General features: G+C 38.4%; 4 protein-coding genes across 6 annotated transcripts; 3 read left to right on the top strand and 1 right to left on the bottom strand.

Annotated features, from left to right (window-relative positions):
• Positions 1–6,145: 6,145 nt before the first annotated feature.
• LOC127631684 (putative gustatory receptor clone PTE01) lies at positions 6,146–7,096 on the bottom strand. The gene has a single exon (XM_052109946.1). The coding sequence runs from the start codon at positions 7,094–7,096 to the stop codon at positions 6,146–6,148; it is 951 nt and encodes a 316-aa protein (XP_051965906.1).
• A 30,715-nt stretch (positions 7,097–37,811) lies between these two features.
• LOC127632098 (vascular endothelial zinc finger 1-like) lies at positions 37,812–60,586 on the top strand. 2 transcript variants are annotated; one of them, XM_052110582.1, is made up of 5 exons: positions 37,812–37,878; positions 51,839–52,566; positions 53,138–53,207; positions 54,295–54,460; positions 55,860–60,586. In XM_052110582.1, exons 1-5 carry the CDS (start codon positions 37,846–37,848, stop codon positions 56,222–56,224), a joined length of 1,362 nt encoding a protein of 453 aa, XP_051966542.1. In that variant the 5' UTR covers positions 37,812–37,845; the 3' UTR covers positions 56,225–60,586. The 2 variants fall into 2 exon arrangements, with proteins under 2 accessions (XP_051966542.1, XP_051966541.1); XM_052110581.1 differs by having other exon boundaries at positions 51,836–52,566.
• A 1,368-nt stretch (positions 60,587–61,954) lies between these two features.
• On the top strand, positions 61,955–105,338 carry LOC127632104 (CUE domain-containing protein 1-like). Of its 2 annotated transcripts, none has more exons than XM_052110605.1 (11): positions 61,955–62,163; positions 86,680–87,295; positions 93,460–93,587; positions 94,283–94,409; positions 96,438–96,654; positions 97,001–97,069; positions 97,862–97,951; positions 98,827–98,920; positions 99,278–99,336; positions 99,496–99,565; positions 102,520–105,338. In XM_052110605.1, coding segments are annotated over exons 2-11 (1,152 nt in total). In that variant the 5' UTR covers positions 61,955–62,163; positions 86,680–86,998; the 3' UTR covers positions 102,521–105,338. The 2 variants fall into 2 exon arrangements, with proteins under 2 accessions (XP_051966565.1, XP_051966566.1); XM_052110606.1 differs by lacking the exon at positions 61,955–62,163 and adding an exon at positions 82,368–82,508.
• Positions 105,339–107,218: 1,880 nt separating this feature from the next.
• LOC127632100 (WD repeat and SOCS box-containing protein 1-like) lies at positions 107,219–125,053 on the top strand. The gene is made up of 9 exons (XM_052110587.1): positions 107,219–107,576; positions 110,348–110,516; positions 112,135–112,406; positions 116,796–116,927; positions 117,914–118,014; positions 120,630–120,802; positions 120,913–121,026; positions 122,378–122,485; positions 122,995–125,053. Exons 1-9 carry the CDS (start codon positions 107,537–107,539, stop codon positions 123,155–123,157), a joined length of 1,272 nt encoding a protein of 423 aa, XP_051966547.1. The 5' UTR covers positions 107,219–107,536; the 3' UTR covers positions 123,158–125,053.
• The last annotated feature ends 935 nt before the right edge of the window (positions 125,054–125,988 follow it).

Below are 125,988 nucleotides of genomic sequence, written 5' to 3'. Positions count from 1 at the left end.
AGTTGTCTCACACATCCCTCACCTCCAAATTCAAATGTCTCACCATCAAAAGTCATGGCACACACATAATTTGCTATATGTTTACCATTATCACATCGTGTTTCAAAATCATAGAAAATGTAACGATCTGTATATTCCTTGGGTATGGTAGGCTGTATGAAGCACTGGTGTAGGCCTTCGTGGCTTACATCATCCCCGCAATGTAGACATTTATCATTTGGACAGTTATGTGGTTTGGGGTTTTTGGCTGTATGGTAACGTTTATTGCATTTACGACAATATTTTGTAGTATCGCAAGGAGATCTACCACAATCATCGTCCGTAGGGGGTACTATTTTATGAGCATTAAAACAGTATCTAGATCTGCAATAACGCAAACAGTCTTGACAGTGTATTATGCTTTTAGGCTGTTTGTAGCACTCACTATCGTTGCAAACAGAGCACACATATTTACAATCATGATTCTGTCTGCTCGTATAACCTGTGTAACAGAAATCACACACATATGCAGACCCTATAAAGGCTTTCAGATTCTTTATCATGTAATAATGAGAATCATGAATGTGAAGATATGCTGTTTTGGTGTGTGGCTCATCTGAAGTTTTATATTTTTCCAACTTTCCATCGGTTGACCTGTAAAAGACAACAATTTTTATGTCTAATGCACGTTCAAATTTTGCAATGTCTCCTAGACCTATTTTATCCCGAGGTGTGAAACCGCCAGCACTCTGAATGGATTCACCCCGTCTTTCTAAGTTGTCATGGGAAATCTGAGGGTCGAGAAAATATGCTAGACATAATGAAAAACACAGGTTGTTTGACGTATTGACAGGACAGAATAAATGCATTCTTTTTCTTCTAATCACGTCATCATGTGCTATATCAACTAGCTTCCTACGAGCACCACCGTTCCTACTTCTGGCTATGGATGCGTGTAACTGCAAACTGTCGTCGGCCATCACTTTCGCATTGCTCTGCATAATTTTTTCAAATTGTTCAACAAAAATGCGTTCGTTATAGCCATTGCTAGGTGATAATACACAGTTTACATCAGATTTCAGACTGGGGCCTCTCAGTGAAATATTAATAAAACTGGATTCACCGCCCATCTGTCTGGAAAATGACACCATCTCTGACAATGCATTGTGCACAGATGTACTGTATTCAGCAAGGTCTGTAGATATTAAATCCCTTAAATTTAGAGCCCTGTGTATCTCTATGCCATTGAAACGCGGTCTTGGTACAATTGTGAAATCATTTACAACACCTCCGTTTCTAACCAATGTTTCAATATTATTCTGACTTAAACCTACATGGGGGTCATTCGGTGTCTGATGAAATATTGCTTACACCACCAGTCTGTACTGCATCAACAATCAGCTCATCCTCATTATTAGCATCCTCGTGCTTTTTTATCATTGCTTCTAATCTTTCACAAAGGTTAGGTCGTGAGACCCCCAGTTTGTCATTATATTTTTGGATCATGTCTTCTAATCGTTTGCGTACTTTACAGCGCGAGGGGCCTGATATTAATGAGGATGAACTGTGTGATGATGGTTCTAGTGACTGATTTAACATCTCACATTCTTTATTACCATTAGAATAATTTATGACATCTTCTCTGTGTTTGAAGAATACCCTCTAATCTAGCATTTAAATCCAAATAGGCAGGACCTAAAACATCTATCTGTTGATCGATTATGCTTTGTAGCTGTTCAATATTTGACAAATGATCGTATCTAGTTCTTGCAGAAGGATTTTGTTCAAAGTCTGGTTGACAATTTTTAGAGCGCCTTTGTTGTATTTGCCAACTTGATACGTTTTTTTAAAACAAAATGTCAAAGTTTTCGTTAAATACATTTAAACCTTTAAATAATACTTTAAAACACTTCCTAAGATTAGGAGGAGTTAAGCCCCACCCCCGCGGAGGGGCTTATCAACTGATCTTACGCCATTGTCATTTTGGACGAGATCGTGAAAGGACTTTAAACGGAGTCGTGTAAGATTTCTGTCTTATATAGTTAAAATTATATATTATGTTTTTAGAAAATGTATCCTGTTTGCTAGGTTAATGTTAAACATCGTCTTACTTACATCACTTATCAGCTGAATGAGTTCATGAAAGGATTTTAAACGGTAGATTTTGTGCTGCATTTTACAATTTATGCTATTTAAAATGCTCTTTGTTGAAATACAATTTTTAAATACATTTTATGTTTTTGTTCAGCATCTTTAAAGTGACATTGCTAGAGATGTGTTAGACAACGTAATGTTTAAAAACACATTTTCTTCTCTTTGTCAAAAGTTTAAAAAAACAAAACAGTTTTTCACCAAGCATTAAACCCCAATAAAGACATCATTTAAACACATTTTAAACGTAATACTACTTTTTTTGTCATCTCAGTTTTCCATTAAAGATTAATAATCTTTCTACTCTTTTAAATACACCGATGGGGGTATCAGAACAGACATGCCATATCACAGCATGTAGCCTACAACTACCGGAGGGAGGGGAGAGGGGCGGAGGGAAAGGTCAAATGTACAGCAATTAAACCATAAATCAGGGCCATAAATCATTTTTTGTCACAACGTACATAATACATACTACTGTGATGTTTCACAGTGGAAAACACTCAACTGTCCCAACTTTTTTGGAGCAGTTGCAAACATCTGATTTGAGATTACTGTACATTAAAAATAAATAAATAAACAAAATTCACAGGTTAAAACATATAATGTGAAGTTGTAGTACTTTCAATATAGCAAAATTTATATAACATATAAATAACTCATTTTTGTTTTTTAATACCATTTTTCATCTTTCAGAATTGCAGAAGCATTAGACGTTCATTAATAAATGAAACTCTTTAATAAATGTTTCATAATTGTCTACTTTAATGTACACTTTATAGGTTGCTTATGTTCGAAGCTCATTAAAAATGGTTCACAGTTGTCCACTTTACATGTAGGTACACTTTCATGTTGGTAAGTCATTGATAAATGGTTCATGGGTGTTCACTTTACAATAAGGTTCACTTTCCTAGCTTACAAATGAATGGTTCATGGATAACTCAATAAATTGGTCTTCAACTTGCATACCTTTTTTGAGGTTGCTAAATAAGTTTGCAAATCCACCTTACATTAAGACTTGTACTAGAAAGTGTAGATATTGTTACTTAATTAATAAATGACCCCTACAATTATGAGAAGGAAATAATAAAGATATACCTTTGATAAATAAGAGAAATCAAAGTTACAGTTATTGCTGTCAATGAACATGAAGACCTAAAGGTGTTTGACTGAGGCATTTCAACTTTGATAAGTAGGTTACCACTCTGAGTAGCAGCATTCTTTTGTCACTAACTTGTCAAGCAAAGTGAAATTAGTCAAGATATTAGAGTAATGAATATATTAACAACATATTTTATTCTCCATATAACATTTAGTTTTTGCTGTATCATGGCATAAATAATGAATTATGACATTTCATTATTTAAATAAGTATGAGCTAACATTATGACGCATCTATAACATGTAACAATTGGCTCACTATTTGGCATGTATTGTGTGAAATTCATCCTTTTTATTCATGTTGTTATAACTGCACATAAATGATTTATAATGCATTTGTAGATGAGTTATTAGTAATTAATAAACCCCTTTACAAACCCTTTACAAAGGGAAACAATTTTCTGGTTTCAAAAAATGAATTTAATTATTAAAGCAAAATTGACAGGAAGAAGTGAAATGCGTTCAAAAATGTATGTTCTCTCCTAGCATGCCAATACAATCACTAGTCACGATTTGTGTGTCAACAGATCAATATGATTAATAGTTCTTACATTCTCTATAATTTTATGGAGCCTACATCCAATTCCTGACGAAAACCAAATTTTCCAAGAGTACAGTATAAAAGGTGCATTTCACTGTCATAGAAATATGCCTAACATGAAGCAAGGATGCAGGTAATTCAGAATTGTACATAAGCCATTATTTCTGTTCTTCTAATTCATTGCATACAGCCAATTTACACTACCAACTTCTTATGAATGTGCTGCATTTGCTTATGTCACTGGTTCTTGAAAGGGAATTGATTAAATAATAGGAACCAGAACCTCAGAATTAAATTGCACTTGACCCAGGCATAGCCCATTAACACTTTGTGCACACAATTTCACCAAACCCACTTGCACTTAGGTGGTTTTTACACTGGGTTCATTTGCTGTGGTCCGAATCAGAGCATAATTGCTCCCGGCGCCCCCCGCAGCGTTGGTCTGGTTTCAGACTCATGTATGATTCTGTCGAACCCCAGTGCTTTACATTATCAGCTTGTGTCATCACAACCTCAAACTTTTTTGAGGATGCAGCTGGTGGTATGCTCACTCACTCACATATATAAAAGGCTCCTTTTCAGTGTCCCACAATGTTTCCCTGCTACTCATGATGCACGTATGTGTGTTAGTTTATGTGCAACTGATGATGTCATCATGCTTAAATCGGCAAAAACGCATGCTCAATTCATTTTACTTCCTGAACAAGTGCGGACCAGTGTACAGGTTGCTTTCTCACTCATGCGAACCGCGCCAGAGTCCCAGTGCAACCGAACTCAGACCACTTCCTTCAGGTGGTCTCGGGTTTCGTAACCACTGTGCGCTTCCAAAAGCGTGACAGCATGACAGCTTTCACATTGCCAATTTTTCATGCGAACCATGCTCTGTTTTGGACTTAACTGCCAGTGTAAACGCTCCCTTAGAATTAGCACATATTTGCATGAAAATATCAGACTTGCACTGCACAGTGTGACTAAAATGCAACATATTACAGTCACTACTTGCTTGAACAAGAAAATCCATTAGTTTATGAAAGCATCCAAAACCCTTATCCCATTTTATAAGAGTGCAAGTAAGACTATTTGGAAGAGGAGATGAGACACGAATGTCAAGTAAGGACATTTGTCTCTGATCAGATCTGTGCTATAGTTTGTGGTTGGCCATGTTCTTCTCAACAGAATGTTGCTGTAATGACTTCAGACAGACAACATAGTTCGAAGAAAAAATGCTCTTTACTCCTGTATGATACTGCTCTTAGTATCATACACGCATTGCTGTGTACTTTTTAATTTTCTAGTTATTACTAAATATTTGGTGGCCAAAACCATGGTTTGTATGTTAACTTTTATATTTTTGCAGTTTAGTGTTTCATATTTCTTTTACTGTTTACATTTTGCTGAAAAGCCTAGAATAAGCTGTTTAATGGCTGGTTTCATTGTGACATTGTGTTTGATTGTTTATTTGTTTGGTGGCCAAATAATTTAAGTGATTTTTTAAAGGTATGCTACTGAATGTGGCAATACAGAAATAGATTTATTTTTTTAAATAAACATATCCTTGAAATATTTACAGGTGTAAAAAGTGTGATAATATCAGATAATACCATTCTAGATTTCTTTCATTGATAATATACAAAACCAAAAATCCAGTATTTGCAGCAACTGTTGTGCAAGTATATAATCATATTTATCCAATGAACAAGCTATTTCTTACATTTTTACACACACACACACACACACACACACACACACACGCACACACGCACACACACACAAGTTGGTCCAGCTATCCTTATGAGGACTCTCCATAGACATAATGATTTTTATTCTGTATATAAAAATACTATAGATTCTATCCCCTAACCCTATAACCCTCACAAAACACTTTCTGCATTTTTAAATTTTATGTTTTTTTAAGTGATTTTAATTATGGGGACACTAGAAATGTCCTCATAAACCACATTTATAGCATAATAATTTATAGCAAAAACATTTCCTCGTAAACCACCCAAACCCACCCCCACACACAGACACACACACACAAGCCTAACGTAACAAGTATTCATGTTTACAAATAATACATAATTTATTACATTTTTCTGTATTTACATTTACTGTACTATGTTTGTAATGCCCTCATAACAATGTTACAAATACATTTACATCAAATGCTAATATAAAATAAAATATTATATTATCTGAAGATACTAAAAAATCACTTATTTTGAAAGAAATCTTCTCATTTATGCATGCAATATAAATATTACTTTTTTTTTTCAATTAGTACATGTTTTGTCTTTGCCAACAGATATATTCTTACCTGGACCTACTTGTGTTTTTTCTCAAAACCAAAAAGAATGCTAATCTAATATCTTTAGTTTTCATTCCATATATTATTGGATTTATAACTGGAAGGACTGTGAAAACCATCATAAAACAAACCTTCTGTACATTGGGAGAGACACTGGGGAATCTATATGACAGTATAGCAATTGTTCCCACTATTTCAAAGAGAAGAAATGTAACAATCTGACCCATACATGTATTTACAGCCTTACTTTTTGAATCAGCATGTGTATGCTTTAAACACGTGATAAGAATGTGTGTATAAGAGAACAGCTGGATAGAGACACTGATTATCTGCATAAATGCTGTCATAGTTAGACCATAAATGTTGTTCACAGTGAAATCCCCTCCACATGAAAGCAAAAGCAAAGATAGGTTATCACATAACACGTTGACAATAAAAGACTTACATTTCTCCATTCTAGCCTGGAGGGAAAATAACACAAGTATCAAAGTGAGGTCAAGGCCCCATGCCGACACTAAGATGCCACATAATCTCCTAGGAGTCATGATAGCATTATATCTGAGCGGGTAGCATATTGCTACGTATCGATCTATGGACATGGCGGCCAGTAGGAAAAGTATTGCACCTCCATACATATGTAGCAAAAAGCCTTGAAGAACACATGTAGGGTAATACACAATGTTTGTTTGTGTCACAATGTCCACAAGCACCCTTGGTAGAGCACAAGTGATTCCCATTAAATCAGTCAGAGGTAGACTGAACATTATGTAGAACATCGGCTTGTGAAGTCTTCTCTGGGTGATTATCAATGCCATAATTGTTCCATTACAGAATACAGAGAACATGTAGATCAGAGCTCCAGTGAAGAAGATGGGATATATTGCGTTGGGATGGACATCAAATTTTGCAATTTGAAGTTCAAACATGAAAGTATGATATGAAATGTTCCCAGCCATTAAAAACCTTATGGAAAACAACAAATTGTCATAATGGAGATTTTAGTTAAAGGCTAGAAAGATTCTCAATTTTCTTACTGTATACATTTGCAGTTAATTTCACAACATTTCTTACCTTATTTCTCCTACTGTTATTTCAGTCGTATGACCTGAATACTCCAGGTGTATGCAGAGCTGTAGGTTGTGGCAGAGCATGACATTTTATGCAGATTTATACTCTGGAAAACAACTGAATCATGTGACTTAAGAAAGTCATGTTTGACTTGAAGTCTGATGAAATCAGATGAGATAATTACTGTCTCAAAATGTATATGAGACATGTACAGTACATTTTAACAGTGCCTAAATCTAGTCAAATCAAGTCCCAAGGCATAAGCGAACTAAGCGGCTGTTTAGGGCCCCGGTGGCCACCAGGGGGCCCCCAAGAGCCCTTTTTTATTTTATTTTTATTTTTTATTATACTGTCAATGGACAATCGTAGTTATACAAAAACGCAATATTAAATGCAATATTATGTTAACGGGCTGCAGGATGCAAGCACATTCAGACAGCAAAACAACGTCACAAAAAAGGACATATCCTCTGGTGCAAAGAAAAGGAAAAAGAAGAAAACAGAGGAAGAGAAAAAAACAGCACGATAAAGTTATGTTAAGTAGCTAGGCTAAGTTACGAGCTAACATTAGCTGGCTAGTTAGTTAACATAGCCTATGTAGCATATCTTCTTTTTTAGGAAAGTTTGATTAATCATCCGTAAATAGCCTTGACATCTTAATATGTTATAGTACAACATATTACTTAGCAAGTTTTAGATTAAAATTTTTGTCTTCTGTGTAAAAATAACTTTCCTGGGTATATATTTTTGTAATAAAAATAAGCTTCTGTTCCATAAACTTTGTACTGATAACAACTTAACATTATTTACATTAGTCTACCATTTTGGGGTCTTTGCTATTATATTCCAAAATCATTATGCCTCAATTAGCTAGTTATAGATTAAGAGTTGTTGTTTAGGTGTACAGATGGCTTGCTGCTGTGTATAATAATTTGTGTTGAGAAAATAACATATTTTGTTCACAGTTGCATTACCTTCTAATATGACATCTAACATGGCTAGCTTTTATTATTATTTTCATCTTTCATCAGGTCCATCCTCTGCAGGTGAGGAGCACTTCCCAGCACATGCATCCACTGATGTGGTCATCTATCCTGTCTGACTCAGAAAGGACTGATCTGGTTAGCAGAGGGCCACTGCCTATAAAGGAAAACTTCACAGTCCCTGAAAAACCTTGTGGCCGAAGCTTCCACTACACCTACAGAAAGTTAATTAATGGGGAAAAAATTTAAGTGGAGCAGCTCACTTATTCAAAAAGAAATGATACTGTCTACAGCTTCTGCTGCAAATTGTTCTCTAGGAAGTACACAAAACTGGTAACCGAGGATCAACAGGATTGGGTAAATATAGGTGTGCTACTGTTACATTTAAAACCGTAGAAGGGTAAAATCATGCCAGGGAGACATTGGTATGTTGTAAGCAACACAGCTACAACTAATACAATTGATAAGGGGTGTGTTAGATTTATAGTGTGCGAATAATCAAGCATTGACAATATTCAATCATATTGGTGGCACCGAGGGGCCCCAAATCAAATTCTGCTTAGGGTCCCATAAAGGCTTGGGCCGGCCCTGATAGCACCTTTCACAACATATATCGTTTCAAAGCAGCTTTACAGAAAATCATGCATTAACAGAAGATAAAACTGAAATATCTGTAATGTCTATAAGTCATCATTGTGTAGTTTGCTAATATATGATTGTGAATTGTGTTTAAAAATAAGTAATTTAATAATAATTGTATTTAGAAACCCAGTGAGCAAGCCGAAGGCGACTGTGGCAAGGAACACAAAACTCCATAAGATGTTGGTTAATGGAGAAAAATAACATTGGGAGAAACCAGACTCACTGTGGGGGCCAGTTATCCTCTTGCTATCATCATGAATATAATGCCAATAATACTTAATTATGTATAGTTCAAGTCATGGTTTTAAAATTATTAAACTATATTAAGTGTTAAGGGTCAGTGTTTAAACAAATATTTTGTTTATTAATGACTAGTGTCTTTGAAGTTTAGCCTGGATTAAATGCAGAAATTCATCTAGATGAATTGTCCTTTGTTAGTTGGATGATGAAGGGTTTTGTTGGCAATTAATTGATAGTCTATTTATTCCATTATAATAGTGTAGTCCATCATTAGACCGAGGTGATGCAGGCAGAGATCAGTTAGGTGCATCTCAGTTCAGCCAATGTTGTTCTCACTGCGAGAACATGACCATGGCAACGTTGCGGTCGCGGCTTGCTTTCAACTGAAAGCACACCACTCCAGCTGCCCCCCGCATTGCTCCTTCTTCCTACAGGATTGAGGACGGTGCGGCTGGCGATGGAGACGATCTGGGGATGGCAGTGGGTGCAGCTCCATCGGGTACGCCCCCTCGGACATCCCGCCCCCCGACACGCTCGTTGACTCCTGTCCGTGCTCGAGGCAACAGCGGCTCGCCTCACGGCCAGTCTGCCTATCCTCACAGCCGCGTGATGAGCTGACGTCTGCATGGAGGGCACCGCTCTCCACACGTTACAAAGCCATTCGCTTATCCGCTCTCGCTATCATCGACGGCGGAGCGGCCCACGGGTACACGGCGATTCCTCAGGTGGATAGGGCTGTTGCACTTCACCTATGCCCCGAAAACCCTACCACCTTGCAGAGTCGCCCTGTACTCCCCTCCAAGGCCTGTAGGATAACATCGTCACTGACAGCCAAAGCCTACAGCGCCGCCGGACACGCCGCTTCCGCCCTGCATGCCATGGTCCTCCTGCAAGTCCACCAGGCCAAGGCACTTAAAGATCTGCACGGGGTAGCCCTGATCCCGACGTGTTGCAGGAGCTGTGCTCAGCGACCGACCTCAACCTTAGAGCCACGAAGGTCACAGCGCAGTCACTCGGGCAGGCGATGGCCACTCTCGTGGTCCAGGAACGTCATCTGTGGCTGAACTTGGTTGAGATGCATGAGGCCGACAAAGTGCGCTTCCTCATCGCCCCTGTTTCCCAGTTTGGCCTCTTCGGCGACACCGTCGAGGACTTCACCCAGCAGTTCTCCACGGTGAGCGAAACAGAAGGAGGAAACAGAATATACTACCCCGACGCTATACTACCTGCTCCGCCCTGCTGCTCCGCCCTGCCAGGTACATAAAAAATAATCATACCCTTAGTGCCCCTAGCACGGTGCTTGGATGCGTGGCTCGCACTTCCCAATCCTTCACCCTGGCTGGCCCGGACCATCCGACTTGATTACGCAATTCAGTTTGCCAGGCCACCCCTTCACGGGTGTCCGCTTCTCCGCAGAACACGGCGAACAAGTCAAATTCCTGCACGCGGAAATCGCTACTCTTCTACTCAAAGACGGGATAGAACCTGTCCCTCCAACCGAGATGAAGAAGGGTTTCTACAGCCCTTACTTCATCATACCCAAGAAAGGAGGCGGCTTACGACCGATCTTGGACTTGCGAGTTTTCAACCGGGCCTTGTCCAAACTCCCTTTCTGCTCATTCAAAAACACATCCTAACTTGCATCCGGCATCTAGATTGGTTCCCAGCGGTAGACCTGAAGGACGCATACTTTCACGTCTCAATTCTGCCTCGACACCGACCCTTCCTACGGTTCGCGTTTGATGGCCAGGGATATCAGTACAAAGTCCTCCCCTTCGGCATGTCTCTGTCCCCTCGCATCTTCACAAAAGTCGCAGAGGCAGCTCTTGCCCCACTCTGAGAAGCCGGCATTTGCATACTCAATTACCTCGACGACTGGCTCATACTGGCCCACTCCCGAGAGTTACTATGCACTCACAGAGACCACCTGCTCAGGCACCTCAGCCGCTTGGGGCTTCAGGTCAACAGAGAAAAGAGCAAACTCACCCCAGTTCAGAGTATCTCTTTTCTTGGCATGGAGTTAGACTCAGTCTCGATGTTAGCACATCTCACCAACGAGCGTGTGCAGTCAGTGCTGGAGTTCGGTCTTTGTCTGCTTTGGCAGACAGCGGAAAGGGAATGCTGTCTCCAAACAGAGGCACTCTCACTGGGTGGTGGATGCCATTTCATTGGCCTACCACACCCAGGCCCCATTGTGGGTCCGAGCTCACTCACCAAGGAGTGTTGCGTCCTCGTGGGCACTGGCCAGGGGTAACTCCCTGGCAGACATATGTAAAGCAGCGGGTTGGGCAACACCTAATACCTTTGCAAGGTTTTACAATCTCAGGGATGAGTCAGTATCGTCCCGTGTCTTCTCAGGTCCGAGCCAGTAGAACTCAGTAACACGCTGACGAACTGACCGGGTGGATCGCTTGCACCTAGCGCCCGTTCCCTCAGTCAAGGTAAAATTGTGCGCTTTCTCTCCCAGCCCTATGAGTCTGCAATTCAGCAGAGGACTTTAATCTACTTAATCTACCCGTACTGTTATAGGTGCCCCACAGGTCCGGTCTCCTGCGTGGACTCCTCCTGTGTGTAGTTTCCACGGTACGGTCCCCTTATGAGTGGACCCACGTCTCCCTTAGGCAGTGCCAGCTGCCCTCTGGTCGCCGTGCTGTAGCAACTCCCCCCTCCTTGAGGCTGGATCTACCACTTCACCATTTTTTCCACATGCGACCTGAGGGACCCATGTGATGTATCTCACCACTTACCTCCCCGTTGCTGGGCAGTTGCGGCCTGTTCCCAGATGTGCAAGCGTCACCTTGTTCCCCTGCTTAGGGTAACCAAAAGGGCTCTGACGTCTTTTATGGGGCATTGGGGAAGGGTACGTGCAGCCTGACACAACTGGTCGCCTTTGCACGTAAATATACCTGCCCGCTCTCGTGTCAGCAGTACACGTACATGGCTCAGCGCATGGCGTGATTTGAATTGGACCCCTAGTGTCGCTTCATCGACACAATGTTGAAGTGAGCGACAGACGGGGAACGTCTAGGTTATGGATGTAACCTCCGTTCCCTGATTGAGTTTTCTTCATCATTAATGGTGAAGGTTTACAATGCCACGGGCCAGGCCATCTCTGCCCTGCATGCCATGGCCATCTTGCATGTCCACCAGGGCAATCCTACTGCGGCGTCGGCCCCAGCTCCTGCACAATCAGAGCCCGTACACCGGCCTCAGAAAAGAAGATCCTCACACATGAAGATGTCACCGCCTGCCTGTCAGCCGGCCGCTAAGAACCCTGAATGGGCTTCGAAGTGGCCCTGAGACAGGTGATGAGATTGCAGCCTGACCCAGGTGAGTGCACGGGCTCCACTCCCGCCCCTGGGCCAGCATGAGGCGAGCACGCCTCCGCCTGTAACATCGCCGGGTGCCAACTGGGCCCCGGCACCCAACTCATCGGTAAAAGAGCAGTTTCATCACTCCCTGGGTCATTCTCTTGCAAAAGCGCTAGCAAAACTATGAAAAACAAGGTCATGGCCCCAAAGAAGAGCCACAGTTGTCATTGCAAACTTAGGTGTCGTGAGGGCATTATATCGCAGGGTATACAAATGGCAATATAACGATCAAAAGTCATGACAGCCAGTACGAACAAAACACCTCTCCCATACGTGTGAAGCAAGGCAGCCTGGAGCACACTGAGGGGTTAGTTTCAGTCACAATATCAGAGAGAACTTTGGGAAGTATGGAGGTGATTCCAACAAGATCATTCAGTGGAAGGTTGAACATAATGAAATACATTGGCTTGTGGAGACCGGTCTTGATGTTATCATCAGCAAGGTAATGCTAGATGCATGAAAGCTAGTTGATGTCTTATATAGACAGACTTACTAATCTATATAATAATGTGGATGATGTCAGATCTTACTGATGTTATCCACATTAAAACCCTTAAAGACCAAAAATCTGAAAAAAGATGCATGGCCAATATGCCAATAGCAGGAGGCAGAAGTGAAATTGTATTCCTCAAGGTTGTATTCCTCATGAAATTAATTTACCTTTTTAAAAATTTGTCTAAAATTATGACCACTTACATAAGATGAAGTCAAAAGTCATATCAGTAACCTTATAAAAGAGGTTTTATTCTACATGGAGAGGGTCTCCTTATGCGGGATGCCATGTCAGGATCACATGAACAGCTGAATATAGCCTATATGAATAGCTTAATCTTAGGAACTGCCCTGTTATTGGACACATTTACTCATAGATCAAATTAATCATTGCTTACTGTGACCAATTAATTTCTACAATGGCATCAGTAACTAAAAACTATTGTGTTTGAATGATGCTACATCCATGCCCCTAGGTGTCAGTTAAGTCCAAGACAACATGAAAATAAACTTGATGAATGCACCTTTAACTAAAATGACATCAAACAGATTTGTTTCATCGTCACATCTATTTATTCTGATTATCGCATCAAATTATATTCTATATGACAAATATGGTTTCATACAAAGTATAGTTACTAGGGCTGTCAATAAATTAAAATGTTTAATTTAAATAATTACATTATATGCTGATTAATTAATCAAATTAATCGCAGTTAATCACATACAGTGAGGAAAATAAGTATTTGAACACCCTGCTATTTTGCAAGTTCTCCCACTTAGAAATCATGGAGGGGTCTGAAATTGTCATCGTAGGTGCATGTCCACTGTGAGAGACATAATCTAAAAAAAAAAATCCAGAAATCACAATGTATGATTTTTTAACTATTTATTTGTATGATACAGCTGCAAATAAGTATTTGAACACCTGAGAAAATCAATGTTAATATTTGGTACAGTAGCCTTTGTTTGCAATTACAGAGGTCAAACGTTTCCTGTAGTTTTTCACCAGGTTTGCACACACTGCAGGAGGGATTTTGGCCCACTCCTCCACACAGATCTTCTCTAGATCAGTCAGGTTTCTGGGCTGTCGCTGAGAAACACGGAGTTTGAGCTCCCTCCAAAGATTCTCTATTGGGTTTAGGTCTGGAGACTGGCTAGGCCACGCCAGAACCTTGATATGCTTCTTACAGAGCCACTCCTTGGTTATCCTGGCTGTGTGCTTCGGGTCATTGTCATGTTGGAAGACCCAGCCTCGACCCATCTTCAATGCTCTAACTGAGGGAAGGAGGTTGTTCCCCAAAATGTCGCAATACATGGCCCCGGTCATCCTCTCCTTAATACAGTGCAGTCACCCTGTCCCATGTGCAGAAAAACACCCCCAAAGCATGATGCTACCACCCCCATGCTTCACAGTAGGGATGGTGTTCTTGGGATGGTACTCATCATTCTTCTTCCTCCAAACACGGTTAGTGGAATTATGACCAAAAAGTTCTATTTTGGTCTCATCTGACCACATGACTTTCTCCCATGACTCCTCTGGATCATCCAAATGGTCATTGGCAAACTTAAGACGGGCCTTGACATGTGCTGGTTTAAGCAGGGGAACCTTCCGTGCCATGCATGATTTCAAACCATGACGTCTTAGTGTATTACCAACAGTAACCTTGGAAGCGGTGGTCCCAGCTCTTTTCAGGTCATTGACCAGCTCCTCCCGTGTAGTTCTGGGCTGATTTCTCACCTTTCTTAGGATCATTGAGACCCCACGAGGTGAGATCTTGCATGGAGCCCCAGTCCGAGGGAGATTGACAGTCATGTTTAGCTTCTTCCATTTTCTAATGATTGCTCCAACAGTGGACCTTTTTTCACCAAGCTGCTTGGCAATTTCCCGTAGCCCTTTCCAGCCTTGTGGAGGTGTACAATTTTGTCTCTAGTGTCTTTGGACAGCTCTTTGGTCTTGGCCATGTTAGTAGTTGGATTCTTACTGATTGTATGGGGTGGACAGGTGTCTTTATGCACCTAATGACCTCAAATAGGTGCATCTAATTTAGGATAATAAATGGAGTGGAGGTGGACATTTTAAAGGCAGACTAACAGGTCTTTGAGGGTCAGAATTCTAGCTGATAGACAGGTGTTCAAATACTTATTTGCAGCTGTATCATACAAATAATTAGTTAAAAAAATCATACATTGTGATTTCTGGATTTTTTTTTTAGATTATGTCTCTCACAGTGGACATGCACCTACGATGACAATTTCAGACCCCTCCATGATTTCCAAGTGGGAGAACTTGCAAAATAGCAGGGTGTTCAAATACTTATTTTCCTCACTGTATATAAATATTTGCTGAGAATGGCCCTCAGATAACAATCATTTTATATATAATGGTTAAATAATTATAAACATTTATATTTAAATTGTTATTCATATCATATTTAGTACATTATAAATATCATAATTCATCTCATCAATATGCAAACCCTGGCGCAAATAATGGTAGATACTAATTGCACCCTGCTGCAAATATTTTCAGATACTACTATTTAATTTAAATACTAACATACAGTATGGGCATTACTGCAGTGTGTTTATTGTGTTTATTTAGAGTCCCACAGACACACTACATTAACCCGTACCCCTAAACCTTAGAAAAAATAACCTTGGTTTGATGCAATCTACACACAAGCAATGTCGAGCCGTGGGAGTAAGAGGATCGGAACGCGTGCAATCGACAGACCCTGCCTCCGGATCAAACCCTTCTCTGCACTGCTCGACATTCATCGTGACCAAATCACTACGATGAAATCAAATTTATATGAATTTGTATCTATTATTTAAGTAGTATTAAAGGCAATACTAAGAGTGGAAACAGGAAATCGGATAGGAAAACGAGTGGGACAAAATGCGGATTCGAACTTCAGTCGCTAGAACAACAGTACACATTCACACCATCTTCACATCTTACGCCACTGCAGTCACACCTATTGTTTGGTGTGTCGTATATTTCATAGTTCGCCCACACAGTACCTCTGTGTGGTAGATGTTATTTACACCGGTGTGCAAATAGACACGCGGTTTATGATAAGATCTTTTTGGTGGTGTGTCAATGTATACTGAACATGTGTCAGACGCACGCTTTAGGATCATCTCATTTTGACTGTGTCATGTCAAAAACACAGTGTTTTTAAGTCACTGTGTCATGTTAAAACTAGTTTGAAACAGATCAAAATCTGAACAAAATCCCTGCTTCAGAATTGGGGTCTGTCCAACTGTGTTTAAAGGGAAGAATGTGTTATTTTCTTATGCTGTAGATAGTGTCAAGAAAGCCTGGGTGCGGTTTGTTGGCTGTACTAGTGATGGGTCGTTCGCTAAAGTTGTCTAAGAGCAGAATCTAGGTGAACGTTGGGAGCCGGCTCGCATATCAGAAGAGCCGAATCTATTTATAAAAATATTTAAAAAATTAAGGTATGAATAATAAAAAGATTTAAATGAATAGAATTAACTAATTCAAAGAATGAAAATAGAAATAAAATAATATAGGCCTAAATGCTCAAGCACACACACATTCGTTCTGACTGTCTGCTCAGACTAAAAGCCCCAACTGTTGTTCCTGTCAATCAGACACACGGTGTCAACCAATGAACCAAAGATGCGTGAGGGAGGGCGGAGCCAACACATTATGTTGTTCAGATTGTATTTGTTTTTAATTGTTACATTTATATGCATTTGTTTATATACATAAAAAATTTATACTTTATATGCACATGTGAAATAGCATCCTTCTTTTTTACATTTATTTCAATTTGTGGGATGCTGCAGTTTTGCAAATTGTTATTTATTTTTCTTTGATATGGTGCATAATATTCTATTATCAGTACCGCCGCTCCCTACACGTATACTAAGCAGTCTGCATAGAACACCAACTCCCTAAGGGGGCACCATCTTACCCTAGGAGGACACCAGAGAGTCCACCGGCTGCCCTTACTCACACGTTATACGTTATTCAAGGCCCCGAAAGCAGTTGCGGAACAAAGATGATCACTTCACGATCATATCATGTGAACGCAATTGATTATGCTGTTCAGACTGTATTCATTTTGAATGGTTAGATTTGTATGCACTTTGTTTATATACAATAAAAAGTTATACTTTAAATGCAAATTTTTAATAGCATTCTTTTTCATAACAAACCAATGCATTTTTAAATACATTGTGGTTAAGGTAGAGTATGATTTCATTTAATCATTTAATTAGAATTGTTTTAACACTAATTACAGGCAAACTATCACAAACTATACAAAACATATTTTTTTTAAAGAGCCATTTGGGAGTCAAAGGAGCTGGCTCTTTTTGGTGAGCTGAGCTGAACAAGCTGGCTCACTGAATGCCCATCACTAGCCTGTATAATAGCATAATAGTTCTGCTGACTGCCCCCTGCTGAATAGGAATGGAACATGAAGCTTCAATTGCTGCAGTGGAATGGATATTTTACAGTCCATGCACATGATTAATTGTTTAAAAATTTTTATGTGTTATTTTAATATAATTATTCACACCAAATTAACAAGTCAAATCGACAACCCTAAAAGTTACAGCTCTATGTTGAGACATGCAGAAAAGCATTTTCTTGAATAAATAGATTGGGGTCAGTGAGACCCCAAATGACCTGGGGTAGTCACCAAAGAAGGAGAAAATATATTGTTTCATTCAGGGCTGGACTAGTAATCTGGCATACCGGGCATTTTCCTGGTGGGCTGATGTACTTTGGGGTTGATCAGGGGCGGACTGGCCATCGGGAGAACCGAGCGGGCCGGTTGGTTGGCCACATAACAAGCCGAATTTAGCCATGATAAGCTAAAATGAGCTGCCGTGTTATGCAGAACGGACCACAAAAATGGCATCGCAATATGCAGAAAATGACAGCTAACCCCAGGCTATGTAAAATCCTGGGTCAATTTATTTTCTCTGTCCAGCTCTAGTTTCATTAATAGAACAAATACAGGCATTTTATATGGCATTAGAAGTGACACAGTCATACAGTTTCCAGAACATGAAAGATTTGGGTGTTTTTCATTTCTACAGATATAATGCAGTTTTGATTATGCCTTATCCTTATATTTTTTTAATATCTTCCTCTGTTCATGCAGTAAAAGATCATTTTTATAAAAGGAAAGCAAAGAAAAGAATACAGAAAAAGAGGTTTGAGAGCATGTTTGTCACAGACTTTGGAAGGGCAGCTCTTTTAACTAAATCCATATATTGTAATTTCATAAGTTCATTAATACAAATAACAGAAGCACATTGTTATGTTTATTGTTCTGTTGGGACTTTACTGTAGTAATATAAGACCACGTTATTATCTTTATCTTGACTGATGAGACCTGCAGGGATTCTGTTAATGGCATCCACTTTGTTTTGTCACTTTTAATAACCCCTCTGATAATTAACCACCTCTTACTTCTAGTAAACAAATTAATTGTGTTGATGTAATACACCCAAATGAACTGTGCCACTAATAATACCTTTGGGATCTATTTTACAGAGCCTGACTGTAAAAGTTCTTCACAAACTTGTTCTCTTCCATGTTTGCATTACAATAAATGTTATTCAACAAGTAAATAAGAAGTTCTTAGTAATAGATCATTTTTGGCAGATGTATTATAGTGTATAGTTTCTTTCATGGTGTATCACTCTAAAACACACAGTCCTCATTCTTGCCTTTGCCAGTCAGTCAGAGCTCTGTCTACATCCTTTACAGTACATATTATACATTTACTAATACTAGCTCTGCTAAAATTCACTTTGTTGTCATTTATCATCCTCCAGGTTAACTGGGCAACTTCATCAAAGAGCTAAAGTCATCTGTGTTCCACAACATTATGTGTCCATTCCACGCTTAAGGAAGTGACATAATTAACATTGATTTTAAACTTCAAAGTCCTTACTGAAGTCCGATAAGGCTTATTAACTTTTCAATTATACCTTTTCTATTGGATGGTGTCACTCTGGTCATTTCATTCTTATTTAGTGTGTATGAGAAAACAAAGGAAAGAACATCATGCTGAGTTTCTGAGGGAATCAATTCTCCAGAGGTTCTTTATATGTGCAGTGCCATGAAACACTGACCCTACTGGGAGTGGGGGCCAATGCAGAAACATTTTAGTTAAGCCAATAAAAGATTGGTCAAGGGACAGAAAGGATGAGCTAATTAGGCTGTAGCATGGGCCTACAATGACTAAGTGAATTGAGCCCCAGGTCACTTTAACTTTTAAGTATATTTAGGTCACTTGTGACTTTGAGACATTGAGAGCCCTAAATGGATCTAAGTGTTTCTCTCTGTGACAGCTCATGGAACACAGTTTACATTCAACCAAGTTTGTTTATATTACCTGGAGAAAGCTATTCGTTAGCGTTCCTATTCTTCTTGGCTATGGCCATTTACTATGCATTACCAAGTTATTTACATTATATTTTCATACACATATTCATGTATGAATTTTTAGACACAAACACTTAAGGTGTTTACCTCTAGTATTTATTTTATGAAATGTAATTGATTGTGTTCATTGATCATGTTTCAATTTTTAAACCTTTTTCTTGACATCAGATCAACAATTTCGCCATACTGTTTGTTGTATCACATTGAAACATATTGTATCACTAATACCATACCACTTTTATGACGCTATTTTAACAGTGTGAAGCAGAATTATAATCAAACTTGATGAGCCTTTAATTAACTAGCATATTAGTAGAAGTAATAGTAGCTGTTATTACTGGAGTGCATTTTAATTAATAATACGCAACCAATGGGCAGGTCGTCTCATCCCACTGTTGTCCGGGAAAGCCCAGCTCACGGCTCAACAACTGCCAACAACGAGCCTCCTGGCTTATGTAGACCTAAAAAGGGCCATTCTACAATGGGTTGGTTGGAGTGGAACCGCCAACTCTTCCGGAGCATGAAGTTCGAGAAATCCGACCGACCTTTCGCCCAACGGCTCTGAGACGCCTGCCGGACAACGTCTATGCGACGTCGAGGGACTGATCAACCAGGTGGTACTGGAACAGTTCGTTCAACGTCTGCCAAGAAGGACAGCGGAGTGGGTCCAGTGCCACCGCCCGGTGTGCTGGAGGCAGCCGTCTGGCTTGTGGAGGACCATATGGCTGAGATCCCGAGGGCAGAGGAGCTCTCTCTCCTCCCCCTGTGTTTTTCCCTGTTCCATCCCCATCCCCTCTACCCTCTCACTCTACTCTCTCTCCGGGGCCCGTTCCTGCCCCGCACAGGCGAGGAGGATTTCCGAGGCCAGCTCCCCGGCCATGAGAAGTGACACATTCCCCTTCCCCGACCTTAAGCCGCCCTCCCCCTCAGGTGGGGGCGCCCGCTGACGCAAGTATGGGCGTAGCGCCTGGGCCAGCGTGTCGGAGGTGCGGAGACCCGGACCACCTCTGGGATCAGTGCCCTCTGATGGAGCTGGGGAAGGTGATGCGGGTCTCCGATATCCCGCAGGCTGCCCCAGATCGGGCCAGAGTGTACCGGATACCAGTAAGTGTCAAGGGGGGTACTCACCAAGCATTGGTGGATACAGGTTGTAATCAAACCACCATCCACCAACGATTGGTTCAACCCAAGGCTTTGGGCACAGTTAAACTGGTGAGGGTGAAGTGTGTGCATGGGGATATTCACAAGTATCCTATGGTGACCCTGGTGATCAAATTCCGGGGAAAAAAACATAAAGTTGAGGCAGCGCTGATTCCGCTGATTTTGGGGACTGATTGGCCGGATTTTAGAAATGTATTAAAGGGGATTTGCGCGGATGGGTCCTGTACTAAAATAGGGAGATGTGAGATGTGCAGGGGAGGCGGAGCTTGGGCCGTCCTCGACAGCTCCACGTCAGAATGACAAGGGAACTCCTTGAGGGGGACTTCCCTTTGGAGCAGTCGCGGAATGAAACCCTCAAGCACGCCCACGCCCAAGTGAGAGTAATCGATGGTCAACAACTCCAGCCGGACATCGCTCTTTCATATCCCTATTTTGCCATTATAAATGGGCGGTTGTGCAGAGTGACGCAGGACGCGCAAACAGAAGGAAATACAACCCAGCTTTTGATACCACGGAGCCATCGGGAAACGATATTTCAGACGGCTCATTATAATCCCATGGTGGGTCACTTAGGAGAAAGTAAAACACTACACCGTCTAATAGCCCATTTTTATTGGCCGGGCATTGGAAGCGATGACCGCAGGTGGTTAGAAGCGTGCCACGAATGCCAGCTGGTAAACCCACCGGCCACCCCAAAAGCGCCAATTGCGCCCCCTTCCACTGATTGAGGTCCCATTCGAGAGAATTGGGTTGGACCTCGTCGGCCATTAGAACGGACAGCACACGGACATCACTTTGTATTGGTCCTAGTGGATTATGCAACGCGATATCCAGAAGCAGTGCCTCTGAGCGACATCTCAGCATGTAGTGTTGCGGAGGCAATCTTCAAAATAATCTCCCGGGTGGAGATTTCGAAAGAAATTCTCACAGATCAGGGCACAACTTTTATGTCACGTACACTACGCAAGCTTTATGAACTATTGGGCATTAAGTCGATTCGCACTAGCGTGTACCATCCACAAACAGATGGCCTAGTGGAGCGATTTAATAAAACCCTCAAAAATATGATTCGTAAGTTTGTGCACGAGGATGCTAGTTATTCGCAGTACGAGAGTTCCCACAAGCCTCCACTGGCTTCTCCCCATTTGAGCTGCTGTATGGGCGGAGCCCACGCAGTGTGCTTGACATCTCGGGCCTGAGGTAGTTTCAAAACTTAATCAGCTCACCCCAGTCACTTGCGGAGAACACCTTTCACAGTACCAACTCGCAGAGGTCTCCAGGTTACAGCATGAGTTTTCGGATGTGTTCTCACCTCTACCGGGTCGTACGAACCTCATTCAACACCACATTGAGACAGAGCCAGGGGTTGTTGTCCGTAGCCACCCCTACCGATTGTCCGAGCATAAAAAGAAAATTGTTTGTGGAGAATTAGATGCAATGCTAGATATGGGGGTAATAGAGGAATCCCACAGCGATTTGTCCAGCCCGGTTGTTCTAGTGCCTAAGAGCGATGGGTCGGTGCAGTTCTGTGTGGATTATAGGAAAGTCAACGCGGTGTCTAAATTTGACGTGTACCCAATGCCTCGCGGTGATGAGTTCAATCGGTTGGGCACTGCTCGCTTTTATTCGACATTGGATTTGATGAAGGGTTATTGGCAGATCCCCTTGTCACCGATTTCCCGCAAAAAACAGCCTTCTCCACACCGTTTGGATTACACCAATTCGTAACACGTTCGGTTTGTTTGGGGCCCCGGCTACGTTTCAACGTCTCATGGATCGGATCCTCAGACCGGAAACAGCTTACGCCGCTGCCTATTTAGATGACATCATCATTTATAGTAATGATCGGCAACGGCACATGCAGCATCTGAGGGCGGTTCTGAAATCGCTGCGACGAGCCGGACTCACAGCAAACCCAAGGAAGTGCGCAATTGGGCGGGTGGAGGTACGGTATCTGGGGTTTCACTTGGGTCATGATCAGGTGCGTCCCCAAATTTAAAAGACGGCGGCGGATGTGACCTCCCAAAAAGGGGGTGAGACAGTTCCTGGGGCTGGCTGGCTATTATAGAAGATTCATACCCAATTATTTGGACGTCACCAGCCCGCTGACTGATCTCACTAAAAAGGGAGCTCCAGACCCGGTCAAGTGGACGGAGCAGTGTCGGCAGGCGTTCACGAAAGTTAAAGCCACACTTTGCGGGGGGCCGTTTTTACATTCACCCGACGGACACTTCAGCCAGGGGGCTGGGGGCCATGCTCTCTCAGGTGGTGGAGGGGGAGGAGTGCCCGGTGCTGTACATTAGCCGCAAGCTCTCATTGAGGGAGTCTAAGTAAAGGAATGTCTGGCCATCAAGTGGGCAGTCCTCACTCTCCGTTAATACCTGTTGGGGCGGGCCTTCACCCTCTGTTCGGATCACGCCACACTCCAGTGGCTTCACCGCATGAAAGACACCAACGTGCGGATTACCCGTTGGTATCTGGCTATTCAGCCATTTAAGTTCAAGGAGGTCCACAGACCGGGAGCGCCGATTTCCTTTCCAGAAATGGGGGGTAGGATATGTGGTAGGATATGGGGATATGTGGCAGCGGGGGCGTGGTCAAGTGTCCGTCTGGAGAGAGAAAGAGCGGTAAGGGCGCTTACACCTGAGCTAAATTATGCCTAACACCTGTTTCTGATTACAGTGAACATGGGGAGAGCGGCATAAAAGAGCGACATAGCCAGCAGATCGGGAGTCTGGATCAGAGAGAGAGTTCTGTGAACACTTATTATTTTGTAAAGCTGAAACCATATGTGTTAAACTGAAGCTGTCATCTAGTGTGAAAGCCCAAATAAAAGACTACTCACTTGAGTTAAAGGAACATGTTTTCCGCTGTCATTCGTGGAGTCCTTACAGAGGTCTTTTCCCAGTCATCCAAGACTCTTAATTTCGAGCCTCCCACGGCTCGCCTTCCAAGAATTTGCCCCAAGTCATGTCAGCAACGCCTCAGCCTGCTCCATGCCATGTCACAGCCACGCCTCAGCCTGCTCCATGCCATGTCACAGCCACGCCTCAGCATGCTTCATGCCGTGTCACAGCCACGCCTCAGCCTGCTCCATGTCACAGCCACGCCTCAGCCTGCTCCATGCCATGTCACAGCCCCGCCTCAGTCTGCCCCATGCCATGTCACAACCGAAACTCAGTCTGCCTCTGCTCCACGGTCCAGGCTCGCCTCTGCTCCACAGGGGACCTCCATCCCTATGACTCCACCTTGGTCCTCAGCCCTGTCGGCTCCGCCCCTCAAAACTCTCATACCCCCCCCCCCACACACCCGACTCCGCCCGATCCCATGCTCCATGCCCTGCTACGTCAAGTTGCCACAGCTACTAGAAGGGGGGATATATCATGTTTAGATGTGTTTTTGTTCATGCCTTAATTCCATGTCTTTTATTTTGAAAAGTTTAGTTCCTGTTTCCATAGTCATGTGATGTACTGTTTTCCCTCCATGTTCATGTATCTTGTTTCCATTGTTTAATTATCTTGTTTAGAGTTCTGTTTTATCATTGGTTTATATTCCCCCATGTCATGTATTTAAGCCCTCATGTTTGCCATTGTTCTTGGTCGAGTATTTTTAGTGTAACGTTATCATGCTATGTTAAGTCAAGTCCATGTTTACGTATCATAGTTTGTCAAGTAAGGTACAGTCAAGTTATGTTTGTTTTGGTTTTGTTCCATTTCACGTTGGATTTTACAATTGTAAATAAACTGCACCTGGGTTTCTACACTTCGTCATCGTCATCTGCTCCTGTCATTGCCTGCCAGCAACGTTACATATATATATTATTTATTTTTTTCACATTTTAGAATAATAGTAAAGTCTTCAAAACTATGGAAAAACATAAATGGAACTATGGGAATTATGTTGTGATTGAATAAAATCCTAAATAAATCAAAACGATGTTATATTTTAGCATCTTCAAAGTATTCACCCTTTTTGCAGATATGTACTCTTGACATTTTCTCAACCAACTTCTTGAGGTATCACCCAGGGATGCTTTTAAACAGTATTGAAGGAGTTCATCTATGTTGGGCACTTATTTGGCTGCTTTTCTTTATTATTTGGTCCAAGTCATCAATATAATTAAATAAATTAATATGGTGGCAAAATTATATTTTTGTCTACAAAACTAATTTCAAACATTTAAGCATATGTCTTCAGATCAAAATATCTTTAAGATCATGAGAAACATTTCAGTCAAGTGTTTCAAAACTTTTGACCAATAGTGTATATATATACATAGAACATATATAAACATAAATAAACATTTCAGTTCTTCAACTTTCAAGGGGGGACTTGTTTGGAAGAAAACATGGCATCATGCTGTGTGGAATCTGCCTTATAGCGGCCTCTAGTGTCAGAACTTGGTTTTTACAGTATTTGCAAGCTGTTGGTGGTGGTCTTGGGATCAAGCATTTTTCTCAATTGTCAATATAATGTGTATGGTTTCCATAATTAAATTGCTCAACGTTTGATCATCAATTAATTAATTAATAAAACATACTAACAAAACTATACAACAAAACTACAATTAAATATAGTTATAGTTATTTATAATTAAATAACAAAACTATAGACCTCAAGTAGTTTGTTTTATTTATCAACGTTAAATCCCATTTTATTCATAAGTTTGATTTGAATCATAAGTTATTAATTCATAACTTATAGTTATTTATTATTAAATAAAAAAAACTATAGACCTCAAGTAGTTTATGTTTTATTTATCAACGTTAAATCCCATTTTATTCATAAGTTTGATTTGAATCACAAGTTAACTTGTGATTCAAATCAAAATTATGAATAAAATGGGATTTAACGTTGATAAATAAAACATAAACTACTTGAGGTCTATAGTTTTGTTATTTAATTATAAATAACTATAAATATATTTAATTGTAGGTTTGTTGTATAGTTTTGTTAGTATGTTTTATTAATTAATTAATTAATTGATGCTGATCGGTTGTTATGCTGCAACTTCAGTTCTCCAGTACGTGGCATACAGCAATATACAATATCATGCTTTTTCAACATTCCATATTTTAGATTTCGACATCTGCAACTATAAGAAACAAGTAATGGCTACTTTTTAACCAGATCAGAGGCTTAAATAAATGATGTTGTATCTGTGTTCACTATTATCACTGTTGTTGCCATTTGCATTTTAATGGACAGGACGCAGCTGACAAAGAGTATTGTCTGAAGTACATTTCTACAGCACCTTGACACTGCTAATATTAACCCTGAGTAGTAAGTAGATTGGAAGGGAAATAGTTACAACGTTTGTTTTATAGGTACAAACCGAGCACAAGCGACCAGCACCGGTTTGGATCGATTTGAGTGAGACGGGGTGGAGAGTGATGTCACACAGCCCAAAAAAGTATGCTTAATATTTCAAATACCAAACCAGCACAAACGAATGAAATAGTTTTGGTGATTATTTAATTATATGGGGTGCCAACTTCACAGAGGCTACAAGTCCTGACTAAAACCTCAGTTGTAAATGCCCTTTCCTATTTTGTTATATTTCAATGCCTCTGATACTTTATCTCTTCAAAGTAAAACTATGAGAACTAGGATAAGTTCATCTTAAAATATATTTACTTTATGATTTAAATTTCTCAACATTTTTTTTAATATACATTAGAATCTAAACCTACTTAGTATGCCTTCTGATTGCACACAGTGTCATTTAAGTATGGTCTGTATAATTATATGCAAAACAGCGCCCTTCCACAAAGGAGGTTTAAGCAATTATGCACTCTAAATATATAGTGCTTAAGATGCATACATGGCCAAAATTCACTCAAATCAACCATGTGTTCAGTATTGCATGCACAGATAAAGCATTGGCCCAAGATTCATTTCCACAATGAAGCTTTCTCTTATACACTTATACATTTTACGTGTCATCATCATGTCTGTCGAATGATCCTGCACCTCTGTTAGAAAGTGGCCCAGAATTGATCAATCCCCCATTTTTTAATAAGGAGAAGTCAAAGGAACTGGGCAAGGCTAAGGCAAATGTAGCACACTTGAATGAATGAACAAGCGTGTGAATTGGTTGGGTTCTTTTATTCAGCCAGCGTCATTCGCAACAGCTCCGTACCACACAGTACAACATAACTCAATACTCATAGTCCCGTTCAAAACCTCGCGTGAACTAACTTTTCTTTTTCCTCTTCTAGGTTTTTCTCCGGGGGTATTCCTCTGGCTTACTGCCACCCACTGGACACCCATCACATAGCTGTATACTACAAGTTGACATGCAGGTACTGAATAATTAAATAACCATTATTAATCAAATAACTGAAATGACAAAAAACTATTACATGGGGGGGGTCTAGCTTTTAACTCACAATTATTTTATAACAATTATACTATTCTATCCATGTATATTCTAGATTTCCCCACATTCTCCCCTACAAAACAGAATGTAGTCCCGACATTCTCAGAATAAATTGCTGGTTATCTACCCGTAGATCATTTCTTTGGTAGGAGTCAGTGATACAACAGTTTTAGTACTCGTGCTATACTGTCACCCGACACACAACATGTATCTTCTTTTCCATGCAGTGTGTTTGTAGCAAACATCATTGTGCACCATGATCTTCTACCACCATCGCTGTTTATCAACAGGAATCTGTACTTTCACTGAAGGAATCTAACCTTACACCATTGAAACAATTTACTTTATGTTTTCTTCTGGAATGTTATGGTAACTTTTTTCTCTTTAAAACAAAAATATGAACTCAATCTTATTCTGGTCTTATTTTAACTTCTTACCATTTTAACTAGAACTAATTACTGTGATTTAATTCAGCAGTTTACCCATCTTCGATACTAGGCTGGCCTAGAGTATGGTAAGTAAACATTTTCTTTTGTTTTCTGTTTCTCAAAGGATATACTCTTTTGCAGACAGGTGTTGAAGGAGGCTCCCCATCACTTTCTTCGGCATCACCAGTTTCTTCAGCCTCTTCTCTGTAGAATGACACATCATCTTCTCCCTGTCCTGCACCTTGTTCATGTTCCACCTCGGGTTCTGCATCGTTCAGCATCACCATGTCTTCTGAATGAGGTTCTGGAGGTTTTGGCTGTAAACCATTTCTGGCGCTCCGACTCTCCTTGTCGACTGGCACTCCAACCAGGCATTTCCAATCATCCTCACCATCTGAACTGTCACAGAATGTTTGATTTTGCTGTGTCGATGTTTTTTCATTCTCGCCTCTTTTCTTGTTTTCTTTTTCAGGTCTTCCAGGTAAGTATTCTCTCTGTACAGGTAAGTAGTCACACGGTAACAGTAGGTTCCTGTGTAGTATTCTTGTTTTCCCTTTCCCATGTTCAGGTCGAACTTCATATACTGGACTGTCCTGGTACTTCCTCTTGGTGACGACATAAACTTGTTCTTCCCAAAATGATCGAAGCTTCCCAGGTCCACCTTTCTCCTTGAAGTTCGAACAAGTACTCTGTTCCCAGGGATCAGTTCAGCTCTGTGTACTTTCTTATCATACAAAGCTTTACCTCTTTCCTTCTCTTTATGTGACACTCTTGAGGTCTAACTTGTAAGCTTCTGTCATTCTCTTCCTCCAATCCTCAGCATAGTCATGGTAAGAGGAGCTTTGGTCCTTTGCTGGTACGCTGAACATGATATCAATGGGCAGTCTAGGAGTACGGCCGAACAGGAGATAATAGGGAGCAAACCCTGTCGCCTCACTTTTTGTACAGTTGTATGCATTCACAACTTTTGCAAGTGATGTCTTCCAGTCGGCTTTGGCGGTTTCCGGTAGGGTCCTCAGCATTGCTAGCAAAGTCCGATTAAACCGCTCAACTTGACCTTTCCCCTGCGGGTGATACGGTGTCGTGTGGGAGCCTTGCACACCACTGTACTCTTGCAGCTTTGAAAGCAGTTTGTTATCAAACTCCCTGCCTTGGTCGTGATGCAGTTTTGTCGGGAACCCAAACTTCAAAACAAAGTCCCCGAACACCTTCTCAGCCGCCGTCTTGGCACTCTTGTTTCTGCATGCGTACGCCTGCGTGCAAGCGTAAAGTGGTCCATCACAACTAAAATGTATTCATAACCTCCCTTACACTTCTCTAGATGCAGAAAATCAATAGAGACCAGCTCAAATGGGTAAGTGGTGGTGATGTTTATCAGAGGAGCTCGGGTCAGTTTGTTTGGACGCTTGCTTCTCAAGCAACTACAAACACGTGTGACATAGTGTTCCACTTCCTTTTGCATGTGGGGCCAATAAAATCGATCTCTGATTAAGTTCAGCACCCTTTCTGCTCCCAGGTGGCCCATGTCTTGATGCAACTCCTTATAAACGAGCTCATGGTATCTCCGAGGCAATACCAACTGATGACGAGTGGCTGTTTTCCGAAACAAGAGACCATGTTCATCCAGGTATAATTTTGCTCTTTCCCTCATCAGTCCCCGAACCTCTCTACCCTGACTTCTGTTCACAGGCCGCGGTTTCACTTTTAGGTATGTAACGGCTTCTCTGATATCAGGGTCTTCCTCTTGGTCTTTTCTCAGTACCTCCTTGGGGATCTCTGCAACTGCAGTGAACAGCTCCTCCTCCTGTTCTCCCGACAACGCAGTTTCAATTGTAAGTGGACACAACCACGGCCCTCTCTCCAGACTCTGTACTACCGCTGACTGAGATAAGCTGACCATGACTTCAGGGTGCACTTCTTCTGAACAGGTTTTCATGTACTGTTCCATATGCAGTGGCATACTGCGACAAGCCATCCAGCGTCCCCATTTGACTTTCCTGGGCGGTATTTGATGGTAAATCGAAAGTCAGCAAGTTCCGCTACCCACCTGTACGTTGTGGCATTTAACTTGGCGGTTGACATCACATATGTGAGAGGGTTATTGTCCGTGTACACAATGAATGATGGTGCATGATAGACATAGTCTCTGAACCGTTCACATATAGCCCACTTCATGGCCAAGAACTCCAACTTTCCTGAGTGAAGATGGTAGTTTTTCTCAGGAGGGGTTAGGGTTCTTGATCCATACGCTATTACCACTAACTTGCCTCTTTGTCTTTGATAAAGCACCGCACCAAGGCCTTCCTGTGAAGCGTCGCAATGGAGTACAAAAGGTTCATCCAGATCTGGATATCCCAGCACTGGTGGGTTAGATAAATAGTCAATTAACTCACAGAGGGCCTTTTGATGTTCATCTGTCCACGTGACTGGATGTGATGACGCAAGCTGTCCTTGGCCATGTTTCCCTTTTCCTTTCCGCTTCATCTGTACTTTCCCTGTTGGTGTCTTTTTTTCAGCGAGCAGCAGATAAAGAGGTGCGGCCTTGCGGGAAAAGTTTCCAATGTATGACCGGTAGTAGGAGAGGAATCCTAACAACTTTCTCACCTCACCAACTGTCTTAGGGGTCCTTTCTTTCAGTGCTTGGACAGGAGCAACGTCAGCCGGGTCCATCGTGTACCCATCTTTTGTCACCAGCCTCCCTAGGAATCGTACCTGATTTCGGAACACTTCACATTTTCGAGCGTTAGCTTGACACCATGGTTCTGATAACACTGCAGCACTTTTCTAAGGTCCTGAAGATGATCATCAAATGTTTTAGAATGAACTAAATTATCATCCAAATATGGTTGACATACCTCATCACGCAATTGTCTCAGGCACTCCTCCATGCTCCTTTGGAATTCAGCAGGTGCATTTGACAATCCGAAAGGGACCCTCACCCATTCATATAGTCCCCACGGTGTAATGAACGCAGTGAGAGGTCGGCTGGATTCCTCTACAAAACCCTGGTGATAGGCTTTGCCTTGATCAAGGACTGAAAACCAGGTGTTGCCTGCCAAGCTGTCGAGCATGTCCTGTATGTGGGGAATAGGGTGTCTATCTGGAATGGATTTCTTGTTTAACTCCCTATAGTCACAGCAGAGGCGGAGAGTTCCATCTTTCTTACGCACACAGACTACTGGTGAAGAATATGGTGACTTAGATTTAGTAATCCACCCCTTATTTAACAGATCCTCCAGGTATTCTTTAACCTCTCTGCGAAGTGGCTTCGGGACGGACATGTATGTGTGCTTCACGAATGTGGTATCATGGAGGCGGATTTTTAGCTGGAGAGATGGAATACATCCTACCTCGCTGTCATCATAAGCAAAAGCACCACTCTCATCCCTTAAAAGCTGCTTCACTTTCTGCTGCTGTTCAGGTTTTAAGTGATCAACGCATACAGGAGGGTCCCATAGGTTATTTTTTTTAGCCGTTGGCGTTGTATTTGCGTTTTCTGTAGATTGGCTGACTTGTTCACCGTCTTTTTGGAAAAGGCTTTGGCTGGTGTGTGCAACAGTCGCACATGCAACCTCTTTCTGAGCGGTCACCGGTCTCACTTCGGCGGGGTAGATGGCTTTTACTCGCTGGATATGGCCCAGAACTGCCCGTGGAGGCAGGTCGGTGTCATGAGTAGTATCATTGATCACAGGGATACAGATACGTGAACATGTCCCTCTCTGGAGGCCGACAAAGTTTTCCTCCACCCTCAATCCATCTGGCCACTTCGCGCACTCATCCGGCACAAAAAGAGCATCTTGATCAGATAGCAAAGGGCCCGTTTTAATGCAACATTTGACAGCTCTAGTCTGTTTGGCAGGAATCTTTGTTACTGACCGTCCTACTTTCGCTACTCCATCGCTGAACCTTTCGTCTTGGCTTCTCACTAAGTTCAGCAAAACCTCAGCTTTCTTGCAGTCACAGGACAGTGCAGTACTCATGGCTTTGGTCTTTACTTTGGTAGGTCGCTCGACACCACTGTTCAACAGGTACTCAATGACATTGTAACCAATGATGGGCTCCTCTGCCACTTCATCGTCACCACATACTAAAACCGGTACCTCCAGTTCCAAAGGTGTGGTTTTGTCTGTTCCCAGCTTGAATGTCACTTCGACCCAGCTTTCAAACGGGATCACTGTTTGATTCACTGCTCGACCGGTGAGGGTTCCAGGGCCTAGGATCTCTTCAAGGCCACGTAGTATTGTGTGTGGGAGATGTTCTTTTCTCCACTTTTCATTCATGAGACAGACTTGTGAGCCAGTATCCCATAGCACTTTTGTTGCTACCCCATCGAAGAAACAGTTCACCATACATTTTTCTCCGATCAAATTCAATAACTGTGCATTACGTTTGGTGGACAGCTGATTAGCAGTTATGGATCTGATATGCTGCAGGGGCTCTCCTTTCAGCTTCGCTGCTTCCTGAGCTTCCAGCTGCTTAATGCTGTCACACAGGAGTTCACGTTGATGTTCTGGCCACAGTGATGATGTAGTGTGAGTTGTTACCACCATACTGCTAGCTGAGTGTCCTCTGTCTGTTCTTCCTGCAGGTGGTCCCCTGCACCCTCTGGAAAGATGTCCACTTTGCCCACATTTAAAGCAATGATCACACTGGTCACCTCTGCCATCATCTTGACATCCACGGCATCCTCGCTTCCTTTCTCTGGGCTGCGTGGAGCGGTAAGTACTCATCGCTTTCTTCATTTCTCCGATCTCCTCTTTCAGCTGTTTAACGACCTCATAGAGCTCAGAGTCTTTCTTGTCCATGACTTGTGGAGTTTTCAAAGCTTTTAATTGTGTGCATGTGGACTGTTCTTTACCTCCAACAGCATAACCCATTCTCTCTTGACTTTGACGTAGTTCTACTGGAACCTCACTGACTTTAGTTTCTTTGATGTTGGCATTTTTCTTGAACTTTTGCTGTCGTTCGCACTCAAGACTTGCAGCTTCGTTCATAGCTGTGATGAGAACCTCATCTGTGATTTTAGGATCATCAAGGCAGGTTTTTAACTGATACTTAATGTGATCGTTTGATAACCCTGTTCCTAGTGCTGCGCAGGAATCTTCTCTGTATGAGATCAGGGCTGTACGATTCTTCTCCATCCGGTTCTCGAGCAGCAGCTAAAAGTCTTTCCTTCAGCTCAATGGCACGGAATAGGAAGTTTTGTGGTGACTCACGGCTCTCTTGAGTGATGTTTATCAGTCGATGATACAGGTCTGTTGAGCTTTCTTCCTTATAATGGCCTTTCAGAATTGTGCGCAGCTGGGAAAGGGTTAAATCTGTCTTGATCTCCAGCATATCACGCAGGCTCATACCGGGACTGACTGCTTTTATCACAGCATCAATTATTTCAGACTCTCTGTGTCCCTTGTTCACTCCAGCATCAATTTGGTGCATCAAGTTGTTATATGACAGCTTATCTTTCTGACCACGTTCTCCAATTTGTCCATTAATCTTAAAATCACGCCGGATGGTGACTTCAGGAACTGCATGATGATGTTGGGGAAACACAGGGGGACTTGACACATCAGGAACTTTCAAACTCAGGCGTTGAATTTCGTTTTTCAGCACATTTGTTGACAACTCAAACTGATGCTGCAATTCTGTGTACTGTCTCTTTAAATCGCGCGAGCTCCGCCGAATTTCTGTCTGCGTCACCACCGCCATCTTGTACCGCGCGGTCACAGATTTGCGTTATCCCGCTTGAAAACTCTAACAAATTGTTCACATGTTGACGGGATACATCATCGTCTTCCGTCTCTATAACACTCTCTACTGCTTCACTTATTAATCTGATCAGCGAGTGCCGTTTGGCTTGTCCCTCCACTGATAGTTTTGCATACACACACACCTCGTGCAGCTGATCGAGCCACAGCCGGAGCAACGCCGCGCTCAGCTGATCTTGCAGTTGCTCAATGTCCATGCTCAGCGTTTTCGTAGACAACTCACTCAAAACGGCACCGCTGATCCCATCCTCGTCGCCAGTATTTTGTAGCACACTTGAATGAATGAACAAGCGTGTGAATTGGTTGGGTTCTTTTATTCAGCCAGCGTCATTCGCAACAGCTCCGTACCACACAGTACAACATAACTCAATACTCATAGTCCCGTTCAAAACCTCGCGTGAACTAACTTTTCTTTTTCCTCTTCTAGGTTTTTCTCCGGGGGTATTCCTCTGGCTTACTGCCACCCACTGGACACCCATCACATAGCTGTATACTACAAGTTGACATGCAGGTACTGAATAATTAAATAACCATTATTAATCAAATAACTGAAATGACAAAAAACTATTACATGGGGGGGGTCTAGCTTTTAACTCACAATTATTTTATAACAATTATACTATTCTATCCATGTATATTCTAGATTTCCCCACACAAAGACATTATGTTGTTATAATCTACAACATGATCTATCGTAATATTTTCTTTGAGAGTTTCATTCACTGTTTAGGCAATCAAAAACAGTGTCTGCTTGTTTTGTGTTACAGAAACATTGAGATCATAATGCCAATATTTCTATTACTGTGAATTTAAACGTATACAGCATAATTACAATGTATCTACATTTTAACATTGAAAATGTATCTTTGAGGTCCATCTTCAGTATATGCTGGAACTAGATGATAAGTGCATTCTACAAATATCCTCTGTGCAGTAATTATTTAATTTGGTACATCGATGTAATAAAATGGTTTACTAGTTTCTATTTCACAAGGTTAACATCATTATCACTGTTTTCGATGACATCAGAAAAATAGACATAAAAATAAACACTCACCTCAATTGGGTCAATTATGTCTTGTTAAGACAAATTTGACTAAATGTGCAAACATGCAATATGCATTGCTACATTTGAAAATAGGGCTGGTCACTGGGAATGAAGCAAAGGGGAAATGGGCTGACCACAGGCATCCATCCAAAACCCTCATTGTACTCAATTTAGACAAAGAGACCCAATATACAATATCACAAAGGTCTAAAAATACAATGGGATGCAACTTCTATGAATGTCCCTGAACAGTCAAAGTGATTGTTCAAAAGAACCTGCTGGAATAGGGAAACAATGGCAATTCATGAGAGAGTTTTTCCTGTACCTGCTCTAAAAGTGTGAAAGCCAATTAGAATTTTATTTTCTGCACATTCAATTATTAAAGGGATAATTCTAAAATTGTAAATTATATCATGGGATATGGCATCCCAGATGTGTATGACTTTCTTTCTTCTGTAGAACACAAATTAAGATTTTTCTACGAATATTTCAGCTCTGTAGGCCCTCACAATGGAAGTTAATGTGTGCCAAAATTTTGAAGCTCCAAAATCCACATAAAGGCAAAATAAAAGTAATCCATGGTGTGGCAGGGCAGAGGGCGGGGCCGGGTCATGATTATACACACCCAGTCCTTTATCAGGCTAAATAAGCCTCCGAGAGGGATAAAGGCTGATGGCAGACGGTGGTGTGACGAGAGAGAGATAGTTTACGGACATGTCCATCATGTGTGTGTTTGTCTTTTGGTTTAAGTTATTCATTCAAATATTATTTATAATATTTGAATGCCAAGCCGGTTCTCGCCTCCTCTTTCCCATTGAACTCCTTTACACATGGTTAACTCCATGTGTTGAGACACATTATGATAGGTGTGGGTGAGAAACAGATCAATATTTATTCCTTTCTGCTCAGTAGGGGGCGATATGCATTAAATCTCTGAATCGCAAAAAAACAGAAGAAGAAGAATGGGAAAGTGAAACTGAAGTGGAGATCAACTGAGCAGGAAGGAAAATTTATAGTAAAAAAAAAAAAAGGACTTAAATGTGTATCTATTTCTCACCTACACCCAAAGGCGGAAATTGCGGCGGGGTCGGGGGGGGTCAGGACCCCCCTATCTAAGGGTTGCCCCCCCAAAATATCATTAAAATATGTATATTGTAAATAATATAATGATATATTCTTAAAATAATTGTTTAAGAAATAAAATAATACAAATGCAAACGGGGCAACAACAAAAAAACATTTTAAACATTTTGAGTCCCCCCTCCCTTGCCTCACAGTGCTTTGGTCAAGTACAATTATGCCTGTATTATTGGTGTCCCCTTCAAAAATTGCTCTTGAGAATTGTTATGTTTATTGTCCCCCCCAACATTTTGATGAAATTTTCACCCCTGCCTACACCTATCATATCACTTCAGGAGACATGTTTTTTTAACCACTGGAGTTGTATGGATTACTTTTATGTTGATCTTATGTGGATTTTGGAGCTTAAAAATTTTGGCACCCATTCACTTGCATTGTATGGACCTACAGAGCTGAAATATTTTTCTAAAAATCTTAATTTGAGTTCAGCAGATGAAAGAAAGTTATACACATCTGGGATGGCATGAGTGTGATTAAGTGATGAGAAAGTTTTCATTTTTGAGTGAATTATCCCTTTAAACTCATATGCATTGGATGTCACATCTCAAGAACTTATTTTTATTGTCAGCACATACAAGTATACAGACAGATGAAATGACTTTCGCTGAGACCCATTGTGCTACAATATAGTGCATGACAAAATCAAGTGCTAATAAGAGCAATCAAACAATGTGAGACAATAAATAAACAATAAAAGACAGGCTAGTGTGCAATATGACTTTAAACCACCTTGAACTTACACAACTTGTAAAGTGACTGTGTGCATTTAATTACCAGAGGGGTGCTATATTACAACTATATTATTAGATGTTATAATAAACATCTAACATCTAATCCATTCTGTTTCACTGCTAACCACGATTTCTCACTCAGGGATTAGTAGTAGCATGTATATGGCTACCTTCTCCTTTGCTGCACAATATATTTTTATGTAGAAAACACAGTGTTGAGGCCAGCTTTGATGTCGAAGGTCAGAGCTTTGGGAACAGTTGAAACTCTGTGAAATCTAGCTAAGAAGATCAAATATGGTGGTCAGAAATTTGAAGCTCCAAAATGCATATAAAGACAGCATAAAAATGAAGCCAGTGGTTAAATCCATGTCTTCAGAAGCGATATGATAGGTGTGGGTAAAAAAACAGATAAATCCTTTTTTACTATCATAAGTCATACACAGTCATGCCCATCTGCATGGCATGAGGGTAAGTAAATGATGAGAGAATTTTCATTTTTTGGGTGAACTATTCCCTTCATTATACATACAACAATGTTACATATAATAAACTATTATGATCGAACGATAGACAGACAGACAGACAGATAATAGACAGACAGACAGACATATAGATAGATAGACAGACAGACAGACAGCGAGACAGATAGACAGACAGACAGACACACACGCACACACACACACACACACACACACACACACACACACACACACTGGCGGCCAAAGGTTTGCAATAATGTACAGATTTTTCTCTTATGGAAAGAAATGGGTACTTTTATTCACCAGTGGTTTTTATTCACAACTGATCACAATGTACAATCAGGACATTAATTCCATGAAAAATTACTATTAAAATGTTAAAAAAAATTCACAACTTCTTAAACAACTTCAAAGAGTTCCCATCAAAAATCCCTTCTTCTTTGCCATTTTTGACCTAATACTGACATTAACACATGCTAGTCTATTGCATACTGTGGCAACTCTAAAAACAAACACAAACACAATGTTAAGCTTCATTTAATGAACCAAATAGCTTTCAACTGTGTTTGATATAATGGCAAGTTATTTTCTACTACAAAATTAGAAATTTAGCATGATTACTCAAGGATAAGGTGTTGGAGTGATGGCTTCTAGAAATGGGGCCTGTCTAGATTTGATAAAAAATTACGTTTTTCAAATAGCGATGGTGCTGTGTTCTACCTGAGTAATGTCCTGACTATAATTGGTGATCAGTTGAATGCCACTTTGGTGAATAAAAGTAACTATTTAATTTGAAACAGCAAAATCTGAACATTATTCCAAAATTTTGGACGGCAATGTATATATACACATATAATACATGCGTAATACATATACATAATGTACATAAACAACCAATAAACAAACAAATATAAATAAAGCCTATTTTAAAAAGGTTTTCAAAAGTTTCATTAATTATACATTTAGTTACTTCTTATTTTACTTTGAACCAAAAATGTAGGCTACATCTTAATTTAAGAATTATCTGATGAAGGAGTAAAAAGTCGTTTAATATATGTTTGATTATATATATATATATATATATATATATATATATATATATATATATATATATATATATATATATATATATATATATGCAATTGCATTACAGTGTATGTGTACGTGACTGTGAGTACTATGCTCTGATGAAGTGAGCTGGCAGAATCTCAGCAGCACGTATATCAGATGAAATGGTTTGGCCCTCAGGGTTACAGGAAGTTGTAGCCGCTGCCATGTTTAGCTGCTTTGTTGTAGATTTCTTGTAGGTTTCCTGCAGATTTTTTTAAGTGTTGCAATGGAGCCGAGCTGGAGTTCATTTTTATTTCAGGTAAGCCACCCGTTTAAAATAATCGCAACCGCGCGTGAAAAATAGAAAATCTATCGGGACATTTAAAGACAACGCGAGGCGTGCAGATTTGAGGTTTGAAAGCGCAATTTTAAAGCATGAAAAAAACAATGGTAGCTAAGCTAGCTCACATTAGCCGCTAATGCTGCATCTCCCCCAGACTTCCAGCTGTGAAGTATGAGGGAGACGTACATGGGATTTCTTTCCCACTTTTCCCTTCCCTTTCAAATTTACACTGTGTTTTACATGATTGATCGCTGTTGAGCTTAAGTTAAACTTTTTCAGTGGGCTGCAAGAGGCTTAGTCTTGTGGACTCATTGATTTTGTTGTGACACAATTTGGTTGTTTTGGCCAGACGCAGCGTCCATGGCTGCGTAGAAAATAAAAACTACGATGTTTGTGTACTATTTTGAGCGCAGTTTTTTATATTTGAAATTTTCTTTATCTGCCTAATTGCTTCACCATTCTTTTTATTATTGTTATTTTCTTTTTCTTAATCTTCACGCATCTACATATTACTTTGATTGGAGGGAACGTGGGGATAATGGCTGTGTTTCAAAACCTTGTAAGCTACCTACCTGGACAGCATTTCGGGGCACGAAATTTCGAATGGAACGTTCAAACGTGTATGTGATGCAAACCATGCTATTTAGATTCGAATGTTCAAAAACGCTTCTGATTCCTTAAAATTCGGTCTAGGTAAACAGCTCCCAATGTTTTGAGACGAATTAAATCTGTATAGGAATAGTCGTGGGTTAGTTTAAGTTTGAAAACACTTCTTGAGTCGTGACTTATTCTTCTCCCTCCAATAGTAAAAAATAATGTGCATCAGCAGGCTTCAGTTGGAATTTGAACTTTGCTGAATGGTGAGGCCATGCTCAGGCTTCAGACATCGTTGATCTTATACACATGTAGTTGTCAAACCATGCATTTCATTGTCAATTTTGAATAAAGAATAGTGCAAATGCTGCTTCTACACTGATACAGTGGGCTACGGTATATTTATCGTGAAATGTGAATACCAAGGGTTTGTCTAATTGACAGCATGCAACTCTCAACACCATGAAACTGATATGGTTCCTTCTTTAAAAGTTAGGTGTAACCTAGGCATGTATTTTTGTTCAGTTGTTACTCTTAAGCATTACTGCTCTGCTTTTTTGGAGGGAGGTATAAGGAAGTGGTGACTTAATGAAGCATTTTCTTTCTTTCGTCTTTTACCTTGGGAGAGAAAATATTTGAGGCACTCTAGGCTTGATTCCATAAAAGTTAGCCTAAGTGCATTTTCTTTTTAAGTGAAAAGAGAGAAGCAGACAGTGTCCAAAAGTTGTTGTGAGTTGACTGTTTACAAGAAGGCTTGCATCTTTCTTGGTGTATGTGTAACCGGTCCTGCTCAACCCGCTCCGAGCGGAATTCGAACCGGCATCAGCTGGCATGGGAAGCGGGCCTGCTAACAAGGAAGCTAATGGCTACAGTTTCTAGCGTCAGTTGCCAGTGCCCCTCTTGAGGCCAGGGGAGTGAGGATTACACGTTCCGCACAGCTATCACGTACCAGCTGGCTCCCATTACACCCACCTCCCTAAACCTCTCTCCCTTCTGGGTCACGGCACCACCATAACTGGTCCTACTCGACCCTCTCTGAGTAGGACTCGAACCGGCATCAGGCGACATGGGAGATGACCACGCCAATGAGAAGGCCACAGCCTCTAGCGTCAGTTACTAGTGCATCATGAAGCTAGGGGAGTGAGGTTTACACATACCGCACAGCTATCATACATGCTGGTAATGTAACTGGCATATAAAATTTTTGTTAAAATATACCTAAATGTTATTAATGAGTGCAACAAAAATCCATCTTCCAAACCATGTATGTACCCAAATACACTTTGATAAACCTATAATAATTATATTATATTATAAATATTTTAATTGCATAAATGCATCATTCACCCGAGCATGTTGACGCCATAAAAACACACAGAGAAAATAAGATCTGGCTACTGTAGCGTGTGTATAGTGTGTGAGTAGCTAAAGCTGAGTTAGTAATAAAACCCAAATCAACATCGAACCACATTCATCTGCGCAGTGCAGAGCCAAACAACAACCAAAAAAAAATGTCCTTCGGCAAAATGCATGCAGTTTTATTTTTTAACCAAAAGAGGGCGAAAAGTTATATAGTGTAGCTTTAAGCTTCAGCATCAGCTTTAGTGTTTTGTTTGAGCTTCGATTAATTGTTGGCTGATTCTGTGACACTGTGCAATTTCTTGACCTCACTATGCTTATTTGACTTCTGCTGTTCTGCCATCCTGTGACATCTTTTTTGCAATGGTCATAAGTCAGAGTACATAGACAAGCTTAAACATAATGACTGCACTAGATATTTTTTGTAACAAGCAGGATTCACCTGATAATTTAGGAGATAAACACCATTACATTTCATTAGAAACTTCAGAGTTTTTCCTGCAAATGTCTTAAAACCCCATAATATGCTTTTGGCTACAAATACTTTGCACCTCAAACAATTTGGATCAGTTTTGTAATGCAGAGGTCAGGTATTTGGTTATAGGCTCCTAAAAGCTGGTCTAAAAATGCTTAATTTGATTCCACCCATGTGATGAGGCCTCTAACAAGACAACGTCTAGCACGTCACTCCTCATTGTTCTGCAGGCGTCGGAGGTTATTCATGAGCAAGGCATTGTCCGGCTCCCAACAGGCTTCTCCTAATCCGTCTGCAGCAAACAAGAAACAGATTCACTGGGTTTTCTCTTTAGATGGAAGGAGTTCCATTTGCTCTTGTTCTTGTTTTCTTTTTTGACAGGTTTCATAAATAGATATGTTGGTTTTGATGCTAAAAATATTTTATTTTGTGATTGTTTTTGGTTTGATTTAATGAGAATGACTGTAATAGGCTTATACTGTACAGATTTAACTGTGCATCTGGTATGTCCATCAATCACAAGCTTAGTCTTTTACGTGGGCACCTGGAAGAGGTTTTTACAGCAAATCAGAGAGCGTATAAAGACACTATCATATAGTTGATTCCATTTTTCATATTAAGCATGTACACACAATGTGGATTAACCTATATTCTCTGTGACCTGTCATTCAAATGTACAGTTGACACTGTACAGAAGTTCCCTGTCAGAAGTTTACATAACACCTTAGCCAAATTAATTTAAACTCCTGACATTTAATCGTAGAAAACATTCCCTGTCTTAGGTCAGTTAGGATCACTACTTTATTTGTGTCAGTATAATGGTAGAGAGAATTAATTATTTTAGCTTTTATTTCTTTCATCACATTCCCAGTGGGTCAGAAGTTTACAAACACATTGTTAGTATTTGGTAGCATTGGCTATAGATTGTTTAACTTGGGTCAAATGTTTAGGGTTGCATTCCACAAGCTTCTCACAATAAGTTGCTGAAACTTTGGCCCATTCCTCCAGACAGAGCTGGTGTACCTGAGGCAGGTTTGTAGGCCTCCTTACTCGCACAAGCTTTTTCAGTTCTGCCCACACATTTTCTATTGGATTGAAGTGAGTGCTTTTTGATGGCCACTCCAATACCTTGACTTTGTTGTCCTTAAGCCATTTTGACACACATCTGGAGGTATGCATGGGGTCATTGTCCATTTGGAAGACCCATGTGTGACCAAGGTTTAACTTCCTGGCTGATGTCTTGAGATGTTGCTTCAATATATCCACATAATTTTCCTTCCTCATGATGCCATCTATTTTGTAAAGGGCACCAGTCCCTCCTGCAGCAAAGCACCTCCACAAGATGATGCTGCAACCCACATGCTTCACGGTTGGAATGGTGTTCTTCGGCTTGCATGCCTCACACTTTTTCCTCCAAACATAGCGATGGTCATTATGGCCAAACAGTTCCATTTTTATTTAATCGGACCAGAGGACATTTCTCCAAAAAGTAAGATGGCTTCCTTGCTGAGCAGCCTAGTTTATATCGACATAAGATTAATTTTACTGTGGATATAGATACTTGTCTACCCTTTTTCTCCAGCATCTTCTCAAGGTCCTTTGCTGTTGTTCTGGGGTTGATTTGCACTTTTTGTACCAAACTATGTTCATCTCTAGGAGATATAATGCATCTCCTTCCTGAGCAGTATGATAGCTGCGTGGTCCCATGGTGTTTGCTTGGGTACTATTGATTGTACAGATGATCGTGGTACCTTCAGGCATTTGGAAATTTCTCCCAAGGATGAATCGGACTAGTGGACAATTGTTTTTTTCAGAGGTCTCTGCAGATTTCTTTTCCCATCATGACAAGCAAAGAAGCTCTTGAGTTTGAAGGTAGGCCTTAAATACATCTGCAGGTACACCTCCAATTCAGTATACCTCCTATCAGAAGCTAATTGGCTAAAGACGACATAATTTTCTGGAATTTTCCAAGCTACTTAAAGACACAGTTAACTAGGTGTATGTAAACTTCTGTCCCAATGGAATTGTGATATAGTCAATTAAAAGTGAATCAATCTGTCTGTAACAATTGTTGGAAAGATTACTCGTATATAAAGTAGATGTCCTAAACAACTTGATGGTCAAAACTACAGTTTGCTAATATTAAATCTGTGGAGTGGTCAAAAATTTCATTTTAATGACTTCAGCTTAAGTGCAAGTAAACTTCTGACTTCAACTGTTTGTTGACAGTAACATCACATTTTAAATGAATGCAAAATGTTTGCTTGAGGTTTCATTTTTGTATTGGTCACGCTGGTGAGATGTGAATCTGCTTTTTGTAGTGCCTACAGTGCTCTTGCTTTTCTAGGTATTTTCTATTAGTTTCTGTGCCCCTCTCTGCCTCCGTGTTATTTATGTTGGAGTGATCTCAGACTTCCAATGTGGATTTGTATCAAAATCATCAAAGAAGCATGAAAACTCAGCAGGCCGTCCTACTGCTGTCACGGTTGGAGTGCTTATGGCTGCTTGGCAATCTTACATTCATTAAAATTCAAATATAGGCCTACACATACTTGCAGCGTACTTTTGCGAATGGTACAACTAATACCAACTGTAACCCCAGCAGATAATTTAAGCCTGGACAGGCACACAAAGACCTCAAGGCAACTGTATTCTGTCTAATTACACATTTGTAATCTTACCTAATCAAGCCCACAAAGACCCACTACAAGGCCTTAAAGACCATTAAATGAAAACACAAGAACCAAACTTATTGATGTTCTTAAAGTAGGATATATAGTATAATTAATAGAAAAACATTCCAGTTTTGAGTTGCAGCTACTGCAATTAAAGGTGCACTTGTTTTTGAATGTCTTCTTGGACTTGAGGCAAATCTATTCTCCTGCTTGAATCCTATGGCGCAGTGACCAATGGGTTTGTTTGCATTTATAATTCTGCGTTGGTGTGTCTGAGTCATACTCTGAGTACACCGTTAAGTGCTATAGTGTATTTGAGAGAAAACATAATTTCTTTTCATATTTAAACAGAAGAAATGCAATTCATGGATTCAAAAGTATATCTTGTTAGATTATTATAGTTTTAAAAAATTAGTTAAAGTATATGAACATGTTGAGATTTCGGTGCATAGTATTAACTATACACGTCATCTGCCACTCAGAGAGAAAATAAATCGGACATTTACTGTATGCTTGTGCTTGAGTCACTTAAATAATAATAAATAAAGGTTTTGGCATACTTCTCATAATAAATAACTGGAAAATAACTCATCTAATTAATTACTACTCGCTTGACAAAACATTTGTGATTTTAAAGCTTAAATGCTGGACTTTACAATGCATTAGACTTGCCATGATGTCATCATTTTCACACTGGTGCGGTATCAATGTTCAAACTGACTGTACTAGTAATACCGCTGGTTAAATGCTAGGTGGTGCTATGGGGTAATGTTCGTTGTGCAATAGCCTACACGAAAATTTAAAGCAGCTTGATTTCAAACTTTGAGTTAATTTATTTTATCCAAAAAATAAAGTGCTATCCGATTAAATTGTTTTGTTCACCAAACCTCAACCAACACACTAAACAGAAAACATAGGCTATAAAAATGGTTGTTGCGCAAATGCACACATATTTGTTTGTCATGTTTGCCAAAAGCGGGTAACGCTGATAGCTTTCTAGTGGATTCATCACTATCGATCACAGCCTTTAGAATGTAGGTGGCCATCTCAGAAGCTGCCTTCAAAACTTTGGATTATCAATGTTTAGGTGTCATCCACTGCTGTGTCATAATTTACCTGATAGCGTGGATCAAAGAAGGCGGAAAGCCGCATAATTGAGTTTTGTTACTCCTGTACATGAGGTCTAATTTAGCAGAAACTTCTCTTTCATGGATGGTGTTAGATTGATGTCATTTTCGATGCAGACCATGCTAGTGAAATTAAATTATTAAAGTCTAATAATAAGTTAATAGTTATATCATGTATTATATAATATTTATGAATACAATGGATTAAACGTTCTATCATGTATAAGGTCGTACGATTGCATAAGCACACAATCAACCTCTATAGACAACACATCAGTCTGTCAGTTTGTCTAAATATAGCCCAAATAATTGCCTAAATATTGTGTCAGCTTACCGTTACTAGGGACTGTTGAGGTAGACTTAGCTCACTCTGAGATTACACGTAACATCTTTTGTCAGTGCATGTGCTATGCTGCCTGTGTAATTGTGATACATCGGTTAAGAACACGTTCATTTAGGTTAATTTATCATTGGTCGCTATCTCTTAATTGCATCCCTTGCACCAAGTATAACCGGTATATCCTCGTACCGTGGCAAGCCTAATGCATATAGACTATCTGAACGTGCGTTTTAATTTGCTGACAATTTAGAATCTTTCATATCTTAGAAAATATGATTATTTTCTGTACATCATACAGTCAAAACATTGTGTAGATCAGAAAGTTCTCGAGTAGAAAACAACAATTATTGTGTCACTTACATACTAAATATGGCTTGTATTGAGCAAAAGCCCCAGGAAAAAAGTAGTTCAAAAGTTGTAAACGGATTTGTCTTTTTGTCATGTTTGATAATAAATTATTATCTTGAGTCCAAATGCAATGTGAAATTATTAATGATTATTAGATATGATGCATAGATCTTAAAATAATCTTGGAGAAAATGTGACAACCTTTTAACACATAACAGCAAATGCTGTTAGTCACAAAGACATGCGCTTGAAGAAACACTTTATTATATTTTTAAGAACAGACAAAAGAAAAGCTGTCAATGCTTGTGTCTGATATGCTGTATACGCTGTGCAGCACAAGCCTGTCCCGTGGAACAAGCACATGTAAAGTGTTATTGCTTTATTTTTTCCTGTTTCATTAGTCTGAAAACTGTTTTGAAGAATACTGTCGTCTGTGAGAATGCTGCAAATGATCTCCGATCATCTCAGGAAGTGCTGTGAATTTAGTTTCCACTAAGCTTTATTTCCACGCATTTGGCATGCATTGTGAACACAACTTTGCTGGTTCAGTAATATATATCTTTGTATTAAAAAAGACGAAAGTGAATAACTCACGTTCACCTTGAACCTAAAATGGAGTTCGATTTTCTTTTCTTTGGGCTGCATTAACTCTATTATCAAAATGCTATATAAACACACATATGGCAGCATTATTTTGGGAACATAATGGAATTTATTAGGCCTGTTTTCATTATTTACATTTTCATTATAAAAGAGATCAAATGACTATTCGACAACAAAAATTTGTTGACAATTTTTTGTCAATGTTGTCAATAATGTCGACTAATTGTTTCAGCCCTATTTCCAATATAAATATCTAAAACTCCTTTTAAACAATGTACATTTTATTTAGCAGCTGTACTGCAGAAGAAAGAATTGTTATCAGAGAATGTTGAATATAGTATTAAAAATACTAATATTTTAAAATATCTAAAAATAATCTAAAATAATAATCTAAAAAAGATGTATTCACCTGAGAAGCAGCATATAGGATATTTAGACTTGCTTTTAGAGAATATATAGAGTGAACGAAGTCAAAAATACTTGTATACAAAATACACACATTTAAGATACATCCTCTTAAAGCAAGTCTAAATATCTTATATGTTGCTTCTCAAGTAAATGTATCTTTTTTTTTTTTTGTTTATATTTTTAAATGGAAAACAAGACAAAAACACTTGATAACAAAAGGATTTTTGCAGTGAATTTCTTTACTGAATTAAACTTAAAAGAGCACCTATTATAGTTTTTAAATGTTCCTAATTTTGTTTTGAAGGTATCATACAATAGGTCATAAAACACTTTCATTTGCTCATAATTTAAATAGCAGCATTACCTTTTTTTTCCCTGTGTCAAAACGACTCATTAAATGAACCATTCTAAAGGATCCATTCCCCTTCTTTCAGAGAGCTTAATCTGCTCTAATTGGTCAGGTGTCCCAGTCTGTTGTGATTGGTCTACCACTTAGTGTAGTGTTTGAGGGCGGGTCAAAGCTGTTCGCGAGCAGCCAATGAAGACCAGAGGCGGGTTTTTACCAAATTACATAGGTTAGTAAAGGAAGTAAGTCTGGAATCACTTTCAGGTGTTCAGAATCGGTTCTTTCTTTTGGGAGTCAATAACTCCATTTGTTGTGTGCTTTGATATTTGAAACTTTGCAGACTTTTTTACATTCACAAACAGCTATATAACACACTACAAGAAAGGTAATATTTGAAATTACCATAATAGATGATCTTTAAAAAGACGAATTTGTCCTATTGTTAGTAAGCACATTTAATACAACATTTTAAGTTGGGGCACAAGCTGAATAATCAGTTAAGAGCTAAAGAATAATAGTTCTAATAATCGTTAGCTTAAGTGATTATCAAAATAATCGTTAGTTGAAGCCCTAGCTTCAACAAGGTTTTGTTGCACACTGGTCTATTATTGTGGTAACACAATGGCACATAACAGCAAAACACATGCAAGGTGGCGATTCTCTGCGCCATCGTAGCTTGCAAAACTAATAGTTGGGGTTTGATAAAAATACAGGTTTTACAGATGCTCTTAATGCTTGTTTTGTTTAAGAGACAGTTACAGTTTTAGCACGTGTTCAACAAATCTATATAAATTCTTGTAAATAGAACAAATTATGCATTGAAACAAAACAATTTTTTTATCAATATATTAATATTAATCATATTGATCAATACCAAATAGAATATAGTGCATGTGAATCAGTTGAATCGGGAAATCTGTAGCAGTACCCAGCCCTTTTAATCGGTCAAACTAGAAGATTTATTATTAAATAATAATAAACAGATAATTAAAAAATGCCAAATATCAGGCCTCTGCAATATATCAGTCGACCACTACTTTACATATTGTATGGGGGAAAACATTAGTGTGATCATAATTTTTTTATATATTTAATTGTGTTTGATGGAAAATTTAAGATTTGCAGGTTTAGAACAAGAATACGGGTGAGTAAATTATGGTTATTTATATTTTTCTGTGAACAAACACTTTCTTGCTCTTAACATTAGTCTAACCTGTAAAATCATGCTCTGGAAGACCTTTATGAAGAATTGCTTTTAGTTCAGGTACAGGTCTTTTCACAGAAGATTTATGTTTACAAGGCTGCAGCAAGCTGTCGATATATTTAACAGAAGTACTAAAGTCTCTAATATGACATGATGCACTTCTGCACAGTTGTCAATTGCTCTTAGTGATGTGATCTAGCCTGTTCTAGTCACACAGGGATTAGCTTTGTTAAATGGGTAGTTCTTGCATTTCTTGTGTGGAACGCTAAAGGAGATGTTAGGCTGAAGGTAAGCCTCAATGACCATTACATTTTCATTAAAAAAAAAAAAAAAAAAGGTCTATTGAATGTAAATGGTGACTTATCTAGCATTCTACTGGGGATTTTCCACTGCACGGTACAACTCGACTGCTCACTTTTTGGGGGGGTTTCCACTGTGGATAGTACCTGATACTTTTTTTTAGTACCACCTCGGTCGAGGTTCCAAGTGAGTCGAGCTGATACTAAATGTGACGTAAAAATCCTGCAGATCACTTATTGGTCAGGGAGAATCGTCACTACCAGTATCACTGGATTTCCGACACGCGACATCAACCCGCTAGTTTTAAAGTTAGTAACGGTGATAGCAGTAGTATTTGTTCACGTGACTTAAGAATTGTAAAAAAAGAAGTGGATGTGCGCAAAACCACACTGTGGTCAATAAACGAGGTGCAGATGGTCCACGCGTTAGTGATGAGTGAAACGAAAAAGTCTCTCAGGAAGTGTCTCAGCTGTTGTCCGCACCTGGGCTCAGCCACGATGGAGGATGGTATGTTATGTTATGTTAACAATATATTCTGTTTAAGATTTGGGGCAGTGGTGGCTCAGTGGTTGAGGCTCAGGGTTACTGACCAGAAGGTCGGGGGTTCAAGCCCCAGCACCACCAAGATGCCACTGTTGGGCCCTTGAGCAAGGCATTTAACTCCAGGTTTCTCCGGGGGGATTGTCCCTGTAATAAGTGCACTGTAAGTCGCTTTGGATAAAAGCGTCTGCCAAATGCATAAATGTAAATGTACTCTGCTTGAAAGCTTCACTTTATTTAGTTGATCAGCTACTGGAAGCTTGCTTCTAAAACAACCAGGCCAATTTAACTTACACTTGTGTAAAGTCACCATGCGAAAACTGCTTTATGCTAACAGATAGTGGTTGTGTTATTGTTTTGGTCAGTTTGTGTCATGTTTAAGATGATGTCACGGCAGTAGAGGCAGCGCAACTATGACAATCATCCTATAATCCCACCCATGCTGAGGAGGCACTAAACTGCAGTTGAAATGCAAGCTCAGAAAAGTAAAGCGAGTAGAGTTGAGGCAAGTCAAACTGTAACGTGCAGTGGAAAATTGCCATAACTTGCATCTCCTTTTGTGTTTCATAGGAGAAAGTCATGCGGGTTTGGAACAGTAGAGTAAATGATGACAGAAATGTATGTTTTGAGTGAAAAAAAGAATAACTGTAATGTATTTTTATTTTAGATTATTTTCATAATCTGTATTATTTTTCATTTTCATAGTGTTGGTTGCTTTTAAACGACAATGGATGTACTCTTGGATCTGAAAAATTTCAAATCCTTCTCTCTCTCCCTCTCTCCCTCTCTCTCTCTCCCTGTCTCCCAGTATCTCATTAGTCATCCTGCACTTTGCTGAACAGCTGACTCATCCCCCTGCTAGGTCCTAGTCAGGGCTTCTCTTGTTTTCCAAGTTGCACAGATGCCCTGAAAATGAGTCAGTTTCTATTTTTGCTAAACATCTAACACCGTCTCTCAGCTGAGGTCGTGTGTACCTCCATACTGTCCAATTGCAACTCTGGCTCATAATATCACAGCCAGTCATTTCTCACAGCTCAGGCATACAGTTCATGTGTTCAAAACAAATTAGCCTACATAATTATTATACACTATAACCCTGCCAATGAAATGCATACATGCGGTGTTCCGAGTGATGTTTCTCTGGGATGTTGTATTAGGCTAGTGCCATGATTAATATAAAATTTAGCTAACGCTACACATATATTTAATGCAAGTATGCAAATATTAAACATGAATGCTTGCTTGGCCAACACATTACAAATGTGCAGTCTAGATGTACATGCTTCTCATGCATTCTTGTTTTACTTTGGTGGTGACAAACCTCAGTAACGAAGGGGCCAATAGTGTTTGCCTTCAAATGTCTGTGGCATATAATAGCCATACATATGTTGGAAGTAGAATAAACTTGCTCATTTTACTACACCGTTGATATTTTTTTTTAATTAAATTTCTGACATCAAGATTTTATTTTGAATCGTGCTTTTATTAAGATGTGTGTGTTTTTGTTTTTTGCCTGATGTTTCACTTTTCTGGAAAACAGTTCTGACATGGACCAGTGTCATCATTGAAGATGTTTAAGTCATGTCTGAAATTACATCTCTTTACACTGGCCTTTGAATCTGACAAATTAAAAGTAGGACACAGTTTTGTAGCGTTTGTATTTTAGAATACTTGTGTATGTGGTAATTTTTAAATTTTATGTTTAATTTCTTTGAAGCACTTTTGTCAACTCTGTTGTTTTTAATGCTATATAAATATAAAGCTGAGCTGAGATTAAAACACAAATGCTGTGATTTTAATAATATAAATATATATTTTACATGTGCTGCATGGTTCACTGTGGATAAGTGCTCTGCTCTGTCATCTGATACAACATTAATTATTCGGAATGTCTGGAGTTTCTAGTGGATGAGCAGTCAGATTTATTTGAAGTACGCAGCTCTTCCACAGTAAGATTTCAGCCTTTATCGATTTAATAAATTACACTAGGACATCACGATTTTTATTTGATTTAACTGTCCATTTCAGTGTACAAGGAGTAACACACCACATGTACAAAATGAGCCTGTGAGCATTTTAAAGCAGTCGTTTGTAAGTCATACTGTGCTGTTGTACCGGATGGAGTCAGTGCTCTGTACTACCGGTACTGCAGAATCACCGGTATCGTTACATCTTTTTTTTTTTTTTTTGTATCGACTTGGTATGGATGTACTGGTACTTTTGACAACACTAGTCTCTTGTTAGGCTCATATTAAATTGGTAAGTTTTCTTAAAGTCGGCATAAACCAAATTGTGTCCATATTGTGACGTATTTATGAGTAAAACAGCTTATCGATCAAGAAAAAAATGTAGAGTGAGGACTTGATTTTATCCATCAGTTTTTTATAAGATTGTAAAAAGTGGGACACACACTTTCAGCCATGCCGCTTGTGAAGCAATCTCAATACCAGCCTGCTTTTCCACTGACTTGAGAACCGAATGATGATCTAACTGACCACGTAGTAACATAACCAGCCCACAAGCACACACTGCACATAGTCTTTAAAAGCGAGAAAAAGATCAAAGCATTTAAATTTTTTGAAACACAATACACCAAATACAAAGGGTAAAAGAACACTTATGCTGTACTTACTAAAATACCTGGATTAAAAAATACAAATAAACTCCAGTCACATCTGTCTCGAACGTAACTGCAAATTCGCTGTTATTCCAGAGCCAGTAACCAGGGTCATTTGGGGTAGGGAATAAGGTTTTGGGAGGGAAACAGATGAAAATGCACCCCTTCATCTCAACATTAGCAGTTAACGGCAGGTGTGTGTGTGTGTGTGTGTGTGTGTGTGTGTGTGTGTGTGTGTGTGTGTGTGTGTGTGTGTGCAAACCTATTAAAGGAGCTGCAATAAAACTGACTAAAAACATAGATTAAATTCAGCATTGCTTTGCATACTTCAGCAAAGAAGGGTCAATCATATCAGCGTAAGAGAAGTTGACATTTGGATTTGCCTAATAATACAAATGGAGTACATTTTGATTACATGTCGACTTTTTTAATGTTCTTAACATATTTGCAGAATTCTGAACATATAAAGGTGATCCCTTTTAAGCTGAAGCAGTCTCCACATTAGCTTAAACAAACAAGTCATATTTCTTCTTGTGTGAAGCTTTAAGGGGATTTATAAAATTAGGCTAGTTGTGTTAAAGGTTTTAATTGAAGTTCCACTCCCTGAAATTCTAACAGCAAAACTTACAAATTTGAACTACTGTCAATGTCACACCCAATCAAAGTAATTTGAAATTTTCTTTCACACAAATCACGAGTTGTTTTTACAGAAAATAATAGGCCCCGACACTATCCAGCCCAGATAGTTGGTTTTATTGGCCGATTCTGATGTTTAGCAGATACATCTTTCCATCTCTTTAAAAGAAATAAACTAGTTTACGCTAATGTCTGCTATAGTGCCCTTTGCAGCAACACTGAGCATGCACTGCTTACTTTTATTTTGCTTGGGATGTTTCAGGCCTAAAAGCTTCTATGAAATGTTGAGACTTTAAACCACTCTACTGCACCCTAAACCAGGTCCATAAACATGTTAAGAAGTCCTCTTTCTCTTTCCTAGCAGGCCAATGAAGCCCTCCACCACCAGCATCAGAACAGCCTGCTGCCACTGCTCAACTCTGGGAATGAGCCGCAGGATCAAAAGCCTGTTCTTCCCATCCCTCTTGACCAGAAGCCCCCAGTCAGTGCTGCTGACCTCCACAAGGATAACATGGCAAGCGGAGGGGGCATGGGTGGCGGTCCGGTGGTTGTAAAGAAAGAGCCCAAGTCAAAAACGCCCTTCATATGCGGCTATTGTAACAAGGCCTTTCGGGACAGCTACCACTTGAGGCGGCATGAGTCCTGTCACACAGGCATTAAGATGGTGTCAAGACCCAAGAAGACGACCACAGCTCCCACCATGGTGCCTCTCATTTCCACTGTGCCACGGGACAACAACGGCAATCCCTCATACATCTCCACAATGGCGGGCATCCTCACCACGGCGACCACTTCCGCATCCACGGCCGCAGGTGTGATGTCGGCCCTGCCTCAGCAACAGCCAGCCGTACCCAAGAAGCCCCCCAAACCAGTGAAGAAGAACCATGGCTGCGAGATGTGTGGCAAAGCCTTCCGCGATGTCTACCACCTTAATCGTCACAAGCTCTCACACTCAGACGAGAAGCCCTTCGAGTGCCATATCTGTCACCAGCGCTTCAAGAGGAAGGACCGTATGACCTACCATGTGCGCTCACACGACGGCGGTGTACACAAGCCGTATATCTGCTCTGTTTGTGGGAAGGGCTTCTCTCGGTAGGTGGAGCCAATTCATGGCTAAGTTTTGTTAGCTTTTCTAGTTTAACCAAGTTTTGTTATCGGCGCTAACTTTGAACAGAAATATAAACTTCAGAACTTTAGAACAGAGATTTTATAAATGCAAAAATTGGAGAAATACAATATTCTAGTTGTTTTTAAGGTAGGATACTTCTGGACTAAAGCCAGTTCACAAGGGATATGAGAAGCAAAAATCTGGTCATTGGTGCTTAGGGATTATTATTATTATTTGTAAAAAAAATTTAGCCTTATTACAATCCAGCAAAAGCTTGTTTGGAGAGAGATAAGTTAAGTCCTTTCTGGATTGTTTACTTAAATGACAAAATGATTAAATTCTATCTTGGAGGAACAAGATCAGACCCTCCAGTTTTCAGGAGATATGAAGGCATCTGAATATGAAAGTATGATTTTCTGATTGTGTCAGCAAAAGGAAAAAATTACAAGAAAACTAGGATCACTCATGAAGGTTTTTTCAGAAACTTGTAATGAAAGGCATGTGTCCTATATAGACTAACATATTTTTTGTCGTATGTAACTTCCATTCCAACAGTCCAGATCATCTTAGCTGTCATGTCAAGCACGTACACTCCACAGAACGACCCTTTAAATGCCAAGTTACGGTAAGACAATACATGCCCTTCTCCTTCCTGCACACCAAGCATTGTTTTAGGTCCTGTTTACACCTGGTATTATAATGTGTCTCTGGTGATCCGATCACATTTGGTCAGACGAGACACATCGTTGTTTACACCTGGTCGCTTAAAAGCATCTCCTGTGACCACTTGTGATCGGATTTGGAAGGGAGAGTCTCTGACATGCATCAGTCACTCTGTTAGTGTGTTTATGTATGATATTAAAGCACAGCAAAGTCAGAAAAGACAAAGAAAGTGCAAAAAAACGGTGTGCTGTTTCACCCAGATGCATCTGAATTTAATCGAAGAACAAGTGCAACTTTTCGAGCAGAATTATCCATTATTTTAGTGGGTTGTCTGTATTATTTATTAAATAAAAATGTATGGTCTTTTGTCTTTTTACTGGGATAGGGAAAGTAGAGAGGTGACAGGAAATGAGAGAGAGAAGAGTGGGAATAGGATCAGGAAAGGACCTCACGAGCTGGGATTTTAACTCTGGTAACCCGTGATGCATCAGCACCACATTTCATGAACGCAGCCAGCTAGGCTACAGCTCTAACTGGGTTGGCTGTATTAAAGGAGCTTCAGATGTTCCTGCTTCCCATAAGTATCCCTGCATTCTGATATCATTCTGACACACTAAAGAAGATCTGTGAAGTTCTTGTGGTTGTGTATTTATCTGCGTTTTTAAAAAAATTTCCGATCGGATGGTTATTTCCTTTTTAAAGCCGCAATTAACCAGAAAAAATGTAACTCTTGTTTTCTAACAGGTGCATAGGTGAGGGGTGGGGCTTATGCTGTCCAGGATGCATTCAGGACGAGTTAGCATTTAGACCTCAAATGCATTTTTGACGACATTTGTATGTGTTTTTTGTGATCCAATGACAAAATGTATTAGTCCTTTTTAGACCTGTCTTTAGCGCTGAACACGTGATTGAATCATCTGAAACGCATCTTAATACCAGGTGTAAACGGGGTCTTAGATACTACATTTAAGTTTCACTGTTGCTCTTTTAAGTGGTTGCTCATGTATTCCGTTCATTGATACAATTATAATATGTCTCCTTCATGGCAGGCCTGCACGTCTGCCTTTGCCACCAAAGACCGTCTGCGCTCACACATGATACGGCACGAGGGCAAGGTTACCTGCAACATCTGCGGGAAGATGCTGAGCGCCGCCTACATCACCAGCCACCTTAAGACCCATGGGCAGGCCAACTTCACCTCACCCTGTAACAAAGGTACACCAGTCCACACCCTGTCTTACCCTGTCACACCTATTCTCAGATGTCCACTGGGATGTCTTTTGATGAGGCCTACTGAGCATCTCAAGCTTAGAGTGTTAACTGTCCTGCAAAGAACTGCTCTGCATTGAATTCAGCAATGAATTTGAAGGAGAGGAGAATGTGTGAGAATGAGTGCCTGCACTGAACCTCTGGTGGCAAAACAAAACATTAAAACACAGCTACAAACTTTAAATTACACTTTAAATTCTCCAGGACAATGGGTCACACGTTGTCTACAAATGTTAAATAAAACTCATCAGCCTCCAGCACAGAACCTCTGACTGAACAACAATTATTTACATTGAATGGTTGAACATGCAATAAAAAGTCTCTTTAAAGGTACACTCAGTACTTTGTTTGAAAATGTGATCTTGGATTTATAATGACACTTAAGGTCCTGAATGCAGCATCATTCAAACACAGAAATTCAATATTTAAAGTTAGCTATGGTTAATTTAACCCATGAGTTAAAGTATCCAATAAAAAAAGCGATTAATGACATTAAGCAAGTAGTATTCGGCTGGTCATGTGATCCTAACATGACAGCTCCCAAGAGGGGAATATTCTCCTGTTTTATTCTCCATGAAGAATAAAATCACGTTTATAAGGTAACTGATATAACTTGAGTCTTAATCTCTTATGAGTGGTCTTATGCATATGATTTTATGCATATGTTTTACAATTTCAATTCTTTATTAGTAAAACTTTTTTAATGAGCAAAAAAAAAAAAAATGCATGCACCTATTAGAAATCAGGCAGTTTAGCCAACATCAGAGAAACGTTTCGGTCAAGCACACATTAACAAGATCTTAATCTCAAATGTGCAGTGTTATTAGAATTAAATGTTTATTTTTGGTTGTTTTTGACTAAAACAACAAAGGATATTAAAGAGACATTATTCAATGACAAATGGACTGCAAATATCTCCTCTTTGGACACACATTACATGGAACAAGTCAAACCAAAATTTTACTCTCAAAACACAGTGAAAGGATCTCAGTCTAAACTTATTTGCCACTATACTACTCAATCACTGGTGAGTACAATTCAGTGTTTTTTGTCACATAGCGTGAGATTTACTTGCTTTGTAAAGGGAGTTACCACTTTGAGTTAAAAATCGATTTTGGATTTGAAGATAATATATCGAGATAATTTAAATGTAGACTGCATTGCATCAGAAAATCTATTTTTTCCCCAGCCAGATCTAGCCGACTGCAATATGTAAACTGTCCTAACAATATTTGTGTGCATGAATGATAACAGAATACCTTATGTTTATGGGTGAACTATTGTGACAACTAATGTGAAATACTGAACTTCAGTAACTCTATTCCTTCCCACTTTATTTACCCAGACTCTAACAATGTGTGCAACTCTGGCTCAGCCACGCCAGTCACTGCTTCTACTGTGTCCAACACTACGTCCATGAATCGCGGCAGCGTCAGCAACCCCGTCACCATTGCCGCCCAGATGAACATCACCACCAACACAGTCAACATCACCTCCCCTGTCAGCCTGCAGCACCCGGTCACCATCACTGGTCCAATCAACATCGCCTCCGTCAACATCCCGGCCACAGCGCCGATGAACATCGCCCATCCCGTCGCCATCACCTCGCCCATGTCAATGAACATCACCGGTCCCCTCAACATCGCAATGCGACCAATGGATAGCATGTCTTTCCTCTCGCAGGTCCTGCCATCCTCCCCGCCCTGGTAGAACTAAGCCTTGTCTCCACACCCTAAAAAAAGACCACTTCTACTTGTAAACCTCATGTCTCTTGTTTTAGTCTTCCTCTCCAGCTATGAGGAAAAAAGAGCCTGAAGGAATGCCGAGTATAGGGAATGTCTCAATGTAGACATTCAATGCAGCATCAAGGAATACGGATATCATATGGAAGATAGTTGGCACTTTGCGTCTCCTTTGGTCGATTGAAGGATAAGCAGATCCAGATTGTCTAGAGTTTAGTGAGGACAAAAATAGTCATTGCATGGACTGGAAGACTGACATGCTGTATGTTTGGTGATTTTTCACTTTTCTAGTGCCAGAAAATCCTTGTCGGTCTGCTATTTGAAGCGGAGCAGATCGCCCCCTTTAAATAGCAAACATTTGTTAGTGTTAACGGTTCAAGGACTTTGGCAAATATTAACTGTGAGGAATTTATTTTTGTTACATTAGCTTGCTTATCAGTATTTAATAGATTTATGCATTTTAATGAGTCATGTACAACAAAAGGGACAGTGGCTTCTATTAATGGCAGATGAGGTTTTTTTTCTTTGTTTGTTTTGAAACAATTCTCTGAAATGAGGAAACTAAAGTTTCGTTTTTAAAAGGCCTCTTTTCATTGTAAGCCTTTTAAACTAGCTGTGTTTTTATTTGTATTATTATAATCATTATTCTTTATAGGTAATCTTTTGAGTTGGTCATTCCTGATTGTAGGATAATTAAGTTTCAATAGCTGGGATATTCTTCTGCTTGGAGATGTTGGACATTACAGTAACAATCTGATAAAGTCTTGCACTGAACACATATCTTTATGGTGATATTCTTAAGGCAGTATTATTTCGGATCAAATATTGTGTTTGTGTTTGAGTGTTGGTTGTTAAACCTATTCAAATAGATGCCTGGTCACCTAGTGGCTGACTTCAACACACTGAATGGTCCATTTTAACATGAATATTATCCTAAGAGTATTTAGTTTTGTAACCTTGACTTCTCTGCTCTTCCTCTCTGAAGGATGAGGGCTATTTTCCTAAGGAGCATTTACTCAGGGACTTTGCTGAGGTTGTCCCACTTACACTCTTCCAAACCTAATTTTTTACGCTATTAACACACTAAATATTTTTCCCTATATTGGTGAATACTGAGACATACTTAAGAGGACTGGGTGCCAAGAACTTCATAGCTGTTGACATGGTCATCCATCACCGGACTGAAACGTTAACACAACCTCTGTTGCTTGTTCGTTTACCCCAGTCACAGTATAATTCAAAACTGCCTTCAAATTTTCAGGTTTCGCATCATTGACAGCAGCCCTGCTCCAAATGTTTGACAATTACAAATTAAAAAAAGAGTCAAAATACTTGGACATTGATGTTTTGTTTTAGGCACGCCAAACTTCTACACCATGTCCTAACCAGCAGCGACCACACCAAGTAACAAGGGATAGGACAATATGTCGATCACTTTTATATCAGTGGTGTTGCACTGGGTATCCCTGCCTAATGTGAAATGTCATTGGTCCAAAATTCCGCTCCTCATAACTGGACATTAAAGATCAACTATCTTCTAAATGGTTGTGATTGTGTCATGCCACATTAGCGTTCAGTGTGGGCATGCAAATTGCTTGTGAAACTTGGCGTATCACACCTGGCTAGGACACGTTGATAGGCTATACAAATATCCCTAAAGAGGGGATACACTGATCCGATACCTGGATTGGTATCGGCTCTGATACTGACGTTTTTACCTGGATTGGGTATCAGTCGGAAGAGCCTGATCTAAATCCGATACCACATGTTAGTTATGGTCATTACCGTCAAGCTCAAAGTATGACATAAAAGAACCTTTAAAGTAGTCAAAATAACTTGTGCATTTTTTTATAAATATGCATGTATACGCCACACGCTTCCCTAAACGCATGCCGCCCTGTTGACACAAACGCACATAAGCACAAGCGACGCACAATATGTGGGCACTCCACACAAATTCATCTCAGATGTAGATGCTAAATAATTTGGTTTGCTTATAACATGCATTGAAAACGGCTCCTGATGTGCATTTCACTAGATGTTGAATGAGAAACAAATTAAACTTAATGTAAACTAGTCTAAAAACACTCTTCTGTAGTCACCTGAAGCAATCAGTCTAAATAAAAGACCTAAGAAATTACAATGCAAATGTATCACTATTGTATAATGACATTGTAAAATAACATTTGTAATTTAACAAATTATACAAAATAATAAAATATTTGACAGGGTTCCAAAATATTACTATGTGATTGAAAAGTGGACTGATATCCAATTACAAGTAAATTGATAAATGGCTTCTTTTCAACTTGAGACTTTCATTGGAATAGCTTTTAATTTTGCTGCTGCATTCAGCAGACTGGTTAACAAAAACAAAAAAGTTTTTCTTAATAGGCTGCACATGTTGTTATATTGTTTTTATTTTCCTGTGATGAAATAATGTGTAGTTAGAGGTTTTTGTTTCTTTACACATAAGAGTCCTCACAATCAGTTCTACACAGTGAGTTATAGATATTCTAAACTCATTAAGAATAAAACAACAACATTGTTTTACGATGTCGGCCGATACTGAGAGTTCAGGTATCAGAATCGGATCGGGAGAGAACATATGTTATCAGTTCATCCATACACCAAAGTAGATTTTCTCTTGGCTTTCCCCTCCCTTTTGGATATCAAAGCAATATGCCTTTCTTTGTCCATCCTGTTCACCCAGTCAGACCTTCTTTGTGTTATTAAATGGTGAAACTGATGGAAGGTATGTTGTCATGTCTTGCCGTCTCATCTGATGCTGTGTGAGCTTATGTGATATGATTGATTTTCGAAACAAGAGTAAAACCAGCTGAATGTGATCATACTTTAAATAACGATGTCATAGCTACCACTGTCTGGGCATAAATTGCCAAAAAAAGAGTTAAGTTTGTATTAACCAGTGTTTCTCAACTTACTATGACAGTGTTGTCCATTTGAACCTGGTAGTGAAAAGTTTGTAGTCTTAAACTAGTATTACATGGACTTACATGTAGGGTTGTAAACTCTGAAATAACTCAATGGCCTGAACAATATTTCCTTTTTTTTTTTTTTTTTAAATGTTTCCTTGTTTAGCTTAGGGGGCCGTTCAGATGTAATGCATTATTGCACTTAAAAAGCTAGAAGCTGTGCAGCAATGGAACAGAATGCATGTTTGGAATGGAATGCATGTTTGATGCGCATATTTTAAAAGCATCAAACGTGCATCAGAGCATCAAACGTGGCACTACTGCGTGAGATTGCATTCACAATAACGTATTCAGTGTGAACGGCCCCTTAGGCAGCTTCTTTTGGCTGAGTTTGAAGAACTGGAATTCGAGGAATGTGATTAGTTGTGTTTTTCAGTCAATTCAAAGACACAAACACTACAAAAAATGAAAATATGTTTTTTTAATTGTGCTTGTGATAAATGACTGTCCTTCCACAATGGCGTCACTTCCGTGCCTGAACTGCATGTCTGAGAATGCCACAGTGAGTCTTCTCTGCCAGGCTAGCAGCGCTCGGCAATGGAAACTGCCTGGGCGGCCAACTGCAGTTTAACTGTTTACCAAATGTGTGTGGAGATTTAGAATCTATTTTGCATATGAAATATCAAGTTGTCATGTTTGATGAACTATGAATTTGATTTGTTTTGTTTTTTAATCCTATATAGTATTGTTGACATGAATTTACTCCTTATGCATCAGTATCTTATAAAGAACACTTTTGTTTAAATGGGGGGGGGGGGGGAAAGGACTAAAAAGACTGTGTTCACTTTTGGATTGGAGATTTAAAAACAATTTCCAGTCATTTCTTTAGAGTCATTTTGATGAATTGGCAAACCCATGTGAAGGCCAATGAATGTCTATCTTTGTACAAAACCATTTAGCTCAGAGAATGTGGTAGTTATAATAGAGACATGCAAGGAAAACAAGTAAAATAACCTTTTATAAGACTTTTTGTATTAGAACATTATCATTGGTAATTTTGTATATATAAAGAGTTTTTTTTTTTTTTTTTTTGGTTAGTAAAATATTCTTACTTTTTTAATGTATGTCAAAAATAATTATGTAAACACATTGCGCAATGTTTTATGTGCCTTTTTATTTGGGTTGTCTTAATAAAAGTAAACTGTTAAGTTTGGATTTGGCTCATTTTGATATCATGTGATATCTTGTGATTTGATGTAGCTTCTCTGGCAACGTTCCTTGCAAATTGTAAATTGACATAATAGTGCAATCTTAGTGTAAACAAAGTAATGTGCCCAGAAATATCCATTGCCTGTGAAGTATGACCCAACCTAGACCCTGAATAAAAATGTTAGTTTCAGTTGTAATGATTAAGACATTCTCTGTCTCATTCACTGTTGGATCCAAATTAAGTGCCTTGCTGAAAATTGATTTTTCATTTCATACACTGATGAAAATGAATAGCAGTTGAGAAGTGAAAGCAACGTCAAAAGAAATTGAATGCATCCATCTAAATTAAACTCGCTCTTCATAATTTTCTTCCATGCAGGCAGACAGTAGTTTTAGATGTGGCTGTAAGTATGACAATATAAGTCTGTCATATCTTGTTTGTTAATCTTGTTGTGAGCAATTATGATTGTGGTATTTAAACTAGGTTTGCAAGAGCAGTGCTGATTTAGGGCCATATAGCATGATTGCATGTGTGATATTGCATATATACAACAGTTCATTGAACAAGTAAATCTAAAAAAAATTAAGAAAAACTGAGTTCGGTCATAAAAAACACATCTGAGCATGGAACTACTTTATTACGCAATGGATCAGAATCTGCTGTTGCTGGTTCAGAACAAATAGAGAAAGAGATGGAGTGTGTGCAATCACCTGTTGCCATACCCAAGCAGAGATGCTGTCAACTTTCTGAAGATCAGCTTTCTCAGTGGAAAAATGGCATCCAAGCAGGGGTATTTCTCCCTATTTTGCAGTAGCCGGTGCGCAAGAGTCATTCACTATAGAAACCGCAATGTCCTCTGACATCTAAATAGCACCCATTGTGTAATTAATCAGCCTGTTGTGTCTCCCAGCTGTGATGAGCCGTAATGCTGAAGTTGTTCGTTTAAAGCAGTTTAAAGCTATTTCCTAGCTTTAGAAGTGTAATTTAGACAAACGATCACAAAGAGCTGTTTTATAGACACTGGCTGACACTGATTCACTTCATGTCTCCTAACTGGCTCATATTACACACACAAAAATTATCTTTTGCCACCACCTGCTAGCTAACATATGTAATGTCAAAAACATAAAGTAAACTCTTACACTTTAGTTTAGAACCGCACACAAGCAGAGTGATATACACACACATGGTGTGAGACCATCAGTGCTCATGGAACGTCTCTCGTCCAATCAGATTCGAAGACCGAACTATAAATATATATATATATATATATATATATATATATATATATATATATATATATATATATATATATATATATATATGCTGTTTACTAATATTGCATACTTACAATCAAATCAATTTATTTTTTGGGGCATACATTTTTACATTCAAAAAATAAGTAACACTGTTATCAGTGTTTACATGTGGAAAATGGCTAGCAATATGTGTAATTCTGCTCTTTGTCCACTAGGCGGCTGTGTGGCTCTTTGTTCCCTCACACACTGGCTGTGTCAGATTTGTTCCTCGTCTCTTTGATTCTTCCCCATACACAACAACACTGCTAGTTCCCTTTCTCTGGGATTTCAGGCGCTGGGGCATGAACACACCTACCGTGTCTGAACCGGTGTCGATAGAGATGATGCATGCCGATGTACATTATATAATTCAATCCATGGCAATGAGTAAATAGTGAGTATTTTGGATAAAAGGAGGAAAACGGGACTGATTGGGAACGTGCGCTTGGGTCGCTTATTCAGAGTAAGTAGCTTTTTTGTGTACTATCTTGATTTAACATGTAACAACGATTTTCAGGTTATGTACGCATTGTAAAACAATTATTTAGTTAGTCAACTGGAAAATCGCTAGATTGGTGTTTTGTGTTTAGTTACTTGTGTTTTTTAGAGTAAGGTTTCTCTTTGGTTTCTGTTGTGGAGTGTGTCGTGAACTACTGCGGCCTTCTGTCTTATTTACACTTCAATTGTAAGTCGTGTTCAGTTTGATGAGCAGTTTTGTAAACGTGTCGAATTAAATACAGTGAATAAACTCCACATTCAAGATAGTGGGATATTCACTCGCAGTCCTTTGCACTGCATCTGATTTAGACTTGTGAGCTGCCTACCTAGATCGTTGGAGGCTCGTTCGAATCGAATTTTAAGATTAATTTGCTAGTTCGAATGTTCGAGTCGCATTTTTTGGCTCCACTTGCATGTTCGAAAATAATTGTTGTGATTAATTTGTGCGTTGGGACGCTCGAATCGAATTTGTGGGCTCTTTTCCGCATTCGAACGTTCGTATCACATTTTTGGGGTTTACCTGCTTGTTCGAATCGAATTTTTGGGCTTCATATGTTCGTGTGTGTATATATATATATATATATATATATTTATTTTTATTTTTTGCTGTTGTGTTTTCTAAAATTAGCTGTAAAAATGGCTATTTAATGTTAACAAAATGCTTTAAAATTCTAGTGAATCCTGAGAAAGTACCCTGTTAATTTAATACTGCATGTGGATCATTGAATAATAACATTACCGCGAACATTTATCAAGATTGAAGATTTATTAACAGATGAAAATTATTCAACAACCCCACACCTTCACACTTAACACAAGAAACATGTCTTAAATCCCTGGAAACACATTTGGCGTGTTCCAGGAGGATATCAAATGTCAGATGGAACATCCCACCAAAACAATTTTAGAATTCATGACATAAAAATGTATAGTATTTGTTATAATTACTTTTACCTCAACAAATATATTTTTTTAATATATTTAAATAATAGTATACAGTTCTTTTTAAAAGTTTTAGGCACTCGTGAAACATTTTGTATAGTGAGGATGTCTTCAAAAATAATGACAAATAGTTTTCATTTATCACTTAATGTCACACAAAATCCAATAAACTTAAAAAAAAAAAAAAAAAAAAAAAGCTGAATCGGTATTCATTGTGACCACCTTTGATTTAAAACTGCACCAATTCTCCAAGGTACACCTGGACACAGTTTTTCTTGGTTTATATATTCGATGTTACACACTTGCAACTTTGACAGCTTTGTTGTTTATAAATGGGTGTGATTATTGTATCGTATTACTCTCTTAACACAGTACAATGACATTCGCAAGTCGAAAAAAAATCATCCATTTCGTGTGCTCATGCCAAATTCAAAAGCGCTGCTGCACGAGAGACTGAGAAGGATGCACAAAAGCAGATTTCGCCCAGATTCTGGAATTAATACAAGCACAACTTTAGGGTTAAGAGAGTACTTAATTAAAACTAGTAATAGTTGTAAAAACTTACGCTTAAATTGAGTAAACTCTTTTTGTAAAATTTGAGATTACTATTACACTGTAAATACAAACAGTAATCTCAAATTATAAAAAATTGTTTACCCAATTTAATCTTAAATTTAGGCGTAAGGGATAAAGGTGGCCGGTGACGACAGTTCGAGAGAGAGAGATAACTACAGGCAGCTTCCCTGTTTGTGTTTGTGTGTGTCTTTTTATTTTATTAAATATTATTTATATTGTTAAGCCGGTTCTCGCCTCTTCCTTTCCCTTTAACCCCCTTACAGTTGGCTTTGAGTACTACTAACTCAAAATTACTAAGTACAAAATTGCAACTATGTGGAATACTCATAAACCCTTGTCCTTGAATAAAGTATTTATTTATTTATTTTCACAGCAAGGGAACTGATGTAGTAAAATAATAAAAATTTAGTTTTAATTCTTATGAATTTTGTTGTAGCTGCTTGATAATTGAGATTTTTGTGAAATCACACAATCAATTTGTGATTAGTGTTGCCTCTGGTGAACTTATGGGGCTTTTCCACTGCAAGGTTCAACTGTGGATAGTATATAACAGTTGGTTACTATCGGATAGTGGATAAATATAACAGTTAATTTTACTCATGTAAAATCATGAAACAATTTTGTAAAGGTGATGTAAAATAAAAAAAACAAATTAAATAGCGCACAGCACAGTGTTGTATTTCCTCCTCAGTGCTGTTTGTCAGGGCTGCCTACTGTTTGAGAGGTTTGACTTGACTTCCACTGTAACTCTTTAAACTAGAAAAGTCTCACTAGAATTGAAATTGTTCACATCAGTTTTGAGGTCTGCACTCTGCAATATCGAGTGAAGCCCGGTTGTTGCACGTGCGTGTCAGAGAGAAGAGCAGATCAGTATCGAAAGCTGGTTCTGTTATACTCGTGCAAAATTGCAGATGAGAAGCCTTTAGCTGATTGCGAAATTATCATTAAATCTGCCTCAGCAGTCCTAAATAGGCCATCACTTGGGCGGCCACCGAAATATCTTCATTGGGAGAACCATGGGATTGTTCTTTCCCTTCTGTCTGTGACCCAGTCCGAATAGACCTGCGTCTAGGGCTGGGTATCGTACAAAACATTTCGATATCGATACTTTTTTCGATACCAATTCAATGATATCTATTTTAACAAGATTACAAACATTACCTCAAAAAACTTTGGTTTTATTTCTATAGTTTGTTGAATTTTTTACAGACTCATCTCCTGAGCCTTCTAGTCTCCTTATGCAAGGGTAGGTAGGGGCAGAGGCTATAACATTAATGTGAACAAGAAAGCTAAACTGTTAATTCAGCCAACCCTAAGGATAGTACGGTTTAACAAGATAAGTAGTTTACTGTGAGTTAAAACCTTAAAGAATTTTTAGTATCGATTTAGCTAGCTACCTATAGCCATACATCCAAACAATATCTAGCGTTACGTAGGTCCCAGTTTACAGGACTATGTCACTGCGCACAGAAACATTCATTTAACAAGTACACAAGCATGTACCACTACAAGTAAGCCGATTTTGTTTGTTGGTTTGTTTGCTAAACGTTAACCTTACCTGTTGGAGTCTCAGTCATAGCACCACTGCATTCATCAGTAGTTATGGAGGAGGACTCGTGTGGTGGGCATATTGAAGGAAGCTCTGTGGCAGGAGGACGCTGAGAGGATGACTTCAGGATGACGGTCTTCTTGCAGTCGAAGACGGAGCAACTTTCTGCTCTTAAGTTTATTCCGTGCACTGTCAAGTGCTTCATCAGATTTGTTGTGTTGCCGGTCTTGGCAGCAATTATCTTGTCGCAAATATTGCATCGGGCACTGTTGGCATTGAGCCTGTTGAAATGTTGCCACACTTTTGATCTTTTCCACATCTTTTACGTCTATGGGGGTTGGGATGCATACACAATACAGCCTCACTTGTGAGCATCTCTGGGTATAACCGGTGTAAACTAGTACTAGTTTCCTTGATGTCTAAACAAAGCCAATCACCGTCACTTATTTGGGCACATCTAGCATGCTACATGCTTATCACTGACGTTGATGAGATTATCCCATTAGGTATCGAAATTTGGTACCGAACAACTAGAGTTGTGCCGATGGACGATATCATCGTCCATCGTGATGGCTGACAAACATCACGATGTAGAGCCACCATCGTGATGCCACGCCCCCTTTTGCGAGTCTTGCTAGTGTGACTCACTAATCCAAGTCTCTTCTATAGTTAACCTAAAAACTTTGCAGGGATTGCTCTGTAAATTAAATTGAGACTATAACTAATGCATATATGCTATTTTAAATACTGTAGTATATGCCAGAGACGTGACGTGTTAGTCTGTGAAAATACCGTGTCAGGCAGGCTACACAAATATTGATCTTGACATTGTTAGCTTCTTGTCTTTTTTTTTACATGTCTTACACTGTACATTTACATTAAAATATTTTATGTTGTAGGCTACAAGAAAATAGCCTTTATTAATGAATTATTAGTAGTTGTAGTGTCAGAAAATCTTGCTCATTGTCACATAGCTCTTGTATACACTGAAGCGGCAGTTTAAGATAAACCAGAACAGCGAACGTCAAATAACTTTTGTCTGGTTAATACTTTTAAAGAAAAATTTCCTTGGCCATAAATCCATAATGTCAAATCAAATGAAAGAAACAAGGTGAATATGAATAACACACATTTATTAAAACATAGAAGAACAACAAATAAAGAACAAGAAAACTGGAGCAACACTCAGACCGAAACTCGGCATTAACATTTCACTTATAATTAGCAGCACAATTAACTTCAGCACAGGCTACAAAATAAATTATGTTATTGAAATATTGTAAAGTATGAACTACACAAATGAACGCTTAAAAAATAATATGCAAAATCGAATAGCTCCAGAACGGACGGAAACATGCGTAAAGAAGTCTAATATCTTTCACCAAAGACCATGTTTAAATTTCGATGTTTCTGGCCAGAAATACCAACATATCCAGCACGTGCAGGCAAGGTGGCATATTCTGCTGGATGGCGCACACGCAAGTGGTCATGAAGATTGGTTGTCTGCCCATCTTTTGCGCGGATCACACATGAGCAGATCTTGCACAAAACTTCGGACGGGTCCCTTGGCTGTCCACTCTCATCAGGTCTAAATCCAAAAAATTGCCATATAGGCGAAGTAGTACCCTTTTTAGCAACCAACACCAACGCCATTGTATCAACTCTACGTGGAAGGAAGCTTTTTTTTTCTTACGTGCAATATATTACAAAGCCCGGATGAGTAGGCTACTAATTAGTTGGGCCAGTAAAATAACGAAATTATAGTTTTTCAGTAGAAAAAAAATATCTATGCAAAGAGATATATTAAAATAAAAAGTGCTTAAAAGTGCACAACTCTTCTTAAGTGGAAGAAATATTTTTCCCCGTTACGTGCAACTTATTGGAAAGCGCGGACGAGTCAGTTGGGATAGTAAAATAACAAAATTATAGTTTTTAAGTGGAAAATAGTATTTATGTAAAGAGATATATTAAAATAAAAAGTGCACAACTCTTCTTAATTGAAATCAAAAATAAACCCCGACGATATCATCGTCCATCGTGATATTTTACTGTCAACATCGTCAACTGCCAATTTAGGGGACATCGCCCAACCCTACGAACAACAAGACATTTTTTGATACTCGATTGTTTAGAGGCAATTCGGTCAGTGCCTAAAATGTATCAAACTCGATACCCAGCCCTACTTGCGACCGTGGGTGTTTTTGGGTTGCGATCCACAGTTGAGAAACACTGGTATAATACATGTTAGGCTATTTAAATAATTAAATCAAAACAACTTTAATCATTAGGGCTGGGATAAATGATTATTTTTTAAACGATTAATCTAGCGATTTATTTTTTCGATGCATCGATTAATCTAACGATTAATTTTTTTTTCCCAGTCCGATTCGATTTCGATTCGATTAATCGACTTGTGACAACACCGGTAATACCGGTTTCATCGGGGGTGGGGGTGTATAAAATGTAAAAAAAAAAAACATTTGCCGGGAGTTTGATTGACTGGCGATCTGATCAATCAATCATAATACGCCATTTTTGTCAGACAAAGTAGTCAGGAGAGAGAAGATTAACGTCGGTGGATTTGAATTTGAATAATGGATTGCATAGGCTACTGTACTGACATCTTTCCGCGGTTAAAACAACAGTCCTTCTGATGTAGGCTACATTCATGTTTAGCCTATTTGATGGTATAAAGTAACCAAGGAAAAGATGATCGGTTCAACGAGCAGCTTTAACTGAGGCAATCTGTCACGACACATTAAAGAGCCACAAAATAGTAGGCCTATTTATGGTTTAATTTTCTTTGAATGGCCAAATTTGAAAGTTGAGACTTTATTAAATGTTACCTGCTTGATCCTGTCTGTCAACGCATTGTCAGTGTCCGCTATGTATTTTTCACTACATTCATAGCTATAAGCGCATTATTAATAGCTATAAGCTATTAAAACTTTGTGTGGACAACGTATTATAGCCTACTCCAACATCGAGTGCAAAGTGGGGAGTTGAAAAAAACTTACGGTGCTTTGTCATCTGCAACTGCTCCCGGGTGGCGCCTCTTCAGATGCTGGTGCATTGCCGTGGTGCTAGAATGGAAGGCCATCTCCATTTTGCAAAGACGACATATCACGGAATTGTTTCCTTTTAAATTAAAGAATTCCCATACTTTAGAGGAACGAGTGCATGCTGCCTCGCATTTCTGATAGTCTGAGGAGCCACTCGTGTTTCTACTACTCGCCGGCGCCGCCATCTTTGTTTTGGGTCCGACGAATCGACGCGCATATTTTGCGTCGACGTCACCCCAGCCCTATTAATCATAGATGAGTTAAGCTTACTTGTAACTAGATATAGTTACGTAAAATGTTACATTGTTTACTTGAGCCAAATAAGTGCCTTGAAAAATCGTAGTAATTTGATTTTACAGTGTAGTATTTACAGTGTACGTCTACAGTGAGAAGGTTGAATCTTGTGGATTTATGAATGTTGTTTTAAAATTTCCTCACTCTGCTTCCAGTTTTTATGACCTCCTCTGAACACTAAAATACTCATTACTTTTGACAACTCTACAACCTGTAAATCCACTTCGCTAGTTGATTACACTTTGATATCAACAACATAAAGGTCTATATAGCAATCGCTTGACCATAAGTTCAAAGACAACATTTTCAAGATGGATGTGCCCTAGTTCTCCTGCCGCATAAGGTCAATAGTGAGCTGTGGAATATTGGCTTAATGGAGCCACTGTTCTTTCAGAAAGTTACCTTAGCAAATGTGTCAACAATTTTGTGTGTTTGACTCCCAGGGGGTCAGTGTCAAACTTCTGTTCCCTTTGTGGCAGATGGTCCATAAAAAGTCTGTTAAGATCATCGCTACCATTATTGGTTTTATGACACTAATTAACAGATGGTTGACAGCAGGGTCAACACTCGAAACACCTTTCAGAAGCAGGACAGTGGACATGATGGGGTTTAAGTCAAGTTATCTTCTTTGCTCTCTGCCTCTTTCTTTCCTTCCTCCAGTTTCCAAAGCTCAGTTCCCTCATTCTCTCCTCTTTGGAACCAGGTCAGAGGAAAAGTGGAGGAGGGGGATTGTGGAGCCCTTATGCTGTTTGGTTCAGTGCCTGCCTGAATGATTTCTGCTCATTCATCTGACCTAGAGTCAAGAATGATAATGCTTTTCACAAATATTCTGCTTTCCCTCTTGAAATTGTATTAAAGGGATAGTTCACCCAAAAATGAAAATTCTCTCATAATTTACTCACCCTCATGCCATCCCAGATGTGTATGACTTTCTTTATTTTGCTGAACACAAAAAAATGATTTTTAGAAAAATATCTCAGCCCTGTAGGTCCATACAATGCAAGTGAATGGAATTTAATGGAATGTGAATTTAACCAAAATTTGAATCTCCGAAAAAGCACATAAAGGCAGCATAAAAGTAATCCATAAGACTCCAATGGTTTAATCCATGTCTTCTAAAGCAATCCAATTGGCAAAATGTAACTACTCATTCACTGTACATTTTTACAATGTGGTCTATAGGCACAATCATGATTCAAGCTTGATTACACTTCCTAGAGCTTGATGCATGCGCAGAGCACTAGATGGTGCTAGGAAGTGTAGAGATCGAGCTTGAAATCATAATCGCCATGGAGACTGCTGATGTCAAGATTTGTAGTTAAAAAGGAGTTATATTTTGATCTATTCTCATCCAAAATCGATTGGATCTCTTCCAAAGACATAGGCCTAAGGGTGAGTAAATGATGAGAGAATTTAAATTTTTAGGTGTACTATTCCTTTTAAAAAGAAACAAATGTACTGAAAAGAAAATATATACAGTATACTTGATATATACTTAGTATACCTTGATGGTTCAGGATTAAAGCATCCGCAAAATGCTTAAACTTTATGTAAGTTCAGGCCAAAACATGAACCACATCCATGGCTTCACCTATTCAAATCCACCACTATCAAATGCACTTTTTGAGTTTGATTCCAAATTTAATGGAAAAAATTAGATGAATGGAATCCTATTCAAGTGTTTTTTCCTGTGAATGGTTCTTTGGCAACCAACCAGTTAGTGATTCATTCAGCATTCAGATAGATGCACATGTTGTTACAGATATCAGCGAATTACTCTATTACATGCATTAGTTTTTCTTCTTTTGCTGACTTCACACTTCATTCAGAGTAGACACATATGAGTAGAAGCATCCAGACATCACAGACTGTGTAATTGATTGTGCCTTTATCTGTTTTACAATTCGTTTTTCTCTTGTCCACCTGCCATGGTGTTGGAGTGGACTGGCTCGCTTGCCAATGTGTGTGGAGGGTTTCCAGTTTCTGCTGCCCCCCATGGGTCCATTCTGTTCACCTGTTTACTGAACAGCAATATTTTTTTGCATCAGATTGCTCTATTTGTTGCCTTTTTATATATATCGCTTTTTTCTCCGTCGATTCAGAATATATGACTTTTCACTTGACTAGATCGGTAACACTTTAGAATAATGGTCCGTAGTTAACAAGTAGCTATGCAGGAAGTAATAGGTAGTACTGCATTAACACCGAACTTAATACTATTAACTAATATGGAAGCAATATTAACTAAGCAGTAAGTAATAGGTAATTTAGTACAAAGGTAGTTCCTTGGTAGGTATTTGATTATTACTAAAGAAATATATCCTCATTGAGAACTACTTGTGAATAATGCAGTACTACCTATTACTTCCTGCATAGCTACTTGTTAACTACGGACCATTATTCTAAAGTGTTACCCAAGTTATTTAATTTTATATTTGACTCATACTGTACAGGTTCTGTGAGGCACTATAACAAACACTGTAATCTGGAAGATGTGATTTTACGCTTATCGCAACATAAATGCAGCCAATTTCTTCATTAAAGATGCAAATTGTTTTTGACAAGAGAACATCAATGTTTATATTCATATCCTAAAGAGAAGTCCTCCTCAGGCAGCTACTGTAACATAAAGGTAGGTCTTTGGAGTCTGAGATATATTGAACTGACACTCAATAGAGCTCATGATAGTGAACTAATCCAATCATGAGAGTGTCAACATCACTTCCTAATTATTTAAGATTTAAAAAATATATCATTATAAGTATTATTCTATGTTTAAGTTTGAAATAAACAGAGAACATACGTCCATCCTTTGGCAAGAGTAGTAGTCACAATCTCAACCTGTAGCTAATGTATTTGGGGGAGATAATATTCATAAACTGGTTTCCACAAAGAACCCAATTGAGGCACATGCTTCTGAAATGTTATGACCATGATGACCATACCCCCACAATTGTTCACTTTTAGACATGTTACTTTTGTGATTAGTAATTAATTGGTTATTATTTCTTAGTTCACAAGTAGTTCTCAATGAGGATATATTTCTTTAGTAATAATCAAATACCTACCAAGGAACTACCTTTGTACTAAATTACCTATTACTTACTGCTTAGTTAATATTGCTTCCATATTAGTTAATAGTATTAAGTTCGGTGTTAATGCAGTACTACCTATTACTTCCTGCATAGCTACTTGTTAACTACGGACCATTATTCTAAAGTGTTACCACTAGATCTAATATTGTTATTTATTTTCCATTTGTTTACTTTATGTTTGTCTTTTTATGCCAGATTGATTTTGCACCCAACAGAGCAAGCATTTGCTTTAATCTGCATTTGACTCTTTGGCTGCTAAAGGAATGTAGCAGCCAGAAATGTAAACATCCAGATTTTGAATTCTTTAGATCATTTCATGCACTGCTTGGAAAAAATGTTCCATCAACATACCCATGTTTTTTCCTTTTTTACATATACTTGGTGAAAGCATGTTTTTCTTGATTTTTCCCCAAAAGGGGCTCACTGATTTTTTTGTTGCCAGATAAGCTCCTTTTCCACCATTAGGCCGAACAGTTCTCATTGCTAAACCGCACCATTCTGTGCTGATCTGTGCCAGCTGGTGTGGTTAAAGTTACTGTGGAGCGGGACATGGTCATGTGTCTGTCACTGGGGAGAGAAGAAGCGGTAAGGATCATCACCTGGTTATTTAATGATACATGACATCTGTGTCTCGTTACAGTGACAGTGGAGATGGGCTTGAAAAGCCTCCAAGAACACAAGTGGGGGGTGGGGGGGCGCACGACACGAGAAAGCAGTGTTTGCCATGTCCCAAGTGAACCTCTTATCTAGCTGAAAAGTCTGAGATTGATTAATGTGGCTGGATAGCCCGAATTTTATTTGTGAAGCTGAACTTTCTTTAAAAAGCTTTAGTACATGAACTGCTCCCAACTCCTCCTTGCCCATATCTGTTAAAGTTATTTTTTCCACTGTGGTACGTAACAGATCCATCTTTTGGCAATGCCGTGAGAGGTAAACATTTGAGCGAGTGCGATGCGCTATGGAGCATGATCGCATATTCCAGTTTTTACGACTGCTTTTTTTCCCCTGGTTTTACTCCGCTAACAAACAGAAAAGACACGGAACATTTCACAAAAATGAAAGTAAAGAGAAAAAGGCATGGGGTTTCCTATAATTTGCTAAGGGCTTGTTTTTACCTCCAGACACAAACATGAATAAAGGTAAAAGTTCCCAGACTAGCTAAAAGGATATTTATTGACAAAGTATTATATGATAATAGTATATGAAAATGCATTGATGTATTTTGAGTTCAAATGATCTAAAAAGGCATGGAGAAAAATAGATGTAGTCTACAATAGTAGTTAAACCATCATAATATAATAAATCAAAATTAAATAAAGCATAATAAAATCAAGAAGATACACTAAATGTGTCAACACATACTCAAGCCATTCCACCAGCATGGTTGTGTACGTTAGCTAACCGTGCCTTGAAATTCGCGGCAAAACGTTTATGATTGTACCGTGCCGAACCATGCTAAAGTGGAAACGCTATTGTAAATGTTCCGTACCATGCTCAGAACCATTCGGCCTGATGGTGGAAAAGTGGATATATAGTTTTCCTCTGAAAAGAGGCCTAGTGGATGGCACTTAGATGTCAAAAGTAAGTGCCATCCTTAGATGGCACTGGGGTCTTATACATTTTATCATGTTTGAAAGGTTAGGTTTAAACAGTAGCTACTCCCTCATCAGTTAACACATTCTTCAAGGCTGTTAACAAGTCTCTTTGATGTTACTAGAGCTGGTTAAATATTAATCACCGCACATATTTGAGGAATCCTAACAGAAAAGCTCTCCTGCCATTTTTACGCTCCTTTGAAGTCCTTCGGCCTCAAGTAGTGTTGAGCGATGTCTCAGGATTATGATTATTAATGCAAAGCTAAACCATTTTTTGAAAAAAGTGCATCTTAATATCCTGGCCAAGTCCTTGTTAAACACAGCATGCAGGGTTTCATTGGCCTATATCAGCTTTAAAAACAAGTTGAGCTGTGATCTGTTTAGAGGTGAGTGCAACTAGTTTGGTGCCCACAGTCAGGAGAGCTGGAGTCCGTGTGGCAGGGCCATGTATCACCAGAGTGGGAAAAGAGTCAGTACTCAAACAAAATCTACAAGGCAGCTGTAGGCTAAACATCGAGTACACCAACCTTATTCCCCAGAGTCATAGATTCCCTTTCTTTGATCTTTTGTCATGTGTGGCATTTTTTTAATTACTGTTGCTCAAGTCCCTTTAAGGCAAGTCAGTTTCCTCATGGCATGTTAATTTTGCCTCTAGGCTCCTATTTTCTGTGGACAAAAGAGCTTTTCTACTTGAAAAGCTGAAAAACCAATTGGGGAAAAACAAATCTCCATAACGGATGGTCAAGATTACAATCAAATAACATACGCTATTTCAATGGACCAATAATATCTGACAACCATGGTATCATAAATTGTGCTGCTTTAGCTCAAATCGTACAAAAACAAAAAAAACTGGCTTGTCCAGCTAATGTAAAATGTGCATTTTCGGGTAAACTGACAGGTGATGTCTCTATCAAAAAAATGGCTTCTTTATTATTATATGTATATATGTTTGTATTTATAATATACCGTGTGTGTGTGTGTGTGTATATATGTGTGTATATATAATTAGATTTATTTATTAGGGCTGTCGATTTAACACCTTAATTCAGTGCGATTTAATTTTATTAAAAATAAAGCGTTAAAAAAAATGTACGCTATTAATCACAATGCCCCAGACTGTAATAAGGAAGATTCCTGCGAAATGCAAGCTTGTAGTACCACCTGTTTACTCCAGAGGGCAGGAAATGAAATTTCAGCTGTATGGGCAACGCACCGTTTATACGGTGAAGAAAACAACCATTCAGCAGCCAACACAAACATGCGTTACGTTCTTGTGTTCAAAACATTTGGAGCGCAAATCCGAACTAAGGGATCTCAAGATGTGTTCTAAGCATTAAACTATATTTAACTTGACACTTTGACCTAAAAATGTTATGTTTATGATGCAACGCACCTGAGACACTACACAAGCATGTCTGACACAGGTGTCCTTAAACAGGCCCTCATAATATATCTCAATCTGATTGACAAATTTACTTGTGAAATGGATATTCATCACTGCCACAAGAATGTAATGCATTTTAATGATCTGAATATTTTTTATTTTATTTATATATATATATATATATATATATATATATATATATATATATACACACACAAACATGTTCGACACATGCGCATGATACTCTTTTAGTGCAGTCAATGACAGGTGTCTGCGCCAACGATGCACACAAAAGAGGACTGTCTGTTTGACGAGAAAATCTAGTCCACTCGCAAACGGTTCGCACAGACTGTGCTGAATGCGAACAAAGTATACTTTGGCTTTTGGTCTTTATTCACTATAAATATTAGCATTCGGCCCAATTGAACACAATGCATGACACTGTGTAATTCTTGGGCCAAATAGAAATGTACTGCATTTGGGTCTTAACGGGTGTTCTTTTTGGATCCTGACTGCTTGTGTTACGGACATAAAAATGAATTCTCAAATAATGTGGTTTTTATTTTAGGCTATTACTTGTCAGTTGCATTTAATGAGAGATCTGAGTAATATCTAGGGACCAGAATATCATAAAGGGCAGTCAGGACACTAAAACAGTGCAATGTTTTTATAGCACCACAGAGTCACTGTGTTTACAGTTTGAGGACATAAACCTACGATTGACTTAAGGGGCAGTCACACTACTGTTCGTGCTCCATTCATCCCTATTCAAACGCATGGAGCGGAAATACAAGCTCATGCAAAGAAATTAAGTTTTATGCTGAATACCAAAGTTCAAGTTTGGTGAACTCTGAATCTTGAATTTGTACGACAAGAGGACGCACGAACAATCAGAGACCGAAATGTCACACGCTGACCTCATGGCTCAATTCAAAGCAGGGACAATTATTTTAATTTCGGTTCGTTCTGAGCAAAAATGCAATTTTTTTTTCTTTTCGGTTCAGAATTTCTGCAGTCTCCTCTCCCCTTTTTTCTGGTTAGAAAGAAACAAAAGAATGGTTAATAACATTCTTTTTAAAACGACAGTACTCTGTGCTAAGGGGTGGTTGAAATACCAATTGCAGTGTTGCAGATTTCACAAGAGAAACAAGTAACCTGGTCTGGAAAAACAAGCCCAAAATAAGCCACTTACCTCACCCAAAAAAATTGTATTCCTGTGTAGTGGATTTATCAACATATAAATCATAACAGCATACTGCATTTTATTTAATTTTATTAGAAGTTAAGTATCATTTTAATTACAGATCTGCTTCTCAGCAGCATCAAATCTGTATTAATGCAGCATATCAAATAGTAATTCAGTAAAAACTTGGCAACAACTGAGAAATTAACTTTTTACCTCCAATAATGTCTTCCTTGTATTTGGATTAGTCGTGCATGTATATTTAGTAATGATACATAGTTGTTAAAAAGGTCATAATTCAGAGAATGCAACATCAACAAAGGGCAATTAGGCAAAGAATTGTGTGATGCAACAGTTTCCTTCGGTTTTATTTTGTGAATAAACCCTTTAGCCTTTTTTCATGAAAAAAATCTTGGGACAAAATTAACTGGTTATAACCGGTTATCAGCTTTTAAAAATAAAATTTTCACTCCGGAACAGTTGAAAATCACTTTGTTCCGGTTTTCAGTTACGTTCTGCTAAAAAATTTGTTTAACGGTTCCTTAAACCGTGTTTAGTACCTGAATCAAAGTATACATATTTCACAGCTGCGAGATTTATTGTTGCAGGAAATTGAGTAGATAATATATATAAAATTTATAATGTAATATTATTTATAATAAATGTTTTACCAGAAGCCCTCCTGCGTGACATCATGTCCATGTTCATTGCGTTTTCCGAAAAAAATGTGTGTGCTCAAAGCCTAGTGTGACTGCCCCTTTAGCCTATCTGTCTCTGAATATTAATCTGGGATAGGAGAAAGCATTTTGACATTTGACAAATTTACACACTTCAGCTTATTTCTACCATTAAATGTGTTCCATCATCAAGCTTGTTTTCAGAGAGCAAGCATCTTTTTGCTCTAAATTACAGGACATAGGTTTTCTTCCTTGTACCCATCAAGATCTGGCCACTTTAATCCATCGCTGTCCAAATGATGAGATCACTGGAGATGAATAATGCATGTCAAATTGGACATGTATCCTCAGAGCAGGTGGAACATAAGTGCCTTAATTGTGATGGTGTTAAAGACTTTTCTAAATGGAGCTGATAAAGCTTTGCTGCATATGGATGTCTGTTGGCTTGCAGCCAGCTCACAGACAGGATATGCATTCTTTCCCATAATTCACATCATGTTTGAACATCTGGGAACCCTCTGTACACCATGTGAGGGGTTATTGACTCCTGGATGAGTTTGCTAAATCCTTGGTTCAGGAGTTTATGCCTGCTGCAGTTGGGAGTTATTTTCTTTATGCTGTGTCATAGGCATCCATGCTTGTTTTCTTTGCAGCCTGTATAAGGGGCAGCTTGACCTGCTTAAAATGGCTCCTTAAAGTGGGTGCCCTAGTAAAAAGTTTAAAAGCGCTGGAGATGTTTGTACCAGAACTCTGTTTGTTGTTGTATGCTTCAGTAGAACTCTTCTCTGATCGGCCTGATTGTTTTGTTATTGTTTGATGTTTTGCATTGATTTTAATTCTGGGCTGGGCAATATATTGAATATTTGAGATTTAATTTTTGCTGTTGATTTGGCCATTAAGTTTCCCAAAGACAGTGCCAGTAGGCTAGTTTTTCGTTGCTTCTTGTGACACGTGTGTCTGCGATTCACGAGTATGAGAATTTTATGATGACAGATATTTTAATATCTTATCTGTTTTATCATCAGTAACAAAAATGCCGATAAGAGTTGTGAAGTTAGATTAATTATCTTGAATCATTTTTTTCAGTTGTAAAGCTTTTAGTAAATCATTTTGAAACTGTTTATTATAGGATTAGTATTATAAGGATTACAAGTCCACAGATGGCATTTTACATTTATATAACTATTGTTGTTTTATTGTTATTTAATACATTTTTAGATAGATTTACATAGATTGGTTCATATAAATACATAGTATTAAAGCCAGTTGCACACTGTTCGGTATTTCTTTTTTTTTTTTTTTTTTTTTTTTTTGTCTGTTTGTTGCTTTTTTACACTATTTTATTAGATGTGATCCCAGTGAAATCTTTGGTAAAAACCATGGCACGTTATGTCAAATTTGGCAATACACATCATAGACAAGACGGAGTTGACTAAATGTTGCATCATCTTGCCGTCATTGGAGAAGTCACACTGCACGACTGCAATGCAAAATGTCGTGCAGTGTGATGCTAGAACTTTATCGGAGGCTAAGATTCATCGCTAGTAGGCTAAGTAGCATTTGGGAAACATGCAATAATTTCTGACAGAAAAGACTGACAGTTTTGCCATACAGCAAGAGAAATGTTTAGCAATGCCCGGAATTTTTCTCAGTAGGCAACATTTTGTCCAGGAGCATACAGTGGAACCGTGCATAAGGATCATTCTTCCTTTTGTTCATTTGGTGAAAACCAGTATGGGAAAACTGTCTTAATTATTGTAACAAGGTTATATGTATTTAAATTCTTTCTTTTAACATTTTGAATCTACTTGGCAGCAATGCCTGTAATTTATTTAAGCTATATTGCCCAGCCATAATTATAGCCACTGTTTTCGTTTAGAGATATAAAAGCCTCTGGTGGAGTGGATTGTGGTCAAAGGACATTTTTAGATGATTTGAGGTTACTCATTGCTTGGAACAAATAAGCAACTAAACTGCCCAAAGTCTTTTATATTTTGCTTGTTTGTTAAACTTCCCTTTTACCTATTTCCGAATTGTTTAACTAGACAGATTTATGAAACACATATTTGATCACATTTAACAAACTTTGACTTATTTTCATCTGCTCTACATTTTTTGTTATAGCACTAAAAGTATAAACTACAGTGAAGATTTTCTGGATTTTAGTAAATATACAGTAGAAGGTTCTTGGATAAAGACTATAGTCATGTGAAGGATAGCTCTGTGGAATGCACAGCCTTGGCTTTGTGCTCAACCTAGCAACCCATACCCACTCCGAACACACTTGTATCCATGCACTGCAAGACGACTGGACTGTATTTATCTTTATTTCAAAGCTCTTTGATATCTGGTGTAAGTAATGCGAGTTGTGGTACTTCAAAACGGGAAGTGAGAGGAAAGTGGGATATTCTGCATTTCAGTTGCTGAGAGGCTATGATCGGAATAGAATTCTACTCTTACCATTTCTGAACAATATAGTATGTATACTGTGCACAGTATGCAAATGATTCTATACCCAGATGACCTTCTACATTTTCCAAAATGTGCAGTATACAACAGCACAAATGGTATAGTAACATACTACGTTCTTACTATTTATGCAGTATAGAGTGCACAGTATGCAAATATTCTTTTTGCATAAAAAATCCGGATGATGTCCTACCTTTGCCAAAATATGCAGTATACTGTACAACAGAGTGGTGCATCAGATACTGTATCTTAGAAAAAGCAATGCACTAGACTTGACCTTCCAAAAATTCCAACTGATTTTTATTTTTTTAAAGATTTTTATCCCCTTTTTTCCCCAATTTGGAATTCCCAATTCCCACTACTTAGTGGGTCCTCATGGTGGTGCAGTTACTCACCTCAATCCAGGTGGCGGAGGACAAGTCATCCAGAATGTCAGGCAACTGAAGCGGAGGCAACTGAGACTTGTCCTCCGCCACCTGACAGTCAGTTAAGTGATAACTGCACCATCAGTTGGAATTTTTGGACAGTCAACCCACACATCCTATCATGTGGCTCGCTGTGCATGACACCGCAGAGACTCCCAGCATGTGGAGGCTCATGCTACTCTCCGCGATCCAAGCACATCTTGCCACACGCCCCATTGAGAGCAAGAACCACTAATCGTGACCACAAGGAGGTTACCCCATTTGAATCTACCCTCCCTAGCAATGGCCAATTTGGTTGCTTAGGAGACCTGGCTGGAGTCACTCAGCACACCCTGTATTCGAACTCGTGACTACAGGAGTGGTAGCCAGCGTCAACAATCGCTCAGCTAACCAGGCCGCCAATTACAACTAAATCTTAATATCTCTCTTTGACTCATTATTTGATTTAACAATGTTTACACAAAATGTCATTAAAAATTCTAAATAACTGTTTATTTCCAAGGAAAGCTTGCATGCTAGAAAGGTCATGTGACAAAATGGTAGCATTATATTGATTGAAATGTTTTTTCATATACAGTAAACGGGCATTAAATAGTGTATACAGTTGTATATATAGCAGTATTCTGTAAGAAGTATGCTAGCATTCCATTCCAAACGTAGCCTTAAGCTCATATAAATTGACAGAAAAGCTTTACATGTTTACAGCCCTGTCAATTTAGAAATGAAATTAAAATGGATTAAATATTTTAAACTATGTTCTTTGCACTGCATATGCATAATTATCTGTTTCGACTCTTTGTTTTTGAGCATCCTGTTCCCCATTTCCTGTCTCTAGTGGATCCCTGATGGGAGTTGAAAGAACACAGAAAAAATTCCATACTGAAATATTTTGTTATACAGCCAGGAGCTTTGGCCTAAATATAGTATCGGTTTTGAGGAGGAACTATTTACAGACTAGCTAACTGAGCTATGTTCTTACAGAGCATACCATTCAGCTAAAAGGGAAACTTTATTTCTAAGTTCTTTATAACCATTGAATTATTATAATATTTGGAGAGTTTGCACCACTAAAGGGGTATGCTGAGAAAATGCATTGTATAGTGCATTGTTTGCAATTCTTGAAGGAACTACCAGTGCTTGCATATCCCAGACAGGAAAAACATTTCCAGTTACATTAAACTTCATATCGACTATTAATGTAAGTCATTGTAAGTGGAAAGTTTTCAGGGTTAAATCTTAAATTTCCCAGGTGACACCCGTGTAAAGGTCGCCAAATTATGTAATATATTGTATATGTCAGAAAGAACATAACAAATAAATATGCAATTAGATTTAAGAAATTAGGCCAATTGGAATTCCGTATGCTAGTGTTTCGATGACATAATCCCGGTTGGTTACATTTTGAATGGCAAAATTTCTATCAATGTAAGTGTGGCGGCGGGGACGTGAACTAGAAATTGGGACAAGTGGCTCGATTCCGTTTGTTGCCGTTCAGGAGGTCCCACAAGCCTCCACAGGGTTTTCCCCATTCGAGCTGCTGTATGTGCAGCGACCGCACGGTGTGCTCCACATCATGCGGGAAGCTTGGGAGGAGGGACCTTCATACAGTAAAAATGAAATTCTGTACATTCTTCAGTACGAAGCAAAACTCCACACTTTGGGTTAACTAACACAGGAAAACTTGCTCCTAGCTCAAGAACGTCAAAGTCGACTGCATGACAGGGGCTACGGGAATTTGCACCAGGAGATAAAGTGCTTATATTACTCCCAACGTTGCGCTCTTAATTATGTAGGTGGCGGTGGGGGCGTGGTCGTGCGTTTATCTGGAGAGAAAGTGGTATGGGTGCACACGCCTGAGCGCTATAATGTCTATCACCTGTTTCTGATAGCAGTAAGCACTGGGGAGGAACCACGCTAGAGACAACAAGAGAGAGACACAAGAAGCTGAGTTTGTGTGAAAGTGACTGCTGAAATGCTGTTTTGAGTTTTTGTCTAATTAAAGACCTACTTTTGAGTTGAAGTCCCACGTTTCCCATTTCCTCCTTTCCCACCCAACAAATTCCTTTACAGTAAGCCAATGGGATATTTTCATAAAAATGTTAAGTTTACAAATAAACAAAAATAAATGGAACACAAAAATGCTGAAATTGCCAAAGTTGAAGTTGAATCTGAACAAATTTGTATACTTTTGTTAATTGTTATAAATGTAATACTTCGGGAAAGGGGATAGAACAAACTCTAAACAGAATGTTTGGGGAATATCAATACAATTCTGCCTTGCAAGCACTGAAATAAAATGTTAAATTTGACCCAGACCAAGGACATGTCAGACGTCGCTGTTGTCTTGGGTTAATTTATCTAGGCTGCCATGCTACTTGCCAAATAGGTCATACTCCTATAAAAACATTCTTTTGTCTGAGACCGTTCTTGTTGTCCGTCGTCAAGGCATCTGAGTGTCTAAGCTGAATGATTAAGTAGATGCAAAATAGGCGCTTAATTCAGTTTGGAGCTACAATAATACCTTTTCACTCAAAAACAATCCTCAATCCGAACTGGCCACGGAGGGGAAATTTTCCTCGAGCTCTGAACAGAATTCCCCACTCTTGTCGTCATCTCTGCAAGCATTCATACACTTTCATATCACTGCATGTTGTGCATGATGATGCATCCTGTTTACATCACAAAATGCATCCATGCCAACGAGAGGCTGGTGAGGGGTACTGGGTCCTGGCAGTGCCATGTGGGCTTGGCTCGGAATGGGCTGTGTGCATTGTTTAGCTGGAGCAGGGATTTCTCTGACCTGCACTGAGTTGAGAAAGAAAGGGAGGGTGGAAATGAGGTGGTTAAGCAGGAAAGGGAAAGAGAAAGATATCCCAGAACATCACAGGAAAGTTGCAGGCATGCTCTGCAGACTTGCACATTATTAGAATTCCTGTTTTGCATTCTAACAGAAAGCAGATACATGGAAAACTCTAAGCCACTAGATGTGGAGAGGACTGCTGGCTGAGGACGCTTGGGATATGAGGAAGTTTTGCTTTCAGCAGAGTAGTCTGATGGTAAATTAATGCATTTGCACCTGAAATGAATGACAATAATGAGTTTTGATGAGTTATGAGTCTGGTTGTCCATATATCTATCTGTCTGTCTATGCAGCTTGTGGAATACTGACATTTACTCAGTGCACATTGAGCACTTTTATTTTGAAGTTACACTTACACGCTGATCCTGCAAGCAGCAAACCATTTAGACAGCACGAATCACCTGCTTGGATTGTCACGAACTGACTGCTATGTAACATTTGTAAATCAGAGGAACTGAGTTTTGATTCAGAGTGTTAGATGGTTTCAGAGGAAGTTATTATATGAGCACTCAACAGGAAGAAAACACTGGATGTTGGTGAAGTTTGTGAATTACATCTGTTTAAATGAGACAGGAGATTATTATATCATTAGACAAGAAAGTTAAAAGTTACAGGGAGCTGTTAAAAAGAGGCTCATAGAATACGTGCTTTATCTGAAGATATACGAGCGGTCCACAGAACACAGGATTTGTTCAAGTTTTGTGAGGTTTGTGAATTACATCTGATTAAACAAGATGTTAGCATATTTGCAGATGGTGATATTAGTTTTATTGATATTTTCCTTTTTATCATTAGTAGGCCTGTTGCACGTATTAAATAATCATCTGATCACAGTTATTTGATTTAACTTATTTGAGGTAACCCGTGATTATTGGCCACTTTAAATCACAATCACATTTTTATGCTCAATTAAGGGAATTTTAAGCGAATATTTAAATGCCATCAATGGCACTTCTCAAGCGCTCTGATGTGTGTGCCATTAGCAGAGGCTCGTGCCAAAACTCATAAACCATTCATATAGCGTGTTCATACATGAAGTGTTAATGACATGCAGTGACACAGAGGAGTTGCATGCTAACTCTATTTCTATGGAGTGATAAAATTATGAAACAATTTCTCAAATGTTTTGCTTCATGAGAAATAAGGGCTTGTGGGTTTATTCAAAGAGCATTAATATAATGTTTGAAGGACAGAAATATTTTACGGGTGGACAGAAATATTTTACGATTGCATAATATAATACAGGATTGTATAGTTTAATATAATCATCCCTCTACATAGCAAGTAAATCACTTTCATATGCAACCAAAATTCAGATTTTAGTTTAGAGTTGTGTAGTGGCGATGAAGAACTTGACTGCCGCAATCCTTTTAATTAATAAAACACTGGCGATTAGGTAGCCAACCTAATCTTTTACAGCATGTTGTATCTTGAGAGTGCCCGTCCTGAAGGAAATTGACCTTATTTGGCTCTAGTGGGTCTGGATCTGTCGTGATCGCACTGTCACAATCACTTTAGTTGAGCGTTGGAATTACATAGCATTTAATGATGTCAACTCTTTGACTTTGGTTCAACTTTTCGACTTTCTTTTTTACAACATTCTCCGTTTTAAGACATGCCTACCACTAACACGCCTGTTGGATGTCTGTTAGAATTTCAAAGTGTTGCAAAACTCGAGCTTGTAGATTTTAATTTGAGATCCTCTTGTACAATAAATATTTCTTCAAGTTAGTCAGTACACATTATACAAGTAAGTTTCCTTTTGCTTCATTACGTATATTTTGTATCCAAAGATGAGACCCAGGAATCCCATTTTCATTTCATGTCTCTTTTCAAATCTGTCCTGTTATTTACAGTCACTGTTGTTGATCAAAAAGATAAAAATAAACATAATATCTAATCATACATTGCACAGATGGGGGGGGGCGTGCAACTTCTCTCTCATTAATGTGTGCTGCATTCATTCAACCATAAACACTTGCTCGGGGAAGCCTTTCTCTTAAAGAGACAGAACCAATTTAGCGCTTGTTATTCATATCATTGTAAACTCAATGCAAATCGAATAAGCGTATATAAGCATATAAACAAACATGTTACATAATGTAGTAAGTGTAATAAATGTGTGAATTCATAAATATATAAAAGACACAATCATACATTGTGAAATATGCATGACATTTCAAACAGTGAAAACAGCTTGTGTCATTATTAAAAATGATCATATACATCATTGATAGAATGTGAAATTTGTCCACAAGCTAAAATGTGATTAAAAGGATAAAAAGGAAAATATGAAAATAAAATGTACAATCTTACATACTATACTGCGTGAAATCTAAATATGAAAACTAATATATGTATGCGGTTACTTCTCCAATGTGTCCATAGGGGTTAATAATAAAATAAAATGTAATATATTCAAAACAAAATTGTAAACTTACCAAAACTAAAGTTGACCAAAAAGAGAGACATATTTTAAGTATTTTGATATTTAAAACATAATTTTTCATGTCATTCCATTCTTTTTTAAAGCCTTAAAAGGAAATCATATCCCTACTGTTTTATTTGATTTATGGGTTGATTTATGGCAGCTCATATCCGGTAAAGTTTTTACTCTTATTTTAACACAGAGATTGGTTGTCAGGTGAGTGGTGGTGCTTCAATGCTGTCTGGGATGCATACAGGACGGATTAGCATTTACACCTCAAATGTGATGTGGTCACATGCGTTTTGACCACATTTGTATGTGGTTTTTGCAGTCTGATCATAAACTTTTTAAATTCCATTTAGACCTGTATTTAGCACTGAACACATGTGATCAGATCATCCGAAATGCATCTTAATACCAGGTGGAAACGGGGTCCATGACAGTGCAAATAGACTCATAAACTGTAGCGTATATCTCCTCCACAGCAAACTTTAGAATGTTGCTATTTTCAAAAAAGACTGGCTGAAATGAAATCTTGCTTTGTTTAATCAAAAGCCTTGCAGTCAAAGGCACCCTATGGCTCTTTTATTCTTCTAGCAGACCGGTTTATTCAGCGGAGATCATTGCAAATGATGCGATTGCTCCTTGATCTTAACCACTATACAGTCGTGCTCTGTGGTTTCATAGACACTGATTAGTGTTAATCTGGCCTGGCCTAACTCTGTTTGATGTGAGCTCAATTTGGATTTTCTTAAACTTATATCTGCAAGCCATGCCTATTTCATGCATGATATTTTAAGTAGTCTTGACTCATCGCGGTTCTTACAAGCTAGTGTTGCTCCTACTGAAGCTGAGCTGATGATATGTGATAACAAGCCCTATGAAGACCCATCAACAACCCCCTAATGAAGACCCCTAAGGCAGGGGTCTTCATCAGGGGGTCCTGGTATTGGTATTGCAGGGGGTCTGCCATTTATTGTTTGATCTCAAAACTAGTTTTTATAAAAATGTGTGTTTAAAAAAGTAACTAACCAAAGCTAAAAAGAAAATGCTAAAGTTGAACTAAGTGTTTCATTGACCATGCACACAAATTTTAAACGTAATGTACAAGTACGTGATCCTGTACATCAATAATGATTGTTAATGGATTGAAATGTAAGCAAAATACAAAGTATTTAAATACATTAATATAGTTTAAAAAAAAAAAAAAAAACATCTTGTAGCGCTACTGACATAATGGTGCTACTAAAACTAAGGTCATGGGTTTGATTTCCAGGGAACGCATAAAATTATTTAAAAAAATAAAATAAGAAAATTGTGTGCTTAATGCACTGGAAGTTGTGCTGCTTGAAAGTGTCTACCAAATGATTATATGCAAATTTGCCCTTTACTCTATGGCATAAAATGCAACATTTAGTTTTGTACAATTTGTTACAGGGTTCCCCTCCATCTATATATACACACCAAGGGTTCAGTGACTTGAAAAAGATTGAATACCCCTGCCCTCTTTGGGGACTAACTGATCTTCCCTAACTTATTTACAGTGAACCTTTTTGGGTAATGAGACATTGTGACTTTCCCATATGTTGTATTTGAATACCCTATCATCCAGCCCCTGGAGTTCTCACCTTTTTATTTCCAGCCCAAGTGTTCAACTCCGCTCATTAGTCGATTTGTTTTTCGCTTTCCCATCTTTCATCTATTTTATTATTTTAGTTTTTGCTTGTGTCGTTTTATGCAACCCATAGGAATAGATTATGCAGCATGTGTGGCTATAACTAGCAACCAAACAATAGCTTGTTGGTCTCCAGAGCGAGCCTATAAGAAACATGAATTCAGACAAATAGTTTATGTTTGACAGTCAAAGGTTGCTTTAATGAACTATTTAATTGTATCCTTGTTAACTGCTTGTCTCTGTATTTGTTTTCTGTTTGAACAGAGCTAATGGGGAGAGAGCACTTTTGGACACTAAGTCTTGGATGTTAGCACAATTAAGACCAGACCGTCTACTTCCTCCATAGCAGCGATTCCGTACTGCTGTGTTGGATGCAGCTTAACAAGCAAATTAAGAGAAAGAAAGGATTTCTCTCACTCCCATGGACTAGATTGCTTCACAATGATAAATAGGTTAATTTGAATTATTGCAGAAAAAAATCAAGGAATCACGTGAGAGTAAGAAAGTAAGAGGGAGTTGGGAACCCCGAGCGGCAGTGTGACCTCAGAGCCATTGTTTCCTGCGTGGGGTTGTTTGTCATAGGATGACTAGCCTTTTTCGACGCAGCAGCAGTAATGGAGGGTCTCGGGGTGGTGGAGGCTCAGGAGCAGGTGAGCTCAACAACACCAGGTCCAACCGGCAAGTTCGACGGCTGGAGTTCAACCAGGCCATGGAGGATTTTAAAACCATGTTTCCTAGCATGGACTATGAGGTGATTGAATGCGTGCTCCGCGCCAACAATGGGGCCGTGGACACCACCATCGACCAGCTCCTGCAGATGAGCATTGACGGGCAGGGCTCAGATGACAGCTCGGATTCAGATGACAGTATCCCACCAGAGGTCAGATCCATTTACACTTTTTATGTCCTACACATTGAACTAATCACCAGGCCCGCATGGAATCTGTACCTGTAGAATTCTGCAAAATTGAAATGCCCATCACTCACAAAATTCTACTCATCCAGCCGCCCCTTACATGTTTTTGTTTATTGTGTATTTTGCCTAATTTGATTATGCTTTCAGCTACAATCCAATTTCATCAATTGCAAAAGATAAGAGCAGACAGACCGTCCTGATTGGAAGTATGTGAAATGGACCAGTGTGAACACATCCATAGAAGCATTAGCTAAATTTTACAAGGCCTTCTCTCACATGCTCTCATGTCTCATGCAGCAAATAATAATCAATACAGCTTTCTCAGCCTTCTTACACCTGATTGCTCTGATAAGAAGCTGTGTCAGTGCTGGAGCTTTGAGACGGATCCGAGACACATTACGGTCTCTGTCACATTAACCGTCTACTTCATGGCCCAGTGGAGATGCTCTTCCATTAGACTTCGATTCAATCCTAAGTGAAGCATAAACTGCTGTGCATTTTGTTGAGATGTTCTCATCTCATTCTCATTCTGTGTTGCTTCTTTTAAGTCTTTACCCACTGGTGTTTTTTGCTCTTGCTTTGTTTATAATCATCTGTTTATATGGGGATCTGTGGGAACAGCATTCATATGTTCTATACCACATAGCTCAACAAGCTTATTTTACTGTTTGAAAGTCACTGCAAGCAGTAAGTGCCTAAAATTAGATAAAAATAAATTGTGAATTTGTTAAGTTGGTACAAAAGTTAAAAATACTGTTCATGCATGTTTTCATAGCTGGCTAATGATAATGTCCTGATTGCATTGTTATAATGGAAATCACATTGACTCTCTTGCTCATTGGGTCTCATTTACTAACTGCACACGTGTATATATATGTACGGGGGGGGATCCTGTGTCTGAATGTTTTCAAACAGAAATAATGGTTCACAAAGTAAAAAAGTGCTTAAGGGTTAAAAATTGGTTAGTTAGCCTAAAAATGAAAATGATTGCATCATTTACTCACCATCATCACATCCCAGATGTCTATGACTTTCTTTTTTCAACAGAACACAAGCTTTTTAGGTCCATTCTTAGCTCTTTAGGTCCATACAATGGCAAGTGAATAGTGATCAGACCTTTGTAGCTCAATAATCACATAAAGGAAAATAAATGTAATCCATATGGCTCCAGTGTGTAAATATGTGTCTTCAGTGTGGAAGACTCTAAATTCCACTTTAACTTTCACTTTCAGATGTGAAAGTGAAACTAAACAGGTCCCACATGAGACTTTCAGATGTAAAAATGAAAGTGGAGATTTAGAGGTAAAAAGGACTTCAATATTAATCTCTTTCTCACCCACACCTATTATACCACTTCGAAAGGTATGGATTTAATCACTGGAGACTTATGGATTACTTTTATGTTTCCTTTGTGATGTTTGGAGCTACAAACGTCTGATCACCAATTAAATGGACCTACAGAGTTGAGATATTTGTCTAAAAATCTTTGTTTTGCTGGAAAAAGTAAATCATACACATCATGAGGGTGAGTAAATTTAGATTTAACTCAAACCACAAGTATGCAAAATTCACATACTCCTGGTAGCCTTGGAAATATGCAGTGTGCTAAAAATGTTATATATCAATTGAAGTCAGAAGTTTACAAACACTTAGGTTGAAGTCATTAAAACACATATTCTAACCACTCCACAGATTTCATTTCATAAAAGTAATTTAAGACATCCACTTTCTGCATGATACAAGTAATTTTTCCAACAATTGTTCACAGACAGATTGTTTCAATTTTAATGGACTATTTCACAATTCCAGTGGGTCAGAAGTTTACATACACTAAGTTAACTCTGCCTTTAAGCAGCTTGGAAAATTCCAGAAAATTATTACAAGCCTCTAGACAATTAGCTTCTGATAGAAAGGTGTACTGAATTGGAGGTGTACCTGTGGATGTATTTTAAGGCCTTCAAAAATAGTGCCTCTTTTCTTGACAGCATGGAAAAATAAAAAGGAATCAGCCAAGACCTCAGAACCAAGTCTGGTTCATCTTTGTGAGCAATGTCCAAATGCCTAAATTGACCAAGTTCATCTGTACAAACGATAGTATGCAAGTAAAAACACCATGGGACCACGCAGCCATGATACTTTTCAGGTAGGAGACACATTCTGTCTCTTAGAGATTAACGTAGTTTGGTGTAAAGTGTAAATCAATCCCAGAACATCTGCGAAGAACCTTGTGAAGATGCTGGAGAAAATAGGTAAACAAGTATCTATATCCTCATTAAAATGAGTCCTATATTGACATAACCTGAAAGGCTGCTCAGCAAGGAAGAAGCCACTGCTCCAAAACCACCATAAAAAAATCCAGACGACAGTTTGCAAGTGCACATGGGGACAAAGATCTTACTTTTTGGAGAAATATTCTCTGGTCTGATGAAACAAAAATTGGACTTTTTGGCCATAATGACCATCGTTATATTTGGAGGAAAAAGGGTGCGAGGCTTGCAAGCCGAAGAACACCATCCCAACTGTGAAGCATGGGGGTGGCAGCATCATGTTATGGGGGTGCTTTGCTGTACATTACGAGAGGGACTGGTGCACTTCACAAAATAGATGGCATCATGAAGAAGGAAAATTATGTGGATATATTGAAGCAAATCTCAAGACATCAGCCATGAAATTAAAGTTTGGTCATAAATGGGTCTTCCAAATGGACAATGACCTCAAGCATACCTCCAACGTTGTGGCAAAATGGCTTAAGGACAACAAAGTTAAGGTATTGGAGTGGTCATCATAAAGCCCTGACTTCAATCTGATGAAACATTTGTGGGCAGAACTGGAAAAGCATGTGCGAGCAAGGAGGCCTACAAACCAGACTCCGTTACACCAGTTCTGTCTGGAAAAATGGGCCAAAATTCCAGCAACTTATTGTGAGAAGCTTGTGGAAGGCTATCCAAAATGTTTGACCCAAGTTAAACAATTTAAAGGCAATACTATAATGTGTACGTAAACGTAATGTGATTACAGAAATAAGTAGCTGAAATGAATAATAATATTCTGACATTTCACATTTTTAAAATAAAGTAGTGAGTAACTGATCTAAGACAGGGAATGTTTTCTATGATTAAATGTCAGGAATTGTGAAAACTGAAATGTAATTGGCTAAAGTGTTTTTAACTTCAGACTTCAACTGAAATATATATATATATATATATATACAGTGAGGAAAATAAGTATTTGAACACCCTGCTATTTTGCAAGTTCTCCCACTTGGAAATCATGGAGGGGTCTGAAATTGTCATCGTTGGTGCATGTCCACTGTGAGAGACATAATCTAAAAAAAAAAATCCAGAAATCACAATATATGATTTTTTAACTATTTATTTGTATGATACAGCTGCAAATAAGTATTTGAACACCTGTCTATCAGCTAGAATTCTGACCCTCAAAGACCTGTTAGTCTGCCTTTAAAATGTCCACCTCCACTCCATTTATTATCCTAAATTAGATGCACCTGTTTGAGGTCGTTAGCTGCATAAAGACACCTGTCCACCCCATACAATCAGTAAGAATCCAACTACTAACATGGCCAAGACCAAAGAGCTGTCCAAAGACACTAGAGACAAAATTGTACACCTCCACAAGGCTGGAAAGGGCTACGGGAAATTGCCAAGCAGCTTGGTGAAAAAAGGTCCACTGTTGGAGCAATCATTAGAAAATGGAAGAAGCTAAACATGACTGTCAATCTCCCTCGGACTGGGGCTCCATGCAAGATCTCACCTCGTGGGGTCTCAATGATCCTAAGAAAGGTGAGAAATCAGCCCAGAACTACACGGGAGGAGCTGGTCAATGACCTGAAAAGAGCTGGGACCACCGTTTCCAAGGTTACTGTTGGTAATACACTAAGACGTCATGGTTTGAAATCATGCATGGCACGGAAGGTTCCCCTGCTTAAACCAGCACATGTCAAGGCCCGTCTTAAGTTTGCCAATGACCATTTGGATGATCCAGAGGAGTCATGAGAGAAAGTCATGTGGTCAGATGAGACCAAAATAGAACTTTTTGGTCATAATTCCACTAACCGTGTTTGGAGGATGAAGAATGATGAGTACCATCCCAAGAACACCATCCCTACTGTGAAGCATGGGGGTGGTAGCATCATGCTTTGGGGGTGTTTTTCTGCACATGGGACAGGACGACTGCACTGTATTAAGGAGAGGATGACCGGGGCCATGTATTGCGAGATTTTGGGGAAAAACCTCCTTCCCTCAGTTAGAGCTTTGAAGATGGGTCGAGGCTGGGTCTTCCAACATGACAATGACCCGAAGCACACAGCCAGGATAACCAAGGAGTGGCTCTGTAAGAAGCATATCAAGGTTCTGGCGTGGCCTAGCCAGTCTCCAGACCTAAACCCAATAGAGAATCTTTGGAGGGAGCTCAAACTCCGTGTTTCTCAGTGACAGCCCAGAAACCTGTCTGATCTAGAGAAGATCTGTGTGGAGGAGTGGGCCAAAATCCCTCCTGCAGTGTGTGCAAACCTGGTGAAAAACTACAGGAAACGTTTGACCTCTGTAATTGCAAACAAAGGCTACTGTACCAAATATTAACATTGATTTTCTCAGGTGTTCAAATACTTATTTGCAGCTGTATCATACAAATAAATAGTTAAAAAATCATACATTGTGATTTCTGGATTTTTTTTTTAGATTATGTCTCTCACAGTGGACATGCACCTACGATGACAATTTCAGACCCTCCATGATTTCTAAGTGGGAGAACTTGCAAAATAGCAGGGTGTTCAAATACTTATTTTCCTCACTGTATATATATATATATATATATATATATATATATATATATATATATATATATATATATATACAGTGGTGGCCAAAAGTTTGGAATAATGTACAGATATTGCTGTTTCGGTATGAGATTGATACTTTAATTTACCAAAGTGGCATTCATCTGATTACAAAGTAGAGTCATGACATTACTGATGAAAAATTAATTTTTTTTGTCAAATCTAGACAGGCCCCATGTACAGCAGCCATCCCTCCAACACCTTATCCTTGAGTAATCATGCTAAATAGATAACTAGAAAATCACTTGCCGTTACATCAGACACTGCTGAAAGCTATTTGCTTTGTTAATTGAAGCTTAACATTGTCTTTGTGTTTGTTTTTGAGTTACCACAGTATGCAATAGACTGGACTATCATAAGGTCAATATTAGGTCAAAAATGACAAAAAAAAGAAACCGCTTTATCTAGAAACTCGTCAGTCAATCATTGTTTTGAGGAATGAAGGCTACACAGTGCTTGAAACCTCCAAAAAAAAAGGTGAAGATGTTTCATATAAAGGTGTACACTACAGTCTTCAAAGACAAAGGACAACTGGCTCTAACAAGGACAGAAAGAGATGTGGAAGGCCCATATGTACAACTGAACAAGAGGATAAGTACATCAGAGTCTCTAGTTTGAGAAATAGATGCCTGAAATGTCCACAGCTTCATTGAATTCTACCACCAGTTTCATGTACAACTGTAAAGAGAAGACTCAGTCAATACACTTCACTACATTGTGATCAGTTGAATGCCCATATTGTGAATAAAATACCAATTTCTTTCCATAAGAGCAAAATCTATACATTATTCCAAACTTTTGGCTGCCAATGTGTGTGTGTGTGTGTGTGTGTGTGTGTGTGTGTATGTAGAATCACTTTGTTATTGAATTTTTTATAATAATAATCTGCCAATAACAAAGTGATTCTACGTAAGTCTCATTTATTTCATTGTATCAAAATTGGTATCTGGGATATGTTCTGCTTTAAAATGCATAGTTGGCTAATAACATGATCACATACATAGCGTATAGGCCTAAATAAAAATGACAGGCACCCATTCCCTTAATTAGAATGATCCAAATTCATCAATATTAGAACAAATTGAAACGTGCAAATGAACTGGTGGAAATTTTACTTTAGAACCTTTTTTACACACAAGTAAAATCATAGTGCATTTATTAGTAGATAAGACCCATTGTCTTTTGCCTGTTGTGTTTTTGCAATGGAAAGCCTCTAATTACATTTCCTCATGTATTTGCTCTGAGCTCAGTGTTATGCTTCCACCTTTATCAGATTCTAGAGCGGACCCTCGAGCCGGACAGTTCAGATGAGGAGCCGCCTCCGGTCTACTCTCCACCAGCATATGACATGCACATATATGACAGGAAATACCCGGATGCCCCTCCTGTTCCACCACCCAGGTTAAAAAATGCTTTGATGTTCTCTAGTAATGTTTCCTTTCACAAATCCAGACACTTTAAGGGATAGTTCATCCAAAAATTAACATTTTGACCCATTTACTCACCATGTTTCAGACCCATATGACTTTATGTCTTCTGGGGAACATAAAACAAAATGTTTTATGTTTGAATGTTAGGAACTGACAGTCTTCATTTTCATTGTACGCATTATGCAAAAAAGAAAAGAATCAACTTTCCACAAAAGAAAGAAAGTCATATGAGATGGGTTTGTTTGTAATTGATGATTTAATTTTCATTTTTGTGTGAACTATCCCTTTAAAACTAAAAAAAGAAGGATACATGGTAGAGATATTGGAAACATGTATTGGGGTCATCAGTGTTCTCAGACGTGTTCATTTTGTCACAGTTCTGTAACTGATTCCCCCTGGTGTCCATAAACCATACTGCAATTTCTTTTGAGCCTTTGTGCTTCACGAAGTAGCCAGCATCCATGAAATTCCATTTATCCACAGACATTTCATTATATTTTAATTACTTCATTATATTTTAATTAAAATATAATGAAGGGGTCAGATAAACCGTTGGAGCTGTAACTGAAATATAAACTTAATGTTTGCATTCTTTATTGAAAGTTGTCATTTAAATAAGTGGGAATGGGTGTATCTTGTCTGATCTCTAACTCTGCTTTCCATCAGATTTGAGTCACAGCCTCCTCCAGGACACAGGCAAGTTCAAGGTTACAAAAATTGGAATCCTCCATTACTTGGCAACCTGCCTGATGACTTCCTGCGAATCCTGCCTCAACAATTGGGCAGTATACAGGTGAGCATTTAACACAAAATAACTGGCTGGGTTGTTTCATAGTCATTTTTACCCTTGTGAAAGTGCTGAATCTCAGCCTGGGAGATTTTTAAATTAGTTTGTATTCTTAGTTCTCTAGCGCAAACTTTGATCTCAAGATGTTGTTAAAGCATCCTCAGGGTAAGCTGTCCCAAAACTGCTTGAAGCTATAAATGTCACTGATATTGTGGGCCTTTTTATTTTGCTCCAGCTCTTTTGCTATTTAGGAATATTAAAGCACTGTTAAAAGTTTAGATGGCTCCTTAACAGTTTAGGAATTTGGGCATTAAATCATGCAAATGTAATACAGCAGTGCAGCAGGAATGTGAAAGTGCTTTTAAGTTCTTATGCTATATCATACTCTAAACGGTCAGACTAACAATAATGGTATTCTTGTTACCTTATACTGTACATATACAGCAGTTCAAATATTAAGTAAAGCTGCTAATGAGCATTTGGTATTCACTATTTGATAGCTAGACATTCTTGTGTTGTTGCAATTCTCACACACTGAAAGCCAGCAATGCTGTAAGGTATATTTCTCCCAGAAATTAAAATTCTCATCATTTACTCACCCTCATGCTATCCCAGATGTGTATGACTTTCTTTCTTCAGTTGTACACAATAAGATTTTTAGAATAATTTCTCTTCTCTGTAGGTCCATACAATGCAAGTGAATGGTAAGAAAAACTTTAAAGCTCCATAAAGCACACAAAGGCAGCATAAAAGTAATCCATAAGACTCGAGTGGTTTAGTCCGATCTAATCGATTTTAGGTGAGAAAAGACCAAAATATATCTCCTTTTTCACTCTACTTCTTGCCATTGAAGTCTCTAGTAGACACGATCATGATTTTAAGCTCGAATACAATTCATAGTGCTTGATGCATGCGCAGAGTGCTATATGGCGCTTGGAAGTGTAATTTGGCTTGAAATCATGATCTCCAAGGAGGCTGCTGATGTCAAGGTTTACAGTAGAAAAAGAGATTTGTTTTGCTTTGTTCTCACCTAAAACCAATTGAATCACTTCTGAATACATGGATTTAACCACTGGAGTCTTATGGATTATTTTTATGCTGCCTTCATGGGCTTTTTGGAGCTTCAACGTTTTGGTCAGCATTCACTTACACATAGACCTATAAAGAGCTGAGATATACTTCTAAAAATCTTAAGGAGAAAGAAGGTCATACACATCTGAGATGGCATGAGGGTGAGTAAATGATGAGAGAATTTAAATTTTTTGTGTGAACTATTACCTTTAATGTGAAAATGTGTGTTTTTAGAAAAGGGAATTTCACAACGTTTTTTTTTTTTAAGGCCATTTAAGATTTTTATTTTATTTTTTTCCCAGTGTCATATTTTCATGACAAGTAAGCACATTTTCACCTCAAATACTTAATATCATAATGTGAAAGATGTCATTCTCATTACCATTAGGTAATTGTAATATATATATATATATATATATATATATATATATGTATATATATATATTAAATTAAATTAAACAAACTGTATTATAGTAATGAGAATCAAATTGTAATCATTATTGAGAATAACATAATCTGGGGGAAATGTGCTTAAAATAATTGTCATAATTATAATGTCACAATGCAAAACAATATTTCCTTACTATTATTATCAAATTCCGTAATTTGTTTTTCTTTTTCTTTTGGTGTGAAATGTGACCTGGACATGTTCTTTTTCAGTTCGAGCCCAGAAATACTATGCTTTTTTATATCAGTACTTATATCTCTATCCATTCATTATAGCATGAATGGTTATAGTTGGAGGACAAGAATTTCTTGTATTTAAAAGTCTTTTGACATCTGACCTTATAACACTAGTGGTTCTCCTTCAGTGTTTTCAGGAAGTGTTCATTTGCAAAAATCTCATTAAAGGGAACTGTGGAAATTTTAAGTAAAACAGTTTGTTTACTTTCAGCTGTTTACTTTTTAATGAGATGCCTATTGTTTTTGTATATTTATTTCCCCATTTCCACTATTCTGCAGGGCTCTCAGAGTAGCATCTCCAAGCCCTCTTCCTCCTCTTGTTCCTCAGTACCTCAGGAGACTGTGGCGGCCGCTGCGGGAACAGGCGGAGCCTCGGAGCAGGAACGCAAACTCAAGCAATATTTGCAGGATGAGCGTATTGCTCTCTTCCTGCAGAACGAGGAGTTCATGAAAGAGCTGCAGAGGAACCGAGAGTTCCTCGTTGCCTTGGAAAGAGGTAGGAAGACACTCGCCCACACACTAAACGGGACAGCAGAGCTTCCCCTCCTTCCACCGTTCCACCTACACAAATCCAGAAGAGTGAATTATAGTGCAGAGCTACTCAGCCAACTATGAACTGTTGGGTTTGTCTCCAAGGCAGGAGTGTCTGTTTATCGCAGCCAGATTTTGTATTACTGTAACATGTCCATATTGTGCTTCTATGCACAGCTAGTCTCACAGCTAGATATGTCTCAATCATCTTTCAGAAATGATACCCATTGGACGATTTCATGTTCATGTAGAATGCCAAATGTCATAAGAACCAGGCAGTCTTTTCATAATACCTGCTTTCTCTGTTGTAGATCGCTTGAAATATGAGTCAAAGAAATCTAAATCCAGTCATTCATCAGCTAGCATGGAGAACTCCACAGGTAGATGTCATTCCCCTGAACTTTGTCTGTGCATGCTTGTATGTGTGAGCATGTATGTCCCACTTTTTGTTCATAATGTGCCATTTCTGAAACTCTTAGTTTGGATGTTTGTGATCAGACTGACAATTTTTTACATCAAACAGGTTAAAATAGAATTAATTACTTTGAAGGATTGAAGGACAATTGCCATATCTAAGGACCAGTATATCATAGAGACTTGGGTTCCTTTTGACTTGGGTCATTTAGCACCTACTTAGCAACCACCCAGAAAAGCTTAGCAACCACATGGAAACTCCCTGGCAACTTAGTTTGTATTATTATAATTAGTGATGCATTAAAATATATTCCTGGCCTGGCTGATTAAACGGCCGATATTTGGCCATTTGTTCTGACTTTGTTCACTTGGCCAAATTGCACAAGTGTTCATTTTCCCTTGTGTCAGTTCCAAAATCTAGCAATTGATTTGTCAATGGATACTAATAAAACAATTCTGTCTTCAAGGTTTTTTTTTCTTCCAAATTTAAATGAATTTGAGTAAGTATTGTATAAAATAAGAGTGCGTTTCACCTTAGAAATGTGTACTTTTGAATTGCTTTTGTAAATTGTATTATGCAAATTCCACCATCCCGCTGTCTAGATATCGGCATCAGCCATTAAAAAAAAAACATATCTGTTGACCTATTTTATGTCTTTTTAGTCTTCATTGGGCAAAGCTGTCATATATGTGGCTTATCTTTATGGAAATTCATGAGACACTTGAGATCCTTTACATATCTTTTTCCCTAAAAACAGGTGACCTCTATGCTTCCAGATCTGTAGAGGTCTGCACAGCAGTCTCAGATGATGCTCTGTTCAGAGACAAGCTGAAGCACATGGGAAAATGTAAGGCTCTCATTTAAAACCATCCAAGTCCACTTTGAGATTAAGAAATTAACGAACAGAGCTTCTTAAAGGAATATTCCGGGTTCAATACAAGTTAACCTCAATCGACAGCATTTGTGGCATAATATTGATTACCACAAAAATTAATTTTTTTCTTTTATAAAGCTCAAATCTGGATGACAGAGAGGCACTTAGTGGAAGTGGATTGGGCCAATCCATAAACGTTAAGATTCTCACTATTTCAAAAGTATAGCCACAAGACTATATGCATGTTAACATGATTTTAGTGTGATAAAATCACTTACTAACCTTTTCTGTATAAAGTTATATACAATTTTAAGCTATGACAATGGAATGTCTACAAAACCTACAACGGCTGTAAAAATTACGATTTAAACAACTTAACAGCTCAAATAATACAGTAGTTGTTAAAAATGATACTTTCTCATATCCCAGCTTAAAGGGATAGTTCACCCAACAATGAAAATTCTCTCATCATTTACTCCCTCTCATGTCATCCCAGATGTGTATGACTTTCTTTTTTCTGCTGAACACAAATTAAGATTTTTAGAAGAATATCTCCGCTCCGTTGGTTCTCACAATGCAAGTGAATGGTGACCAGAACTCAGAAGGTCCTAACAGGACATAAAGGCATCATAAAAGTAATCCATATGATCAATACAAATCAATATTTAAGCCCTTATTTTATTATAAACCTCTACCTTTGACCAGCCGCAACCAGTGATTGGCTGAATGTGAAAGTGAAAGTGTAGATTTACAGAAAACAAAGGAATTAAATATTTATCTGTCAGAATTTTTTTGTTTTTTGGGGGGTGAACTATCCATTTTACATTTTGTTGCATTCTCAACTGCAGCGACCAGGAAGAAGCTGTTTGAAATTGCCAGAGGGTTCTCGGAAAAGACAAAGCGGAGGAAGTCTAAAAGAAGAACATTGCTGCGGCATCATTCGTATCCTTTGGCAAGTGCCAGGAATATGTCATCCTAATTCAATACAGAATGATCAGAATGAAATATGACATTACATAAAATCTAAAAATTGTTTGAGAAAGCTTAAAATGTGCAGAAATTGGGAAACATTGATACATTTCGAGATCTATGAGATACTGTATTTGATAAAGGTTTAGTCATGATCCTTTATTTTTTCCACTGGTGAGCAGCACTCAGTATAGAGGATTTCTGTTTTGTGCTGTAGAGGCTGTGAATGCCCAAGCAAATGTTATAAATGATTTTTGGCACAGTAGCTTGACCTTGTGTTCAGTTGATTACATTTAGTGAATGCTGTTTACTTTGACTGCACTCTCCCAGATTGGGCACAGCCAACTCCACTGCCAACCTCCTAGACGATGTGGAAGGAAACCCATGTGGTAGGACTTTTTCCATTGTTCTTTTAAGACTTCAGTGTTTTTGCTCAGGATACTTTGGTAATTTAAAATGTATTTGATAGGTAGAGTTTTACATAACATTTTGTCCCACTAGATTAAATAATTGTGTTTAATTTTGGATGTCGGGGTGTGCATTTCCAGATGAAGAAAGTCAGGTCAGACGATTGGCTGCTCAGGAAGAGGAAGAGCCACAAAAAGAACCACTATCATGGTGAGAATCCTACAACATTTGTACAGTATTAGGGGTGGAAATCAGTAGGGACCTTATGATTCAATATTACAGTATATAGATTTCTTGGTCATGATATGATAATACTGCTCTTTATGTTTTGTGTATTTTTGACTCCCTCGTTTCTCATTCAACTTCATTAGACTTAAAGGAGTAGTTCACCCAAATATTATATTTCTCTCACCATTTACTCACCATCATGCGATCCTAGATGTATGACACTCTTTCTGAACACAAAACAAAGATTTTTAGAGGAATATCTCAGCTCGGCATGGATACAATGCAAGTAAATGGTGACCAAAACTTTTGACACTCCAAAAAACACAAAGGCAACATAAAAGTAATCCATAAGACTCCAGTGGATATATCCATGTCTTCTGAAGCGGTATGATAGGTGTGGGTTAGAAACAGATATTTAAGTCCTTTTTTACTATAAATCATGACATCAGCACTCCTTAGCGATCATGATTTCTAGCTCGATTTCACTTTCTATAGCACCATCTAGCACTCTGTGTATGCGTCAAGCACTAGGAAATGTAATCAAGCTTGAAATCACGATTGTGCCTAGAGACTGCAGTGGTTAGAAGTACAGTGAAAAATGAGTTACATTTTGGTCTGTTCTTACCCAAAATGTATTCGATTGCGTCAAAAGATATGGATTAAACCAGGGGTTTTCAAATTGGGTGAAAGTGAGCCTCCCCCTAGAGAACTTGAAGACAGCCATGCCCTCCGACGGTCAAATAAATAAACTGGAAACATGTTCATTAACAGCCACAGGCTACTAATGAAAATATCAGACATCAAGCAACATCAGCTAGATGGACAGCGCTTTGTCACAGTATCAAATGCATAAAAATCACTTCCATATAGGCAAAAAAGAAAGAAAGCAAAGAAAAAAATCTGATTGCCGATTTTGCCTCATCATTTTCATCACCCCTACATCAGTGGGACTTTTTGATGTGAACAGGTGATCGATGCGGGGGTGAAAGGGATGAGGACTTTCATAGCGTTTCAAGAGAGGTGGGGAAGTCGCTTTAGTATTAAAAAAGCTAAAAGTCTGAATTACTCTCTTTTGTGTTTGCAGTTCTTTCAGCTTTGTCAAAAAATTCCAGTAAGTTGGCCACCAGACTAGAGCTTGGCCAAAATGTGACGCCGGAGCTTACAGGATCTCATACTATCATTTGCTAGCACCTCTTTGCGAATAACACACAGTGGCAGCGGCGCATCATTGGGACCGGTCCACAAAAATCCCAAATTAAATTTGTGATCATACTTACTGTATTGTTGACACTACAAAGCGATCCATTTTGCAGCACGCTTATGCATAACACACACTTTAACAAACAAGCTAGCAGGACAGATGTGTTCAGACGTGAACCTTTATGCACCCCCCTCCCCACCCCGCACTGCCCCTCCCCAATTTAAAACCTCTGGATTAAACCACTGGATGGATTACAGTACTTTTATGCTGCCTTTATGTGCTTTCTGGAGCTTTAATGTTTTGTTCACCTTTCACTTGCATTGTATTGACCTACAGAGCAGAAATATTCTTTTAAAACCTTTGTTTGTGTTCTGCAGAAGAAAGAAAGTCATACACATATGGGATGGCATGAGGGAGAGTAATGATGAGAGAACTATTCCTTTAAGTGCTTAACTTTATGCTTTACTTCACCATAGAGTCATAGAAGTAGTGTAAAGCATCCGCATATCATTGTTTGCAAAAAAAATGTGTGTGTATATATATATATATATATATATATATATATATATATATATATATATATATATATATATATATATATATATATATATATATATATATATATATATACATACTAACTGATCAGCCACAACATTAAAACCAACTGCCTTTTATTGTGTAGGTCCCCCTCATGCTGCCAAAACTGTGCCAACCTGCATTTCAGAATAGCATTCTGAGATGCTATTCTTATATGAATTGTACAGAGTGTTATCTGAGTTGATGTAGACTTTGTCAGTTTTAACCAGTCTGGCCATTCTCTGTTGACCTCTCTCATCAACAAGGCATTTCTGTCCACTGAAATGCTACTCACGCTTTATTTTTTTGGCACCATTCATAGTCAATTCTAGAGACTTTTGTGTGTGAAAATCCCAGGAGATCAGCAGTTACAGAAATACTGAAACCAGCTAAACAGGCACAAACAATCATGCTACACTCCAAATTACTGATCACATTTTTTAACCATTCTGATGGTTGATGTGAACATTAACTGAAGTTCCTGATCCATATCTTGGCTGATTAGATAATTGCATGGATGATGTTTGCTGCCAGACGCGTTGGTTTGAGTATTTCTGTAACTGCTGGTCTCCTGGAATTTTCACGCACAACAGTCACTAGAATTTACCAGAATTCTCTAGAATGGTGCCAAAAACTAAAAACAGCCAGTGAGTGGCAGTTCTGTGGATAGGAATGCCTTTTTGAAGAGAGAGGTCAACAGAGAATGGCCATACTGGGTTGAACTGACAAAGTGACTCTGCACAATTGTGATGTGACGAATAACATCTCAAATTGCTATTCTGAGATGCGGGTTGGCGCTGTTTTGCTGGCACGAGGGGGACATGCACAATATTTAGTTTTAATGTTGTGGCTGATTGGTGTTTTTATCTTTTTTTTACGAAATAATGTACCTTGGTTACAGTGTATTTATCATTACACGAAAACCTTTGCAGACTAGCTGTACGACGGACCTGTATGAACATCCTTAAATGGAAAGAAATTGTAGACTTATATAAAATATTAATTTGAAAATGTCACAAAATATATAGGTTTATGGCATTAGAATATCTATATACAGTATCATGACGTATCACAATGCTTTGAAATATTGATTATTTTTCCCCCTAGTTAACAGTAGTGTTTATCTCATGTTTCAACATTCATGCTTATTTCATTACAGATCCCTCTGTGCTCTTGGGAAAGTGTGGTTTCCATGGTGACCTCAGAATGACCCATGGCTGATAGCTCCTTATTTCAGTGGCTCGAGTGCTTAGCTCAGTGCCAGGCAATCCGAGACTCAAGAGAAAGTAAGGAAGGACTGTATATGATCATTTTGTAGCAGCCTTTTGCGACCCTGTGATTATTGTTACCTGCATTTGATTACTAATATAATTATTGTATTGTAACACTTTGTTAATATTCGGTTTCATATGTAAAACTTAACAGATATGGTACTGATTTCCTGACAGGAAATATATATATATATATATATATATATGTGTATATATTTTATTTTTTTTTTATTTACCCCCTGAACCTAATCAAAGCATTTGTGATTTTTGTTGAAAAATATAATTTACTTTAGGAATTTTTCCTCTTCTTTATGATTTGGAGAATTGCTGACCATTTGTAAAGAGGCAAATATTTTAGTTTATTACTGTTAATTTTCTAGTCTAAACATTAATGTGTTAGCCTTCGAGCGAGATGAAGCAATTAATGGTCAGATATTTCAGCACATTTGTATTTCCTGATTTCTTCATAGACTCATTCCCAGAGACTAGCCCATTATACTAATCTGCACATTAAACATCAAAGGCTTTTCCTCAAAGAATGTACCCCAGAATGTCAAATGTTCATTACTGACACTCGTTCTTACAAAAGCACTGTGTCCTATCTTCTTTATCTTTGCTTTTAAGGAAAGAACAGCAATATTCAGGTCTCCATTCAGTCTAGAGAATTTGGGGTGCTGAAAAGTCAATTTCCATTTATGTACCAATTTTCATAGAATTAAATAACAGATACAGACAAGATGGCTTTCATAAAGGGGATGGTACCCATAGTGATCTCCTACCAAGTATGAAATGCAAATTTTTGTATGTGTTTGCCATTACAGCTGTACACATTTCTCGATGCCAAATTTAAATTTCAGTCATTTTTACATAACTTTATACAAGGCAAATCAATGCAGCTCCTCGTCTTTGCAATGCCATATCTGTTTTAAGAACATTGGAATACAGTTTTTTATCAAGTGTGTCTTGAAGTGGTTCGATTGTTTGGTAGTTTGGGCCAGTATAGTTGTCATATAAACTTGTTTTCTTTGTTTTCTTTTTTTTTTAACATTATCTTCAAAATGATCAGAATGATTTGTATGAGCATAGAACAATTTGAATGATGCTATCCTTGAACCAAACAAATGCTGCTCTGTGGTTTGCCTTTCTGTGAATCACCCTGAATTATTTACCCTAACGCTGTGCTTCCACTAGGTCATGTGACAGTGTCATCAGATCTGCGGTGTAACTGTGATCAACCATTAATAATGTACCATTATTTTCCTTTTTGTGTTGTGCATCCCAGTATTGATTCAATGTAAAGTAGCCCATATGATCAGTTTGTTTGTGCTATATTGTCCAGCAGTTAGGTCTATTAGTTGTTGTTTTTTGTTCAGGTCACAAATCTTTGTCACAGTGTTACGTGTGCCATTGCATACAAATGTAATAACTTGTTGATTCCGCTGTTACTCATTCACCATATTTCTGATGTCTTTAATTTTTTTACCGATATGGATATGGGAGCTTGCTAATTTTAGGGCATTATCTATGAAACCAAGATCATGTTTTTTAAGGCACTTAATGTTTTTTTTTTTTCAATAAGAAATTGACCTGTGCTCAATTGTTACTGATTATATAGCTAGCCTTAGGCATCATCAAGGACATATGTGTGCATAAACCTTGACCACATAATTAAGTGTGCTGTGAAGTGTTAATAGCCATAATGAAATGTGGTGGTGCCATACATATCTGTTTGAAGGTTGTTGTTTTTTTATTATTTCGATTTTTATGTAATGATGGCACAAAGAACCAAGTCGGTAAGACATAGTTACTCTGCTGTACTCATTGTAAAAATGAAAAGATACATGGAATGCAAACTGAGATGTTAAGCAGTATGTAAGTCTTAGTCACCATTCACTTTCATTACATTTATTTCCCCACATAAAGTAAAAGTGTATGTTGATTGAGGATATCATTCCTGAAAAGGGTGTCTAGAGGTTTTCCAGGAGGTTCCACTGATGTGGCATCTGAAGAACCCTAAATGCTGCCTCAAATATCTTTTCGTTTTTACAGTGGTTCACAGCGTGCACCTTTGCAGCCCGGGATTCGCAGGCTGCACTGCACAACTGCGTGAGTTTTTCTTTCATCCCATGTTTTATCCTCTCAGGGAACTTGCTCTCATTTGATTTTCTGGTTAAAGCACAACTAAAACTGAAACAAATAAAAGGTTTGCTTCTAAGTTTCAATAATAGGCTGTGTAGCACTGCCTTTTTTAACTTTAATAAATTAAACCTTTACCGTCTGTTTTCCTATCATGAGGGTGATATGAAAAATTCAAGGACTGTTTTGACTGAATGACTGGTGCAGTAGCAAAGTTCCTTTTCTTGCTGATTTGTCGGATTGTGAAAAAAGATCATCCTATTTCATCTTTAGTCTTTGTATGAGAGAGATTAAATAGAAATCACTGGCAGATGACTTAAGAGAGTGTTGCGTGAGCCTCATGATTTTGAGCAGCTCATGACTATAAGTGGAATGTACTCTTTATACTTTTATAAACGGGGAGCAACTGTATGCCCTTAAGAAAATGTACCTTTTTTTTTTTTTTTCAAAATCTGTTAAAAGGATTTAGGACTTGCCATTTTTCTGTACCCTTAGTTTATTCTGGAAAAAAAAAAAGATTTAAATAAATAGTTGCTTTTTTGTCTACTCATCCAAAAAGTGTGTTTTTTTTTTTTGTTTTTTTTTCCCCTATCTCTTCATTTACTTAAGACTATTTCAAGTTCCAAACTTTTATTATCAAGATTTTTGTTAGCTATTGAAATAAACAATAAAATTCGACAGAAGAGGGCAGCACATTCCCTTTCCTGTTTTCTTATCAGTAAAACCGTATGGGTGTTTTTCTGACTACTGCATTTTTAAGGTTAAATTATGTACATTTGTGGTGAATTATTTACAGTAAGACCACCCATGAAGCTGGATGACTTTATTTGGTCAACTTTGGCCAGTTATTACCCAGACAAAATGAGAAAATCACTATTATACATTAGTGACTATGCCAAAAAGGTAAACAAGACCGAAAAACTCCTGTATGTTATCTGCACAACACCGTAAGATGTCCTCTATCTCTGCCTACTGTACCTCTATAACACAAAATGATCCAACAAGAAAACCCTACCCCTCTTTATAACAATACATTTAAAAAGAAGACAGTTTCTCCAGAATGAAATACTAAAATCTATTTCAACCCCTCCAAGTTTACACACATATACAGCACTTCAGCAGCAAACCCAACTGTCTTGATGGACATGTCTGCATGAAAAATGCTCATTTAGATTGTGGAACTTTTCACCTTTTGTTGGTGGACAGAATGTCATCTATTTATCCAAGCCATTCCTTAATAGCTCTTGCTTTGTGCTTGGAAACAGCTTTTTACCTCAAGGAGCTACCTCTAGTTGGCTCCATGTTGCCCTTGATAGCAACAAGCTTTCCACAAATAAAAAAACCAGCATGATGTTTTTACCACCATGTTTTCAATGTTTAGGTTGTCATATATAAAGCTTAGGAATGGGGTTGATCTTAGCCATGCTTATGTGACTCAACCCACTCTTCAAAGCTCAAAGCTAGGAAATACTGAATTGACGTCTGCCTTTTTACCACATTTCAGGACTTTGTATGCCAGCATTGCAGCTGACCCTCTTGGTTACTGACCTGCTTACTCAATTTCAAAGGAGCAAAATGGACTGATTTCAGTTGTGTTTAAAGAAAATACAGTTTTTCTTCTCGCAATGCTGCTTTCAACTGGGGAAGAGTTTTAATGCTTATTCCCCCTTTTTTACCACAAAACAAAATCACCCATTTTGTTGACCATGACTGTGCTGCTTTTTGACAGCAAGGTATTTTTTTTTTAATGAATTCTCAAAATCTTTTAAGTCATTAAAACAGAGGATGAATAATCATTGAAATAGTTTACAGATATTTAATTGTAATATTTATTATAGTAATAATATATAATTCTGAGGACAAATATACTTTTCATTTTAACATTATAGTTCAATGATTTTACAGGAGTGAGGTAAAATCCTTTTTACATTTGTTTTAATTGCTACCGAGCAAAATTTGAAATAATATGAATAAAAGAAAATCTGTTATGTATAAAAAAAATTATTGTAATTTCTTTATTTTGTATTATTATTAAGAGCATTGTAGCAAAACTGCCTTTGTTCTCTGGAACGCATCATATAATTTTTACACGACGAGACATAATGCACAACAGAAAATGTATGTACTTTCAATTTACAATGCTGGAACAGTTCTATCATCTTATTCACGTACTGCCTTTTTTTTTTTTTCTTTCTTCGCTCTCATATTAAATTTACATCCAACTGTGGATTTAAACGCCTCATCGTCATGCTCCATCTCAGCACGTATTCCACGATTTCGTTCCATTCATTCTCTCCAGACTAGAGTGTCCAGCCAATCAGAGGTCAAGATTAAGAAGCTTCACCAGGGATTCACAAGAATCTGATGGATGTGCCCTGCCGTCGCCATGGCAACCGGGATGACGTCACGAGAGGGACACGCCTATCGGCGTGTTTGTTCGAATCCTCAGGACTGTTGGAGCCATTGTAATGCACTGTATTCAAACATAGCGCCTCGCAATAAAAGGAGATAAACAAGCATTTGCTTTAGTTTTAGATATTTTTAATCTCAGTTATATTCAACACAATTTTACTTTACAGAACAAACATACTGTGTGTTTTTTTGAAGTGTCATTTTTAATTACCGTGTATGTAAATATATTCAGGATTGAGTCGACGCGCAACACGCCGCATTCCCGGGCATCGGATTTACTGAAGACATACACACAGCCGTTTGTTTCGCGTTTTTATTTCACGAAGTCGTAGATTTTAGAGACCCGCTTCGATTTAGATGGCCAGCTTCCCATATTTTGTCAACGAAAATGAAATAGGTAAGTTTTTGCGCTCCTCCTGCTGCTCTCGGCGGGGGGAGGTAATGCCTATTCCTTTTTTGTTGTTATCTTTTAACATATTTTGTATAGATTTTCCTTTTGTTGTATCTAACATATAGTAAATATTTATGAGGCTTTATTACGTGTGTCACAACTTCTGTGTTTATGTCGTCAGTGTCTAAATCAGACATATCTGGACAATCTTAATCTTTCCGGATAGATGCAGATAACCCCCAAACAAACGCGCGTGGCTGGCTTTACATGTGACGGTTAATGTAAAGGTTAAAAATGGACTGTTATTTTAAAGTTTAAGAATGACGCTCGTGCGTTATTGCGCTTCACGCACGCACACACCCAGAGCGTTTCCACCCCCTCCCCCACAGTCAGTCAGTTTCTCCAGACCCCTATGTGAATGAGTCACCACCAGCTCATACATAGATCAATGATTTACCATATAAATCTTGTATTTACAAAGTCATGCTTTATTGGGTTCATTGTATGGACACAACTCAAGAAAATGGCATTTTAGAATCAGGAGAAATAAAACTTAAGAGGGTCCATACAAGGGAGCTCTTGTACACTCATTTGATGACTAGGACATATTTAGGATTCATACCAGAGCTCAACTATGTATACACACACACACACACACACACACACTGGCATTCAAAAGTTTGGAATAATGTACATATTTTGCTGTTTTGGAAGGAAATTGGTACTTTAATTCACCAAAGTGCCATTCAACTGATCACAAAGTATAGTCATGACATTACTGATGTAAAACAGAAAAAAAATAAATTTTTGATCATGCTAATTTGGTACTAGAATATCACTTGCCATTATATCAAACACAGTTGAAAGAATGTCTTTTGTTTTTGTTTTTTTTAGTTGCCACAATATACAATAGACTGGCCTGTCTTAAGGTCAATATTAGGGCAAAAATGGCAAAAAAATAAAATAAACTGCTTTATCTAGAAACTCATCAGTCAATTATTGTTTTGAGGAATGAAGGCTACACAGTGCTTGAAATCTCCAAATAAACTGAAGGTTTCATACAATGGTGTGTACACAACAGTCTTCAAAGACAAAGGATAACAGACTCTAACAAGGACAGAAAGAGATGTGGAAGGCCAGATGTACAATTAAACAAGAGGATAAGTACATCAGAGTCTCTAGTTTGAGAAACAGATGCCTCACATGTCTTCAGCTGACAGCTTCATTGAATTCTACCCGCTCAACACCAGTTTCATGTACAACAGTAAAGAGAAGACTCAGGGGTGCAGGCTTTATGGGAAGAATTGCAAAGAAAAAGCCACCTTTGAAAATCAAAAAGCAAAGGTTCGAGTGGGCAAAGAAACACAGACATTGGACAACAGATAATTGGAAAAGACTGTGAAACCCATTTAGCTTTTGTGGGATCAGCTATACTGTAGACTGTGTGTGAGAATTGCCCGACAAGACAGCAACATCTATGGCAAGTGCTACAGGAAGTGTGGGGTGAAATGTCACCTGAGTATCTGGACAAACTGACAGCTAGAATGCCAAGAATCTGCAAAGCCGTCATTGCTGCATGTGGAGAATTTCTTTGATGAGAACACTTTGAAGCAGTTTAACCCGTTGATACGCATTTCCCCACATGCGGTAGTGACATCACTCTGCTTACATTTAATATATAATTCACCGTCTAAAAATTTAAGGAATGTTAACAAATGATACTTTCAAAGGTCTAACATTGATATCCGATCTCTTTTTAATGATAGCAATGCTCCAGAAACAGCTATTTATTTATTTATGCCAGGAGTACAAATGAAAACATGCAATATCAAAACGGGACTTCATTCCTTTGTTATGAAAACGCGATCGCAGTTGAATCCAGTTCACCACACTTGGGTCGCTTGTCCATGACAAGCGTTCATTGAAAAACATCCAATCGCACCTTTTGCCCATAAAAGTGATAAATCTGAGAAATATTGATATATTCTCAATTGTTTACATTGCGATCTCGCCTGAAAAAATTACCCTTTGTCATCGTTCTTCAACAAACTATGCAATCTGAGCAGCATTCATGTTGTAAAACTGTATAATATCTTATATATTAGAGTCTTGTAAACAAAATGAGCCTGTCTCCAAAGTTTATTTTTCAAAATGGGGCATCGTTTTATTCATAATAGCAGAGCAGTGTAGTCAGATTTTGTGTCGTCTTGAAAGGCGGAGCCTTAATTTTACTCTCTACACCGGCAGCGATTTTAAGAGAAAAAAGCTTGCAGGAACCTAATGTTTTGTTAGATCATCTTCAAATTTGAAACGTAACTTCTTTAGACTTGTGGCTTTGAGAACATTTAAATTCTTAAAACTTGGGAAATAAAGCCCAAAGTGTCTTCTTTCCAAAGATACTACAACTGTGTTCATACTCCAAAGTGTTCAGAAAATACAACCATTTAAGTTCAGGTGTGTCATTTTCATGGTTTGTGCTCAAAAAGGGGGTGCGTATCAACAGGTTAAGAAGTTTTGGGGGGAAAAAAATGTTGTCATAGTAATTTTTCACATTATTAATTTCCTGACTATACATTGTGATCGGTTCACTTTGGTGAATAAAATTACCAATTTCTTTCCATAAGAGCAAAATCTGTACATTATTCCAAACCTTTGGCCGCCAGTGTGTGCACATATATATCATTTTATTTTTGAAGATTATTTATATATCTGCTTCAATAAATGTATTTCCATTTTTTAGTATTTGCCAAAAAGTATTTTGTCGTCTTTTGCAATAGGTAAAGCTAAGTTCATCGGGGAACTCATACCTCCTGTTGCTCCCTTTGACCAGAAGTCTGGACGGGAGACTTGGACTGTAGCTTTTGCACCTGATGGTTCCTACTTCGCTTGGTCTCAAGGGCATCGAATTGTTAGACTTGTACCATGGAAAAAATGCTTAGCCAGCTTGTGAGTATACAAACATCAATCTCTTTGTTGTGAATTGTTACAATGCAGCTTGTGTGTTTATAGACTGACAAAAGGCAGTGTTTGCATGTGCTGGTCGTCTAGTTTAGCCCACTGGGTATTCATATGGTGGTTATGCCACAGTGTGGTGCCCAGTGTTTGGGCCAATTTAGCATTCTATCAGTGCCACTGCATAGGTCACCAGTCATCATCTCACCTTACGCTGTAGATGGAGAGATGGCCATCGAGTGCATGGGGCTGCCAAAACAGCCATTGTCTCGCTCTGAATGTGATGTCCTTAAAATTAGCTTTGACTGCATGCCCTCAGCAGAACTACCTTTTTAGAAAAAAAGGTTCTATTTGGGCAGTGGGCTTTTTTTATGCTCCCATTTCTACTTGCCAATGTTAAAAATACAGCAGATCTCCTATTTTTATGCCAGAGTTGGATGCAAAATGAGCAATCCAAATTCATCCTCCACAATCGGCATATCAAATGGGATTGTGTGTAAATGAAGTAAATAATTTTATGTCTTTTTCACAGAATTTTATTTAACATGATTTTGCTAGTAGCCATCATAATTTCTAAAAAGTAGACAGCTTCATAACGTGAGCAGAGTCAAACTTTAACTCGAAATTATTTGACGATCAGAAGTCAAATAAACTATTCTACATGCTACATCCATAAAAGAGAAATATGGTGTTATAAACCATTGCCAGTCACAAGTAATTTGTAATTTTACACAAAGTACACCATGTGGAGATTATACAGAATTAAATTATTTCCTTATGTTGTTTTGGATCATAATATTAAAATAAATAATTATGTAACAGAGAAAAAAAGATCTCCCTTTACAAAAAACCCTTTGCTCAAAGAAAAGATAGCTTAATGATGGTTTAACCAGACAAAAAAGATCTCCCTTTACAAAAAACCCTTTGCTCAAAGAAAAGATAGCTTAATGATGGTTTAACCAGATCTGTTTTTGTTATTAACTTACACGAAAATGAGCACCTCTGTTTCAAATTTCAATCTTTCTTTAAACAGAGCCTTTGTTACCCTTTTCAATTAATTTGACATAAAAATATACTGGAGCTTGCCTTACTGCTAAAACAGAAAGAAGCCGTTGTGCCATTAAACGCTTCTGCATAAACGTGGCAGGCATGAGCTGTTGCATTTTTACTGCGCTGCCGTTGTAGTCAAACAATAACCTCTTGTGAAGTTTCCAGAACCTCACACTTGATTGGTTTTATCAACAAGAGATTTGTATGAGCTACTTTTTTTTCTGGTTCTTCAAAACTCCTTGTGACTTCAACACATGCAGTAGAATGGGGCAAGTGATGTAAATGGGTCAAAGCTGATGTAACACTATTGTAATCCCAAAGGCATGGAAATAAGTTACAGAGTGTTCAAATATGTCTAAGAGTTGTGTAGCAGAGACATTCTAGATAACCTTTTAAGAAGTAAAAAGGATTTTCAAATAAATAAAAATAAAAAAAATCCTTCATCTTCTTGATCTGCTGTTTATATTTCATTGCCAAGTTAAAGATAATCATGTGTAATCACACCAACATGTGTAATCATGCTCCTTATATCAAATAGTCAAACTCTTTTATCTTGTCCCAGTTCTGTGAGCAAGGAAGACCGAACGAGCAGTGCAGGGCCTCGACGACTCTCTCGGCAGAACATTGAGGGCAGTTTGGTGCCGGCCGAGCCCAGAGAGCACACCATCGATTGTGGTGACATCGTGTGGGGCCTGGCTTTTGGCTCTTCTGTTCCTGAGAAGCAAAGTCGCTGTGTGAACATTGAATGGCACCGCTTCAAGTTCGGTCAGGACCAGCTACTGCTGGCCACTGGCCTCAACAATGGCCGCATCAAAATCTGGGACGTCTATACAGGTGAGAATCATCTCGGGTGTGCTGTCTGAACCAAGCATTGAAGATTAAAGCCTTGTTTATACTCTATGCAACCGCTTGTTCGCAAGATTGCGCCAGACAAAAATGGTGTCATGGCAGCGTCGGCGCAAGTGCACATTGGCGACACAAGCCCTCTTTTCGTGCGGCGCCACATTCAAAGTGAATGCATTTCATTGTAAATGCATTACAATGTCAATTTTATTAGCATAAAATATAAGAATTCTGTTCTGAGAAAAAATTACTAGACTGAAATTTGAAACTTTTATTATTAAAAAAACACAGGTTAGTGAATATGTATTCAATTGGGCTTACTCTTAAATCTTTTTTAAAAAACATTCTTGCAAAAATTGCCCCGTTCAGTTTAGTGGGACAATTTACATAAGAGTATTTACACACATGTTTTGCTAATGTTTCATGAATAAGTTGTCTCACTCACTGCACTGCATGTGTAGTTTGCATTTCTATAAGAGTATATATATGGGTGCAAGCATTTTAATGCATATTTTATAAGCAGATTGACGTTTTATAGTAGCTGTGCCTTACCTTGAATGTTTCATTAGCCTGGTTTCCATCCACTTTTCATGCTATTTTGTTATCGACAAAGTGAAAATGTGAAATTTGCCATCTTCTGCCAGTTTCCATTCAAATGGCCTTTTATCGATAAAAATGGTGGGCATGATGTCATGCATAAAAAAACCACTTTGTCGGATTAGTTTTGGTTTATTGCAAAAGAAATCTGCCCTAAGCCGTTTCCATACAGAAATGTGTGTTTATCACTAATTGTGCACCTTTCGCATCCCAGATGTCCCTAAATATTTTTTTCCTCCGAAGTTTTGGTAAAATGGGGAGAGCATTGAGACAATTCATTGAAATTACAAAACATCTTACTGCCATTTTAATTTCATAAATAAATGCAATCAGAAGAGCTGTTGCCCTTATGATAGGACCTTAATATTGGTCCTGATGTTGCACCTATCATAGGTTGCCACCGTTTCAAACCCGAAAGTGAATCGTCATGGCCCATTTGAAGCTGGCAACCTGCAACAAGTAGTGGGGAAAATTTCAGTCTTCGTATATGGACCATGTGTATATGCTGTGTGCACAGCAAAAAATATATGCGGTGTAATATCAGGGTTTACATATAATACATTCTTAATATTCAATAGGCTATTTTGAACAATCATCCAATCTAAAACATTGCCATCACAACTGCATATTTGTCCTGCAACCTTTTAATGACCAACTGAACTTGATTTGTCATCTAAAATAAATTTAAGCGTCATAATGCAACTGACATTTTCTGAAGCTCAGCAAATGTGATCCGAGGTAAAGAGGGTTACATTTAAGTTTTGAAATGTTCAAAATCTAGTTTTCTACCACTCCGCATTTGACAAATAGTTCTATAGTTTATAGTCTTGAAAATAGAGTAGAACATTCTGAGAATGTCATTCAGCTGACTTTTTTCATCTACGGAGAACTGGATAATGCTAATTTAAGTTTGTGTAAAGAAAAGGCATATATATATATATATAAAGAATTGTTTTGGGGGGGGTAATTATTTTATTTGATGCTTTATTAATTTACTAGGCTAATTTAAATCAGGGAGTTTTGCAGACATTCTTTCAAAAGTAATTAAAACCATAATTTTATAGAATTGGTTTACATCTTAGTGTTCCAAAAAAGCACACTGAAGCTTTTCTCCTAGTATTTTGTTTTTATTTTAGAAATATGTTTTTTGTACTATGGGCTAATTTCATGAACGCCATCTATTATTTTGAATGGTGTGGAAAAGCAGCTTTAATAAATAAACAGATGTTTACCATGATAAAATTAATCGCAAACAGTGGCTATTAATTTGTTCTCCGTGCACTTGTCGATGTGCATGATATGAGATATTTGTGTTGGCACTCCTGGAAGTGTCATGTTTGCAGCATCAGATCTATATGCCCTTAAGATCGATCCATAATCATGTACAATAAATTGGCTCTCAAGAATGTATTCCTTGTCATCATGATTTAACAGGCTAATGATTGGGGTAAATTCTGTCATGTGACACATGTTTGCGTTAATTTTTCTCAACCAGTTTTTCAAGACTTTTGAAGTATCGACATAGTTCATTCGCTAGAGTCAAATGTAAAAATATGTTGACACTTGTGAAAAGTTTTGCGATAATTTACTTTTCCATCAACTATATTTTGATACACTAATAGTTTTTTCGCAAAAAATCCTTGGATGGAAACAGTTATTCACTAGCATTGCCCTTTTGTTTTAAATTTTGTGTAGTTTGTGACAATGTTTTATATCGTGGCACATCTACATGTTTAATTTTATAGAAGTATAATATCCAGAATATACAGTAAGCATTTTGTTGTATATTGCACTGTATCTATATGCTTGAGGCCAATAAATATTCTATAAACTTTTTGAAGGTATGAAATAAGTATTTGTCCGGTGCCATTTATTGGATGTTGAATAAAAAACCAGACTGAAGTTTGATGCTTTAAAATTTTTGTCAAGGTTATTACAAAGGTACATAAATACTAAACCCTTAAAAGCACACAATTTGACAAACGGATCAATGAAAATATTGATCTGCCATCCAAATCAAGCAAATGCATGTTGTACGCCATTGTTATTTTTTCTGGCAAACACAAAACCACTTCTCCCTGTTCTTCCGATTCCTTCAGAATAAATGTTCTCTTGACTGCCCCTTGTTATTTCATAGAATATTATAACGGTGAGCGTGTCAAGTATAAATGCCTCAAGAATTTGGGGAGGTGTGTGCGCAGTCGGCGTAGCGTCATGCTGCAGTGGCAAGCGAAATTATAAACGATGCTTATGCTAGTTTGGTAAGGGTGATGGATCCTAGCCTGCCTTTAGCTACTGGATGATTAGTGTTCAACTATTCTGGAAGGATTTTATAATTGAAGTCATGTGCCCAGTTACTGTGGCAGCTTTTGCATAATCCCAATGGGCAAGGTCAATATTTATTTCAGACAGCTGAGTAAATGTGCAATAAGTCACCGTGATTCCATCCATGCTGCTGTCCTGCAACACTTCTGCATGCCTGCTTCCTGTTTTTCAGTTTCCCAGCAGAAGTGTGTGTGCGCGTGCGCACAGTATATGTGGTTATATAAGGTGGTGACATGATAGTTAGCCCTGTTTCTTTGGTCATTTTAACCTGTTTTTTTATTATTATTATTTCTTCATAGTGCTCCTCTCATGTGCATCTGTTATTCACCTACTGACCACTGGAATTTCAAACAAACTTTCTTTGACATATTTATTCAAACTTGAGTTGTCAAATCTTAGTGGTGTGCTATCCCTTCTGTACAAACTTTTGAACAGCTTTTTCATTGGTTCCTAGAGAATGGCTTCTGTGGTCCTGCTTTTTAGCCTCAGATGAGTTTTTACAGTTTTTTTTAATGTTCATAACACAAGTCTGCGTTTGGAGAACTCTGCTGATTGCTATATTGGACTTTTCAAAAAAAGGGACGTAGTTGTTGACTGCAGAAGATCGCTGGCAGCACTACAGAGTTATAATTACTTTTATGCCAGCTGCAAAATATATGAATAGGTGGGTAGGTCCTGTACAGATACTACCATTGGTTGCTCTGAGTGACTAGGTATATTTGTTTTACCTCCCTTCTAACTAAAACCACAGACTTGCTTTTTTTTCAGGATGTGATACTCCCTTCCAGTTGCCTTTTATTTTTCTCCTCTGGAAATCTGATAGTAGTGCATTGTACTTGAGACTTGACAGGGCTTGTGCCATATTCCTGTTATTTTTATGCTTTGTGATTGCCTGTATTTCCACTTGACAGGCTGCAAATAGACCCTATTACTAACCTATAATGAAATATCCAGAAAGACATGTTAGGAGTTTAATTCATTGTACATGCAACACATTGTTGGGATTTAAAGCGGATTAGCCTGGCACATGGCTATCATTGTGTATCTACATGCCTCCAGGCTATTCAGTTGCAATCATATAGTGGAACAGTGCTATTTTGTCTGCCTTTATTTAATTTAGAAGTGACTTTTTGACATGAATGTTTCAAAAGCCACAAACATTCTATTTCCCCACCTTTTTTTGGCATTTATTCCATAAGAGACCAAAAAAAAAAAAGGTTTCTAAAACACGAAATATGTGATTTGGTATGTGTAAATGCTTCTGTACTGGCTTAGTTGTTTTAGCAACTATGTCACTCCCAATGTGTAATAGAGAGCTGTTATTGATGGAGATACAACATTTACGCAGTCTGAATCGATTGACATGGACTTTGTGCTGTAAACTTTGTTTGACCTGGAGTGATTTGGCTGTCGGCTATTTTTCTACCTTTATCCTCAATTTTGTTTTCTTGTCCACAGGAAAGCTTTTATTGAACCTGATGGACCACACAGACATTGTGCGGGACTTGACATTTGCCCCAGATGGCAGTTTAGTGCTGGTTTCTGCCTCAAGAGACAAGACACTACGTGTGTGGGACCTTAAAGATGACGGTGAGGACCAAATTTAGCAGTATTTGACACTGCATTACTTTACTAGCTGCCACACCTGAATCAATCATTCTTAGACACATTTTCAAAAAAAATGTACATGTTAAGAGATTAACCCCAAGCAGAAGACTCAAGCTCTCTCCAATAGAAGTTCTCATTTGTTGAGCAAGTATTTACACCTCAGATTTGCAACTGCAAATACGCACAGCAATCTTGCTTTGTTTTCTTCAGCCCATTATTTTCATTAAAACTCCATAGAGTTTAATTTCCCTTTTTAGCCATACACACAAACTGAATCAAGCTTGAATTTGAGCACCCACTCAAATTCCAGCACTCAGAAAAAGTGTTGGAAAAAAGGTTGGATGCCAAGACCAGTGAAATGTTTGCTTATATTCCTTCCTTTTCTTGTAAGTTCCCCAACTACCCTGCTGCTTTAAGGGGATCACATTAATCTATTTGCTGGGCACTTTAAGATCAAATGGATCCTACTGTATCTGCAAACTCTTTATTTATTTTTTTTGCATTAAGGAATGTTGGCCAGAGCCTAAATTTCTAAATTTCCCTCTGTCTCAAAATGGGCACCATTGGGACTGCTGTGCCTGAAAGGAAAGGAATTATGCCATTACCTTAAGTATATTTATGTTATTGCTCCCTGGGTATCAACACTGTTTTGTAGGGAACTTGTGATAAACATTGAAATCTACAAGTCTGGAAAGGAATTTTCTTTGTTACATTTAAAAGAGAAACCTCCCTCTACTGAAGTCATTCAGAATTCAAAAAGTATTTTAAAAACAAAAATACCTGTATCAAAACTAGACAATCTTAACAGTTTCCTCTAATTTTTTTGTGATAAGTGATGCTATTTAGGATAAAGCTCACCTTTTCTATATTTCTAGCTGTACATTTTAAATAAAATCTACCATCAACTCTAAATGAAACATGATGTGGATCACTATTTCAAATGCCTCAATTGTTTTTTCTCTAAATAGGTAACATGGTGAAAGTACTACGTGGCCATCAAAACTGGGTCTACTGCAGTGCTTTCTCTCCTGATTCATCTGTCCTTTGTTCAGTTGGTGCAGGCAAATCGGTATGTTTTACGTTTTTTTTCTTCTCTTTTACTGGGTTTTTTTTTTCTTCTGTCTGCTCATGCCTGTTTATTTGTGCTATGACCAATGAGTTGTAAATTATTCATTATAATATTTAAGTCATTATTAAGCTCGGTGTCATGATCTGCTCCTACAAACCCTGCCTGTAGTTTTAGTTCAAGTTCCTGTTTTTGTTCAAATAGATGTGTGACTGATTATGCACATTTAGATTATATAAAATCAAATGTCTCATGTCTTTGCAATGCAACTTTTTTCCACCCAAAAACCTATAAAAGCCATTTACAACATCTTGATAGACTATGCAAGTGAAAGCCTACACAGTCTATTTCTAAAAATAAAGAATTTCTATTGAATGGTGCAATGTACCCTATAGAGTAATAATGTTCTCTCGTATATGTATAGTGCGAGATCTCTAGCCGATATAAAAAAAAACAATACAGCAATCTGACAACATTAAGTTTTCATGCTGATTGTGTATGTTTGTAAGCCCTTAATGCATCACACCAAGGAAAGCATTCCAGAATTCCTCTCAAAGTTGTCAATAAGGCATTCCCAAATATAACACCCAAGTGCCTCTGGCTCTTAGATTACTCTGCCCATGAGCAGGCTACAGTGGTTGAACTGTACGGTTGTGTGTGTCCATAAGTGTCTTGCTTTCCCTGTCCCAGGTGGTGGCAGAGCTCTGTGTTTGAGTGATTTTGAGGAAAGCGCCGTGCTGACATATAGAGCAGCCGGTGCAGACCACGCGGGGCATGGCTGCCATCGCGGCCCCCATTGGACGCTCATGTGCCCGTGCCTACGCCTCAGGGGCTTCCATGCTCCTGCCCATAAGGGCTTCCTGTACGTAGGTTCTGCTCCTTGTCTTTCTACCTCTGCTGTTGCAGTTCTGCCTTCCTCTACCTAATCTCTCAGAAGAGTTGACATACCTGGCAGTGAAGCCCCTCCTCCTTCCCACCCCTACCCTATTTCCCTTCCTTTTCTCCTCTCCATCTATATATTCAGAAGCATTCTCATCCCATTTCCCCTCTAACGTCATCTAGTTTAAACAGGACCCCTAGGCATCGTCTGCTCTGTTTACACAAGCCAACCAGTAGGAACAAAACCCCAGTCATTAGTGCCATAGTTTACCGAACTCATGGCACCCATGAGTTTTTGAGCCACAATGCTTGGCCGCTGGTATGTTTTTCTGTTAAAAAACCCTAGTCAGACTCTTTTATAACAGAGTTAGTTGTTATGGGGGCGACTGGGAACATTATTGGTATGTGTGAGCAATGAAAGGGCTCCTTGTGCCTCAACAGAATCCAAGCAGCCTGATAATATAGTCTAATTTGGAATTACTCGCAGAAAAAACTTTAACAATGTTCAAATCAAGCAAACATATTATGCAAAATGTATGATTCCCTGTTGCATCATGCATGAAGCCAGGGTGGCATCAGAAGCAGCACTGTGAATACTTTCCATTTTGATTACATTGTAATGTAAAATATATATATATATATATATATATATATATATTTTTTTTTTAATTTTGAATAACACTATTTATGTTCCTAAAGTTTATGATGTTGCTTCTAATGCCTTAGCATTTAGAGAAGCAATAACAAACAGAATCATACCATTAACACCATGTATGGCAAAAAAAAAAAATTGTCTTCCCTTTACAAAATATCTCTCTTTGCTTAACTTGAATGCCAGCAGAGATTTTGCATACCAAAGCCTTTTTATCTCACGTTAACATTATTTGCACCATTGTAGTTTCTCTACCAACACCAGGATTTTTAAATGACAAATGGCTTTTTCAAAGGGAAATGTACACTTTTGCTCAAGTGCAATGTCTATAGCTGAAACCAATGAAGAGTAACATGGATGTTTGCTTAATATAGGTTTAAGTAAATGCCACAGTAGCCTGTTTGAGTGCATTTTTGCTGCAAGATGAAGCATTGTGCTGGAGCAAAACTAGCACTAGAAAATCAAATGGCTGATTTTCATTTAGAAGAGATTGCAGTCACATGTTTGTTTATTCTGTGTTTGCCAAAGGCGTCAACCTTTTGGCCATCAAATGTTCTTTTCTCTTGCAGTATCTGTGTCTCTTCGTAGGCCTCCGCCGCCGCGGTGCAAGCCTATTGTAAACTCAAGTGAACTAAACTGAAAGGGGATACCAGTGGAGTAACATTATGTTACCTTAAGTTACTACTTGTTTGTATATTCTTTTCCACATTATCTAGTAATTCTTGAAAAATATTATTTTAATAAATGTACATTTGTAATTTTTAGCTAATATTGTTTAAAAAATGTAGTTGTTTATTATATTTGAAATAAAGTTAGTGATTTGTAACTGCTATCTGCTCTGCAGATAATGATGTGCATTTGATTTGGCATTTTGAACTAAGCCTTGCCGTTTCAATGGCATGTGCTACTGTCTGGCCATTTTTGTCTGGGTCTGGTTGTAGTGCTTAAAATATTTTCAAAAAAATGACACTGAGCATATTTTGATTTTGCTGTTGAGTTAAAATACTTTGATTTGTGAAACTCTGACATGTTTATTTTATGGACTGAACAGTACAGTGGGCTATAACATCTGTTTCTTGCATTGTAGATCTTCCTGTGGGACATGGATAAGTACACTCTGATCCGTAAGCTAGAGGGCCATCATAATGATGTGGTGTCCTGTGAGTTTTCTCCTGATGGGGCCCTGCTGGCTACAGCTTCCTATGACACCCGTGTCATAGTATGGGACCCTCATTCAGCTACTATTCTGCTTGAGCTGGGGTAAAATACTTTTTTCCTTTTCCTCTTGTTCTCTGTCTTTCAAGCTTTTTCTCAACTCTATGCTTGAATGTTCTCAAGCTCATGTTGTTGATCTCTTATCTCTCCTCCAGGCATCTCTTCCCTCCTCCCTCTCCCATTTTTGCTGGAGGAGCAAATGATCGATGGGTTCGCTCCGTTGCCTTCTGTCACGATGGTCGGCACATTGCCAGCATCACTGATGACAGGTAAGACAATAACAGCCAACCTCAAGAAGGTCTTGCTCCCTGTCTTAAGATTATTCACACATAGTTGCGTATTTGCTCTTGAGGCAACAACATTGATAGTTTGTGTTGCAGGAAGCAGTTTGCATGAAGTATTAGAGGAAGGTGATTGGGGCTCGGGAGGGAGTGTTATTTGTTGCAGGGCCTCTTTCTGGGAAAGATCACATGCCTCTCATATGACGCACATTAATCAGTATGAGGCGCCCAGTTTCTGAAAAGGAAGCCGTTTGTGCTCCACAAAATGGTGGACCTGGAAAAAGTTACATTCCTGACTGAGCCTATGACTTGTTTTGCTTTTTATGTAACAATTTAATTATAAAACAATTATTTGAGCTAGTTTGCTGCTGGCGTCACACTTGCAGAGTGTTTAACAGAGATTTCGTACTTAAGTCTGAGGAATGTCACACTTTCCCACACGAAATGGGGAAATGCATAACTAGAGAGGGGTGATGCATTCACTGCAACTACCTCTCTCTGATCTCTGTCGTGTGGAGCTCGCCGAAATTTTCAGACATGTAGCTTGCATGATTTGTGCCAAAACAGGGGCTAATTTACAATGTTGCATTTTCTTTATAAGGTTATATTTTAAAATGGACCAAAACTGGAAGATTTACATTATGAATATAATTTTTTTTTATCTGTCATTAGTTGCTTTTGTATTATTTCTGCATTTAAAAGTACTTGTTCTCAGTCACTGAGCTCTCTCTCCGTGTCTTTTCTGCTGCTATACAAAAGAGGGGAGCGATCGTGAAGATGGAGTAACTTTACCATGTAATTGCACGATTGTTTTTCTAGTCGAGGCTTGTCGAAGAATATATGTCCATATGCAGCTTTCATTAAGTAAAGAAATATTGTACATCCAATGAAAACTGAGTGTTTTGGCTTTTAGTGTAGGAAAAAAGCTTGTTGACAGAATCTAAATGCAATGAAAAAAATTCATTACAGAGAACACAAGACCCCCCCCCTCAATGACAGTAAATTTTTTTCAAACAAGCCAGATGTGTTTTTTCAGTCTTTAAAGCCATTAACTCAGCAAGGATTCCCGACATTCAAGTGACTAACACCTCCCGCTGACAGACGCTAATGTGTGCACTGTCGCCCTTTGCCTGGCTGGTGATTTTGTTAAAGAAGCTAACACCTGAAAATCATTGGAAAAATCAGCTAGTGAGACTGAATTAAGTTTTAAGCCAATTTAGTTTAATTTCATATTGTCCTTTTTAGCATGATTCCATGGTTTGCTTTGTATGATTAAAAAACATCTGTAAGGGTCTGGAAATCACTGGTAAATAGAACAATCATTGTGTTCGTTCATCAGGTTGTTGCGATTCTGGAGCATTGACGAAAAGAGTCCTCAAGCCATCGCTCCTCTAACTAATGGACTTTGTAGTGCCTTTTCTACTGATGGAAGTGTCTTAGCTGCCGGGTAAGAATCTGTTTCTCCTTTTTATTCTTCCAGTATTTATCACCCTTATTTTTCTGTTCTAACTGGACAGTGTTCATGAATTAAGGTGATTTTAAATGTAAACCAAACTAGCAAATATTTTAGCTGTTCTTCTGTTTTGAGGCAGTGCTAAAAATAACTTTCGTCACACTTGTTTGTTCAATAGTAGCAGGAATAATGCAGTATGAGCAATGCAGACACCAGACTGGTTCTTCAGTCTAGTTTTATTTCAAATTAATTTAGGTTGTCACAATTATACTGGTTGACCCGCATGCTGGTAAGGGTGTAAACACTAATCCTAACTGCATGACAGCACTCTGACAGGGCACACAGCAGAGCTGTAGAAATTCAAGCTGACATTGAGTTATTATATTGTGACTCATTGGTTTACTAAAAGACTACAATAGGGTTCACTGCCAAGGTAAATACACTGGCCCAGTAAATTGATTATCTCTAGTTCATTTCTCTCTTTTAAATGGTTTTTCTCACAGGTCTCGTGATGGCAGCGTGCATTTCTGGGCTTGTCCATGCAGTATTGCAAGCCTCCAGCATCTGTGCCGCATGGCCTTGCGGAGAGTCATACCCACCCAGCAGGTTTACACGCTGCCCATACCTTTCTCCATGCAGGACTATTTGGCCTACAAGATGCTTTAGCTTAGAACACATACAACAGCACTCTGTGAAACCAACAAACATTTTTTTTTTCTGTATAAAAAGGAAAAAGAGGGCTGGGGGAAGACAAAATATTATAAAAGTTTTATATTGTAAAATTTAAAAAAAAGCTTAATTGTTAATGCAGCTCTCATGAAATATTCAATGTGAGGTCTGCATTTGTCCTTTATTTATTTTAACTTTTTCTAAGTTTACTTTTTTCAGCTGCGAATCTCATGACTTTTTATTTGTTGAGCCTTTTGCTGTGTTTTTAGCCCATATCAGGTAGTGGCCTTCAGATAGCCTTTTGCATTTTTATTATTTTTTTTTTTCTTCTGACAACTTGTACAGCACCTTAGTGTGGGTAAATGTTGGATAACGCTGGGTTACAGTGGTGCTTTCTCTTGCTCAGTTTAGGGTAGTTCTCTTCCTCCACTGAGTTTAAGAGTCACAATGGGGATAGTTCTCAGTGTTTCCTAAAACCTTTTCAGTGTTTTCTTTTACTTTGCTGGCTGTGAGAGGGATTGAAGGGAAGTGACGGGTGTGGGTGGGTGGTTCCTGTGATGTGAGGGAGTTTGGTAGTTCAGGGACAAGGGCAGTGCCTCCCCTTTACGTGCCTCTTTAGAAAATAAACTCCCAGCACATCCTACAAACGCTAATGCTGCCTCAGTAATGGACTTCATCTCCACAAACCTGAAAATTACAGTAACTTGTCTTCTGCAAAAAAATTGATTTTTACTTCTACAGAGATTTGTAAATGCACAGTTTTTATTCTGTGTATATATCATTGCATATTGCTTCAATTGAAAGTCTGCTCTCTGTACATAATCTCTTGTGTGATGATGATAATCTGTAGGGGAATAACACAAAGGTTTAGCTTTAAGGAGAGACTGGTGCGTCAGAGGGGGAAAATATGCCAGCCAGTTTTAGGACCAATGATGAGATTGCCTACACTGCTTCCACATCCCCCATTTCCTGTTTAAAAACAGTTACCGCCTACTTCCATTTGTTGTATTTGCTTTCAAGTATATGGCACCAAGTAACTGTGGAGGGCAAGCCCCCACGCATTGCCTTGTCCTGCCCATTACCTCTTAACTCAAACTCATGTTCAAACCACAGTCTGTTCTTGGCATTCTACAAAATAACCAAACCATTTTAACAGTCAATGTTTGGTTTTATGGAGATGGTTGATGTCATATCTACCTCTTATTTTGAGGCAATTGGTAATATTGGGGCCAGAGATCATGGGATGTCCTGTTTGTTTGATTGTTTATGCATGTGGACCTGTCTGGCAAAACTCTGATAGTGACATGGGAAGTTCAGACTGTTTAAAATTACTGGTTATATTTAGGAATGTGGGATTTAGAATGTGGCATATTCATCTGGTCATGCAGTCAAAAATAATTTTGGCAATAAAATGCGTTTACCACAAAGCTTATGCCAAAGATCTCCTTGGGTTCTTATCAATGTGAGTGGCACTCTGTCAATTCCTCCCCCTCCTTCATTTATGGCTAAAACTTGAAAGTCCTGTATGTTTATGTATTTATGTTGTTCTGCTTGGGTATGAAGAATGCTGATGTAACAGATTGGGTTTTGTTTCAAGGCCGCTAACTTTTTAGTAGATGTAGAAGGGATACTTAAATGCACTTAAGCGTTGCAGGCAAAATGTTACTATTGCAGTTCTTTAGGGTATGGTGGTAGTAGTTATTAATTATTTTTTTATATTATAGAGAAAGTGCTTGGAAATTAATTAAATTGTCCAACTGATTCAGATAGAATGTCTAAACTATGCTGTGCTCATCAAGAGCAACTGAACAGTTCACAAAACAAGTTGTTTCACAAGAATGTGGTTTTTGCTTGTATGTTTTAAGATTGTGTTTGAAATAAAGGAGTATTTCTGAAACATTTCCGTGTCTAAGTCATTCCTTCAATACAGTGGAACGTTGAGATATACAACTGAAGTCAGAAGTTTACATACACTTAGGTTGACGTCATTAAAACAAATTTTTTAACCACTCCACAGATTTCATATTAGCAAATTATAAGTCGTTTAACATCTACTTTGTGCATGACATGAGTCATTTTTCCAACAATTGTTTACAGACAGATTGTTTAACTTTTAAATTACTATATCACAATTCCAGTGGGTCAGAAATGTACATATACCAAGTTAACTGTGCCTTTAAGCAGCATGGAAAATTCCAGAAAATGTTGTCAAGCCTTTAGACAATTAGCCAATTAGCTTCTGATAGGCTAATCTGAGTCAATTGGAGATGTACCAGTGGGTGTATTTTTAGGCCTACCTTCAAACTCGGTCCCTCTTTGCTTGACATCGTGGGAAAAAAAAAACGACCTCAGAAAAAACTTGTGTTCCTCCACAAGTCTGCTTCATCCTTGGGAGCAATTTCCAAACAATTGAAGGTACCATGTTCATCTGTACAGACAATAGTATGCAAGTATAAACACCTTGAGGCCGCGCAGCCATCATACCACTCAGGAATGCGATGCATTCGGTCTCCTAGAGATGAATGTAGTTTGGTGCGAAAAGTGCCAGAACAACAGCAAAGGACTGTGTGAAGATGCTGGAGGAAACAGGTAGACAAGTATCTATATCTGCAGTAAAACGAGTCCTTTATCGACATAACCTGAAAGGCTGCTCATCAAGGAAGAAGCCACTGCTCCAAATCCACCATAAAAAAGCCAGACGACAGTTTGCAAGTGCACATGGGGACAAAGATCTTACTTTTTGGAGAAATGTCCTCTGGTCTGAAATTGTTTACTGTTTGGCTATAATGACCATTGTTATGTTGTGAGGCTTGCAAGCAGAAGAACAC

This window comes from Xyrauchen texanus, chromosome 38 (genome assembly GCF_025860055.1).
Source record: "Xyrauchen texanus isolate HMW12.3.18 chromosome 38, RBS_HiC_50CHRs, whole genome shotgun sequence".
NCBI lineage: Eukaryota > Metazoa > Chordata > Actinopteri > Cypriniformes > Catostomidae > Xyrauchen > Xyrauchen texanus.
This window is presented reverse-complemented; position numbering and strand designations above follow the sequence as displayed.

Excerpts from the sequence above, each read along its gene's own strand:
- LOC127632098 (XM_052110581.1), top strand. The coding sequence starts at position 37,846 with ATGGAGCCGAGCTGGAGTTCATTTTTATTTCAG. Across the intron at positions 53,208-54,294 it reads CCTTTAAATGCCAAGTTACG|GCCTGCACGTCTGCCTTTGC; the intron begins GTAAGACAATAC and ends CCTTCATGGCAG. Across the intron at positions 54,461-55,859 it reads CACCTCACCCTGTAACAAAG|ACTCTAACAATGTGTGCAAC; the intron begins GTACACCAGTCC and ends TTATTTACCCAG.
- LOC127631684 (XM_052109946.1), bottom strand. The coding sequence starts at position 7,096 with ATGGCTGGGAACATTTCATATCATACTTTCATGTTTGAACTTCAAATT.
- LOC127632100 (XM_052110587.1), top strand. The coding sequence starts at position 107,537 with ATGGCCAGCTTCCCATATTTTGTCAACGAAAATGAAATAG. Across the intron at positions 116,928-117,913 it reads GTGGGACCTTAAAGATGACG|GTAACATGGTGAAAGTACTA; the intron begins GTGAGGACCAAA and ends TTCTCTAAATAG. Across the intron at positions 121,027-122,377 it reads GCCAGCATCACTGATGACAG|GTTGTTGCGATTCTGGAGCA; the intron begins GTAAGACAATAA and ends TTCGTTCATCAG.
- LOC127632104 (XM_052110605.1), top strand. The coding sequence starts at position 86,999 with ATGACTAGCCTTTTTCGACGCAGCAGCAGTAATGGAGGGTCTCGGGGT. Across the intron at positions 87,296-93,459 it reads ATGACAGTATCCCACCAGAG|ATTCTAGAGCGGACCCTCGA; the intron begins GTCAGATCCATT and ends CACCTTTATCAG. Across the intron at positions 93,588-94,282 it reads CCTCCTGTTCCACCACCCAG|ATTTGAGTCACAGCCTCCTC; the intron begins GTTAAAAAATGC and ends GCTTTCCATCAG.